The 112,422-nt window shown below is 47.5% G+C and overlaps 3 protein-coding genes and 1 long non-coding RNA gene across 6 annotated transcripts; 3 read left to right on the top strand and 1 right to left on the bottom strand.

Annotated features, from left to right (window-relative positions):
* Positions 1-573: 573 nt before the first annotated feature.
* On the top strand, positions 574-24,122 carry LOC310682983 (B-cadherin-like). The gene is made up of 16 exons (XM_083452325.1): positions 574-857; positions 1,054-1,168; positions 11,314-11,534; positions 12,464-12,610; positions 12,848-13,003; positions 13,364-13,508; positions 15,061-15,236; positions 15,952-16,080; positions 16,491-16,676; positions 17,609-17,853; positions 18,793-18,935; positions 20,117-20,341; positions 20,798-21,016; positions 21,643-21,773; positions 22,197-22,343; positions 23,109-24,122. Exons 1-16 carry the CDS (start codon positions 807-809, stop codon positions 23,316-23,318), a joined length of 2,646 nt encoding a protein of 881 aa, XP_083308451.1. The 5' UTR covers positions 574-806; the 3' UTR covers positions 23,319-24,122.
* Positions 24,123-34,533: 10,411 nt separating this feature from the next.
* LOC310682982 (B-cadherin-like) lies at positions 34,534-65,311 on the top strand. Its single transcript, XM_083452324.1, has 16 exons — positions 34,534-35,463; positions 36,694-36,811; positions 51,924-52,150; positions 52,314-52,457; positions 52,935-53,090; positions 54,310-54,454; positions 55,347-55,522; positions 55,855-55,983; positions 56,209-56,394; positions 56,539-56,783; positions 58,525-58,667; positions 59,228-59,449; positions 60,214-60,435; positions 61,448-61,578; positions 62,473-62,616; positions 63,334-65,311. The coding sequence occupies exons 1-16, from the start codon at positions 35,398-35,400 to the stop codon at positions 63,544-63,546; spliced, it is 2,667 nt and encodes an 888-aa protein (XP_083308450.1). The 5' UTR covers positions 34,534-35,397; the 3' UTR covers positions 63,547-65,311.
* Positions 65,312-65,413: 102 nt separating this feature from the next.
* LOC310682998 lies at positions 65,414-67,310 on the bottom strand. 2 transcript variants are annotated; one of them, XR_014514237.1, is made up of 3 exons: positions 67,224-67,310; positions 66,325-66,419; positions 65,414-65,618 (listed from the first exon to the last, which is right to left on the bottom strand). It is a non-coding gene; the product is annotated as an uncharacterized lncRNA (long non-coding RNA). The 2 variants fall into 2 exon arrangements; XR_014514238.1 differs by lacking the exon at positions 67,224-67,310 and adding an exon at positions 67,083-67,220.
* On the top strand, positions 67,289-111,461 carry TANGO6 (transport and golgi organization 6 homolog). 2 transcript variants are annotated; one of them, XM_083452322.1, is made up of 18 exons: positions 67,289-67,491; positions 69,083-69,738; positions 71,558-71,674; positions 71,776-71,926; positions 73,737-73,876; positions 74,967-75,132; positions 75,912-75,994; positions 79,060-79,172; positions 80,481-80,657; positions 83,689-83,815; positions 85,490-85,684; positions 87,419-87,556; positions 88,452-88,964; positions 89,992-90,049; positions 96,465-96,617; positions 103,829-103,980; positions 107,172-107,285; positions 110,944-111,461. In XM_083452322.1, exons 1-18 carry the CDS (start codon positions 67,416-67,418, stop codon positions 111,118-111,120), a joined length of 3,306 nt encoding a protein of 1,101 aa, XP_083308448.1. In that variant the 5' UTR covers positions 67,289-67,415; the 3' UTR covers positions 111,121-111,461. The 2 variants fall into 2 exon arrangements, with proteins under 2 accessions (XP_083308448.1, XP_083308449.1); XM_083452323.1 differs by lacking the exons at positions 103,829-103,980; positions 107,172-107,285; positions 110,944-111,461 and having other exon boundaries at positions 88,452-88,966; positions 89,993-90,049; positions 96,465-96,601.
* Positions 111,462-112,422: the final 961 nt, after the last annotated feature.

A 112,422-nucleotide genomic window follows, 5' to 3' on the forward strand; every position in this document is an offset into this window, starting at 1 on the left:
CCTCCACTGGTGCTCTACATCCAGGCCCTTGCAAATCTTAGCTCCCACAACCTTGGAGAGCTCATGCCTTGGGGTCCGAGGTTCCTAGCGGGAGAAGCCACGTGGCCTTGATGAAGGCATGGCCAGGATCGAGCCCCATGGAGAGTTGAAACAACGGGGGGGGGGACACAAAGGTGTGGGGCTCAAAAGTGGGAGCGAGAAACCAAAGAAAGATTTGGACAATCCCTTTTTGAGGATGTCACTGTGAAAGTTTTATTTCCTTCTTTGGGTACTTTTTATTTTGAAAAATGCAGCCTCCAGCTGAACCCTCGTTAAAAATGCAGAAAGCTAAAATCCCGTTTAGCGATGTAGGGAGGTGAAAGCAATTTGGAAGCGGGTGCTGAATCAAGAGGGAGGCTCCCCCTGCCAGAAAAGCGCCCCCCGCCCGCGTAACCGAAACACAGCCGTCGACTCCAAGTTTCAGGTGTGTGTGTTGAGAGAGAGAGAGGTCCGCCCCCTCCCCTTGCAGCGATGGAGCCGGTGGTCTCGCCCCCTGCCCGCCTTTGCAAGACCCGGGCGAGCGGGGAGGGGCCGGGGCGGTGGCAGCGGGAGCCCCGCCCGCGGAGCCTCACCTGGCGCGGCGGCTTTAAAGGCGCCGGGCAGAGCGGGCGGAGCCCCGCAGTGGTAGTAGCAGGCGAAGCAGGCGGGCGACGCGAGGGGGCCTCCTTCAGCCCAGGCAGCTCCAGGCGACGCAACGCGGGACGCGCCCGGAGCTCCGACGAGGTTTCTCTTTGCCGACGGCGGCGCTTTCGCTTCTCGTCGCGGCGATGGGGCTCCGGCGGAGCTGCCTGCGGCCCCTCTTGTTTCTCCTCCTCGAGGTGAGTACCTAACTAAGCGGCTCCCCGATGGACGGTGTCGGTAAACAGCAGATCCCGGGGAAGGAGAGCGGAGGGGCGCATCAGTGCCTTGGGCGAGATGTTGTTCCTCGACGGGGGGGGGGGCACAGGGTCACGTTTCCCTTTCCCGCTTCCCTGAGGCTTCAGGTGCCTGACTGTCCCTCCGTTTGCCCCTCAGGTGGGGACTCTGCTAGCGGACCCGACGCAGCTTTGCTCCGCTGGCTTCACCTCCAAAGTGTTCACCTTCGAGGTGCCGGATGGAGACCTGCCCCGGGGACACGTTTTGGGCCAAGGTGAGAAGGCGGCGGCGCGCGGGGGGAGAAGGGGATACCGTCTGATGACTTTTCCGGACCTGGAAGAGGACTGGGGGCTTTACGTGCTGGGCCAGGAGAGGCGATTGCACGATTTCGAGTATTTGTCTGAAGTGAGCCCCTCTCCGTTGCGTCTGGGCGCGCTCGCGTCTTTTTTTGGCTGTCCCTTCTTCTGCTCTTCCTCGGACTTTGTTGTGTTGGTGTTTATTTCGATTTCTCGTAGTATAGTTTATGGGGTGGGGCGGGGGTGAGATCCATCTCGGCAGAGCGCCTCGAGGGCTCCGGTTTGAAGATTGCGACAGGGCAGGAGAGGCGCCTTCGACGGCTGCGACGGGCTCCTCCTGCAGCCCCGGGCGCCGCTTTTCTAATCCACGGGATTAGTCTTTTTTCCGACTCTTGCAAACTGGACTGCGGGCTGACCACTGCCTCTCCGACCCCGCCGTTTCCGAGAGCTACGAGTGGGGTTGGCAAGCGTCACTCGCCCTTGGCCTCTGGCCCTTGAGGTGGCCGCGCTCCGCCTGGCGCGGCAGTACTGTTGGAGGTGTCCTGGAATTGGGGGGGGGGGTCCTGCTTCCTTCCTGCTTACTCCTGGTGAGATGCTTTGTCCCCAGCCGTTCTGCATGATAATCCTGGGTTGATGGCCCTTGATGGGCACCTGGTTGGGCCTGGGGGGCGGGGTAGGGCTTATTCCTGCGCAGCCATGTGCTCTCCCCTCCCCCGCCAGGTGCTTGTGAAGCTGTGCTGTCGGAGGGGGTCGGTGATGAGTTGGTTTTCCACAAGGTGTGGCTTGGAAATGACCAACTCAAAGGAATGGAATTCCTGGCAAGGCAATAAAGGAACTTCAGTTGTTGTGGGTTGATTCCCATAACTCTTGCGACCCTCATTACCTAGCCCATCTTCTCATAACGCCCCCTTCCTTGTCTTGCCCTTTTGCAATTCAGATCCCAGCATAACCATGAATTGGTTGCTTTGGCAATAGCATAATCTCTCTCATTTGCCCAACTTTCTCTCTCTAGTCCCATCTTTTTCTTCCTTCTGTGCTTAAGGCCCCCAAAGGTTGCTCATGAAATGCACCCCCCCCTGCTGCCACTTAACCTCAAAAAAGTTGGAGGTGCTTTGGTGGAAGTTGGCCCAAAGGGTTTGCAATTTTGACATCTTTGGGAGAAATCCCCAATGTTGTTTGCACGCAGCAAAAATAATAATGACATTAATTTTTTAAAAAAATCAATTGTTTATTTCCCCAGGGATTCCACCCCCAATACATTATGAAAACTTGTATTCTCATACCCACAACTTATACATCTATAGAACACATTATTACATGATCCACAAATCAGTATAGATCTTTGGAACTGTTATTTGGTTTTCTGAAGAATTGTAAATGAAACGAAGCTCCATCATGCTACAGTTAAATTGTTTTACTGTTTTACTGTTTCCATAGGCACCACCTAATCCATTGCCTGAATAAGCTTCAGCCAAGTTTTGCCTCTTGGTATAAGCTTACAGTGGGACAAGATAGAATTTGATTCTATAGGGACTGAGGCTTAACATTACTCTTCACACATTGCTATCGTTAATAATAGTTACTGATATTGTAATTATCCTGTCTTCCTCCAAATAAGTTGTCCTGGCCACTTGCTCCCCATTTTATCCTCTCAACACCTCTGTGAGGTTGATTGGCTAGGTTGATTGAGAGAGTGAAAAGTCCAAGCTCACCTAATGAGCTTGGCAGCTGAATGGGGATTTGAACCCAGGATTCCCCAGTCATCACTGCACCATTCCTGCTTCTCTGGCAGCTTTCCCAGAGGAGGTTGTTGTGCCCTCAAGGCTGATCTCCCTGAGCCCCACTTGAATTCCTGTAACAAGGAGCAGATGGGCCTTTGCAGCCTTTGGGCCAACAGAACTGGGCTTGGCTGATGTCCCACATTACGGCTTCCTCTGTTCCACCCACTGATGGATGAGAATGTTGTGTTCTTTCCTGAAGGTGGGTGCTACCTAAATTTCGTGATAGACCCCCCCAGGCACCTGCTGCATGATGCCATTGAAGTTCTCTCCATCCTCCTCCATCTTTCTTGAGGTCTGCTGCTCCAGATGATGTTGATGGGGGGGGGGGGGCAGGCAGGCTGGCCTAGCTGTTCGGCATGGCATCCTAATTGCCAGCAAATGTGTGTCTAGTTGTTTTGTGAAACAGGGACATTGTGCATGGAACAGAGGCTGGTCTGTCTCCTTTTCTCGGTCACCCCTGCCAGGAGCAGGAATCCGTTTAACTCTCTCTGTGCCAGTGACTTAGCTCTCCCAGAGACCGAAACTGCCCCTTCTGCTGCAAGCAACCAGCTCTCCCTGCCTCCGCCTCCCCAAACAGAATTCCTTCCACCTGCCTTGGGGTTGGGAATGAAAGACGGTGGCATGAGCGGTGAAAGAGTACTGGCACACTGGAGCTGGCCGTCCTCGCTCAGCAAGACCTTCCAGTGTTCGAAAGTGACCTGTCCACCCAGCCGTGGCCTAATCCAACCTGCACACAGTTTGCTGGCTGGCACCCAAAGCCAATTAAAAGGCCTTGCAATGCAAATGTTTGTGTCCTTTAGGTCAGAACCTGGGCTCCCTGCATAGTTTGGTGGGAGGCTCTGTAGCCCCAGTTTCGAGTTCACAAAACTTTCATCTGATTTCCCCTCTGTATGGTGGGGAATTCTCGATTTGCCAGATTACCGGTATGTGCCAGCTCAGGGCTAGAGCACCACGAGGAAATCCTGGCTGACTTAATCTCTATAGATTGGCCTCTGTTTCTCTGCTACCCCAGGGAGATGGTCCAAGTTGTATAGCATTATGATTTCATTGTTTGTTGCTCATGGTAGCCTCTGGATCTTGGAGGAGGAGGAGGAAGTTTACAGCTCCTGAAAGTGTCTGTTACTCTCCAGAGTGCAACTTCCAGTCATATAGGGCAGGAATACCTCCTTATCCATGCCCAAGGTGTAACTTAAAGCCAGGGCTTGGCTATGATGCATACAAAGTAATTAGAGCTTTTGTTCATGTGCAGAGTACATTTTAATTTCAACTAAATAATTGCAGCATGTATATTTGAGACTCAGTAGCAAGACTTCCTGGCCGGTCAGTGTAGCTGCTGTGCAATCTGTATGTTTCTGCTACAAACAGATTCCTCTTTATGCTTTTGAACTCTTAAAGTCTTCTTTTGTATACTGGTGATGGTGATGATATCTTACCTGCTCCTTCACCGTAGGCTACCAGGGTGGGTTACAGCAATTCAGTATTCAGTAAAGACTTTTAAACGAACTACCAAGTTGGTCCTGGAATGTGTGTGTATGATGTCAAGGGCCAAGGTAAACTGATACCTGACAAAAACTCATCAGAACACTTTGGCAGTTGTGAGTGGATTAGCTGAAATTACTGTAGCATCTCTCCGCCGCCCCCCCCCCCGTTTTATCAAAGCTGTTATGCCGATTTGCTTTCTGTTGCAAACCTTCCTTCGAAGGTGGCTCTGTTCAGCCTTGTCCTCCTTGGTGGGTTCCTGGCTGTATTCCCTGCCCCTTCCAGAATTTGCCTGGTGTTTACTGAGTTGCTGAAGGAGAGTTTAATCTGCTGTAGCTGCAGCTCTCCTCACCTCTTTGCACAGCTTGACCTCCATAATGGAGGGGCCTTGAGATAAGAGCGCAGAGGGAGAGAGGGGGGAGCGAATTCCATGCATGCTGGAGAAAGGGGGAGGTCATGGTGGGGGGCAGGGCTGCACTGTAAGCTTGTTCCCCTGTTACCTGCTGTGAAGTGGGCCGAAAACTGCTTCCCCATGTGGGCACAGGAGCAGCCCCTGTGCCATCTCTTCTTTCTCCTGTTGGGCTCAGCAGCAGCACCAAGGGCTTCCTGTGCCTCTGTCCCTCAGAGGCAGAACAAGCTTCTGCCCCTGCTGCCCACTCAATGGAGGGCTGGAGTTGGAGCCCCAGTCCAGAGCCGAGTGAAATATAAGAGGTTAATTGCTAACTCCTTCGTTCTTGTTGAGGTGTGGCTGGCCGGGGATTAACTGCTCCAGTGACTGCACTGACTCAAAGGCTGAGTTAAGGCTTCAGGGGTAGGTTGCAGGATGTGATGGGGCCCTGCCTGCCTCTTCAGCCCCTGCTGTGCGCTCTTAAGAGGCCCCAGCAGACCTTTTGATTCCAGCCCTGCATGCGCGCGTGACCATTAGGAGCTGCCTTGCTTGTGGAAGGAGGCATGGCAACCCACTTGCTCTCCTCTGCTGCTGCCAAAGCCTCTTGGGGAAGGGAAGAAGGAAGCTATTTCCAGTAATGGCATACGGAGGGGTCTCTGCTAATGGCTTTGGGGCGCGTCAGATTCCACTAAGTGATGAGAGCTCAGAGATGGACTGAGATGGCTTTGACCTCCAAACCTTTCCATGCCTGATGCGCACAGAGTCGGAAGAGTCTGTACTTTCCCAGCATAAATGCCGGTGCTTGTTCCAGAGAGGTCGCGGCTAAGCAGGCGCATCTCTGCAGCCACAAATCTCCGTGCTGGGAGGAGGAACTGCAGTGGGAATTACCCACTGGTATTCCACACTAGTCCTACTCTGAGTGGACCCTTTGAAGTTAGTGGATGCAAGCAACTTAGGCAGGCTCATTGATTTCACTTGGTCTCCTCTGAGTAGGACTTAGCTGAATGTAACTCATAGTCCTGAATGTCACTGTTGGCAATGGGTCTTTGCTCTGCATTTTAGGACCAGTACAGCGTGATTTCGATGTCCTGAGGTACTTTTAAAAGATAAGCAAATTTGCTATGGCATACAATTTTTTTGGTGTGTGCAAATTTATTAATGAAGATAAAAGAAAAAGTGGAAGGGGGTTAAGGGGGGAACAACAGCAAACAAAAAAGGCGGCTCATGTTGACAATACAAGAACCATCATACATCCATCTATCTTTACACATATAGCTCAGTACATCTCATTCAAATGTCCAGTTTGCTGACTCAAGTTCAGTTGCTGTTTATAAAACATGCAAGGACCTGGAGGCCTTCAGACTGTTGAGTAATAGATGGTATTTGTGTTTCCAGGCTTGTTATGGCATTGGTTTGCATGGAGGAAAGTCTGCTTGGTCAGATGCATGGATGTGCTGTCATGCACATTTTGCATTTGATTTATTGAATTCTGATCCTCAAGCACTTCTGCCATAAGTGACTAAGGTGCCACAACACTACTTCTTTTTGCTGCAGCAGGCTTGACACACAGCTGCTACCGTTCTGGAACTTGATATTTCTGTTCATGGGTTTCACACGCAGTTGCTGATGGCATCATTGCGCGGCTCTGTGGGTTCTCTTGTGTTTTGTGCAGTGTTGCCTCCGGCGCTGGCCCCAAAACAGTTTGCTGCCTGAGTCAAAGGACAAGATGGTGCCTCCTCTCATTCCAGGTGCCGGAACCAACCAGATGGAGACTTGAATCTTTCTTCAGCAAGAGCAATGGGGCCACGTTCTCTACTGACCTGCTCAGATTGGCTGGGGCAACCATGTCAGATGGGTGGCATATAAATAATAAATTATTATTATATTACTGCAGTTGAAGGCAGGAGGCTAGCCAAGGCAATGTAGTGGCAACCTCATCGAGCACACAGCTCTGCCCGCTCTGCACCCCTCAGCATTTGCCACCTGAGATGACTGTTTCCCTCTGCCTAACAGTAGGGCCAGTCCTGGCTGTTGCCATCAGTGGTTTGAAAGCTCTCTTGGAATATTAATGACTTTCTCTAGTTCAATAAAGAAAGGAATTGTTTCATTTAGGGTCTCATTTCAGTTGTGGCTTTAGATACTCTCACTGATGGGGCATGACTCATGAGCCCTTCTGCTCTTCAGAGCCTCACAGTTGTTAATGGTGTCTGCTAATTACTGCAGGCTTTTCACGGTCTCTCAACAGGGCTTGTCAACAACAGTCAGATAAGCTTAGTTGCAAAAAGTCACTTGTATAATACTATCACTAATTGTCATCAGGGATTCTCTTGATCTCAGAGTCATTCTAGAGCTGTTCAAGCCCCTCTTGTACCCTCCAGATGTTTTGGGGGCTGCAGTTTCCCTCAGCCCCAGCCAGCATGCCTGTGTCATAGTTCTAAGGAGCTGGAAAGGACCAGGTTGGAGAAGACTGTTGTAGTTTCTCTAGTAGTTTCCCTGCAACACAACAAAATGTGTGGCACCTTGAAGACTTAGCAGGCTTATTGTGGCATCAGTTTCTATGGGTCAGGACCCACTTCTTTAGATTGTCTCAGCCTTTATACAACCAACCAATCACTGCATGCTGCAGATACCTTTTGCAGATACCATCTTCTTAGGAAGTCCATTCCACAGAATGTAGGAATTGGGCCTTTAGTGTTGTGGCACCTGCCCTCTGGAATCCTTTCCCCTTGAATAATAGACTGGCAAAGTCCCTGTTGTCTCTTCTGCACCTACTGAAGATTTTCCTCTTTTGTAAGTTGAGTTCTTTTCTGAGCACCTTTGGGAAGAAGCTTGAGATATAAATTTAATTAATAAACGAAGAATAAATAAGGTCAAATCTGGTGCATTTGGTGCTTTCATTTTTGGCTCTCCCTGTATACAGAGGGTAAGAGGTTCGTAAGCTTCCACGGGCCAACTTCATCAGAAGTGTGAATCAAGTGGAGCTGACATTTCCTCCTTCAACTAGGCATTTTATCCTGTACATACGCAATCTGTGCTATTCCTTTCGTGGGGTATGGTGAAGCATGGGCTGGGCATTCTAGCCTGTAGCCGCAAAGTCCCTTGGGACTCCTTTAAAGGAATCACTTTGTTCCACAGCCCATCTCCTGCTTGGCATTTTGTTTTGTTTCCTTATACAGTCATACCTTGGTTTTTGAACGGAATCCATTCCGGAAGTGCATTCGACTTTCAAAAACGTTTGAAAACCAAGGTGCGGCTTCTGATTGGCTGCAGGAGCTTCCTGCACTCAATTGGAAGTCGTGTCGGGTGTTCAGCTTCCAAAAAACGTTCGCAAACCGGAACACTTCTGGGTTTGCAGCGTTCAGGAGCCAAAACGTTCGAGTCACAAGGCGTTCAAGATCCAAGGTACGACTGTGTTTATATCCTGCTTGCCTTTCCTCGTGAAACTAAAAGCTGTATCCACAGGCTTCGCATCCAGGCTCTGCTTAGCTTCAGCAAGGTGGTGGCCTCTGTGGTCAAGAACCTGCCTTGCATGCGGAAGGTCTCTGGCTCAACCCCCAGCAGCAAGTCCAGGTAGAATTGTGATAAACTCCTGCCTGAAATGGTGGAGAGCTGCTGCCAGTTGGTGTAGACCAGGCATCCCCAACCTTTGGCCCTCCAGATGTTTTGGACTACAATTACCATCATCCCTGACCACTGGTCCTTTTAGCTAGAGATCATGGGAGTTGTAGGCCAAAACATCCAGAGGGCCACAGGTTGGGGGTGCCTGGTGTAGACAATCCTGAGCTAGATGGACTGTTGATTTGACATGTAAGGAAGCTGCTACCTATGTTCCTCTGCAGCTTCAGCCCATACCCTGGGACAGCATGAGAAGGAAACCAGCCTGCCCATCTCCTTTGATAGTCTTCATCCAGGTTCCATAATACAGGAGTAGGCAGACGCTGGATCTATTAGTAGATCTCTGGGGTCACTTGCCGTACATTGGCAAAGTGCTCTTGCTTCTTCCAAATGGTACAACAGCAGCAACTAAAAGCCTCTTTCTAAATTAGGCTGTCTTGAGGGAGCAGGTGGAAATGAGGAGGGAAGACAGGAGTTGGTTTTTGTGTGGAAAAAGCTTGAGACTCAGTTAAGGGACTGAAAACACATTCCTGGGCTGAGCATATGCACTCAGGAAAAGTGCCATTTACGTTTAAATCTGTTTGCCTACCCCACTGGTCCCCCCAGAAGGGGGAACCTGCTGTGGTTCTGGAGATGTTGTCGAGCTTCCGTCAGCTCCAGCCAGCATGACCAACGGTCAGGGCTGATGAGAGATGGGGTCCAACAATATCTGGAGAAAGGGCACCATCTCTGGACTATTTGACTTCAGTTGGTGGATCTTGGGTGTCTAGTTTAAACAATGAGAAAGGAACAAGAGAAGGGTCTAATGTAGCCTTCGTCAACCTGGTGCCCTCCAGATGGTTTGGACTACAGCTCCCATCAGCCCCAACCAGCACGGATGGGAGTCATAGTCCACAGCATCTGGGGGGCACCAGGCTGCCAAAGGCTGGTCTAGAGTGGGCAGTGAAGCTCATCCCTGAAAGGGCATAGAGGAACTTCTCTGCAACAAGCTCAAATACTTATCCCTTCCTATGACTGACTCATAAGCCACATGATTGAAAGCAGGGGCTATAAAGAGGCAGTGAAACTAGTTTGGGCTTTTATGGGAAGTCTCAGGAAGTGCATCATGCATCTAATACTGCCACACAATTTCCTGGTGGGAAGGGCATATTTTCCCAGAATCCAGAGCCAAAGCCCTAGCTGCTGCTTCTGCTGCTGCAGTTGATTTAGGGTGTGTTGCGGATGCCTGCACTGATGACATAAGAATTAATGTGTTCGGAGGCTTTGCTAGTTGGCTGGAAACAAGAATATGGGGAGAGGCAAACTAATGTTTGAGGTGTGTGCACTGCCTCACCTTGTCCCCCTCAACATTTGAAGCAAAGTGGGAGACATAGTAGTGGCATCCTGGTGGGGTGGGGATTTTGACTTGTTGTTTATGGGGTTCTACTATTTCCCAAAACCTATGTTGTCTTTGTTTGGATCTGACCTCCCCGGAATTCAAAATGCTTCAATATTCTTGTCTTAAGTACAGGATGCAAAGCCCTTTTTAGCCAGGGAGCCAAATTCCCTTCTGGGCAACCTTCAGAGGGCCACATGCCAGAGGTGGGCAGGGCCAGTGGTAAATGCCGGCAGAGTAATTAATGAAAATTTTACAGTGGGCTGGTTTTTGCACACCTCTATCTTACATCCCATACCCAAGGCATTCACGGTCAGAGTTTTGTCAGCCAGGCAAAAATATTCAAGGAGGTTACAAAGCAGGGGCAGTGACCTGAGGACAGTTCTGAGGGCCAGACAGAGGCCTGGTGGGCCACATTGGCCCTGGCCTGAGGTTCTCCACCCCTGCACCAAGACGTTGGAATACTGTTTGTCCAGGCGTGTGCATGTACATGCAGTTATACACACTAGAGCCTCCCTAATAGCTACCCAATTTCTATTTCTTACATCTGGTGCAAAATATATTTTGTTCTCCTGTTGGCTGGACAATCGGGCTTCTCAACTTGTCTATACTGATGCAAATGCTGCTGCTATCACTCCCTGACCATTATTATTTGGGGGACATGGTGGGGTCTCCATCTTATGAGCTGCAGCTGAAATATGAGGCCAGGACTGGGAGCAAAGTGGACGCTTTGTTGTTTGCATTGGGAAAATCCAGATAATTTGATGATGACAAGCGGCCCACTTTGTGACTGGGTGTGGGTTCAGTCCTGTGCAAGAGGGGAGCCCCGGCATATTTTGTTTAAGCCGTGGTGGGCTTCTGCTTCCAAGGCCAGTCAGTGGGATCTGTTCTGGCACGCACAGAGGGCTTGGCTGCTTGCTACATCAGCAGAGCAGAGTGCTCTAATCAGTCTGGACTAAGCCTGGATTTCTCCTACTGCTGCTGCTGCTGTTGCTCTGGCCGGTGCTGCTCAAACACCCCCTTGCTCTGCATGGGCTGTGCAAGCAATTCAAGGTTCTCAGAGTGCCAATCCATTAAAGGGCAAACAAGACCCCTCCCATCCATTTGCAGGACGCTCTCTTGAATGCAGTTGAGATCTTTCAGTGCTTGGCTTCCTGGGCGATGGCTTATCAGCAGCACATTCCAACTCTCCTCCTCCAAACTCTTGCTCCCTCAATTAGGAAACTTGTTTGCACATGTGCCGAGACAGGTCAAAGTTTGGCTGGCCCTGATAAGGGTTGCTGATGCTCAGGGGGGATCTAAATAACTTGGACTGTGAGCTGCAGCTGGCCTGGAGGATCAGTCAGGGCCAAAATACCTCTCCTCTAGGGGTAAGATTTAATTCTTAATGTTATTGAGTGGAGCTTTTTCCTGCTAGGCTAGGATCCAGGCTGACGCAGCCTCTTTTCCTTCTCCCTCTCCCTCCCTCCCTCCCCAACCCCCCAGTCCAGTTTGCAGACTGCCAGGGATGGAAGCTGGCCTCGTACACAACAGAGGATGCCAACTTCCGGGTGCTGCCCAATGGGACGGTCCTGGTGCAGCGCCAAACGCAGCTCCATGGGCAGGAGACAACCTTCGCTGTGCATGCCTGGGATTCCACGGGTACCAGATCCTCCTCTGCCTTGGTGACTGTGCTGGTGCGGAACAAAGGCCCTCCTTCTCCAAAGGTAGTGTGCAAAGCAGCTGGCAGGGGCCTCGGGGGAGAGCAGGTGGCAGGCACCATGGCAACCTTTGTCCTTTGAGAATGGCTGCTGTGGTGGAAACTATGCTAATAGGGCAAGACTGTACCTCTGCAGGTGGAATGCACCTCTCTGAGGAGGGGCTCCGTTTGCCACAAGGAGGGAAACTCTTCCTGCTACAGAAATAACTCTGGATTTCCCCACAGCCTTCATTTGCTCTAGCTTCTAATTCTGTTGCTCTTGGGAGCTTCTTTTTTGGTGTTTTCAAAACTGGCTCCTTTTCTGGGTTTTTGCAGAGAATTTCGATGGGTACTCGCTCTCCAGAGGAGGACATTTGGCTTTCCATGGAGGGTTAGAATTGTACAGTGGTACCTCAGGTTACATATGCTTCAGGTTAAGAACTTTGCTTCAGGATGAGAACAGAAATTGTGCTCTGGCGGCACGGCAGCAGCAGGAGACCCCATTAGCTAAAGTGGTGCTTCAGCTTAAGAACAGTTTCAGGTTAAGTACAGACCTCTGGAACGAATTAAGTACTTAACCTGAGGTATCACTGTATATAGAATTCTCTATTCTGAAGCTGCCAGTAGGCTTAACTGGGCCAGCTGCTACTGGCGGGGGCTGCTGTCAGCTGTTCTCAAAGCAATTGACAGCGACCTCCCCACTTCTGGCCTTGCAGCCTGCAGTGCTAACGGACCTGCCACCTGCCTTCTTGTTGATAGTTGGATAGGATATGGGTGCAGTCAAGGCACCAGAATACCTCCTCTTACTCTTCTTCTTTTTTGCTCAGCCTTCCCCAACCTGTGGGCTCCCAGCTGCTGGAGTTGATGGCAGTCCACCCACACCTGGAGAGCAGCACCTGGTTTGGGAAGGCAGCTACTGTTGCAGAGGTCTCTAAAACTCTTGGTCCCTTCTTACAGGAGGAGTTTGAGCTTGCCAGCCAAGCAGAAGTGCTGTATTTCTCCCCGGCAAAGCCTGGCCTGAAGAGGCAGAAGAGGGACTGGGTTATCCCTCCCATATCCGTTCCTGAAAATGAAAGGGGCCCGTTTCCTAAGAACCTTGTTCAGGTATGGCAGATTCCTGTGGTGATGGGGGTGTCTGTGGGCCTTGCCAAGGGCATATGGATTCATTCCCAGGGTATCTGTGCTTAATGCCCCCTTTTATAATATGTTGCTTGAGGCTGCAGGTGGCTGAGCTTTTCGGATAGCGAAGGATGCTCAGTCTTCCCGAACCAGCAGCCCTTTACAGAAAGTGAGCATCCAGTGCTTTCTGCAGCATCTCCTATCTTTCTCTCCCTGCCTCAGATCAAATCCAACCGGGACAAAGAAACCAAGATCTTCTACAGCATCACCGGTCAGGGTGCGGATAGCCCTCCTGAAGGAGTCTTCATCATTGAGAAAGAGACAGGCTGGATGAAAGTGACTCAGCCGCTGGACAGGGAGAAGATTGACAAGTACCATGTAAGGGAACTCTTTGAACTAGCACCCAGGGGACCAGGGTTCAAATCCCCATTCGGCCATGAAGCACACTGAGTGACCTCAGGGCAGTCACTGCCTCTCACCCTAACCTACCTCACAGGATTGTTGTGGGGAGTAAGTGAGATGGCAGGGGAAGGAAGAACCATATACGCCACCTTGAGCTCCTTGGAGGAAAAAGTGGGATATAAATGTAATAAATAAATAAACCAGGCCCCCTGTTGGGTTTAAGTCTGTCTGCAGGCGTTTAGGCTGGAAGGATGTTCCTCCCATCAGATTAGAAGCAGAGGAAGGAAACTTCCAGGCCACAGAAGTGCTTTAATGTGGCTTTCCGTCTCCCTGCAGCTTTTATCCCATGCTGTGTCTGAGAACGGCAAGCCTGTGGAAGAGCCCATGGATATCGTCGTCAAAGTCACAGACCAAAATGACAACAGGCCTGAGTTTACCCAGGAGGTCTTCAGAGGGTCTGTCTTGGAAGGGGTGACACCTGGTAAGGAGGGGGAAGGGTTGGAAGAGGGAGCAAATGGCATCATGTGGGTGGGGGGGTGTAAAAGGGGGCCCCTCTGGGCTGGTTATGCACATGCCAGCCTGCATCTGTAATGGGATTGTTTGTAGGTATTTTATCGCTTGTGCATTTTCCACCCTGATCTCCTTTGGGATGAAGGGCACGGCAGGATAGGTTTAATAAATAAGAAACAGTAGGATTTTGCTTGTGGTTGCTCGAACTTAAGCTCCCCTGGCATGGCTTATCTGTCTTCTCCTATTTGCTATCTGGCTGCAACAGTGGATGGACTTCCCCATGCTTTTAAAATTAAATTAAAAATAAAAATAAAGCAAAATCCGGCACCACCACACATATAGTTTCTAACTGGGAACTATAACAACGCTTATTTCAATAAAGAAGAAAAAGTCCCCCTCTTGATAGATAAATCCAACATCCACTTTGCAAATTTATTAATTGTGTTGGCTTATTCATTTTGGCAGCAGATTATATTTCCAAAACTAAGCCTTGATGATACAGTGGACGGGTTTGACCATTTTCATTGGATGCTTATGGCTGAAGTGGAGATTTACATATACTTTAGTGGTTGATTATGCAAGTGTGTGGTGGTGTCAGATTTGAAAAGAGGTATCCTCATTCTACTTACCCAACTTGTTTCCATCCAGAAATTATTGGACCACAGCTGACATCACTCCTAACCATTGATCAAGCCTGCTGTGGCTAATGGGAGTTATAGTCCACCCACATCTGGAGGCAATCAAATAACAGAAAACTTTCCTAAGGTGTTCAAAATGCCACCTGCTCTTTTGTTTTCTAAAATATAATCAAGCCTTGCCATGTGCTTCTGAATCTCTCAATCTAGCACAGTAGCAGATTAGATGAGAGCCAGTGTGGTGTAGTGGGTGGTTAAGAGCGGTAGTCTCGTAATCTCGGGAACCAGGTTTGCGTCTCCGCTCCTCCACATGCAGCTGCTGGGTGACCTTGGGCTAGTCACACTTCTTTGAAGTCTTTCAGCACCACTCACCTCACAGAGTGCTTGTTGTGGGGGAGGAAGGGAAAGGAGAATGTTAGCCGCTTTGAGACTCCTGAAGGGGAGTGAAAGGCGGGATATCAAATCTAAACTCTTCTTCTTAAATTGGTTATTGAAAACTAATTTCTTACTCCAGCCAATGACACTGTCCAGACTAGGAAGCCCTTGAAACAAAATATCCTGCCCCGGAGAAAGGGGGCACTACGATTGGCTCAAACCCTTTTAAGCTTTTGGCATTTTAGGAGTTGTAATCCAAAATGCCTAGAGGGCACCAGGTTGGTGAACGATGGTGCAAGCTATGGGAGGGCTATAGCAGCAGGAGCAGAGCACCTGTGTTGCAGGTGCAAGGAATCCCAGTTTCAAGCGGAAACAGTCATGGGCTCAATAGACAGATTTTGTTTGTCTTTAAGGCTGCTGCTTCATATGCTGGGCATTACATTCACTCTCTCCTTCCCCGCCCCACCCCTTCTTCTCCCTCCTCCTCTGCCATCCCCTTTGGCACAAAACCAGGCACCTCCGTGATGCAGGTCACCGCTACTGATGCAGACGATGGCATAACACAACTCAACGGCGTCATTGCCTACTCCATTTTGAACCAGGTTCCTGAGGTGCCCCACAAGCAGATGTTTGCCATCAACAAGGCAACAGGGGCCATCAGTGTGATTGCCAGCGGCCTGGACCGAGAGGTAAAAGGCCAGCACGGGGGGCGGGGAGCCATATAACTGGTGGAGTGGGTAATGGGCCTTGGCTGTCTGGGGGGAAAGGCAGTATCGCAGTAAGTACAGTGAATAGCTAAACTCTGGGATCTGCTGCCATAAGAGGTAGCGGTGGCCAACAATTTGGAATGGACAAATTCCTGGAGGGCTGTGTTCTTGTGATATGGCAGTATTTCTTGTGATTCCCTGCAACTGGTTTTTGAAGTGGGGACAGAGTGCTGTTTTGCTCATGTCCTCCCAGTGGGCTTCCCAGAAGAGGCATCTGATTGGCCACTGTAAGGACAGGATGCTGGAGTAGATGGGCCTTTCCATTTTAGGGCTGTCTTTCTGTTCTGAAGTAAGTACCGCTGGAGCAGAGAAGAGTTTTAGCTCTAACCCTCTTCTCAAACCTCAGGAGTCCTTCCTCTTTGGAGAGCTGCAGGATCCTGGACATGAATTCATCTTCAGATGACTTGTAGGCCTAGGGGGGCCCAGGGAGGTCTGCTTTGCTATTCCCAGATTAGACACAAATCCGGGCAGGAGGTGTGGTTTCAAGGCTCTAGACCTGGTTTGCGTGTGTGAGAATGCCTGCAGTGGGTGGCGTACTTTTTCCACAGGCTACAGAATGAAGGAAGAGTCGCTTTTACTCAAATGGAGCCTTTGTCAATCCGTCACTAATACCAACCACAATACTTGCCTCTTCCAGAGAGTGAGCGAATACACACTGACGCTGCAAGCAGCAGACTTGGACGGCGATGGGTTAACTGGCACCGCAGTGGCCGTGATAGAAGTTGCAGATGTAAATGACAACGCACCGGAGTTCAAGGAGCCAACGGTAGCAATCCTGCATTCTTTGGAGGGGAGATGCACATGACATTGGGGTGTCTCAAGGGATCAGACAATGCAGCAGCTCCTCTAAATGCTTAGGGTTTTGTAACTGTTTTGTAGACAACTGCCCATTGTTTTAGATCTTCCTGGTTGTAAAATGGCCCTTGGCTTATGTGGGTCAGAAATTTCATCCCAAAGCCCCAACAGGATAGGCGCACCCCTGGCTGCACAAATAATTCCAGCAGACTGAGGACTGCTGCTGACAAGGCCACTAAGAGTTTGCATACTAAGCTGAAGGGGTTGGGGACTGGTGGGTGGCTGGGTTGTGTAGTGCATGCATGATGGGGCTGTGCCTTGCAAGCAGAGAGGAGCATTTCCCTATCTGTGCAGCTAACTGGGTGGTTCCACTTCTCCTAGTACTCTGCAGAAGTACCAGAGAACGAAGCAGGGCTGGAGGTCGTGAGGCTGGCTGTGACTGACAAGGATGCGGTCGGCTCCCCAGCATGGCTTGCAGAGTACAACATTGTGCAAGGCAATGAGGGGAATTCCTTCACCATCTCCACTGATCCAGAGACCAATGAAGGCATCTTGAAAACTGCTAAAGTAGGTGCTGGAATGTGTGTACTTGTACACCTGTTTTATTTAGCAAATTTTTTGTGCTGCTTAATCAGCAAAGTATCATTTAAGCAGTTGGCAAAGAGTTGTACAAAATATTTATGGGTAGGGTGGGGGAATAAAAGCAGGCTTTAAAAACAGTACACATTATAAAATCAGAATATAGATAATATCAACATTAAAAAAATACATAATAAAACAGCATGCCTAGATAAGCTTCCCTATGTGGAAAAGGTTTTAACAGGTGTCAGAAACAGTCCAATATGAGGTGCCTGTTGGATATCAATGGGCAGGGAGTTCCAGAGAACACTTTAAAAGATGAATGCCTTGTAAATGTGGAATAAATTTTTGTGACACTTGTAAAGCTGCCATTTCCCATGCTAGCACAAAAGAGAAAGCAGTCAGTAGAGTAGGGCTAGCATTAACAAAAACATCAACCCGCTTTCTAGTTGGAAAACAGCAGTTTCATGATGGAGAGCTAGTTTTTATATATTTGCATTTTCTTAATTTCGGGGGAGTGGCTTTTGGGGCTATGGGACTAATAATAAAATGTCAGGTGGACGTAAAGATGGATCTGGGAGTTGAGTTGAAGAATCACCTCCTGATTCATTGCAAGTCTTCAGTAGATCTGTGCATTTAATCAAACATGAGGACTTAGGAACCTGTTAGGATGCTGAAGGAGCAATAGCAGCAATGCTGTAGCCCAGCTGTGCAAAACATCTGGTGGTTGGCAAAGACTGCTGTTGCAGTAAGGTAGTTTGCCTAGTCCAAGAGACACACAGGGAGAGGGAGGCAAATGCCCTTGGCTCTAGTTCACAACAGTGGTTGCTGCAGTTGCCCTCCCTGGCTTTGCCACTCCTCTCCTGCTTCAGCCCCAGCAAATGCCAGTTCCACATGTCTGGTCTTTTCCTTGTTTTTAGGGCTTGGACTTTGAAGCAAAGAAACAGTACCTGCTGCAGGTAGCCGTCACCAACCAGGCCCCTTTTGTGGTGAAGCTCCCAACCTCCACAGCTACTGTGATAATCAACGTGAAGGATGTGAATGAGGCCCCAGTCTTTGCGCCTCCCATCCACAAGGCAGAGGTTTCAGAGGACATCCCAATAGGGCAGAAAGTCACTGCATACACGGCACAGGACCCAGATAAGATGCAATCCCAGAAAATCAGGTAAGCATTTCTGTTGCTGGTGGCCAGGAGTTGAACCTAGTGGGGTGAATAGTGTTAACAGGCAGGCAGCATTGGCTTAATGGCTTGATGAGAGGTGGGTGGAGATCAATGGGGCTGGTCGCCGATAGCAAAAGCCACATCAGGCTGGGCTTTGTTGCTTCTAAACATTTCCATCTTCCAAGAACGGGGTGTCCATCAATGCTCAGTGGCTCCGTCTTAATAAATGGAGCCCTGGGTGCTTGAAAGGGAGGGCAGGAAATGCAGGGAAGGTAAAGTGATAGCTCTTAATGGACCAGCTCAGGTTGGTGTTGAGAAATGTGCAAGTGCCGCAGAATGTAAGGAGAAGTCAGTCTTGAGTTTCAGAGCAGGCCTGCAGGCTCCCTGGATCAATAGCAGCTGGTCAAATGAGGCTGCATTTTATCTGCTTTTGAGTTCAATGCAGCAAGTTTATTGTGCTGAAGTCAAAGGCATGATGTTGGCCTGATCCAGGGAAAAGATTGAAAGTAGGATAAATTGCATCTTGAAAGATGTGTGTCTCGAGGGGTAGGGATTGTTTACCTTTCCCGCTGGGGATGGGGCAGAAAGCAGCGCTTCCAAAATGCAAGTACGCTGCCCCACAACCCTTTTCTATGTGGCTCATTTGTGATGCATTGTTCTAAAAAAACAAGGGAGGTATATATTTTAGATGGTTAAGATCCTTGTGCGCACAGAAAAACTGGGAGATCAGGGAGGAGGAGAAACTTGAGCCAGCTTTTCTGGCATGCTAAGTCTTCCACCTGCATCCCGAAACAGGACCCATCCTAACATTACTGTAGCAAACAGTGTGTGTGAATTAGCCCCAAAGCTGAAATTCTCAGGTGCTTTCTTGCTGGCATGCCTTATAAGACACATTCCTCCTTTTGTGGTCCCTTGGGATTTAAACATGTTCTCTCCTGCCAGGTACTCTATGGGGAATGACCCGGCTGACTGGCTGGCCATCCACCCGGAAAACGGCATCATCACAGCCAAGAGCAGCCTGGACCGGGAGTCCCACTTTGTCAAGAACGACACCTACATGGCCATTGTGCTGGCGGAGGATGATGGTAAGCTCTGTGTGGTAGGAGGGACGAGTCCCCTGCCCTGGGTCACCATCTCTTGTGGGGGGAGGGAATCAAAGGACTCTTTGTTGGCCTGTGCATCAGCCGCCTGGGAGCTTCCCATGTGAGGGGCACGTGGCTATGGAGCTGCAGCCTCCTCACAGCCTGTCACGAGAAACCACATCCCAGACCTTGGCTGTTTATCTGTTTAGGAAGTGGAGACAAGGGCAGAGGCGGGTGCAACCCAGGCCTTCTGAAGACACAAATCAGGGGTCCCGGACAGCCTCCTGCTGGCTGACGAGGATGGGAGTGAGATGCAGCCACAGGCCACAGTGGATGGCAATGGGGAAGAGGAGGAAAATGTTCATTCACATATTACCCGGGACACCTCTTGCCCCTTCCCCACCCCACCCCACTTTCTGCTTTTCTTGAGAAGAACAGTGTTGCAAGGACTCACTTGGGGATGATACACACAGCACCACAGCCACAACTCTTACTATGCAAAAGTCTCACATTCTGTGCTTAAAAAAAAGAAGTAGGCTAATAAGCCACATTGTGCAGATTAATGCTGAATTAAGCATGCTCTTCTCAACATTGCATGCATTTTGAAGAGGGTTTAATGCTCTTCAAAAGCCAAAGCAAATGGAATATATAAGCTGTGGCAGTTTGAGCATCAATCTTAAATAAAAAGCCTATTTGACTTGACATACTTAAGCATGTTTTACTTCAAGAAATCATACACAACACAGATCCTCAGAATAAATTACATTAATGCAGATAGTTGGCACAAACCTGAATGTTTTGCACATGTCCTCATTCTGTGCGTTCTGAACTTGCTGTTTGTAATTGGTAAGATTCTGGACTCCTTTATGCTTGGTTCTGTTTTGTTTTTGCAAAGAGCAACTCTTGGGAGCAGGAAGCCATGAGAGAGGGTCCAGAAGCTCCATCATTTGCATGCTGGACTGTAAGGGGACACTGCCAGCCTTTATTAAGGCCTATCTCTGACCATATCCATTAGAAAAGCTCTGAAACCTGTGGACATAATTTGAATGCCGGGCTCCTGGCATTCTCTGCAGAATTGTGTCTGGGAAGGTGTGGCAAGTGAGTCTGGGCCAGACTATAGCCCTGCCTCTTCCTCATTCATCTCTGTTTCTAAAGCCACCTTCTTTCCATCCTGCTCCAAACAGGGACCCCTCCAGCAACTGGGACGGGCACCCTCCTGTTGACCCTGCTAGATGTGAACGACAATGGCCCCGAACCCGACCGGCGGGAGATCATCGTCTGCAACAGCAAGCCAGTGCCCCAAATGTTGCGCATCCTGGACAAGGACCTTCCCCCCAACACCTCCCCGTTCCGTGCAGAGCTTCTCCACAACTCGGAAGAAAATTGGGCTGTCGAGATGGACAACAAAGGTGGGGTGAGCAGTGGGGAGGAAATGGGGTGCCCTTCCAGAATAGCTGTCCATGGTCTGTGCTGGAACAGGAATCTTCTCTCCTTTGGCAGCAATGCCCAAGTGACTCTCTCTTCTTAGTTCTCCCTTCTCTCCTCCCCACTTTCCCCACAAGGTCTTAGTCAGCCAGAGATGGTTATTCCCTGTTCCCTTTGGGAATATCCCAGGGAAGCCAGTTGCCCTGGCTGGGGTGAGCTCCCCTGTCTGCACATGCTTGGAAATCCTTTTTCTAAGACAGTCTGCCTGGGTAAGGTCCTACACTGTGTATGGCCGTCATTCCTTTTCAGCAGGTGCAGCTGAAGAGAATTCATTAGCTGAGTGTTAACGGAATGCTTCTTTCGGTGGCCATAATCCATGCCCAATGAGCCGACTCTGTTCCTGTTTCATTGCGCTTATGCTCTGGTTGTTCCTTTTGCAGGAGAAATTGCAACCCTGACACTGTTACAGCCCTTGAAGCAAGAGACATACAAAGTTTACCTCCAACTCTTTGACAACCAGAACATGGAGCGGCTGACGGTCCTCACGGCAACTGTCTGTGATTGTGAGGGGCATACAGAAGGGTGCCCGGGTCCGCAGGGGACTGGCATTGAGGCTCCCATCATCTTAGCCATCCTGGGAGCCATTTTGGCTGTGCTGAGTAAGTGTGCAGATCACTGTCCTTCTGTCTCTGTGGGCAGAGTGGGGGAGTGAAACCATGGTGGGCAACTCCTTATACCAGAGGTTTTCAACCTTTTTGAGTCCACAGCTCCCTTGACCATTTTTTCTGAGGCACCCCTGTGGGGCTTAGGAGCCCAGTTATGTCACTCCTTGCCTGCCAAGCTGGCAGCATCTCATCCTTTTTCGAACATGCTCCCTTGTGAAGTGTTCCCTCAGTCTCCTTCCTTAGGAGTCCTCTGGGCAGTTGCTGATCTCTGAGCTGATCCCCTGCCCCATAAAGAGAGGTGCCTTCTTACACTGTCCCACAGGGGCCTGGGAAGCACCTTCTGGCTAGCCCCAGAGGCACAATTCGCCTGTGGAGCCTTTGGGAGGCAGAGACGCCTGCTTCCAGTAGAATCTCAGTTCACCCTTCCAAAACCTATTGCCCTCTCTTTTGGACTCAACTCCCATCAGCTCCAGCTTCATATAGCCATGCTGACTGGGACTGATGGGAGTTCTGGTCCAAAACACCAGGAGGGGGCACCAGACAGGGAAAGGCTTGCTCCTCTGACATGGGTGCAGAAGCACCTGCTAAGATGCTGTGCTGAGTCTCTGTTTCTCTCCCAGTTATCCTGCTGCTGCTGCTCCTCTTTGTGCGAAGGAGGAAAGTGGTGAAGGAGCCTTTGCTGCTCCCAGAGGAAGATACCCGGGACAACATTTTCTATTATGGTGAAGAGGGAGGTGGCGAGGAAGACCAGGTGGGTGCTCCTTTGGCTCTATCCAATTAAAAGGGACATGAGGCAATTGAGGAGGTGTCTTCTGTAAAGGATGTGCTGTGTTGCAAATGTCTGATGGGACTATAGTATTCTCAATACATGCAATGCCCCCAGAAGACTCTCCTCCCAGAGATAAGCACGGTCTTTTGCTGAATAACATGTTCCATCCTGTACAGATGTCTATCCTCTACAGCCCACAATGGGTCAGGTGGTGTTGTGACCTGGTCTTCATCCTCTCCAAGTGTCTTCCCCATTTTGTTCCAGTACCTCCAGTTGCCTACCATCAACATCTAAATGGCAAGGAAGGGGATGCAGCTTCCTTGCCCTGTTGTATTCTGCAGTTTTCAAGCTGCAGAGCCTCTGCATCATCTTTTCTCTCTCCTCTTCCCCCCCTTCCTCTGAAAGGACTATGACCTCAGCCAGCTCCACAGGGGCCTGGATGCTCGTCCAGAAGTCGTCCTCAGGAACGATGTCCTGCCCACCCTTCTGCCAGCTCCACAGTACCGCCCGCGCCCTGCAAACCCAGATGAAATTGGCAACTTCATCCATGAGGTAAGGTTGGAGGAGGAGGGTGCTGAAAGGGAACGCCGGTCGGCAATCTGCTTCACATCCCGATGTTGTTGGGCTCCGGCTCCCAGCACCTCCAGCCAGTATGGCCAGTGGTCAAGGATGGCGAGTTGTAGGGAGAGCCACAGGTTTGCCACCCCTGTTGCACAAGGCAAGCAAATGGCTAAAGCTTGAGTGTGCATGTCTGGGGAAACCCAGCCAGATGGGGGGGGGGGGTATAAATAATAAAATTATTATTATTGCTGTTGTTGTTGTTGTTGTTGTTGTTATTATTATTAATTAGTTTGTCTTTTCATACTGTTCTTCAACCCCTAAATAGTTTCTAGAAGTCTGTCCTTTCAGTTTGGTACCATCGAAATTGACGGGCAGCAGCTTTTTTTGGTTTCCCAGCTGTGCTGCTGGAGACTCTGCAATCCACAGACGACTAAGGCTGATTTTACATACTGATTTTACACCCCACATCTCTCACATGAATGTTTGTTCATCCAGAAATAACTATCCATTCTACCAGATTGCAATGTTTATTTCTTAAGAGAACTGCAGTTTGAGAAGAAGTTTTCCTGCACAGTTGGTTCTTAGCTCTGGTGTAAAATGTGAAATTCCTCTTCACCCTTAGAGAGATAACTGGCTGTTCTATACAGCTGAAACTATTATTATTAAGAATCACATTCCAAAGTTATTTAGAATATACTGAAAACATGTATAAAACTATTACATCTCTAAAGGCAGCATCTCCCCTTGCTCCTGCAGAACCTGAAGGCGGCAGACACGGACCCCACGGCGCCCCCCTATGACTCCCTGCTGGTGTTTGATTACGAGGGCAGTGGCTCCGAGGCCGGCTCCCTCAGTTCCCTCAACTCCTCCAGCTCTGACCGGGACCAGGATTACGATTACTTGAACGACTGGGGCAGCCGCTTCAAGAAGCTGGCAGACATGTACGGTGGGGGCGTCGACGACTAAGAGCCATGGGTGGACTTTTGCAGCCCAGAGACTGGGTGGTTGTGGTTGGCTCTCACCCCTGCCGTTGGGGATCTCTGCAAGAACCACATGCTCCTCTTTCCCAGCAAAACCTCCCTTGCGTTGCACCGACTCCTGTCCGAATGCCAAACACACTGCATCTCCTCCTTGGGTCCCTGGTGGCAACACCTGAAGCCCTGAGAAGGACCCAGCAGCTTCCTGGCAGAGTGTCTGGCTTCCTCTGAACTCACAGGCTGCCTTCATGAATGTGCCTGCGAAGGCTTTCTGGCCAGATGAGCGATGCTGTACGTTACCTGCCTCTGAGTGCCTCTTGATGAAAGCGTCATCCCTTGCCAAGGAACCTGTCAGCATTCAGGGAGGTCTGCATTCTGTACCCTGGTTCCAAGAGAGGGCGTGTGTCAGAAGATGCCCAGGTCTCGCTGCTGGAGCTGATGTGTGTTCCACCCATATTCATTTGGTGCCTCCGTACGAGATGCATGGAAGGACTGTGGGATGGGGCAGGTGTGGTGCATGGGGATGTAGTAGCTGTGTGTGTGTTGTAGTGGAGCAGCCCTGCCCAGACTCCTGCGATCAGATGGGGCACCTGCTCCCCATTGGCTCAGCCCCCAAAGTGCCAGCAGTCCTCTTAGAAACTCCTGGCTGCTTTTTTTTTTTTTTAAATAAGCATCTCCTAAGTGCTCCTAGGTCAGTTCTTTCCTACTTTTAGGTACGAAATAGACTTGGTGTTAAGCTAAAGGGTTGGACAATCAGGGTGTAAAGTTTTAATAAAGCATTTTCTTTTTTAAACATGGGTGTTTTCTCTGAGCCTGCCTGGGGTGTGTGATGGGAGAGCATCAAGAGTTGCTCAGGGATGTCACGGGGCACCAGAGCCTACCCTGAACCTGAAAGTAAAATGTATCCAGGAGAAAAACAAACCCACCAGCCTATGTCTGTCCAGATGTTTTGGTCTACAACTCCCATCAGCCCCAGCTATGAGGGGCTGACCCTCTAATCAGTTTTTCCCACCTACCTCTCTCATCCTCACTCTCTCTGCATCCAACTGCATTCTACTCATGTAAAAACACACTGATTTCTGGATCGGCCGCACACCGGATTTAAAAGGCGATTGGTCCGGATCCGGCCCCCGGGCCTTAGTTTGCCTCAGTGGCGTAGCGTGGGTTGTCAGCACCCGGGGCAAGGCAAGTAATTTGTGCCCCCTAACCCGTGGATTTGCGCCCCCTAACCCTAACCCCCAGATGTTGCGCCCGGTGCGGCCGGCCCCCCCTGCACCCCCCACGCTACGCCACTGGTTTGCCTACCCACGTTCTATAGCCTTCTCATGATCTCTTCCCAGACCATCCCTGACTGCATCTTCACAAACTTAGTTTTGCTTCCCCTGCCTTCTCGCTCGACCTCCCTAGGAGGCCTGCCTTTTTTAACAGTTGCAACTGTGTTTTTGTCCTTGTTAAACCTCTCCTGAGGGAGCTGGCAGGAAAGGGCTGCCAGGGTTGCACAGCTGCTCTGGGGAGGAGGCGCTGCACAGGGCTGGGGGGGTGCAGGTGTCTTCCTTGGCACTGGTGCAGCTGCATGCACCACCCTGCCTCGTAGAAACCCTGTGGGAGACCCAGGCTGACCACTATCCCCCCTCCCCAGTGGCAGCCATCTGTCTCCAGCACATTCCTGGACAACAGTCTCCTGGAAGCTCAGCTCTCTGTTGAAACCTGAGTCCCTCTTTGAAGGGTGGGGGAGTAGCTAGGCTGAAAAGACCTTGCCCACCCACTCCTTTTACTTTGCCCCTTCTCAAGTATTGCTTGCTTCAGGGCCCCTTGGCTTGCTGTCAGTCCCCATACTCACCCAACAGGTTTTTCTTGCTCCAAACACCTCCCCTCCCCACATCCTTTCCCTTTTAAGTTACTTATACGGGTGACTGCAAGCCTGAGGGCAGAGCCAAATGCCAGGAGATGCTGCTGTTGCTGCTAGATTGACAAGCAGAGAAGGGGGTGCCCAGAGCGGGAAGGTGGATACATGGGTGCAGTTAGCTGATTGTGGCCCTGGGCAAACACAACCTCTCTTCTAATACCTCGGGTTACAGATGCTTTAGGTTACAGACTCTGCTAACCCAGAAATAGTACCTCTGGTTAAGAACTTTGCTTCAGGATGAGAATAGAAATCATGTGGCAGCAGCAGCGGGAGGCCCCATTAGCTAAAGTGATACCTCAGGTTAAGAACAGTTTCAGGTTAAGAACAGACCTTGAGAATGAATTAAATTCTAACCTGAGGTACCACTGTAGTGAATGTTCTCACATTTGCAGAGGTTTTTTACTTTTTTATTTTAAAAAGCCTTAGGGAGCAGCTAAAAGGAATCCCTCCATGAGCACTGAGTGAGTGAGGCTGCTTAGTAGCCATGGAGTGCAGCGTCAGCCACAAAGCTCACTGGGTGTCCTTGGGCCCAGTCACTCACTCAGCCTAACCTACCTCACATTGTTGTTATGAGGATGAAATGTTTAGGGGGGTTGGGGAAAACCCAATATGCTACTTTGGTGGGATATAAATGACATAATTTAAAATATATTTTAGATAAAGAATTGTTGGCCCTAACAAACAGATTAGGACCTAGGTGGTGCTTTGTAAGTGTCATTTGTTTTAATAAGACTTTTAAGGGTAACACTTCTCTTGATTTTTAGCAGGGTTATAATCTTTAATCAGCCAGCTAATTAACTTCAGTTTTTACACCCCAGGCCTCACTATCTTGTAGTGGAGTGGTTTCAAGACAAATGTGTCAGGAAGTGAGATAGATAACTTTTATTAGAATCACATCAAGCAGCGGTGTATCCAGTGCTTTTTTTCTGGGGGGATGCAGGAGTACACATACCCCTAAACATTTTGTGAATCTTTGTATTTTTGTCCATTTACTGTATTTATTTCCCCCGATTTAAACTATAAAATGGTGGTTTTTTTGAGTCAAAATAAGAGTACCCCTAAACTTTTTTTTTAAGCACTGGGTATATCTATCTATTTACACAAACCTGATAGGCAAACAATGATGGGAACATGTCCTAAGATAAAGTACCATTTTGTCTGGAAGATGGCAGGATCCTCAAGGACGTGTTTTGAGGAGAGCTGGCTTCAGGCACTAGGCCTTTTGGAAGGCCAGCTCTGTGTTACAAAGATGTCTGCAAACAGGGCCATCTTTAGCATATGCTTTGCTGGGGTGCAAAGATCCACCCAGCGCCCCCAAATTTAGTTAATTTTGTGTGAGTGCCATCGTTGAGTCTGACAAGTGCCGCTATTGTGAATGACAAGTGTTGCCGCTGGCACAGCACATCTTTGGTAAATGAGCGAAAAAGTCGAAAGTCCTTTAGTGAAACAGTAGGTATGCATTTCGGTAATACCTAGGTATATATGTATTTTGTTTTTCTAGCTTCAGCAAAATTATTATTTCATGACAGGTAGATAGTTAAGAGCTTCAGTGGCGGGCACCTGGCCTCCCCTCCAGAATTCGGCACCTGGGTGCCCCGCTCCCCTTGCACCCCTGGGTGAAGATGGCCCTGTCTACAAATGTGACATGAAGGCTGGCAACATTCACCCAGCTGTATGGGAATCCCTTGCAGATGACAGCAGTGCCTGGAGACAGTCAGGTTGTGTATCCGCAGCAGTGACCAGAGGAGAAATGACCACTGGGAGGAGTGTAGCAAGAAGGATTGCCATGATGCAGCTGTAGCAGTGAAACCTGACACCTTCATCTGCAGGTGGGGAACAACTAACAACTGTGACCTTCTAGACACCGTTGGACGGCTATCTCCCAGCAGCCTGCCTGGCCAGTGGTCAGGGATGATGGGAGCTGGAGTCCAGCAGCATCTGGAGGGCACCAGATGTTCCTTGTCCTTGACTTACACTATCAACACACACCAAAGTTTAGTGACCATACTGAGGTAACAAAAAGAGGTGTTGCTTGAGCAAAGAGGTGAAGAAAGGAGGTTACTGGGCAGAGCAGCCTACAGACCAGGGGTCCTTGGTTGAACAAGTTTGCTAAATAAATTAAGGATCTTATGGCAATGGGCAAAGTAATCCTATGATCTCATTAAGCTGGCACCAGAGTTATGCCACTACACAATCCAGGAGGCAAGAACAACAGAATACAGTGGTACCTTGGTTTGCAACCGCTTTGGATTACAACCGTTTTGGGTTACAACCACGTCAAACCCGGAAGTGTGTGTCCCTTTTTTTGGATTACAACCCGTTATTATTTATTACAACCAATTTTTTTTTGGGGGGGGAGGCCCCATTGGCGAAAGTGCACCTTGGGTTACAACCTGTTTTGGTTTACAACCGGACCTCCGGAACGGATTATGGTTGCAAAGCAAGGTACCACGGTATACAAAAATGTCAGAACAACAAATTTTTCCACATTGTGAAGCCTCAAGTTTTCCAATGCTTCCAGGGAGGCTCTGGGTTTTTCTTTTCTTTTTAATCAGAAGTGCATAAAAATCAGCATATTTGACTATTTTATATCTACATATTTCTCAGTTCCTTCTCAGTGAGTGACAACAGACAGATGGCTCTTTAGACACACAACATACTGTCAGTTTCTTGGGTGTATAGGTCCCAGATATCTCAGTTTCCTCTTACTTTCCTTTCAAGTCTACATTCCTGGTTCTGCCTGCACTGGTTCAAAAGGAACTGTTTCCTGAAGAAAGTGTTCTGCTTGTCCAATTTGTACAGTATGTCAAGGCAATGTTTGTGGAGCGACTACCTTCTTTGAAAGCTTTTCTCCTTACTGTAATTTAAATTTTTTAATACATGCTATATAAAAAACATGACCTAAATTACTTACCGGTATTTCAGGAAAAAATATGTTTAGGATGGCAGTTTTATTGTGGGCATATCTCACCCATTTGGACATGTACTTTGTGCTTTCTGTCCCTCGCCCTGCAATTTTTTTTCTGGTGCTGTCACTGCTGCTGCTGAGCCCAATAGTGGAGAAGAAAAACACAATAAAATAGAAACATAATGAAAACAACAAACACATTGTAAATCTCCAAATCCTAAAGCCACTCAGCTGGCTTGACTCCCAGTATCGCAAGTGGGCTCTGATCCAGAAGAGATTCTGTCACCATCAATCTGTGTCTATAGGATGGAGGAAAATAAAGCTCTTGGGTGCTTTCAAAACCATTCAGTTTTGTGGGTGGGGGAACAGCGGCCAATCTGAGTCAGCAGAGGAGTTCCTGACCGTGCTTAAGTTTCTTCTTTCTTTCTTTGGTGATCACTCATAGCTGAGTAAGATTGTCTTCCATAAACATGGTTTTAACAGTGAGTCGGTAAGTGACTGTGGAGGCCAATTCTGGATCCACATGTCCTTCCACAGTGGGGACATTGGTTTCCGGGCGGGAGTTGATCACGGTGTAGATTTGCCAAATGTGCCTTCCTCTTAGCACATTTCTCCCTTGCGTCCTGAGTTTGAGTGTCTTCAAAGCCCATGACACCTTTGGTAAAGGCTGTTCTCCAACTGGAGCGCTCACAGACCAGTGTTTCCCAGCTGTCAGTGTTTATACTACATTTTTTTTAGATTTCCCTTGAGACAGTCTTTAAACCTCTTTTGTTGACCACCAGCATTACACTTTCCATTTTTAAGTTTGGAATAGTTACTTTGGAAGATGATCATCAGGCATCCGCACAACATGACCAACAAAGTTGATGTTGAAGAATCATTGCTTCAACACTGGAGATCTTTGCTTCTTCCAGTACACTGATATTAGTTAGCCTGTCTTCCCAAGTGATGTGTAAAATTTTTCAGACACCGTTGATGGAATCTTTCGAGGAGTTGGAGATGGCGTTTATAAGTGGTCCATGTTTCACAAGCATATAGTAAGGTTGGTAGTACAATAGCTTTGTAAACAAACATTTTGGTTTCCCTGCGAATGTCCTGGTCTTCAAACACTCCACTTCAATCGGGAGAAAGCTGCACTCGCAGAGCTCAGGTGACTCTGGATTTCGGCATCAGTGTTGGCCCTTGTGGAAAGATAGAAGAAGTATGCTTAAGTATGCAATCCTAAACACTTCCTGGAAAGAAAACCCCCTGAAGATAAAAACTCCCTGGAGAGAAGACTCAACACAGCTTGCTTCCGAATGGATGTGCTTAGGATTTCTTGAAGCAGAAATGGCTGGAAGTTCCAGCACCACCTGATCAGAAGCTCTGCCTCCTCAGCCCCCTCCCCCACTTACAAAAGTCCTGGCTACGCCCCTGGGAAGCTGGCATCTGTGTGGAGACACCTGGTTGTGCCTCCTCAGAATTTTGTGCCTGGGGCCACTACCCCATCGCCCCTCCCCCAGCCACACCACTGGATTATCACACAACATCCCACAAAAGTCTTCTCTTCTGGTGAATGGTTCTGTTCTTCTCTTTCTAAAGTGTGACTTTCCCTCCCTCCAACTTGAGATACTGAAGTTGTATCAGCTTCTGGCTGATGAGTGATATTGTGACAGACTGATTGTAGTGTGGGCTAGACTAGCAGTTCCCAAACATTTTTTCTCATGAACCACTTGAACCACCAAAATTGCTGATGGTCTTGATGAAATGCTTAATGACTTTTCTGGGGGGTCAGACCATATCACTCCCTGATTACAGTTCTCAAAAATAAGCAAGCAAGATGCTAAAGCAGTCCTGTGCGGTAGATTAGGCTGAGACACAATGACTGAGGGAAGGCTGAAAGGATTTCAGATGTGCATGTCTACTGTGAAACAATCCTATTAAGTTCAATGGATTTTACTCCTAGGTAGGTGGATATAGAATTGAAGGATAAATACTTGAATTGAAATTTTCCCCATTGTTTCCTTTTTCCTGCATTTTATACTGTAACCCTTTCAGAGCGAGGACCTGTCTTATGAAACACTACTCAGAAGTAATACCCACTGAGTTCAGTGAGACTTACTCCCCTGTAAGTGGGTATAGGATTTGAATTTTCTTTTCTTTTTTTTTAAATAATTTTTATTAATTTACAACAAAACATAACAAACAAACAAAGTATATTTCACATTTCATATTTCCATCTCTTAGTCCTTAATTTTTTGACTTCCCTCAGCTTTTCCGCAAATCTTTCGTAGCCATATTTAATTTCCGCATTTCTTTTTTTAACCATTGTCATTAAATATATTTTTCCTTCACTTTCCTTTAGACAATGTCTCTCATATATTCACAGTGCTCTTTTAAAACCTTCTAGCGTTATTTGTCCATCACTTATACTCTCCAGATACGGTACTTAACAAATTTCCCCCAGTTTTCTGTAAACTTTTGGTCTCTTAAGTACCTAATCTTTCCAGTCATCTTATCCAGTTCAGCATAATCTAACAACTTAGACCTCCAATCTTCCATTGTCGGTATTTCCTGTTGTTTCCACCTTTGAGCCAATAACACTCTTGCTGCAGTTACTGCGTATTGGAGAAATTTACTGTCCTTTCTCTTGATTTCCTTTCCCAGAATACCCAACAGAAAGATCTCTGGTTTCTTTGTAAAAGTATATTTCAAAATCCTCTTCAGTTCATTATATATCAGTTCCCAGAATTCTTTCACTCTCTTACATTCCCACCACATATGATAAAAAGAACCCGCATTTTCTTTACATTTCCAACACTTGTTACAGGTCTTATACATTTTTGCCAGTTTTACCGGTGTAATGTACCACCTATAAAACATTTTCATCACATTCTCTTTCAATGACATGCATGCAGTAAATTTTAAATTCTCCTTCCATAGTTTTTCCCACTCTTCCAACTGAATATTATAACCAAAATCTCTGGCCCAGTGAATCATAACCGACTTTACTTCTTCATCTTTTAAATTCCATTCTAATAGCAGATTATACATTTTTGAAAGAGTTTTAACCTCCTTATTGATTATTTCAGACTGGAATGTTGAGTCTTTATCTATATAACCCCATTCTCTTACATCTTTCCTGAACATTTCATTCACCTGATAATAATGCAACCAATCATAAACATACTTTTTGACTTGTTCATATGGTTTCATTTTCCATTTTCCTCCCTCTTTCACTAGCAATTGGCTATATGTCGCCCAATCACCTCTCATATTGACTTTTTTAACACTCATAACTTCTAATGGGGATAACCAGTGTGGAACTTTAGGTTCCAATAGGTTTTTATACCTATCCCAGACTTCAATTAGTGGGCCTCGGAAGATGTGGTCCCCAAAACCTTTATGTACTTTTTTCTTATCTTTCCACAGGTACGCGTGCCAACCAAATCTGTTATCATATCCTTCTAAATCTAGTAGTTCCTTATTCTCTAGGATTTGAATTTTCTTCCATACGCTATACAAAATTTAAAATAAATGACACAGCATGATGTCATAACTTAAGCACTTTAAAAAGCCACAGCTTTTTAGCATTATATGCTGAAACCAATGAAACTTCAAAGCAGAAGGGGCTAACCTGTGACCCTCCAGATGTTGTTGAACTCTTGTTGTTGTTTAGTCGTGTCCGACTCTTCATGACCCCATGAACCAGAGCACGCCAGGCACTCCTGTCTTCCACTGTCAAACTCATGCTGGTAGCTTCGAGAACACTGTCCACCCATCTCGTCCTCTATTGTCCCCTTCTCCTTGTGCCCTCAATCTTTCCCAACATCAGGGCCTTTTTCAGGGAGTCTTCTCTTCTCATGAGGTGGCCAAAGTATTGGAGCCTCAGCTTCAGGATCTGTCCTTCCAGTGAGCACTCAGGGCTGATTTCCTTAAGAATGGATAGGATTGATCTTCTTGCAGTCCATGGGACTCTCAAGAGTCTCCTCCAGCACCATAATTCAAAAGCATCAATTCTTCGGCGATCAGCCTTCTTTATGGTCCAGCTCTCATCATACATCACCACTGGGAAAACCATAGCTTTAACTATACGGACCTTTGTTGGCAAGGTGATGTCTCTGCTTTTTAAGATGCTGTCTAGGTTTGTCATTGCTTTACTCCCATCATTGCTTTTATCCCAGTTGTTGAAATACAGCTCCCATAATTCCTGATCATTGGCCATATTGGCTGCAACTCAAGGGGGTAAATTCCAAGAAACAAGAATTCTGGAAGCTCAGCAGAAGAGGGAATTGGCTGAATCTAGTAGTCCCTTTGGGGGAGTGGGTGGGGCAGCAGATTAGCTAGGATGAAAAGACCTTGGCCACCCCCTCCCATTTTGCTTTGCCTCTTCTCCAGCCTTGCTTGCTTCAGGGCACATGGGCCTGCTGCCAATCCCCAGTCCCTATTCTCACCTGGCAGGTTCTTCCTTCTTCAATGAATTCCCCCCCTCCTTTCTCTTTTAATCTGTTTATGGGTGACTGCCAGGCTGAGGGCAGAGCCAAATGACAGGGGATGCTGCTGGGCTGACAAGCAAAAATGGGTGGGCAGGCAGTTAGCTATTGATGGCCCTGGGCAAATGCAACCCTCCAAGGAGGCGACTCTTCTAATAGTGAACTCCAAAACAGGAAGGTAATATTAACATGCCTGGGGGGTTGGCCAGGAGTCTCAGGTTTGCAGAAGTATCAGTAAAAATAAAAAATAGTAGCACTGAATGAGGCTCCTTAGCAGCCATAGAGTGTATAATCAGCTGGGATAAGAGGAATGGTGGGCTCAAACCCTGAACTCAGAGCACTCCTTCTGGGAAGGAGGTTGCACTGCAGAGACTGCCTTTCTCCCTTAGGCTCTGGATTTCAATCTGCCAGGTCAATTTGGTTAGGGCAGAACCTTGTGGGGCCCTTTGGGCTTACCCTCCATGGTTCTCCTCGCTGTAGTTATTTGTTATTGCATTTATATCCCACCTTTCCTCCAAGGACGTTAAGGTGGCACAGATGTGCCTAAAACCACTTAGTTTACTCGTGCAGCTGGGCTGTCCATGAGGCAGACTTTGACTGTGGCAGCAAAAAGGTTTATCCAATCAGCCTGGCATAGTCTGGAGCCCTCACAGAGATGAGGAAGTCCCGCCCCTTACAACACAGCCTTGGAGACTTGTACCCAAGGCTATTGTAGCTTTTGTGGATCCCTCTCCTCAGCAGGTGGCAGCATAGGGCAAGTGCTGTGTGCAGGTGTATTTGAAGCCTCACCTGTCCCAGTCATGCTAATATTCAGAAAACGTGTAACCCAAAAGCAATTTTAGGAATGTTAAAATCTGCTCAGCTAAAGCCCAACTCCATTGGGCTTTTCCTTCAACTGTCATCAGCAGTGGCCATTCTGTCAGGAGTGGGACAAAGATGGGATGAGACAGTAGTGCCTCTCCCTCATTTAACAAAGAAAGAATGCTTGTGTTTTCTTTCTTCCTCCTCCAGTCTTTTTTCCTTTTGTATCATGTCTCTTAGATCATAATGCTTAGCACAGGAATTGTCTTCTCACTGAAATTAGTTAAACCACCTTTGTTTTTGCAGGAGGAGAATGAAGAGTAGGATAAAAATGTTTTAAGTAAATAACAAAGCCTGATCTTGAAAGGATCCGTAATCCCTAGTTATAATTTCTTTCCTAAATAAAAGGTGTCATGATTCTTTCCAAAGACACTCAGATTTCCTCTGGGGTAAAGAGAACTCTATGGGCTGAAAGCATCCACCAGAAATGCTTTCCCCAAGAACATATTTATTGGGACAATTACAAACAGTGTGGCCTGTACCCGTCATAGCAATGTATTGAACAGAGGGTCAGAGCTTAGTGGTAGAGCTGCTGCTTTGCATGCAGAAACCCCCAAGTTCAAACTCCAGGTAGAGCTCAGAAAGTCCCCCGCTTGGTTTCTTGGAGGGTTGTTGCCAGTCACTGCAGACAATACTGAGCTAGACTATGTTTAAATATGCAATGCTAAACACACTTCCTAGAGAGTAAACCATTGGGACTGGTGAAGCAGAAGGCAGGGAACCCAAAACAGGGGCAGCCTTTGGTAATCGTTGGTAATATGGCACCCTGAGGGAGCCCAAAATTTGGTGCCCCCAAATGGATCTTCTCAACTATGGATCTTTTCAATTTTGTGCTTCCTTGGCTCAGCGCCCTGTGCAGGGAAGCCACCCACACTGCCCTAAATCTTAAATCTGATGCTGCCCAACATCAAGTGCATCTGGAGCCCATGACAGGCAGGGCTAATAACTCACTTAATTTTGCCCGCCTCCACCGCCGCCTCCTCCTCTCTTCCTGAATTCTGAAAGGGCAGGACTGAGGTGGAGGCGTCAACTGGCCGGGAGTGCCACCCCCTGGACCAGTTTGCAAGGGAGAAAGGGAGGCAGACCGGCGGGGGTGGCTGAGGATAGAATGAGGTCGGTGGGCAGTGCCCCATTTGCCCTGTCCTTGGTAACAGGGGCCCAGGCTGAGCCCTGTTACAAATGTAGCCCTGCTGTCTAGTCTCAGACGTGGCGAGCGCCCCAGAGCCTCCTCGAGAGAAAATCGCTCTCACCACCTTTTTCTCCCCAGCGTAGCTGAAAGAGGGGGAAGCAACTGGTATGAGGGGCTTTCGGATGGGAAACATGGGAGCAGGAAGGTGAACCTCAATGCGGCATAGCCCATCCGGCGAGGTTTGGGGGTGCTACCCAGATACTAGAAGCACGGGTGCTTAATTCGGATTAGTGCCGCTACCCCGGGAGGCCCATTCCGAGCGGCTCCACGAGGAGTACAGCTTCAGGACGTGCTGCTGCCGAAGGGAGGCGCCAGTGAGCCCGCCCGCGCTTTTCAAGGGGTTCGTGCAGAAAGGCACCACAGCCCCCCCGCCTCCCCACCCCTTCGTGAAGCACGGCAGAGGGGATTTCCCCATTCAGGAGGAAAAGGCAAGACTGCCTGTAAGCAGAAAGCTAGTCTCGAAGTTGCAGAGGAAGGGTTTTCGCTACGCCGCTACTTTTCTCCTTGCAAGGAGCAGAGAAACACTCTGGCACGTCCCTCTCCTCCTCCCCCGCTTCGGGTTCAATGGGGGCTCTGGCTTGGCCTGAGGAAAAGAGTGACGCTGGCGTGGAGCCCCGCCCCTCTTCAAACATGGGGCGGAGCCTCGTTTTAGGGAGGGGCATCGCACCTGCCTGAGCCGAGTGCGCGCCGAGGGCCAGAAACTGCCTAGCGCTCGACGCTTGCGCTTGCACGATGGCAATGCTGCTGCCAGTGCGGGGACGCCCGTCGGGGCTTTGCTTATTCCTGCTGCTCTTACAGGTAAGAGGGGCCTCACGGGGCGCTGCTCGGCGAGAGGGTCCAGCCTCCCCGCTGCCGCTGAAGCCCACCCTGGTCTCAGAGAGGGAGCCTTTCTCCTTTCTTCAAACTATTTCTGTTCAAACATTTGGGTTAAATGTAGTGTATAGATATATGTATAGATAGCAAATAATAATAATAATAATAATAATAATAATAATAATAATAATAATGTAGTAAACGGGCGACGGGCGGGGAAGTTTTGTGCAGAGAACATAAGCTTGCAGTGTTGCATCCCACAGTTTGAAATAAAGGTCACAGTTTCAAACATCGTCCTTCTCTGAAGCTGTGGTACAATATAGATATTATTATGTTATCCCAAAATAACTTTCCAGAAAGAAGTAGGAGTCAGTGGTGGGCTGCAGTCATGTTCCTTTTGGACCACATGAATTATAAAACAATTCACCTTCTTCTGAAAACTATATTTTTGGTTGTGGAAGGTTTATTTGACTTAGTTGTCAGTCAAGACAATGGTCTGGATTTGTCTCCTTTCAGGTTACAATTCACTTGTTTCCAGTTTCTTGCTACCACTGTACGTGCCAGAAAGGTTCATATGATTTGAAGAGAAAGCAGAAAGTGAAATCGACATTATTTGAAACATATTGTGATTTCTTCCTTAGTGAAAATGTATAAAAGAGCCATTAAGGGGGCTGGTGCTAAAGTTTGTCCTGTATTTAATGTAATTTCACAAAAACCTTTTGCCCAGAACCCCTTTATTAAAGGGTTATGTCCACCACATATGTTAGAATGTACCTGGATCCCCCCCCCCTCGCAGCATTATAGATGAGTTATCAAGGTGTGAGGAATCGGTACCACCTTTGTGCAAATTTAATCTTTTACTTTCATTGGAGAGAAATGAAAGGATCTTTCCCCATGTAATTGTTCATGAACTTCCCTGTCATTGTTCTTGTATCATAAGAGACCCTTTGACCATCATTGGTGCCCCTAAAAACATTCCCCCTGCCCCAACCAAGATAGATACTAAAGAGTTATGTGAGTAGCCTTGGTCAGAAAGTTTGAAAGAGACATGGGCAAAATGCTTAACTATCTCAGGTGGAAGGATTTGGGGGCTCTTCCCGACTCACCACGAAAAAAGGTCTATCAGACAGGCTTAAAAGTGGCTGCTTTCCTTGAAGCTCAAGGGAGGTGGTTTTTGCTGCCTCTTGATTCATCCTTATTTTTCCTGCATGCTAGGCTGGAAGGTGGCTTTGTGAGGAGACTGCAGCCCCATGTCAACCAGGCTTCAGTCAACAGACTTACACTTTCAATGTGCCCAGGTCTAACTTGGAAAGATATCGTGTGTTGGGCAAGGGTAAGAGATATTTCTTAATATTCCCTCTCTCCTTAAGGTTTCCATTTGTGGGTGGGGCATTCTGCCTTTACTTGTCCATAATCACAGAATAACCTTGTCAAATTTGGTTTGTAGCCCAGTCTCTTTCTTTAAAACACAGTAATGTATTTAGGGGGCTGGATTCATCATTCTGCTAAGTATGCTAAAGAGCAGAGCCCAAGCCCCCTGCTGTGATGTCACTGTCTGGGAGTTTCCAGGGACAAGAAAGTGCCCTGTTTCCTTAATGTTATTGCAGCTCATTCTTCTGGCGAAGGATGACTCACAACCGATAAGTGTGAACAATCCTGTGAGAAAAAACAGGCTATAGCACCCATAAGGTAAATACAAATAATAACAGAAATTACATGCCCTGGGCTTCAGCTCACTTGTAGATTCACTGGATGATTACTTCCTCCGTCTGTAAGGGGAAACTGATTGACTGCTGGGCAAGCTATTCTTTCTTCTGTAAAATGGGTATAACAACTTGCCTTTCAAGGTGATAGGGATAATGAAAAGGCTATTCTGCAAAGCACAAAAAGTGCAAGTTTATGAATGATAAATGGAAGAGAGTTGGTGAATCTAGACTCATCTCAGCTGCATATGAATATGTGTCCAGCTGGGAGCGCAGATTGCCACCTAAGAAGCTCAAGCTCTCATATTTGGGGCAAGTTAGTGGTACCAGGTTTTAGCCCCTTAATTAGAAGCACTGCTGTTGTCTGCTTGTGACTGGAGGAGACTGCTCTTCAGTCCTCTGGTATAAACCTAAGTAGTTTATAGAGACAGGAGGAGGCATTTTGAGCCACCAAAGTGTTAACAAGAAGTTCAGGTAGCTTCAAACCTGCCCTTTCCCCCTCCAGCGATTCAAGGTGGAACCTGATGGTAGAGAGACGCTGACTTGTTCCAACCCGCAGCTGCTGGGTGTGTTGCTTGTGTTTGTTCATCTGAACTTTGACTATCGCTCTTGACTGGTTACCTGGCAGCCCAATCAGGGGCTTCCTGCTTTTCTGCTTATCGTAGTTTCGTTAGCATGACGAGGCGGGCTGCGGGCCATGTCAATAATCCTTTGTGAATCATTTACCTTGTTTCACATGGAATCGGCTTGGAGTCTTATTTTCCGTTCTGCTGTGAAAAAGATTGGCTCTTGACCGTTGACCTTGGCTGGTGATCATGAAATAATCCTGAATTTGAGCTGGCTTTGCAGGTCGCTATCCTATGTCCTGACCTCATCTTCTCCATGTCCTCTTACCCTGGTTGAATGCAAGGCCAGACCCCTGAAATAATAATCAACCATCATGCTAATGCAGCTTTTATTATTGGCATTTAATCAAATAAAGGTTAAGACAGCCAAACTTTTAAGTAACAGATCTTACTAGTAATGTCAATAATTTAAAAAAGAGAGGCTTTTGAAAGTCTTGCCCCATGTTCTTTCTTGCCAGTTACTAAAATCCATTCTTATAGAGACTATTAGTGAATGTGGGGACAGTGGAACAAAGCGTTCACAAATGTTGTGCAACACAGGTTTTTGGCTGCCCTGTGCTGTCTGGGGTTGATGGGAGTTGTAGTCCAAAACATCTAGACTTGTGAAGGTCATACTTTGCTCCTGTGAAAGGGAAAGGGCTCCCTTTTTCAGTGGTGATTAACTGATTTTAAAGGGACAGATTTAAGCCTCAGGTAAGCAAGCTAAGCTTGACTCAGGTTCTTGGCAAGAATGTGGTACACACCCAATGCAGTTGATCTTAACTGCAAAGTGGAGTTAGCACACTTGTCTCAAAATGCAGACAAAGTGGGAGGGAGAGACATACTTATTTTCGTTCTTAGTGCTAAGTTGGATAAGGCAGAGGGGGAAGCAGAGAAAGTTGTATAAATGCCCATATTGCTCATCATCACAATGAAGCTGATGACATGAGCTTAGAAAATATTTTATTGGCTTCCAACAGACCAGAGACTCTGGCATTCTGAAACATTTTTCCAGAATTGGAAACCTGTTTGTGGTTAACTGTGAAAGTGTAAAGACTGTTAAAAGGCACATGAGTCCTGAAGGAAACCCACAACTGGCATAGCTGATGGCAGAACACTGGATGTTTAGCAGCCAGACATGTAAATAACAACTGCCCACTTTCTGCTAGAATGATGTATCTTTTTTGTTTATAAGCATTTTTGTTCATTAATACTGTATCATCTTTAGTGTATCTTAGTGCAGGGTGCAAGAGTTGCTGTATTGATCCTGGAACTAGAGCAGTCATTTCTCAGTAGAAAAGCACCTGCTTGCAAGTGGAAAGTACCAGTTTCAATCCCAGGCACTGCCAACTTGTATTGCTAGGAAGAACCTTGGGAAACCACTGCCAGTCAGAGTTGGCAGGACCAGGCACTCCTTAATATTCTTAAAGAGTAAGTGAGTGTCTCTGTTTTGTGCCATACTATGGTGCTACTTAGTGGAGGATTCTGCAAGCTTTTGAATTGCGCAGAACTCTTCATCAGGACATCGAAGGATGTCACTACTTATTTGGATGTACTTGATTGCCCTTTACCTTCTCCCCCCACACCCCACCCAGTTAAAGAGGACAGTGGGTGTCCTACCGATGATGACACAATGCCTCTTCGTGTGAATAGGCATGCAATACTTCCTGCTTATTTTTGTATTGCAAAATTAGAGGGAAGCTGAGTCAGGTTGCCGTGTGCGTGTGTAAATTGCACTTGTGCCTCCCACAATTGAACTGCTTATCACAGGCTTTTGGGGGTTGTTGCCAGTGAGTCAGTGCTGGTGATTTCCTGCTATGGTAACAAATCTGAGAGTTGCTTGGCGTTGTGGTGAAAGGACTGAGCTGCAACCAAGGAAGTAATCTGGTTTGCTACAAACTCACTAGGCTGCCTTGGGCAGTATGCATCTGTATACCAGTGGCTAGAAACTGTCGGATGGGGGAGTGCGCTTGTGCTCAGTCTCTGTCACCCTATCTGCAATATTGGGGGAGTTAATAATACTGATCTACCTTATAGGGTTGCTGTATAGTGCCTGCAAAGCACTTTGTGCACTTGAAAGAACTATACAAAGTGTTTACAAGGTAACTCACAGCTCAGGCACATTTAACTGGTGCGCATTCAGCACATTTGTGTTTGGCAAATTAAAATGAATAAACAAACAGGGGGCTCAAAAGCGGGCAGGCATCTGGGGAAAAAAGACTTTGACAATCCCACTCACCATTGAACTCAGTGTGTTTAGGCTATACATGAGTTTTGGCTTTAGGTGCTTTCCCCAAAATGTAACCCCATCATAAGTTGAGAGTCAACTGAGTATAAAAAGTTGAGAGTCACCTGCATGAGATACTGTGATGCTGACCTGAGCCAAATGGTACCACTTTAGAGGTTTTTAAGGCTCCCACTTTGATGAAAGGGCACATGACAATGAAACAGTTACGTTTAGGAAAGCACCCCAAACTCTCCCTGGAATCTAGGAAGCTCTATGGAAGTGAAGTTGCATTTTTTGCCAGATGGCGCCTGAAAGATCTGTCTAGGTATTTGTGGGTGAGTTAGAGCCTTATTGCTCACCGCCTAGGCCTTGGCCTACTCTTGATAAGGCTGCCCAAGATAAAGGTCCACTGCTGAACCCATTTGAAAGGCTGTCCAGTTGAAGTTAGGGACATAGGAAGCTGGAAGCTTCAGATCATTCGCCTATCTAGTTCAGTATTGTCTATGCTGACTGGCAGCAATGGCTGTCCAGGTTTTTAGGCAGGGAACCTTCCCAGTCCTCACTGGAGATGATTCTTCCAGGCATTGAACTCAAGACCTTTTGATATGCAGAGCAGATGCTCAGCCACAGCCCTTCCTCAACAGTGAGCGGTCAGACAACAGGCATGCCGGGCACCCAGGGAACAGCCTTTTCGAACATGTATTGCTATCTAAATTATAGTTAGGAATTTTAAAAATGTGCATCTATGCATATAAATCAGTGTATGCAAATGATATTTAAATGTATGTTTTGTTTTCCAATTGTAATTGGCAACCTGGTGCCTTTCACATGTTTTGGATTACAGCTTCCACCAGTCCCAGCCAGCACATCGGCTGCGGCTATTGGAAGCTGTATTTCAAAGCATGTGAAAAAGTACAAGGCTGGGTTCTAAGTTTGTCCTCCAACAAGAGTTGTAAGACAACAGTAGCTAAAGGCGTATTGCTCCTTGTAGGAGACCTTTTGGTATGAGGGGACTGGATTTTTCTCCTCCAGACATCTTTGTATTTGCTGGTTGGTGGAAATAAATATGGACAGTGTCCCTTTGTTCTTGTCTGGGGCAAAACACTCAGTGCCTCCCCCGCAGCAGCAGCAGCTGCTGCTCTGTGCAGTGGGCTGCACTGTTTCCACCAGGGTGGAGATACAAAACAGGTAAGCCAGTATTTGAGCAGGCGTGTGGAAGCTTTGAGATGTACATGGGCAATTGCCTGATGAAGTCTGTGTGACTTAAAAGCTTGCATAATTCTGTATCACCTTGAGCTTTTCCCAAAGAGCTATGATCTTTTTTGGGGTGGCGGATGTGGTATCCACAATATTCTCTCTCCTTTCACTGAGTAGGTGAAAGCGAGTAAACTCTAATCTATTTGGGATCTGGTGCACACACTGGCTGGGCACAGGGTTTTAAATTAAGTAGCACTTAAGCCCCAGAGGGGTGCACCTGGGCAGCCCTTTAGCCGAGCTCTTTCAGATGTGGCAGCCAAGACAGGGATTGATGATAGGGTGAGATCCCCCAGCCCTGCTAATCCTCAGAGGTGCTGCACTTCAAAGGCCCTTGATTGGAGCAAAGGGCTTTCCGCAGGCCTAACAAACTGGCCTGTAATTAGGCAATAATCTCTCTATCTCTCTTGTGTGCATTTTTTCAGCAGGTGTGTGTCTCTGTCTGTGTAGCCATTCCTTGTTTCTGTCACCCAGCTGGAGCTAAACTCAGCTTGAGGGTTGTAACACTGGCTGATTTAAAGAGCCCTGTTCGCACAGAGAGAGTGAGAGTGTGTGTTTGTATTTTGAGGAACTTCTCTGACTGGGTTGGAAACTTACCCCTTTTTTTAATCAAGGGACTGATCGACTACAGCTGACCCTGTTTGTTTTGCACTAAAGTGTGCTCCCCCAGGAAGTAGTAGAAGGTGGCAGTAACTCCCCAAAACTCGAGTAGGATTCTGGGGCTGAAAAATTCACCTGGCCAGCCAAATTTCCTGTCTTGGTGCAAGTTTCAGCCCTGCTCAAATGACAAACTCCCCCCACCAGCAGCTTCAGATTAAAACTGTGTCCTAGATTCAGAGGAGAGGAAAATGCATTCCTGGTCCTTTCTGCAGGAACAAAATAGTCCTGGAGTGTAAAAGTGAAACCTGTCCAGTGAGCTTCCTCGAATCCCCTGAGAGGTTCTGGCCCTCCCTTTTGCTTTGTTCCCTTGTTGATTTTGATCTGGAATGACATGTGCCAAAAAAATGGATTCATGTGACTTTGGAGAGAGTCACTGATTTCCCAGGCTAGAGAGCGTCAGATTCCAAGCCCCCGATGGCTCACTTCCACCCACTGAATTTCTGTCTGTGTGCAAACATGACAGCCACCTGAATCAGTTTTCAGGTGAAACACTTGTTCTGTGAGTTTCAGATTCATGGCGAAACTCCAGGGTGATGTCACTGCTCAAACACAGAGCCTGTGTCTCGATGCAAGAGGAGAGTGGAGCAACCATGTCTGGTCGCACAGTCTGTCTGTCCTCCTTCCTTCATTGACCATTTCAGATGACAGAGTCTGTATTTTTGCCATTGAGTATAGAATTTAACCACAGATATATGCATGGTTCAAATGCAGCAGCTGATGCTACAAGTTGGCGTCCCAACAGATGCCAGGTGAGATCTTATTGGCTCCACTTTGGTTGTATTAAGTGCTTGAGCTCCAGAGATGGGCAGAACTCCAACTTATAAGGAAGCTGTCTTTGTTCTAAACCAGTGTCTGGTGGCAGTAACAGACTGGATAAGGGTGAATAAGTTGATATTTAAGACAGAGGTACTCCTGGTCAGTTGGAAGATCGATCAGGGAGTAGGGCTTCAGCTCCCCTTGTGGACTCAGCATTGCAGTTTGGGTGCACTCCTGTATTCTGCCCTAAACCTGTTATCCAGCTTTCAGCAGTTGCCAGGAGTGCATTTGTACAATTATGGCTCATGCACCAACTATGTCTGTTTCTTGAGATTTCAGATCTGGCCACAGTGATGCTTCAACTGGTCCAGAAGCTTCAACTGATCCAGAATGCTGCAGTTAGTCTGCTGACTGGGGCTGGATATAGGAAGCATGTTTCCCCCTGGGCACAATTCAAGATGCTGGTTATGACATATAAAGCCCTCTATAGCTTGGGCCTGGGTTACTTGAAAGATCACTTCTCCTTTTCTGCACCTGCCTTGGTGCCAAGTTCCTCAGATGAGCACCTTCTCTGGGTCCCATCAACATCGGAAACATGGTTAGTGGTGACATGAGAGAGTCTTTTCTGTACCTGCTCTGATATAGTGGAATTCCCTCCCAAGAGAAGATAGAGTTGCTCCCTTGTTATCTTTCTGCCAGCAGCTTAAAGGTAAAGGGACCCCTGACCATTAAGTCCAGTTGCGGACGACTCTGGGTTTGCGGCTCTCCTCTTGCTTTACTGGCCGAGGGAGCCGGCGTTTGTCCGCAGACAGCTTCTGGGTCATGTGGCCAGCATGACTAAGCTGCTTCTGGTGAACCAGAGCAGTGCACAGAAACACCATTTACCTTCCCGCCGGAGCGGTACCTATTTATCTGATTGCACTTGACATGCTTTCGAACTGCTAGGTGGGCAGGAGCTGGGACTGAGCAACGGGAGCTCACCCTGTCGCGGATATTCGAAACCGCCAACCTTCTGATTGGCAAGCCTTAGGCTCGGTGGTTTAGACCACAGCACTTAGGACCTTCCTATTCAGACAGGCCTATAGAAACTAGGTGCAGGTGATGTTGACCACTGCGCTGCTATCGGAATGATTGGTATTTTAGTGCTGGTTCTAAATGTGCTTTATTGTATTTTAATGATTGTTTTTAGCTAGGTTTTATTACTTTGACTCGATTTTATTACTTTGTACATTACAAGGACATTTTTAAAATGTTGTAAACCACCTTGAATCCCAGTTTGGGAGAAAGGTGAGATAGAAAGGCATTGGATTAATGAATAAATAATATTGGAAACTGTTGATTCTGGATAGAATCTGCATAGGGAAGTGGAGTCTTGTTTTGGTCCTGTCGTCTTCTGGTGCCCCATCCTGGACTGGGGACATGGGGAGATGGCTCTCCTCAGGGAGTGGGATTCTCCAGGGTGGTGCTACCCATATTTGGTGCTGTGTGAAATAATTCTTGGTTTCTCAGACATTTACAGTCAGGAGCCACAGCTAATGCTTTCGGGTGTGGGTGTTCTTTGAAGCTGATAACAAGCCACAACCAGGGGCATGGGTCTGCTTTCTTGCTGCCTATTATTTGCTGGGGCTTTCTCTTTCCATACCAGAGGAATTAAAACTCGGTGAATTGCTCATTCTCTTTTCCTGAGCAGAGCAGCAGAAGGCCCAAGAAGCAAGTTTGTTTTTTCAAAGAAGAGTGAGTCATTTTAGCCCTCAATGAACTGAAGATAAGGTCTTTATTTCATGCGTGGGGCAGAGGTATGGGAACTTTGGCCCTGATAATGTATGCCATGGCTGCTCCCTTTTCTCTCTCCACACCCCCCACCGCCCCGCCAAAATATCCACACCGAGTCTCCAGACTTTGTTTTGGGAAAATGGACTGAGATTCAAGGCCAGGCCAGCTGTTCTTGCAAATCCATCATTCACAGCAGAGAAATTCAGTCTGGAGGATGCTGAGAGAAGGGGGAGCAGTGGGGCACACCCCCCCCATCTTGCCAAGGGTCATAATGGAGTAGCCTCCCTTGGATGTTGTGGGCAGCTGCTTGAGGCATAAACATCCTAAGATGCCCAGTCCTAATTAGACCTGGTGTTGTGCTGCTATTGTGGTGTCCACTTCAGTGTCTATAGGGAAACAGGGGCGCTCTCCTTCCACTTAAGGGCTTCCATCCTAAATGGAAGCTGGTGTCATGAAGATACCATAGGCTTCTTTTTCTTTCTTCAGCGTAATTATTTCCAAATTGCTCCCTTTTGAGGAGGAAATACTGCTGTCGTGCTTTGATGAACAGATGCTTTTCTTTCACAACTTTTGCCTTTCTGGATTTCAGAATTATGAAATTCAGAGTAGACCTATTGAAATTAAGGAACCTAAGTTACCGTAGTCATGTCCATTAATTTGAACAGGTCAACTCAGAATAGAACTAACATTGGAAACAGCCTTGACATATTTTGCAAGAGAGATGTATATATCCCTAAAAATATTCTAATTTAACTTTTTTAAAAAACCTTTTAGGTAGTGATTTCATAATTGGTTTTATTTTTTGTAGTTACTAGATCCTTATAGATCTGGTTTTGAATTTGTTCACTGCTACATTATGATACAAACCAGGTTTCAAATCCGCACTTGGCCATGAAGCTCCCTGGGTGACCTTGGGCCCAGTCGCTGCCTTTCAGCCAAACCTACCTCACAGGGTTGTTGTGAGGATTAAATGAGGGGAGAACCATGTACACCACCTCGGGCTTCTTGGAGAAAAAGCTGGGATATAAATGCAAAAAACAAAACAAAACCCTATTCATTTTAAAGAAGGCAAATGTCCATGCTTTTATATTGTATTTTTATACTGTGAACCGCCCTAAGATCTACAAGTACAGGGCAGTATACAAATTTAGTAAATAATAATAATAATATTTTTCTCCAGCAAACCCTGAAGGGCACGTATTAGTAGAACATTATTTCATTTATTTATTTAATAATGCTCTACTTAATGCCAAAATTGGCTTGTAAGTGGTTTACAAGTATAAAAACCATTATGCAAACAGTAAAATATAAGCACCCAGAATCAAACTACACAATCAAGCAATCCCTATTAAAACATAGCCATATTTGCAGGTGCCCTTGGTCGACAGATTACCAATTGACAATGTGTGATACTTGTTAAAAATATTTATGAGAATATGAGAATCATGATTAAGATCCACCATATTCTCCACACACATAGATAAATCCAGTTAAGACCATACATTTTGTTAATTAAAAACATACTTCTGGATTCTTTGCAGATGCTCCAGACAATGCTTTCATGTTGTTTCATGCAGGCTTTGCTGTGCAGCTTAGTGAAGACCAGTGTATGGTCTGATCTTGGGGCACAGAGTTCGAGGGAAAGCTTTGAAACTGGCTGTTTTGCAGAGGGGTTTGCATTCATTTTGGAACCTCTCATGTGTTGGCTCATGTACTTCTGAATGGAGATAACACGGAAGCTTCTGCATGAGGTGCTCTGCCAGTGAACAGCAGCCCTTCTCTCCTCCCCCCCTTTTTAGAAGAAGCTGCCTTATTTCAGGTCCAATTGTTGGTCCATCCCAGCACTGTCTCCTCTGACGGGGGGTTTCTAGCAGAGGAAGCTCTCTCCCATCACCTGCCCATGCTATTGTGCCTTGAACCTGGCAATGCTGCCAGGCAGGGATTGAACTTGGAATTTCCCACCTGCAATGCTCCCACTGAGCTATGACAACTCCCCTACTTTCTTCTTTTCTCTGCCTGGATGTTCCAATAAATATGGGGAGAGATTCTGTGTTGGGATTCTGGTGTTGCTTTTAACGCCCTCTAGCAAATGCAGACTATTCGTAGTGCGTCCTTGGAGCCACTGGGTGGGGAGGGTGACAGCCTCTGATTCAGGGCCTGCCGGATCCTGCCTAGGCATGGCTCAGTAGGAATGTGCTCTGCTTCAGAAGTAGGGCAGCTGGAGGAACCGGCTTAGCGCTGCTCTCTTCCTCTGAGCAAAGTGGAGTCCATTCAAAGCTGATGCTGAATATGCCATCCATCACATATGTCGTCTATCATCATTGCCTAGCACCCAGGCTTAGCACTGGAGCCAAGTTTGCGTGCAAAGGGAGGGTTCTTGGTCCTGAGTGCCTCCAGGGGCAGCAATCTTTTTCCAACCGGGAAGCTGCTGGGGTGCTGCCAGCACTGGGCAAGGAGTATTCAGGTGTCCCTCAAAACAGCCACACCTTTGTAATAGAAATGCATTTTGTAGAAAAAAGAAAGGAAAAGTGCCAGCAAGGAGAAGCTTCCCAGAGGCAGAGTGGGGCAGAGGGAGAGAACACAAACACACAAGCATGTACACACACACACACACACACACACACGCACAAAACAAGTCGCATGACTGAGATTCCCCCTGGAAAAATCTACAACCGGCACAACCCACTTTGTCCTTCCACAAGCCCCCATTCCTTTAATAGGAACTGGGGCAGAACAGCTCTCCCCAGGGTGCCCAAAGTATCCTTGTAATACATATGATCTAGAAAAGGGTTAACATGGTGAAGGGAGATGTTCTTTTGGAAGCTGTCTCCAAGAAGAAAGGAAAGAACCATCATCATCCCCAGCAGCAGCACTCCCAAATAGGCCTGGCTGTGGGCCCAGGGAAGTTTTCAATGGTTATTGAGTTTCTTATATTTTCTTGGGAGCTGCCCAGAGTGGCTAGGGAAACCCAGAGAGATGGGTGGTATATAAATAATAATAAGATGATGATGATGCACCTGCTTTGCATAGCAAAGGATGTTCCCAAGTCCAGTTTGCAACTTCACAGGTAGCAGAACTTTCTCTGTCTGGGGTGGTGGATAACAGCTGTGCTGGCTTGGGCTGATGGAAGATGTAGTCCAAAACATCTGGAGGGTACCACATTTTTGGGAAAGTTGCCCTTGAGTGTCTTGGTGCCGGAGGCAAAAAAATCCCAGATGCTACCCATCACCTCCCTCCACCAGTAAAACCAGGGCACCAACCAATTCTGGTGGTTGCAATCAAGATTTGGGATGTCATGGCTGTAGCAAAGTGAAGGGAGCTTGAGCTGCAAGTGGAGCCTTGCTGACAGCCCATTGCAGCTCTCGCTTGCATACCTTTGTAGGGTACTATGCCTGCATCTGTGGGGCCCTCTGCAGCCTCTTTGCTTAGCCCACAGTCAAATGTGGCACGAGCTTCCTGCTTGCCAGTTGTGACTGTGGTAGACTTTGTCCACAGTTCAGTTCCTGGTAGTACTCTGCATACTAAACTCTGATCGCTACCTCCTTTCATGGATGTGGGCAGAGGCGGTTTTAGTCCACAGCTTCTGGATCTGTGGAACTTGAGTGGTTCTTTGGGAGATGGGAGAGCAGGTGAGCCCTGCCAGCCTCACCTGCAAGGGCTGCCCAGCTAATAAAGAGAGTGATGGTGCTGAACTGGCAACAGCTCCTTGTAATGGCTCTTGCAGCTTTGCAGGGTGGTCATTGCTACTTTCTAGTTAATTAGTGGATGTTTGTTTTTCATCCTTAATCGTGCATATTTGATGCTGGGAACAACTTCAGATTCTTGCAATGGGAAATTTTATTTTACATCAAGCCGTTAATGCTGTGGTTTCTCAACCTTCTTCCTCCATTTGCTTTCATTTCCTTAAAGCAGCTTTGGTCAACCTGGTGCCCTCCGGATGTTTTGGACTGTAGCTCTCCTCAGCCCCTGCTAGTGTGTACTAAAAAAGCATTATGGAATCCTGTGTTGGCTAAAGTTGCCAGGTACCCTTCATAGGTTGTTGGACTACAACTCCTATCAGGTCCAGCATCCTACAGCTGTTCTAGCTGGGCTGCTTTAAGGAGGCACTGGTGTTTAGGGCATATGGCCTCTGCAGCTGAAAAACCCCAACTCCTTTTTGGGGCATGCAGAGGGTGCAGCTGTTCCAGGTTATTGCACAACATCCCGCAATAGTTTTCACTTCTGGTGGGTGGTTCTGTTTTTCTGTTCCAAAAGTGTAGCTTCCCTGCCTCCCTCTTTAAAGATTGCAGATTGAGTCAGTTTGTGTCTTGTGTACATGTGTAAATCAGAACAGCCAGCTGTGTGAGCTTCCTCCCTGTTGTCCCATGTTTGTTTCTTCATCTTCATCTTCTTCTTAAAATTGATATACCAACTTTCATGCGAAGATCTCAGCGCAGTTCACAAGAAGCAGTGCCCCTTCCATTAAGTGCATGATATTGCTGCTTTTAGTACTGTCTCTAGGCCAACAGCGGGAGATGTTTTTTCAGCTCAAGGGCCACTTTCCCCTCTGAAAAACTTTCCAGGGACCACATGCCCATTGGTGGGTGGGGCCAAGGGCAAAAGTAGGTGGAGAAACAAATACACAGATGGCTGCTTCCTACATCACTCCCCCACCCCCAGACAAGCAAGAGGCATTGCCAAGAGCTCAAGGACATATTCCAGCCAGGGAGAGACACTTAAGGGGAGCTCTGTGAAGTGTAAAAACATGCAATTGTAGAGTTGAAAAAGACCTGATTCAAAAATACATACTCACACCCCTCACACACAAAAACAATTCTCACTACAGCCAACCAAAGACAACCAACCACACCCTAAGCCACCCCCAGCCTCTCTCAGCACCAAGGAAATACAACAAGTGAATAGTAAGAGAGCCCATACAAGTAAGACTGACACAACTCCCTCTACAATAAGTAGAATAATAGAAGCATAACCACCCTACTCCACTCACCATTCCCCGCTCCCTATTTTTCTTTCTTCTTCCTAATTGTTTCAACCAATTCATGAACCAAGAACTTATACATTGACCACTAATAATGAAATGTATGTTGTAGATATTTTTCCACATTATGCTATTTTTGTGATATGCAAATGACATGAGAAAACTTGGTATACTCTACTGGTTTGTATAACATTCTTGTTTATAAAACCCAATTTTAAAAAAAAGAGTTGGAAAAGACCCAAAGGGTCATCTAGGCCAACTCCCTGCAATGCAGAGAACCAAGGCCAGTGGGGTGTATGGCTTGGGGAAAGCGGTCTGGAAGAGAAGGATTTGACCCTGAAAGGTCATCATGAAAGACCTACCCAGCAGTGAGCTTTTGCAGGACTGCCCAGCCTCTGGTTTGGAGGAGGGCCCAGAGCCTGCAGCGGCTCCTGGGGTTTGGCCAGGCCTTTTTCTGGGTTCTGACTATGGCCAGTATTCTTCTGCCTGGCCCTTCCCACCACCTTCTGCATTAGTGCATCCCTCTGCAGTTTTGGCCTCTGCTATTATCGTTGTCCATCTTCATATTAGTGAGAGATGCCACTGCAGCTGCCCAACTCCAGCAATCGAACACCAGTGACTTTCTGGGCATTTACCGAATGGGGTTCAGCATCCATCTCAATGACTCCTTTACATCTTCATGGCAGATAACCTTATGTTGTAGTAGCATACCTAGTAGCCCAGCCTCCATATCTCACACCAGTATACCTTTGAATGCCAGATATGGTGAGCAAGCCCTCTGCTTCATTCCTTGCATTATCTTCTGGCAGCATCTGCTTGGATTATGGGTTGCTGGGACGGCTGCAAAGGAATCCTTACCTGCTTCTCCTGTTCTGACCAGGCGGAGGAGAGCAAGCAGCTGTGGAGTGGGAGGTTATTTCTGGAGCTTGTGCACCTTCAAGGGCTGAAAATGATACAGTACTGGAGAAACACTGAAGGCCCTACAGTTGCCCTGCTCTGCTTACAGGGAAGTCTCTGAAAACAACTTGTGTGGAAATTAGTTCAAGGCCCTGCCTATAGAAGAAAAGCTGCTTCCAAGCCCATTAGTGACCTGGGACCCATGAGGATGCTCTGGCATTTGTGCTGGATAATTGACTCACTGTCTTGGGTCATGTTCTGCTCCCTTGGTCTGCAGAGCTTTGCCTACCTCTCAGGAGTCTGAGTATGCTTAATTAATCCTGTGCCTTGCACTTTACCCTTCTTTTTCTCCTCTTCTCTGTGCTACGATGCTAGCAAACTAAATATTTGTGGGGCTTACTATTGAGCAAACATCCATAGGTTTGTACTGTTGTTCCCCTGTCTTGTCCATGCATGTAAGGCCGGAGTACCAAAAAAACCCACTTTCTGTTCTGATGCTACCCTGTATATGCAGGTGGGGTGGGGGACTGCTGTGTAGCAACAAAGAGCAAGGGCTGAAATGCCTTCCAAAGGAATTGCTTGATTTACTTTAAGGTATTTACATAGTGCCCCTCCCAAAGCTGTTTACATAGAAATAGTGAAACAATCAGTATCAGTTAATGTTACAAAATAAAATGCCCAAGACAAGCTCCAAGGACGTTGCTCTCTTGCAGGCTGGATGTGTATTTTTTCCAGGCTGGGTGTTGTTGTTGGGGGATTTGTTTGTGGTCACTAACAGAAGGGAAAAGAAATCAAAGCCTGAAGGCCTGATAATCGTCATCTTGTGGGCATTGCACTCTTGCAGAATCTTAGTACAGTGGTACCTCTGGTTACATACTTAATTTGTTCCAGAGGTCCGTTCTTAACCTGAAACTGTTCTTAAGCTGAAGCAGCACTTTAGCTAATGGGGCCTCCCGCTGCTGCTGCTGCGCCGCTGCCATGCGATTTCTGTTCTCATCCTGAAGCAAAGTTCTTAATCTGAGGTACTATTTCTGGGTTAGCGGACTCTGTAACCTGAAGTGTCTGTAACCTGAAGCATATGTAACCCGATGTACCACTGTAGTCAAGTTAAGACCAGGAGAGCTGAGGGAGAGAAACAAAACTCCTACAAGGCTTGCATGGGCTTCAATAACTTTTGCTTCTATGGCCTGCAACATTTGCGTTAACACTAAGTAAGCAGAAAGGGGTAGCCCCAAACTGTGTCTCTCCCTACCTGCCACACAACCAAGCCCTTCAGCCGCTAGCCTGTTTCTCACCATTCTCCCAAAGTGAACCATTTCCAAACTGGAGCGGCTGAAACACTTACTAGCTGCGTGCACAGTTGATGAGTCCGCACCCTGGGAGTGGCGAAAGATTGTGGAAACTTACCTTGTTTGTGTTGGAAAAGGTGCTTCCTCTGCCCATATGTTTGGAGCGTGAGCGCCCCCTGGCTGCAGCATCTTTGGGAAAGCTTCTTTTGGTAAAAGCCCACCTGCCAGTCCACCCTCTTACTCTCTAATTGCTGAATCTCTGACGCCCCTCCCCAATCTTTCTCTCTCCTCCCTTTCATGCAGTAAACTTTGAGGAATGCTCAGAAAGGACACACCAACCTTTCGCTTCGGACGACACTCGCTTCAGGGTGCGCTCGGATGGCGTGGTGGTGGTGAAAAGGGCTGTGCAACTCCACGTTCACAAGTGGCACTTCTTCATCCATGCCTGGGACGGGGCTGGCAAGAAACACTCTGCCAAGGTGACGCTGCGAAGTCATGGCCATGGATCCCACAAGCAGCATCCTCATGCGGTACGGTGCCTTCTGTTCAGAGCCTCCTTCCTCTGCCAGCCTCCCTTGCCCTCTTTGTTTGTCAGGGAGCCTTCCAGAGGTACCAACCAAGGCTTCCATGATGAAATGCCCTGCTTTGTTCATTCCTTGCTGAGCTAGGGGTGTGTTTATTTTTATTTTGCAGGAGCCCTATTCCCTTGGTCATGGAGAGGTGCTGACCTTCCCAGTATCCGGCCCAGGCCTGAGGAGGCAGAAGAGAGACTGGGTCATCCCACCCATTGTTTGCTCTGAGAACGAGAGAGGTCCTTTCCCCAAGCAACTGGTGCAGGTAAGTTGAGGTGGCAGCATCTTCTGGGGTCCCTGCAGGGGCCTGCTTCCCTTTAAGTTACTTTCCTTGATGCCCAAGTTGGTAATGTCGTAGGGTCACTGGGGGTTGAACTAGATGGGCCCAGATGCAGAACATGAGTGCTCCAACATTACCCCCACTTGTGATTCCATGCAGAGGCATTCTACCTCTTGACTGTGGAAGGGGAACATAATCATTGTGGCTAGTAGCTCTTGGTACCCTTATCCTACATCAATAGGTTGACTCTTCTAAAGCCATCCATGTTAGTGGCCATCACTACATCTTGTGGGCTGTGCATCATTGGAGGCTGTCTGCTGGGGTCATGAGCTGCAGGTGCATCTCCTCTGTTGGTGGGCAGCAATATGACATGCGTCAGGGAAAGGGATATGGCATGTTTCAACCAGCCTTGACCACCTAATGCTCAATACCTGTCATCGTCTTGATTATTTTCTCCACCAGATCCAATCTAATAAGAATAAAGAGACGACAGTCTTCTACAGCATCACTGGGCAGGGAGCTGACACTCCTCCTGTTGGAGTCTTCACCATTGAGAGGGAATCTGGCTGGCTGAAGGTGACCCGCCCACTGGACAGAGAAGATATGGACAGATACGTTGTGAGTCCCTGTGCACTATTCACGATCAAGTTTCAGGTTCTTCTTTCAGGAGTTGGAGCTGGCTGTTGGCAGCATCCAGTGCTTGAGTGCTGCTCCTCTTGCGGGTGGGAGGAATGGGAGAAGACATAGGTGAGACAAAAGTCTCCCTTGGGTGCCGTCTAGGGGTTTGTCGGTAGCTGCCAAGCTGTTTGGTGTTTCATTAGAGCTGGCTTCTCCCAGCCTGACCCCTTCCAGATAGTTTGTATTACAACTTCCATCAGCTCCAATGAGCATATGGAGGCTGCCAAATTAGTGAAAGCTGCGTTGTAGATTAGAGACATATGAAGCTGCCCTAAACGGACCAAACTATTAGCACATCTATTTATTTCAATCTTATACCACTTATAATTTATACCACTTAATTGTGGTCATATCTAAGCAGTATACAGGAGACCCAGTATAATAAGATTAAAAATTAGTTTGAAGCATAAAATCTGAGTTCAATTAAAAAGCCTGCTGGAATAAAAAGTTTCCATCTAGTTCAATGGGGGTGGGGTGGGGCCTTTCTGACCTCAACTGGAAGGCCCCATAGTTCTTAACATGGGGCTTCTGGTGGAGACAGCCTGTGCAGCTAGCAGTGGCTCCCCTGAGTGAGCAGGGATATAAAGGATCAGACGGATCTAGCTCAGTCTTACCTGCCCTAACTGGTAGCAGGGTCTTGTGGGGATTGAACCTGGGTCCTTTGGCATGCAAAGCAATGGCCCTTCCACAAGGCTCCCCTACCTGCCTGTTTTCACTCCCCTACCAGAGAAGATAGTCCTTCAGGAACTTTCAGTCTGAGAATATGATGTCCATTTGGCAAATGAGAGAGCATGTCCTGACTCCCATGAGGTGTCTTGGCTGTCTCAGGTTTCTTTGTAGTGAAATTTCCTCTGGAAATATTGGGTGGATAACTCATGAAACCTGTAAAGCTGTAGGGGTTAAAAGCTGGGCATCCTGTTTCTTGAGTCTTGCTATTTTTTGGAGTGAAGCTGTTAAGGTGCAAAGGTGGAGGCTGCTGTGACAGGGGGACTGACAGAAGCCCTTTGCTGCTGTCCCCATCGTATGACATTTGCTGAGAACAGCAATAAACTTTCTATGTGTCTGTGGTTCCTTCCTTTAAAAATAGAAAAAGAGCACTTTTTCTATTTTTGTGTCCATACTAGTGAATTAATGGCCCTTTGTTGCTTCTCCTCTGCAGCTTTTCTCTCATGCTGTGTCTGTGAATGGGCAGCCTGTGGAGGACCCCATGGAGATCATCATCAAGGTCAGCGACCAGAATGACAACAAGCCCATTTTCACCCAGAGCGTCTTTGAAGGATCTGTAGCGGAAGGAGCCAAGCCAGGTAGGTGTGCGTGTATAATTGCATATATGTTAGTAAAGGCCATCGGTGGCTGGTGCCCATTGGGACTAGTTGGGTGGAAGGCAGTGAGCCCAATTGTAGGTAGGGTTGCAGTCAATGAGAGGCAGAGCCAATGAATTCTAGCTTTGTCCCCCTGCCCTGCTGAGTTCTACAAGGGCAACACTGAGGCTAAAGGAGAAGGAAGATGGCAGCCAGTTGCACCTCACCCTCCAGAATGGATGCATTTAACAAGGAGGGCAGAGTGGTTGGGCTAGCTGAGGACAGACAGACATTTGTGGGCCAGTGCCCCATTTGTCCTCATGGACCAGCCTCTATGGGAAGTTGCTGCAAATCCTCTCATTCCTGACCATTGACCATGCTAGCCATTTTCCCATGATGGGAAATGGAGTCCAACTCTGCCTGGGGTCCATGGCTTCCCCAGCCCTGATTTATGTGCATGGCACTACTCCACTGCCCCCCTCTAGTTTATTGTCCACAAAGCCTGTTCAGGCCAAGCTGTGCTTCCACCTCCTTACGTAGATTATGCAGCAGGTAATGGAGCCCACAGATCCCTTCAGCTGTCATGCAGACTGGCATGAGACTGGTATGTACTGTGCTCAGGTGCTCTGTGGCTTAGGAACCTAGCTCAGGGTTGCTGACAGCACAGAAAGTATGCTGAAACCTTGGAAAGGCACTGTCAGCCCTGCCTAGAGATGCTGGGGATGAGATGCTCACTCCTGAACTCTGGAGTGAGTTGCATTCACTTGGAGATTGGCACGTCTTTAACAGCTGTCTGGGACAGAATCTGTTCTGCCTTCCTAACTAGCATCAAGGCAGGTCCGCCCCTGCCCCTCCCCCATTTCTGCTTCTCAAATGCTTTTTTATGCATTCCCAGGTACCGCAGTGATGCAAGTGTCTGCGACGGACAAAGATGATGCCGTGAATACCTACAATGGGGTCATCACCTACTTCATAATCAGCCAGGAGCCCAAGCAGCCCTACAGTCAGATGTTCACCATCAACAATGAAACAGGGTGGATCAGTGTGATCACAACAGGCCTTGACCGAGAGGTGAATGTCCTGGCTGTGAGCAGGCGGGGGCGGGCAATGTTTGAGGGTGTCAATCACTATCAAGCACACCTGTAGCACTTTCCAAGTCTGCACACTTGCAATGAATCACTTGCACTTAAACCCTTTTGGAAGCAGTGATAAGTATGCACCTGATCAAATGCTGATTTGAAGCCACCTCTTCACTTATTATGTTGTATGAGTTTAACTGTTGTAATGAGAATGATAAGAAGTGGCTAATCTAGGCTAATCTTTTCACACACAAGCCCCCCTTCCCCATCGAGAATTCTCTCTCTGTAATGTGAACATAACTTGGTTATTTGGTTTGCTTTCAGGAATTCCCCCAGTACACGCTGGTCATCGAAGCTAGAGACATGTTAGGAGAAGGCTTAAGTACTACAGGGAAAGCAGTGATTACTGTCACGGACACGAACGACAACCAGCCAATATTTGACCCACTCACGGTAATGTTGAGGCTTCTCCTACATCTTCCTTGACCAGTCTGACATCGCGTCCTACCCTGCCAAAATCCTCTGTCCCTTCATCCTGCCTTCTCCAGAAAAGGAGGGGGAGGCCCTGGGGAAGTTCCAGAATAGCATCATCATAGCATCTCACCGAGCTGGGCCTCTGCACTCCAGCAAGGCAAAGCCACACTTGGCCTAAGTCAACATCCTCCTTCTGTCTTCTAGTACGTTTCAACTGTGCCAGAGAACAAGGTGGGATTCCAAGTTGCCAGGCTTTTGGTGAAAGACGCAGATCAGCCAGGGACCGTAGCATGGAAAGCCAAGTACACCATTGTGAAAGGGAACGAGGAAGGCAACTTTGAAGTGGCTACCGATCCCCAAACCAATGATGGTCTCCTGACAACCATTAAGGTAAGCTGAAGTCCCTCTTTGAGCTGCAGTCCTCTTAAGCTTCCTGCCTCATAAGCTGCTGGGACTTCATGCTTTGCCCTGGTGTTTAGGTGGATGTTACTGGCACCCCGTGATTGCATCATCTCTCTCTTGCCTCCTTTCAAGGGTCTGGACTTTGAGGCGAAGGATCTCTTCACCCTTCTGGTTACTGTGGTGAATGAAGTTCCCTTCTCGGTGACTCTCCCAACATCCACGGCCACAATCACTGTCAACGTAAGGGATGAGAATGAAGCCCCCATCTTTGACCCCCCTCAAAAGTCTGTGACGAAGTCTGAAGACCTCCCTGCTGGGCAGCTGGTGACTACCTATACCGCTCAGGACCCCGACACAAATCAAAAGCAGACGGTCAGGTACAGGAAAGGTTCAAATGCTTTGCAAGGGTGCTAGGTGAGCAGGTTAGCAAGGGAGCGAGTCTCAGGGTAGAGCTGAAGGGTCACGAGCAGAGCTCATTCCGCTGTCAGATAGCTAAAGGGGACAGGAGAGAGCAAGGAAGCATGTACAAGAGGGAGAGACCAAGGGAAAAGCTCATAAGTAGTTCAGAATACAGCTGCAAGGTTGCTCACAGCAGGTCTTGGAAACATCATCTTGTCAGTCCTTAAACAGTCTGCTCAAATACAGCCGCAACTTGTGGCTAATAAGTATGGTAAATGTATTATTATTAACAGTTAGAATATAATCCAGAATTTACAAATCATAAACATCATTATATTATGTATGTATAAGTCCATAAACAAGAAAGAGTCAATGTAATGAATTGCTGTCAGGGAACACCACAACGCAGGTAGAATGCCTTTCAGTAGATAATGTCCAACAGTATTGTAGTGGTGGGTGCTCCAACGTGTAGAATTCAGTAATGAACAGCAAACAAGCAGAACAGTGTTTCCGGATTAAGTCAACTGTTTTGAAGACGTATCTTCGTCAGCAAATAATTTCTAATAAATTATCCATTCAGGTAAATGTGATACTTATAGACCAGTGCTCACTAACCAGTGTAGCCCAACTGTTGGCTACACTGGTTAGTGAGCACTGGTCTATAAGTATCATTACGTTGACTCTTTCTTGTTTATGGACTTATACATACATTATATAATGATGTTTATGATTTGTAAATTTTGGATTATACTCTGACTACTAGTAATAATACATTTACCATACTTATTAGCCACGTGTTATGGCTGTATTAGAGCAGATTATTCTGTATTGCAACACAGGGGTTTTGTTTTAGTCCTTAAACAGTTGCAGGGGCATTTCATCTGTTTTTCTGGGTGCAATTCAAAGCACTGGTGTGAATACCCAGGATACCTTTACACCATCCTGCCCATACAATAAGGCAACAATGAAGGCTTTTTAAAAAAAGTTCTAGACCTGAATGTTTTTACTGCAGGTTTTTAATAATAACTTTTAATTTGATTTAAAAAATGACAACAACAACCCAGAAATTTGTTTAATTCCGGGCAAGGTATAACTTTGTTAATAAAAAGCAATAATAGCTAAATGACACTCCACACCACTTAGCAGCACAAATTAAGTGTCCCATTGGACGGCACGTACCTAGGAGAGATGGCAAGCTCTTATTGAGGTTTCTGTGAGTGTATTCTTATAGGCTTGGCTTCCTTCCCCCTCCGTATTTGGCCCATTAGGTACACTCAGCTGAATGAGCACTTATTATCTATATCTGTTGTAATAGCCAAGGTGTGTTAGAGAAAGGTGGGCAACATTTTTCAGGGGGCAGGGGGGACATGCTGAAAGTGGGCAGGGCCAGAGCCCAATGGGTGGGGTCTCTTTTTTCCATTTTCCTCTCTTTTTCTGCCATCTCCTTCTCTCTCCCTGCCCAGAGCTCTCAGATTATCTCTGCAAAGCTTTTCACCCCCTCACTCGACCCATTGCTCAATTTGTTTTCCTTTTCTGGCCATTTTTTCCTCCATCCACCCTTCCCCCCCCCCGACTTGGGCTTCACTACCAGCAAGTAATGAGGCCACAGGTGACTCCTGGGCTGCAGGTTGCCCATCCCTGACTTACAGGGATGAACCTTCAATTGTTTTGACCGGAAAATGTCAGAGCTGCTGTCACTCACCCTCATTTCTCTTGCAGTTATTCTATTGGGAGCGACCCAGCAGGGTGGCTGAAGATTAACCCTGAAAATGGCATCATAGAGACGAAAGCCCCTCTGGACAGGGAGTCTAAATTTGTGGTAGACAACACCTACACGGCTCTCATCTTGGCGAGTGACAATGGTAACTGGGACACATTTTTAGCCCTTTTCCTTGGGGTCAGGTGCTCCTCCAAGTCCCAGGAAGGAGCAGGCCCTTGCTACAGTGACTGTGATGGATAGTTGTGCTAAATGTTGGAATCTGAGGAGTTTAGCTGTCATATCCCAGACCCAAGGAGTCCCCTCTTGTCCTATTGATGACAGTTCCTCCTGAGATTTCTGCATGTCACAATTTCGCATTTATCTTTGAAAAACGTGTACATTGCTGTGTATAAGCATTCAAAGATTGAGGGGAAACCATACTGTGCCACAACAACGAAAACTTCTAAAACATAGAGCAGGTTAATAACCTATCCATTTCAGTTTCTTATTTCTTCACGGTTGCACCATTTTGTGTTTGTTTAAAAATCTACACACACACACAAACAATTTCTTTTGGTATATTTTTGTTGCAATTTCCCCTTAGCTGAAATTTTGTAATCAGCTTTCCCTAATATTTGTAGCTTCTTTGCAAACAAAAAGTCCTATTATACTGCATTTTTGCACATTATTTTTACTAACTTAAATACGTTTGCTTCTCTTTAGGGATGCCTTTGCTCACAGGCACAGGAACTCTTCTCCTGTACCTGGAGGATGTGAATGACAATGGGCCAGTGCCAGACCCACGATCCTTTGACATCTGCAACCGGAGCCCTGAACGCAAGGAATTGAGCATTGTGGACAAGGATCTTCCTCCAAACACTCAACCCTTCAAAGCAATGCTGCTCTTGGGCTCAAGCGCCAACTGGACGGTCGAAGTAAACGGAGGTAAGCTAGTGGGAGGGGTGGTGTCTGCACTCTGCAGACCAGTATGCATGTGTGGTGGGAAATTGCTTGACTGCCTAGCCTTGAGCTGTCCAGGGACATCTTGTTCTGCTCTACCTAAGAGGCCTCATTCACGAACAGCAACTGAGGTGGCAAAGCTGTGCCACCGCTTGTGCTACTTTAGACTGCAGAACAGGATTTGTGTGACTTTCCCATGCATAGAAAACTAGTAAGGCAATTAGAAGGCTTTGGTAGAATCCTCCTTCTTGGTATCTAGTTTTCTATATGTATCTAGTATTTGTTTTTATCTTTAAGCCACCTTGAGTGCCATCAAGAGAAAAGGCAGTGCATAAATAAATAAATAAATAAATATTATAATAATACATGCACGGAAACTATAATATCAGGAAGGAGGTTTCTAATCAAGCCTTCTACCTGACTTACTAATTATCCTGTCCCCTCTACTTCCTGCATGGAAAAGTATGCCATGGGGTGAGTGGGGTTTTGAAAGCGGTACTGTCCAAATTTCAAGTTTCCCACCTCAGCTGCAGCTCTGTGAGAATGAGACAAAAATTAGACAATGTGCATTTGTCAAATCTGCACGTGTGTTAACCAGATAATCTACTGCTGTCCCTTTCCAGAATCATTTTAGTATTCAAGTTGGTTCATGATTAGGCTAGAAAAAGGCTGAGCAGAGTCTGTTTTCCTTGCTTTGCAAAGCCCTAACCCTGAGCCTGCTTTTTCTCTCTCCTTATGTTACCTCATAGATAAATTGGTCCTCGAATTGACCAAGCAGCTGGAGCCAGGTGAATACAACATTGCCCTTGAGCTACAGGATGCCGGGGAAGTGTCCCAGACAACAACAGTCAAAGCCCAAGTGTGTGACTGTGAGGGGGCAGCCAAGAATTGCGAGAAGAGGGCATATATCGCAGGCGGGATGGGGATTCCAGCCATTCTGGGCATCCTTGGTGGCATCCTTGGCTTCCTGAGTGAGTATTTCCTGCAAGGTCTCATTGTGCCCTTGAAGGTGCAGGGGGATGGGAAAGTGATCCAGCCCCCTTCTCATATATTCTGTCCATTTTATGTCTGACACCAACACACCTCTCTTTATATATTTGTTAAGTTGAGACTTCTTCAGTTCTGTAAAGCAACTGACAAATGTAGTAAATAATAATAGATGGATTCTGCAACTTCAGTAGACCATGCACACAGATGCAGTTGCAGAGATAAATGTGTTTTGTCTCTGACACTTGTGCGGAATGGCACTGGCAGTGGCAGGGAGGAGAAATGCAAGGCATTGAAGCTGACCGGTGGAAAGTTATCTGGGTCCTCTTCTTCCCAGCAACTCAGATTTCGCCAGACATTCCTGCCTGTCCATTTTCAAAAGCCATACAAAAAACCAGTACGATTGTTTTGTAGAAATAAATTAATGCTGAATGCCGGTTCCAGTAAGACTAACTTTGCACTAGTAGTATCTAGAGCCCTAGCTAAATGCAACGGATGAAGAAAAGCAATACCTAGAAATCTGGTTCCAAAATGTGATGGGAAGATAGATGTTTTAATATCAAGAGCTTCCAGTGGAAAACGGTAGAGCTGGCCAGTGTGAAGTGCTGAGGAGTGGGAGAGAAGAGGACCTAAAGGACACGCTCCTTTGCCAGCTATTGAAACTTTGGGGTGTGTTTGAGGTATCTGCAGATAACACTTCCTCCTGTGCATCCATTAATTTAAGCAAGTCTACCTTGAGTAAAACCATACTGCTGTGCTGCAGAGCTGATCTGCTTGCAAGCTGCCGAAAGGGGCAGATGAATGGCTTGCAGCTCTGGGTGGGCACTGCTGTAGGAAAAGGTATGCCTGATGCTGAGACAAATACACCTGTCTGCCCGTTCTGTAGTTGTGGAAGTGCAGAATAGATCCCGCTCTGTTTTAGAGCTCCCTGAATCAGCCAAGCAGACAGTCCAGGCTGGCATTCACAGTTGCTTCTCCAACTTTATTTTCTTCCAGTCCTCCTGCTCCTGCTGCTGCTGTTTGTGAGGAGGAGGAAGGCAGTGAAGGAGCCTTTGCTTCCACCAGAGGATGACACACGAGACAACGTCTACTATTATGACGAAGAGGGTGGTGGAGAGGAGGATCAGGTGAGCTGCTGAGTCTTAGCCCAAGAGGGATGGGGCCACTTCTGTGGGTTGCCCACAAAAGCCACCACTGCCCTGCTTTGCAAGTCGTCATGCCACCTCTTTCCTCCCCTGCACATTTTTGTTCTTTTTGTGAACGTCACATCTTGCCACCTGACTTGTAGAGTAAGATAGTCCCGAGGTCACATTGCAAGCTGGCCACATCTCTTGAGCCTTTGCTTAGATCAGGGATAGGACACTTTTTTCAGTCTGAGGACCACATTCCCTTCTGGAAGCCACATGCCAGTGAAGGATGGAGCAAGAAATAAAAGTGGGTGGAGCAATGGGTGGGGCTCTTCTATACATAGGCTATAAGCCCAAGTGGCTTCACACAGACACACACATGTGCACGCACACACTCTCCCCCTCTGTTCATCCAGGCATATGATACATTATCATAGAACAAAGAAGGGCACATTCCCGCCAGGCTAAAACACTCTAGAAGGTTGCAAAGCACAAAGCAGGGCTAGCAAGAGGTATGTCCTGGGGTGGGGGGAAGCACAGGAGGGGCCACATTCAGTCCCAGGCCTGAGCTTCCCCATGCCTGGCTTAGATCAAGCAGTTCCCATAAATTTACTTCATAATTTACTTTGGCCTGACCAGCCATATATTTAAAAAAATTAAGAAATGTATTGATGTCCCAAGGGAGTAAACAGCATGTGTTTATATACATTCATTTCTACACTGGAAGATGCATTCTGCCCATCTCTCACCATTTTCCTGATCCTTGTTAGCTAAAAATGTTATGTCCTGCAAAAGGCCTTAAGCAATGAGTGGAAATGGTAGCATCTTATACCCTGGATCATCTTACTTACCTCTGGCATCTATTTTCTGAATTTGTCTCTCTACCCTTCCTAGGACTATGACATGAGCCAGCTGCACCGTGGCCTGGATTCCCGCCCTGAAATCACCCGCAATGATGTTGTTCCGACTCTCATGCCAGCTCCGCAATACCGCCCACGGCCTGCCAACCCTGATGAGATTGGCAATTTCATTGACGAGGTGAGTGAAACTGGCAGCTGAGCCACACAAAAGAGTCCCATAACATTTGCTGTCACTGTTAGCAATATGTTTGGATATTCCTCATAAATTGATGATGATGATGATGATGATGATGATGATACACTTCTGCAGTGGTACTGAAGTGTAAACGGTTTAGCTTTGATTGACCAATTAACTGAAGTTTGGGCATCTGATAGACAAACAAAATTGGATTTTGTTATTGATGAGTTTAAGTCTGTTTAGGAAAGAAAAAGAATTATTTTATAGAACATTTCTCAAGTCACTACAATTCTTTTTGGAACAAATTGATTACTGTATCTATTTGCATGACTGATAATTCAATGAAGATCTGTCCCAATTAATGACAAATCTTCAGTTTTGGTTATATTTTGGTTATATATGTATGTTATATTTTCCAGTCATATTTTGATTTATGTTTTCGTTTTTATATTACTATGAAAAAATGCAATACAAATGTGGTGGTGGGAGGAGAAGCATGCTTAATAACAGGGAAGAAAATTACCCTGTATCTGCCCAGTGGCTGGTCATAGAGTGTTCTCCAAAGTCATGTCTCTAGATGTGGCCTTGGGGTCAGAGGTCATGATTTTCTCCAGAGAGCTGGTACCTCATTGCTCTAAAGCAGAGGGCCACTATTGCCACAATCAACTTGCTCTAATGTGGAACAAACTGAACACATCTTCCTTTCCCTTCCTACAGAACTTGAAGGCAGCAGATACAGACCCCACGGCACCCCCATACGACTCTCTGCTTGTGTTTGACTATGAGGGCAGTGGCTCTGAAGCAGCCTCCCTCAGTTCTCTGAATTCGTCCAATGGTGACAGAGACCAAGATTATGACTATCTGAATGACTGGGGCAACCGTTTCAAGAAGCTGGCTGACATGTATGGAGGGGGCGAGGAAGAAGACTAGATGTCACTGGGATTAAGTAGGGTTTAGCTCTGTGTGGAAAGACAGAAATGAAATTGACTTATCGTCAACTTTTCCCAGCAGCTGATCATTGGTCCAATTTCCTTCTCTTTCTTGCAAGTTGCCAAAATGCTGCATAAAACTTGCCTTACTCCCAATTAGCCCCTCTTGGGGTGCATTCAAATGACCACATTTTCTTCATGATTCCACCCTTGTTCACCAAAGATTATGATTTCCATATAGGCAAGAGCATACATTATATGGAAAATTCAAGGGTGTTTTTTTTTTTATCACTATCAGAGCCTCTGGGGCAATTTGCCAAACATACTTGATTTATTAATACAGAATAATAGAATACTGTTTTCAAATGCATAGGCTAAAGTTTAAGGAATATTTTAGGTATGACTTCAAGCCTAGCAGTTTTGTGAAATGCAGCTCAAGTTATGTGGTCTGAAATTGTTAACTCTTTGGGAACCCTTAGTACTAATGCACTTTAGGTGTTTCTAGCACTGTCATTCCAAAGCACTAACCAAAGATTTATTCCCAGGGCTGCTGAGTGTATCCAGCAGTTCTGTACAAGTGTAACACAAATGTGAAATTTGGAACTCGGGGAAGAACCTTCAGCCTCTGGAGAATCTTGGCTTTTTTTCAGAGGGCAATTGGCTGCAAAGATGGATGGTGTCTGATTAACATAGTGAAAGTTGAGGCAGGTTTTCTAGCATATGGAGAATGAAGCAGGCTTTTGGTGCAAATCTTTTTGTCCTTCCCTAAAAACAGCAGGAACAGAATATGCTGTAGAGCAGAGGGGTGAGGAATCTCTGGTCTGTGGTCCAAACTTGGCCTGCCAGGGATTTCAATTTTTCCTGCAAGGTTGGAATCTGGCCCATGGATCAGAAAGTTTCCCTACCACCAATATACAGGGTTTATCTGTAGATATATGTGGCGCACACTGCATAATTCATTTTTCCTTGGTGCAGGATTTTGGTAGTTTATAGGAGTGCTGTTTTTAGTGCACAGTCAAAACAGCTGTGATTATTCCAAATGCTTACAGTGTAATCCTATATGTGTCAATTCTTAGATAATCCCCTTTGAGTTCATTGACTTACTCCCAGGCAAATGTGTGTAGGATTGCAGTCCTAGACAGTAGCAAGATTTAAGAGAGAGCAGATGACAAGAAATCCCAGAGGAGGAAGACCAATATTTAGGGTCCCTGATTCAGCTGATACCAAGTGCCTTTGCCCTGCAGCCTTAGCACTGACCTCTTGACCATTCTCTTGGTGACCTTTTGGACCTCCCATAATATTGCAGACATATGCTCATGCTATCTCTAACCATGTTTAAAACCTAGTTTCAGTCCTTTATGCCATGGATTGTATCTTTTTGTGTATTGTTGTTCATATATGTCCCTTTCTCTGTGTGTAAAATGCAGTTGAATAAGGTGTACATTTTCTTTTTATGCATTTCTCAGCCAAGAAATCCATTTTTAATTTTAAGTGGACATTCTGGTGAAGGTGCCAGTTTTTTTCCCTACCAAGTGTTTTTCAGAGTTAACTGCTTTATATGATTACTGTACAATTGATAGGGTGGTTGTTGTTTTTTAAAGTGGCTTTCTCTGGTGTTAGGTCTGTATATATAGCTTACCTTTTCGAATATGTAACGTTTAGAAGACAGGTGGAGGGGAACATGCCTTAAAAGCCATTATTTATACCTTTATTTTATGTGATTCCTTTTTAATAAGATTTTAATAAAAACCTATTTTTTAAAAATGGTCTTTTTGTTTGTTGCTGGATTTCTCTACATCATTTTCTCAAATTGGTCAAACTCTTAAACTTGCAATATTTTCCTGACTCAGAATAAATGTATTAGAATGTATCAGCCATATTCCTTATTTATTTAAAGGATTTATGAGCTGCCCTTCAGTAGAGTTTCCAGGACTTCCTTACAAAAACAAGATCAGAAAACTTTAAAATAATAATAATAATGCTGTTGGATCAGACCAGAGATCCTCTAGTTCCGGGGTTTGCGGTAGGTGAACTGTGTACTGGGATTTGTAGTCAAAAGCATAACAAGGATTCCTGAGGAACATAAAAAGAGTGAAGTTAGCTTTAATTTCAGTTCTGAGTGAATTCCTGAAATAAAAAAAGCTGCAGCATTTGTCTGCAGTGTTTTGGATCTTTTACAATATAACACTAGTCCAACATCCTATTCTCACATTGGATGACTAGATGCAGCAGCACTTTCCCCACTTCCTATGCCCAACAGTGGAAGAAGAACATTGCCAGTGTTGTTAGTAGACACTGAGAGCCTTATCCTCTGTGAATTTGTTTAATACTCTTCCAGTTTGGTGGCCATCGCTACATCTTGTAGGAACAAATCCCATAGTTTAACTACGTACATGTTGTGTTCAGTACTTCTGGTCCATCCTCAATATTCCATTGTTCAGTTTCACTGGCTAGCCCCAGTGTCTAGTATTCTGACTGGGATAAAACTTTTTTTATCCACTTTCTCCATACCATGCATAATTCTACACACCTTTATAATAAGAATGTGTCCTTTTCTTCTAAACTAGAAAGCCCCGATATAGTATAACAATAAGACGATTGGTGCTGGAAGGATGGCACCTGGCAAGTCTCCTTGGGAATGGAATATAACAGGTGGCCTCCCCCTTGGGAGAAGGTTGCTCTGTCAGATCCAGCAAAGTACTAAACTATAACTTATTTGAGTATCCCTTGCTCAGTCTTCCTATTGTGCCCAAAATAATAAATGCAAGAGAGGACCTACCTGTTCCAAGCCAAGGCTGAGTTTAAAGTGTGTGTAATTTGCAAGAGGCTTGTGCTGGAAACATAATCATTCCAAGCTGAGGATTGGTTTGCTAGCTAAAATAAATAAATGAACCTGTTACATGTTATATGCTGAGCCCATGCCAAGGGGATGTAGGACTATTTGTGGCTTTAAAATATTGTGAAATTAAGGAGTAAAGATGCAGGAGAGCCAGAAAGCCCCTAGTTCAAATCTTTCCCCTTTGCCATGAACTCAGCAGAGGTGGAACAGCAAATGTTGCTGCTCCGGGTTAAGGCGCTTAACACCCAAGGTTGGCCAAGTTATTTTGGCACCTCAAAAAGAGAAGCCCATAAATCTCTCTCTATATATGAAATATATTAATAATCCACCTAATAAAAGTGCAGGTCCCACTCAGCCTCTGCCTTCCTGTTTGTAATAGGGTACTGGATGGGGAGAGGATAATAATACTGGCCTACCCTGAAGGGTTGGTGTAAGGGCTATAACTAGGTAATGCATGCGAATCACTTTGAACACTTCAGAATACTATACTGTATAAAGTTTAGGTGCGTGCACGCTGAAGGCACAGAAGAACGTGGAAGACGCTGAACAAATACATCTGCACCATACATTTAAACCACACGACGTCTTCCAAAGAATCTGGTGAACTGTAGTTCACCGCCTTACAGAGCGACAATTCACAGCATCCTTACAACTCCCATAATTCTTTGGGGGAAGCCACAATACGGTGCGGATTTTACCTGAGCCTGTTCAGCGCCTGCCAGAGATATCCGGGACTCACTTACTTTGAAATAAAAAACCGCACTGATGCTGATCCCAAACCCAGAAGCTACTAAGGAAGCCCCTGAAGTCCAGAGCAGACGCACCCTCATCTGTCGTACCTTCCCATAATGGCAGCCTACTTCAGGGCGAGGACCTTCCCAATAAGGCCGCTCCTTATACTCGCTCGCGTACCTCCTGACCTTCCCAAGATGGCGAAATGTGGCGTCCGACCTTCCTAAAATGACAGCACTGTCTCGGCTTATCCGACCTTCCTAAGATGGCGGCCAGAAGCACAGCGTGAAGCAGCCGCGATGGCCGGGAGCGAGGCTGTGCTGAGGCGGGTGATTGAGGCGCTGGAGCTGCTACTGGGGACAGCCAAAGCTGCCGGTGAGAAGAGGGTGGGGGCTTTGGAGGCAAGGGCTCCTGCACCTTTGCGGTTCAAGGGAGGCTGCAGGCGGCCTGGTCGCTCCCGCAGCTGAACGGCCTCATTGGAGACGGTATACTGGGGTGGTGTGGCGCGGCGCTGCCTCCCTCCAAGAAAGCCCGTCTCTCCAGGGAATGCCCTCTGGCCAATTTTAGGGGGTGGTGTGCCGCGTATTGCTATTTTAGTTTATTTATTTATATATCTTTGTATCCCAAGAGCTCAAAGCGATATACTGTACAGTTATCACCCTCCCTCCCCCGCCCCTTGCTGGAAACCCGCTGTCAAACGGTACTGGTCGCGATGGGCTCAGTGCAAGGTATCTTCTTCCTATGTCCTTGTTTAAATCAGCCCTTCATCCAGAACCATGAGGACTGGAAGCTTGCTTCGTTTTTAGGGGAGCGGCCACAGTAGTAGCTGCTCAGTAGCAGAGCACATGTGTCATGTGCAGAAGGTGTCCCAGGTTTGATCCCTGACAACATCTGCAGGTAGGGTGGAGAAAGACAGCCCACTTGAATCCCTGGAGAGTTATTCTGGCAGTCAGAACAACTGAGAAGGGCTTGTCACAACTTAAAAGAATAATAAAATGTCAGAGGCAATACTGGGCTAGCTGAACTAATGGTCTTACTCTGGCACCTTCCTACAGGAACCCATGAAATGGTAAAAAGTGGGGCGGTCCAAAAAGCGGTGGGGGTGGGGGGGTGGACATTTCTGAATGGCCTGCCTGCTTCAGAAGCCAGAGCAAGACAACTCAAGGTTCTCAGAAAAACAAAGGCTGCAGTCCTAGCCTCACTTAGAATATGTCCCATGTCCTTTGACTTACTTCTGAGTAGACATGGTTAAGATTATGCTGTAACCCAGAAGCGAGAGGAGAAACTTTGGGATGGGAAAAATATAAGAGTTCTGTTAGATCTGATCAGAAATGCAGGAACAAGCAGGGCTTGCAGACAAAAGCTCATTCCTGCTCCCCAGCAGCTGTTGTGATGGGTGACCCTAATTTCATCTGCGAAGCATTGGAGGCTGCAGAGCAGCTTCCTTTTTTATTGACTATGTTGTAAGTCTTCCATTCTGCTTCCAGAAGCAAATGGTGGCCTGCATGCTTTGTCTTTTCACTACTTCCTGTCTTGTCCTGGCAACAACCCTGCAACGTAAGCCAGGCATTATTCGGCTGATTTAAGAAAGGAACGAACACTTTGATAGACTCTAATCTGGCAAAGAGTCCGAATATACCTATATAATAAGATGCAACTCCAAACCAAATGTGTTCAGCAACATTATTGTCTGACATTAAAAAAACCACGCCAACAAAATCAGAAATAAAATTGGTCTATTTCTGGCACAAAGAGCAGCATGCTCCTTTAAAACTTCTCATCAAATAGAGCAAAATATCTCATTGTTGTGGACTTATTAGAGATCCCTAGTCTGCATACAGAACCATAATTTCCAGTGTTTCTGGAAGGGGAGGGGGTTGTATTTCAAACTCCTTTTAGAGTGTGGTGTAGATATATTTGTGGCATGTGATCAACTGTCTGTCTGTCTGTCTGTCTTTCTTTCCAGGCACAGATTCAGGCCCTCTGCAGTCAACAAAGCATGTCGATTTGCTGGAATCGTTGCGCTTTAATGTATCCATTTTGGAAGAGAAGTTTGCCCAGGACCCGCAATGGGATGAACTGCAGAGGTTGAGAACTGAGGTCTCTAAGCAGGCTCAGTGCCTGGCGTCCTGCCCGGATGTGCCTTGGAATTTTACTTGCCATGTCTTGCTCCTTTTGCTGTGTCTCAAGCAGTGCATGGTTCTCTTAGCAACAACTTACTGTCCACCTCAGCCAAACCCCAAGACAGCTGAAGCTGCACCTCCTCTGAGTCCTGACACCCTCAGCATTGCCCAGGAGAAAACTGTGCAGGTGGCCTTACAGTTTGTTGTGACCTTGGGCATTTGCCCATATCTCTTGCCTGGCGTTGGGCTTCCCCTAAGAAGCAGGACAGAATTCAGTGCCCTGGTTCAAGAAGTGGCTTCACCCAGATGCATTTCCAGTGCCACACGCCGGCTTTTTGTAACCTGCACTCTCCTAATGGAGGTTGCTGATCACATGTCCCTGAGCAGACTCATTCTCACACGTCACTTGGGGGATCTCCTGGCAGGGCTGTGCCAGCTCGGATTCTGTCCAGCAAGAAGGAAGGATGAAGAAGAAGCCAAGCCCTCAGAGGAGCAGATGGTGAGTTGTCAGCTTGGATTCAGGGCTGGGAACCTTCTGTGGCCTTCTGCTGCTGTTGGACTCCAACTTCCATCAGCCCCTGGTGTGTGATGGGAAATGCGTGTAGTTCAGTCTTCCCCGTCCTGGTGTCCTCTAGATGTTGTGGGACTCCGTCAGCCCTCCCTGGCATGACCAGTAGTCAGAGATGATGAGAGTTGGAATCTAGCAATGTTTGGAGGGCCACAGGTTGCACATCTGTGGCATAAAGAGTATATTTTGTTTAGCACCAGTTACCAACTCCGAATAGTCAGGATGGGCATCTCAACATTTTTATAGAGCATCACTTATATATGATGAAAAGTGTTTTTGATAACTTTCCAAATTTTGATAACTTTCTTAATCTGTCGTCTCCTTAGAAAATTTAAGAGAGAGTGTCTTACATTGTTGGAGAAATTTAAAAGGTTCCTGGATTGGAGGTGTTCCTCCCAGAAACCCAAAACCCAAAAGAAAAGGATGCAGGCCTTTATTGAAATACAAATAGGAACAGCCTTTAAAAATAAGGAGGCTGTGAAGAACCACATCCAAAGCAATGTTTTTATACACTTCCAGATTATACTCATAATTTCTATTCACCAATCAAAGGGTCGCAGTCTTAATAGTTGCAAAACAATGTCACCATTCTGAACCAATCAAAATAATTTGGCTCTTCAGATCAGCCCTCATTATAATATCATGTGATTATATATAACCATTTTTCAGTGTCTTTCTTTACTGAGACTTTGACTGATTGTCCTATTCATTCAGTGTCTCCCAATATGCTGTTTGATCCGTCTATAAAACAATTCAAGATTAATCACAATTTCCATGCCTAGCTGATTCTCTTTTCATGCATACAGTGGCCACCATAGATTCTAACAGTTTATTCTTTTCAGTGTTCTGTAATAGACATTCGCTACATGCAGTACGTAAAGGCAGCTAGTTCTGTACTGTAAAAGCAGGCAAGCACAGGCCTTTTCAGTTTAGCTAGGCCATAGGCTCAAAAGAAAACGGAATCATCAAAATGATACAGTATGAAATTATTATTTTCTTCATCCTCATGATCCCACTGGAACCTTCTGTGCAACTCAAACATTGGACTGGTACAAGTGATGGTGTCTGGGTTTGAGGGATGCAACCTATGAAGCAGTAGCGGTTCAGCAAACACTCAGTCATTTGCAGCAGCATGGGACATTGGAATGACATCATGTAACACTTTGCTCAGGTTGGACATGGGCCTGGTAAGACTATGTGCAAACTTGTCCACATCAACAAGGTGTCTCTCTGCACTGAGATAATGTTGACACAACAGAACATTGTGAATGACAACATCAAGTTTGTGTCAAACAGACCACAAGGTGCAAACAAGATTGCATCAGTGCAATAACCTTATTCATGTACCTAAGGCACCCGCCTGCTAGCCTGAGAGCCAAACTAGATGCTACTCACGGAGTACGAACAGTCTGTTGATTGGTTTTAAGTTACCTGAAGGGCTGTTTTTGAGAGAAAAGTAGCTAAATATGGTGATTTGGTGTAAAACTGGAGAAAGTAAGAGGGTTAAGCAGGCCTCCCACATCTCTTAACTCAGACTGCTGTCCTTTTGCAGCTGCCTTTCAGAAAAGAAGAACAAAGAATAGCAAGCTGTGGGGAGGTTGATCTTATGTCTTCTGTGCAGTGTCTGCTTAGGAATGCAGACCTTTGTGGAAGATTTCAGCACATTGCCGACCACCCAGTAGAGGGAGTCAAAGCCATACTGTACAATTAATTTTACTGCTGCTGCTGTTTTATGCAAACTTTTTTTTAGGGCCTTACAGAAGAGGAGCGAAGCAGCTGCAGGGAGGCATTGCAAGACCTTTTGAACAGAGTTTACCAGCCGCTGGTGGTTCGAGAACTGCTGATGCTGCAAGGTGGACCCAAGCAGGTACTGCAGGTGGACCCTGCTTCCTGTGGAGTCTAAGTGTGCTCACTGGTGTGGCTCTGCAACCCATTACTTGTCCTCTTCTTCCCTCTTGACCATTCCAGGGCTCTGGTTCCAGTGGACGCAGCAGTGAGCATGGTCTGGCACCAGCCCCAGCCTGGCTCCGGCGTCTCTGTGGGCAGCTGCTCTCTGAGAGGCTGATAAGACCGGGTGGTGTTCAGGCTGTGGTCCGTGGCATCCTGGAGGGAGCAGGAGGTGAGTGAGATGATAACATAAGAAAAGCTATGAGTAAGCATGGAGAATGGGGCACAGTAGAACTGTATAAGATTATGCCTGGCATGGGAGAAGATGGATGGAAAATAGGTTTTACAGGATGTGAGGGCGATCTGGCTGCGACATCTGTCACCCCATTGATCGCCAGGGTTGATTCGGCTGATCTGGCTGGCTAGGCGGGTGTCCCCTTCCTCCCTCACCGCTCCATGTGCGTCCCTCCTGAAGCTGCGCGCTCGGTGGAAGAGGACGACCATCCAAGATAGAAGGAGTGTACCGTTCTTCGGTCAAGGGTATACGATAGCTGCGCTCCCCTGCTAGAACCTCCAAACAAGCTCAAGGAAAATAGGTTTTACTTCCCCTCCCATAGTACTAGAACCCAGTGAAGCTGAATACTGGGAAAATTCCTGTGGCATGGTGATGGCCACCAATTTGGATGGTTTTAAAAGAGGATTAGACAAATTAATGGAGATTAAGGCTATCAGTGGTCACTAGCCATGATGGCTTTGTTCCAGCTCCACAGTTGGAGGCAGTGGGCCTCTGAATGCCGGTTGCTGGGAATTGCAAGTGAGGAGAGTTGCCATGGCACTCGGGTCCTGCTTGTGGGCTTCCCACCGAGGCATCTGGTTGGACACTGTGAGAACAGGATGCGGAAGAGATGGGTGCCCTTTGTTTGTGGACTGACGGTGCATGTAGTCCAGCCTTCTTCCCAGGGGGGCCTGTTAGAGGCCCTCAGGAAGCTCACCATCAGGGATAGGAAAGCAACAGATGTCCCCGTTTTTTAACAGTGAGCAATCGGAGGTAGACTGTCTCTGAGCCTGGAGGTTTCCTAATGGCATCCTGTCCTCCATGAACTTATCTGATCTCCTTTGAATGCCATTTTAGCCAGTGGCCCCTATATCCTGCAACAGTAAATTGCCACAAATCCCGCTAATTCTGTTAACCAGTGTGAGAAAGCATATTGAGACCTGGGAGTTCTGTGACTCTTTTCTTCAAAGGTTATTTAAGTGTGTTTGAGGAATTTTGCCTCTCACTGCTTCAGTTCAGTTGGTTTTGGATGACAAGAGGCATAAATTACACTCTTTCAAATGGATCATCCTTGGTTATTGCAGGTGTATTCTGATTTTTAATGATTTGCAGAATTCTCCATCAGCTTTTCTGCTTGACAGAGGTGTGTGAAACTTGAAAGCTTGCAGACTCATAGATCTACCAAAGTTAGTCCAATAAAAGCTGCCATTTTAATGGCATTGTGCCAGCTGCTTATTGAGGAACATTTGGGATCACCTCATTTCCTCTTTACAAACTTAGCGTGTCAAAATGGACTGGAGCACTCCCCCACCCCAGATTTTAGTTGTTGTTATTTTAGCTTTGTTTACTAGATAAGAAATAAAATATGATATGGTAAATGAGTTCACTCTCTAGGGCATTAGAAAATTTGCTAATGCAAAATGAAAATTACCTTTTCAAATTATCCTTATTTGCATGGGAAAACTTACCAGAATTTTTTCCTGAAAACCCCTACTTTGCACACAAAAGGTCCCAGGTTCAACCCCCAGTTAGGACTGGGAAAGACGCCCTGTCTGAAACCTCAGAGAGCTCCTGCTGGTCAATTGCAACAGTAGTGGCTAGATGGACCAATGGCGTGACTTTGTATAAGGTACCTTCCTATATACAGGCACCCTAGGGATTAGAGCAGGTCATCAGAATGTATTGCAATTCAGAATGAGCATCAACTGGAGTGTTCATAGTATCCTAGAACCTAACAAAGAGTCTATCTTGCCTTTGTGCCTTCCAGCTGGGGCTACAGGTGGCAGCAGTGCCGAAGCAGCAGCAGCAGCTGACTGGCGGAAGTGTGATGCTGTGGCCAGGATCCTCTCCACTTGTCCTCAGCAGTCTCTGTCCCTGGAGGATTATTGCCAACAGGTGTGCCCACAGGTATGCCCTTCCTCCACCTTCCTCTCCATTATTCTATCTATATTCTGTGGTGGTCTGTAGTGCAGGGCCTTCCAATTGGGGCATCATTCCTGCAGGGACTGGTGGTGGCATCCATCTGTCTTGAGAGACAATAAAATGCACCTCTGGGGTGAACTCAAACAGCTGGAGAATCACATCGCCCGCTGTGGCTGCAGAGACTGGTAACTCCTGCGTTGTTTTTGCTGTATTTGCAGCACTGAAGTGACCTCTCCAGAGTGTAAGCCTGGGCAGTGTGTATGGAGGTCCTGGGCTACCCAGATGACAAGGACACCCCCCCCCCCACTTGGCCTTGCCAACGTGATCCAAAGGAAACCAGAGCAATCTATTTGTCACCTACTTGACTGCAGGAGTTGCTGGAAGGAAGTGTATAAGACACCATCCAACTGTCATAGGGACTCCAGTGGATTTGCGTAGGGTTTATTCCTTAGCCTTTTCTTCTCCCAGAGATGTACCACAAGGCAGTGGGTGTGGATTTTTCCTCGGGGTTTACTCCTGAAACCTTTCTCATGAATGAGTATATCCACAATGCAGTGGAGGTTTAGTTTTACTTCTCCTAGATGGGCTACCTTCCCAGGTTGATGAGCTCCACCTGCCCTTCATTTCCCTCTACAGCATGTGCAGTAACTGTGGTGGTAACAATGGTAATAGCAATAGTGGTAGTAACATACTACATTTACTACATTTATTACCAAGCCTACACCAGTAGGTCCCAGGGCAGGTTACAACAGTGTAAAATTCAGAATTAAAAACAGTTAAAACAGAGGACAGTCACAGGAATAGGGCAAGTCCTGAAAACACACATCTCAGCTGTCATAGGCCAGACTGAAGAGACGTAATATGAAACTCTCATTGTTTATAGGCCTATTACTAAAAAAGGGCATACTTGCATTTGCTTTTTATTGGCCTATTAATAATGAGAAGCACACGCACGGTTTTAGAAACACTGTTTAATGAAGGATCAGTGGCTGAGGAATAAACAGCACTGGAGAGCAATGCAAATGCAGCCCCCAGCAGTGGCTAAAGAGCAGTCTGTGTACCATTTCTCTCCCAGGTTCTGCAGCTGTTCCTCATTCAGGATAAGCTGACAGCCCATCAGTTCCAGCGAGTTGCCACCACAACTGTCCTCTCCATGGCAAGACAACACCCCCAGCAAGCCAAGAAGCACCTGCTGCGTCCCATACTGGAGCCCCTCCTGCGCTGCTCAGATGATGTGACAGGTAACCGCTTCCTTCTTCTCGACCACCTGGACCAGACTAAGGAATCTGGTGGCCCCTGTGAGAGGGGCAGGTCGCCTTCTTTGTACCTGTCCTGCATCATCGGTTCAGGCTGTGAAAATTGTTTCTTATTTTGTTCAATGACTTCATTACTTGGAATCATTTGCTCTGTGATTCTTGGATATCTCATTTCCTCAGTGACAGAAGCCTGGCGGGCTCTCTCCTAGCAGCCCGTTACAAACTGGGCAGAGCTCCAAGTAACTCATTCTGTACTTTATGGACCATTCTGTTTAATTCAATTGCCATTATTGTGTTGCATTAAATGGAGCAGTCCATAAAAGCGTGATGCATTGAGCACCCTAACATGATTACAGGGGGTGGGTTGCCCTTTTAGGGCTGCAATGACCCATGGTCAGTCCTCCAGGGGGAGAATTGTGAAAGTGGTCATGGTGAGATTTGCCTTTCAAAAGACTTTTATTTATTTTTATTTATTGACTTTATATACCGCCCTATACCCTGAGGTCCCATCAGCTGTTCTGTACTATGTTTTTTGTTTTTTTAAATCCTCCATCATTAATTAATCTTTTGGCATTATTATAGTGAGCGATCCATGGGAGCAGTCAGTCTAAAAAAACCCAACTTAATAAAACAAACAAACAACTGATATATTTGAAGGCTCCCACCCCACAAAAATGCTTTTGAGGAGTTGGACACAGCCTGCAATGTCAACCTCCCTTGTTTTGATGGGTTTTGATGATCTTATTATTCTTTGTTTTGTTCAGAAGTACCGCTGAAAGAGCTGCTGGCAGGGGCTGTGTTGGTGAAAGAGGAGGAGCTCAGTGAGTGTGTGGAAAATGTGCTTAAGGTACATCATTTAACCTTGCTTCCTGTATACCTTGCTAAAACTGAATACTGCAAGCAGGGAAAGCGACCCTTTCAAGAAGTTCTCTTTTCAATTGGACCACCAGAACAGATGGTTCTTCAGCTTCCCACCCCTTCCCTGGGGAAACAAAATTTGTGTCTAAGCAGTTTAAAGAACTTAGCTGGGTGCCCCCAGTGAGAGCCAACTGATGGGTCATATGCTACAATGCCCCTGTGACCTCCTTCCAAAAGCAATGCATGGACTCCTTGCACAGACATGGTCCAGCTGCCTGTTACCTCCCTTCCCTCAGGAAGCAAAGCCTCCCTTGGATGCTGCTGCAAGTTCAGCGCTTGCACAAGAAGCTGAGCTGAATAGAAGACTTGCATCCTTGTCATGTCCTTCCTTGCTCTGCCTGTGATGTGGGACCAAAAAGAAAGGCAGCTGATTCACTGGCATCCCAGTCAGGTGTTTCAAACACCTTATAGCAGCCTTTGCCAACTTGGAGCCCACCAGATGGTTTGGACTGCAGCTGTGTTGGCTGGGGCTGATAGGAGTTGTAGTCCAAGCCATCTGGAGGACATCAGGGCAGGGAAGGCTGAATGCCACTAGTGGTGCTCAAGGAGTAACATGAGGTGCTTGCACCCAGTGGCTGAAGTCCTGGAGACAAAGAAAAAGAAGCATCAGCTGCAGCTGGAGACCTTGAAGGAGCAGATTATCTTCCTTGAGCTGCCCTTTTGAATTTCCCAAAACCAAAACCGATGTGATTATGTTAGCTTCCTAGCTGTTGAGAGCACCCACACCTCCAAGTCCTGAACACTGATGGTGACCTGTTGCCCCATAGCAATCTTGCTTCCCTTCTTCCCCATATCGCATCTCCTAGGACTTGCTCCATGCTGTGCCCTGTACAGACTGGTCTGCCAGATGCAGGCCTCTTGTTTCACCTAGGCTTTTTACCTGGTCAGTTTATAAGTGCATTTACTTTAGAACTGGTGGCAATTAACTTCAGTTATGCTTCTGCATCACAGTTTCCATGCTTAGGATCACAGTGTGTGCGTGCGTGTGCATTCAGCTTTGCTCTTCATGCTCTGCTCGGCTAGGAGTAATTCCCCTTCTCATATGGTGGTGCTAGCCCAGCACTTTGGAAGCATAATCTCTTGCTCATTTTTCCAATTCATTGCCAAGCAATATAATAACTGGCAAGCCTGCATCAGAATCTGCAATTTCTGCATGGGACAATCAGCAGTCTAAAGTAGATGGATAGGGATCTGACCGAGTGGCTTGCCAAGCAAGCAGAAATCACTGAAACGAATAGCGGCTGTACTGCCTCGTGGCTCTGCACACTCCGGCCTGGGCAGGGGAAATCAGCAAAGATCACTGGGGGAAGGTAACTGGAGCCCCTTTGCCTTCTGTCCAGTGGGGCCAGTGCCTGTCTTTTAAAGCCCATGTTGCAGCAGATGCTGCAAGGTAAGAGTCTTCCCACCAAGCTCCTGATTTCAGCTCTTGAAGAGGGGCTTAGAAATCCCTCAGTCTTGATGAAACGGATAGATGCAGTCAGTGGTGGACCTTGGTGGCCTCTCGCCTTCAGTTGGACATCATTGCTGAGGCTCCCCAAAAGCTCAGTGCCCAGTGTGACCGAACCAGTTGCATTCCCCTAGATCCGCCTTGGATGAAGTTTGACCTTTTTGAGAGGAACAGCATGGCCTTTCAGCTGTATCCAGGTTAGCCGGTTGTGGACACAACAGGTAAAGCAATTTTTCTCTTTCTCTGGAGGTCAGCTTGCTTTGCCTTGGTCAGATTCCAACATTTTGGGCAGCACAATCCCATGCGTCAGGCAGCCAAGCCACAAGCCAGCAGTGCTGAAATCTTTGGCAGACACCTTGGCAGTCTGAGCTCTTAAATACTGTGATTGCTCGACAGCGTCTTGGGCAGTAATGATCTGTTATAATGAGCCGGCAGGCAGGAACGGGTCCCAGAGGCCGCACGGTGGCCGCTGTTCCTTCTGCAAATGCCTGGGAGCACAGGGTGGGTGCATTGCTAATGGCAGAGTGCTAGAGCCCTGACAGAGAGGAGATTAAGATGGCAGATTGGAGCTTTGCTTCCCAAGTGTCATCTGATGCCAGAGTGGGAAACTCATCTCAGGCCTTTAGCAGGAAAGCAGCGAGCACAAATAATGCTCATTGAGGATGAGTGGCTCCATGGGGGATTAGCTCAGGCGGAAATAATAGGCCATATTTTATAAAGGAAATCTCTTTCTCACAGAGGTGCTTTTGTGTGTGCACGTGCGTGTGCGTGCTGGGACCAGGGATACCATGAAGGTCTAAGACAATGTGACTAACCAGTAGCCCTCTAGATGTTGTAGGACTCCCAGTTCCCAGCAGCCAGCATGGCTAGTGGTTGGGGTGGTGGCAGCCACAGATGTTCCTTCAGGCCATGGTAGTTCTAAAAAGAGTCTCAGAGCAGTCTGACACCTTTACCCAAGACTATGGCAAATACAGTCGTACCTTGGATCCCAAACGCCCTGGAACTCAAATGTTTTGGCTCCCGAACGCCGCAAACCTGGAAGTGATTGTTCCAGTTTACGAACATTTTTTGGGAACCTGAATGTCCAACGGGGCTTCCGTAGCTTCTGATTAGCTGCAGGCGCTTCCTGCAGCCAATCAGAAGCCATGATTTGGTTTTTGAACATTTTGGACGTGGAACGGACTTCCGGAATGGTTTCCATTCAACTTCCAAGGTACGGCTCTAGATAAATAAATCAAATGGGTGTGTCCTGGAAAAGAAATGAGCTTTCAGTTATGGAAATCTGCATAGGTCCTAGGTTGTCCAGGTTTATCACACCTCTGCTAGCTCTCATTGCCCATGCACTTCCAAGCCCATTTCTGTATCTATAACCTTTATGTTCATTTCTCAAGGGTTATTGCAGAGAGCAGTGCCTCTCAAGGTGATGGCAATTCTTGTGCCCAGCCCTGTTCTGTGTTTCTGTGAGTCATAGTCCACAGGCAAGGCAGGCATGTGCTTCCTGTCTCTCTCCATCCACTCATTCCATGGTGCTTCCTCTCTCGTCTCAGGTGTACGTGGTTGGCAATGAACCCACAGCTTTCCTATTGGACTCTTTGCAGCCTGTGCTAGGAACCATCTTCTCCCTCTGGTGTTTTACCAAGCAGAACGTATCTTTCCTACGGTAAGGTGTGTGACCCAGAGGAAGGGCTCTGCAGTCAAAGACCATCTGATTTCAAAAAAATGCCTCCCACTGCATCTTGGGAGAAACAGTTTCAAGGACATGAAGGCAGGCAGATGACTCTCTCTTAGTGCTGCTGTGACTTCGTAACTTATAAAGTAGCACTATATGTGTTGGCAGCTAAGAAGATCAGGAGAAAAGAACTAGATAAAATAGCGGTCGATTGCAAAGTTGATTCGGATCTTTAAGCTGGCACATTCTACCTGAGAACCCCTTGCTATTCTATCGTATGCAACAAATAATTCTTAGGAGACGTGATCGTGGTTTATTGTGTCTACAGTGCCTGATGTTTTTAAGGTTTTTATGGTTATTGTTGCTTTTCTTTTTGTTTCCTTTGTGAATGATGCCATGGCCTTTGGCTAGTGCAATAAAGTTGATGATGATACTGCTGCTGCTTTGTGTGTGTATGTGTGGCTTGCTTTCTGTTCACAGACAACAAGGCAGTATTTTGTCCTGCACAGCAGTACCTGGAGACCAGACTTCCTGCTCTAAGGAGTTGATGCTGGCACAAGCTGGGGATACAGTTAGGCAGATCATATCTGAGGGAGTTGGATGCTGCTTCTCATGAGAGAGAGGCATCTTCAGGACTTGTCGAGGAAATGGGATTTAAATGTTGGCAGCTGCAGCTCGGAACATGCATGATGAGCCCAGCACTTCTTAATGGTGCAAGGGCAAATGCTGAGGGAGCTCTTGCAAGGGATACAGCAGTGGTGGAGAACCTCCTCCTGCCCAAGAGTTGTGTTCCCTTTGGGGAATCTTCCACAGGCCAGCGGTGGGCATGACCAAAGGCAAAAGTGTGTGTGTGGAGCAATGAATGTAAATGTTACTTTTGTACAGTAGGTTAGTTTCTGCACATACTTGCACAATCTCCTCTATCCTCTATCTTGGCATGCAGGAGGCATCATCAGAATTTAAAGACACATTCCAGCAAGGCAAAAACATGCCTAGCCTATGTGAAATGAAAAGTGAGAGGTGGCCTAGGGAGAGTATTGAGGGTCAGGTACATAGGCCTGGAGAGCTGCATTCAACCCCCAGGCCTGAGGATCCCTTCTCCTGGGATACATGGGTCTCATGTTAAGGAAAGGGTTAGGGTTAGCAATGGAGAAGTCCACTGCCTGATTTGCAGCCTCTAGGACACTTCCAGGTTCACCTGCCCTTTCTCTTCAACCCTGCCAGGTTCAGGTTCGGCACATACTTGTTCTCCCTTGGACTGCCTGGCAGTCACTCATTTCCACATTTCCTTCCTTGTAGCACTCCATGCCAAGAGATCCTGTTATGGTTCTTGGAGAAATGCAAGAGGCAAACTGCACTATCCGTCCTGGAAGGACTTGCAAGGCTTGGAGGAGCCACCCACCTGCTCCATCCGCTCTGTCAGTTTCAGGCAGGCAGTGAAGGGGGCGCTGTAGTCACCATCAAAGAGACTATCAGGTGAGAAACTGCATGTGGTTTTCCAGTCCTGTGTGGCTGCAAGCTGATGTGGTGGCTGAACTTGTTCTGGGGGTGGTCTTCTCAAAGCAGAGAAGATGGAGCCTTGTGGCTGTCTGATTTCCAGGGTTGCCTGTCCTGTGTCTTCTCTGGAAGTGGACACAGCAAGCTCCACCACCTCAAAATACCTTTCTGGAAATGTGAATCTTTCAGATAAGGTGTTTGTGAAGCTTCAGGCTCGTTGGCACAGGTGGCATGCTGGGGGAAGAGGGCCACAGCTTTTCTTGAGGCTGGCCAGACTCGTGTCACCTGCATTCATGTATAAGTAGTTGCAGACTGTGAAGTGGAGTGAGTGCTTCTGTCTGGCTCTTTGAGCAAGTAACAGGACATATGGAGGTGTTGCTTCACTTATGTGTCCTTAAGAGCAGTTGTGTGTACAGTATGTGCATACCAATTTGCAGAAGGGTTGCAAAGGGATAGGGCTAACAGTGGCTACATTCTCCCTCTGCTTTTAGAGACAGTCTGCTTCTGAATTACCAGTTGCTGGGATCACAAGTTGCACAAGTGCTGTTGGGCTCAGGTCCTGCTTTTGGGCTTCCCATTGAGGCATTTGGTTGGCCCTGTAAGAACCAGGTACTGGACCAGATGGCCCCCTTTGGCCTGATCCAGTAGCTAAGCTCTTCTGATGTTCTCATTTCTGTGTGAATGAGTGCTGATGTAATGACGAAATGATGAAACAGTGTGAAGCCCCAAGCACTGGCGAGTGATGTGCTGGAAGAAAATGGAAGACTCATCAAAGTGGAAAGAGAAGGGAATCTGGAGCTCTTGTGGGCCTTATCTGGGACTTCCAAAGTTCTCCTTGCCAGAGGCTCAAGTAACTGAAACTGAAAACCACAAAGCGGTCAGCTACAGGGGCTGCGGGGAGGGCTGCCTTTGAGGAGTAAGCAAATGAACAGAAGCGAAAGCTCAAATTCTAAGCCCAAGAACACCCAATGACTGCTGCATGCACTGATGGTAAACACTCCCAGTATGCTAATAGAAGGCTACAGGTAGGGTTGCCATATCTTGAAGAGCAAAAAAGGGGACACATTTGCCAACTTCTACTTTTAACTATGGATCGCTATGACAACACTACCCATGAAAAAGAGGGTGTGTCCTGGAAAAAGAGGACATATGGCAACCCTAACGGGAGAGAAGGGGAACCCTGTTTTTGGAGTCTAGTTTATCACCTAGGCCATGTGCTACTCAGTGCAGCAGTGCTACTCAGGTGGGTGGGGGGAGACATTTACAGATCTCTATTGCTGCTCTGTGCTGAGAACCTCACCCCAGCATATGTGACTGAGCTGAAGGGGCCCACTCCAGCTCCCACAGCACCTGAATCAAACCCTTGAGAATCAGAGGGCGAAGGTGCACTCTGGCCTCCCAAGTGTGCAGTGCAAGCTCCGTGCTTTCCCCTTCTTGTTCAACCAATTTCAATGTCAGATTTTCCCACTCACAAGCCCATGTATGGGCGCTGTGTTTTATAACCTGGGATTATTTTTGTTTTGTCTTTTTGCAACCATTCCTCTGTTACCTGGTGGTTTCCTGTCTCGCTGAAGGTGCTAATTAACTTCATAATGTTATGGTGGTGGTGTTTTCACCAATTACTGGTGTAATGAATGGTAACTTCGCTTTGCACATAATTGTCACAGACTGGACTTTTTATATTTCTTAGCCATTTGGTGTCCAGTTCACATTTGTCCTCCCCACTCCTGACACCCCTACCTGCCAACTGAAGATAGCTATTCATACACCTCCAGTCCATGAACACTTGTGCCTTATTTGCTAGCCTTTTAAAGTGCCACAAGCCTCTGCTGATTTAGTGTGTTGCCAAAGAGTTGCCTCTGTTTTCTCTTGAATGCTGGGCTTGCAGTGTGAGTTGACTTGCAGAGTTGAGCCTCCACTCTTGCTTTCCACGAGTTTGCCATTCATGTGTGTAAAATACTTCACCTAAATCACCTCATTGTGATCCTAACAGCAGCCGGGTAAAGCAGGTTAGTGTGATTATCCCCTGTTGCAGATGTGGGACTGACACAGAGAGAGAAAGAGAGTGGTGTACGGCAGAGGCAAGATTCAGATGAGGAATTTCCTTATCTCTTAGCCTAGCCTTCCCTAACCCGGTGCCCTCCAGATGTTTTGGACTGTAACTCTCATCAGCCCCAACATCATATGGCCATATTGGCTGAGCTGAGGCTGATCGGAGCTATAGTCTAATACATCTGGAAGGCCAAGGCTGGTGAAGTTTTTCTTAGCCATTCTGCCATGCTTTGTTCTTTTATTTTTCAAAACATGAGTGGTATCTTTCCATTTTAAAAACTCCCAGGGTGGCCAATACCACCAAAAACAAAAAACACCTGGCAGCAAAACCCAATGTTCGTATATTTAGCCCCACAAACTTCTCTGAGAAAACTTGGGCCTCTTGTGCTAGTCAAAGCACAAAATCTAATCCTATTAACCAAGGTAGCGGGGAGTGTGGGGAGTGGAAAACCTGTCCCAGTAAGTAGCTCACATTGCATGCTGTTAGAGCATTGCTGCAGAACATTGCTGTCAACAGGCCTGTGATCTTCCTGCACACAGTGAGGGAGAGCAGGCATGCTTTTGGGTGGCTACCCTCTCAAATCAACTTTCTAGGCAGACTGCTGGACTCTTGGCTTTGCAGTGTGAAACACTACCCCCGGATATGGTGTCCTCCACATGTTGTAGGACTGCAACTCCTGCCATGGCCGTCCTGGCTGGGGCTGATGGGAGTTGTAGTCCAAAACATCAGGAGGACACCAGGTTGGGGAAGGCTGCTGTAGAGCTGTTCAAGTGCTTCTTAAGATTGTTGATTAGCAACACAGCTGCCTGCTCTTGGTGGCTCAAAAGATCCTCCCTCTGTTAAGGAGCTGGCCTGAGGTCACTTGCAGAAGGATGGAAGAGGAATGTAAGATGCTCAGAGTTGCTGCCAGGAAAGCTGTGACTCCCCTTTGTGAAACTTTTGCCTCTTGTTTCACAGCGATGAAGACGAGGCTCTCTACCAGAAGGTGTCCTCTGAGCAATGGCAGCTGGAGCAGCTTGTGGAGCTGCTCTCTCGCTGCCAGAGCAGCGGCTTAGCCGGAGACTTCTTCCTCTGTTGCCTAAAGGTAGGGGGTCGTTTGGCATCTGGGCTGCTTCATCTTGGCAGTTGCTTCAGATAACCACAGGTGGTAAGAAAGATCCTTCTCTGCTTGAACATAGGGACATAGGAAGCTTCCTTATACTCAGTCAGACTACTGGCCCATCTAGCTCAGTAGTGGCTACACCCTGGGATGCCTTGAATGATGGTCAAGGGTGCTTCAGGCAACAGTGGCCTCTGTGCCTCTTTCCTTCCCTCCCTCCTCTGATGTCCTCTCACATCTCTGGCTCCCAAAGGCTTGCATGACTGTTTGTTGCAGCAGCCCTGGCTATAAGCTCCCCAGGTGAATAATGCCTCTGGGGCTGGCCAGGGGGTGCTTCCCAGGCCCCTGTGGGGTAATGTGAGGAGGCACCTCTCTTTGGGGCACGAGGGACTGCTCAGAGACCAGGGGTGGCAGCCCAGAGGACTCCCAAGGAGAAGGGAGAAAAGAGGAGGTTGAGGGAACACTCCACAAGGGAGGCTGTTCGAAAAGTGGTGAGGGGCTGCCAGTTCTACAGGCAAGAGGTGACATAACTGGGCTCCTGAGCCCCACAGGGGTGCCACAGAAAGAATGTAGTTGGTCAAGGGAGCCGTGGACCCAAAAAGGTTGAAAACATCTGGGCTACACTAATGGACAGCAGTTCTCCAGGGTTTCAAGCAGGAATTTTCTCCCAGTCCTACCGGGAGATGCCAGGGACTGAGCCTGGAACCTTCTGCATGCAAAGCAGATGCTCCACCACTGAGCTACCATCAGCCCATCTGTGGTTTTAAGGGACACCCCCCACCCTTAGGCAGGCAACATTGGAGAAGAATCGAAGAAGTTTGCAAAAAAGAAAACCCTTTTAACAAAGTGGGTTCCTCAACTCCTCCTCAAGTCTCTAATGCAGAGTGATTGTTCTCCCTCTGCAACATCAACCCTTCAAAGATACTTTCAGGGATGCAAGAGGCAAAATGATGCAACTAGACAGTCAGGCATCGGCTCTGCAAGAGGCAGTCTTTGGTGAGTGATGAGTCAGTGATGGAGATGCAAAGCATGTGAGGTTCGGCCTGTTTGTTGAAAGTTGTGAACTTCCTTTATTGTGCAGTTCTTCTGAAATGCAAAAAAGCAAGGAATGGCTTTAGTGGTTCGTGTGGGGCATATAGTTGGGAAGAAAGATGCTCTGGAAATTCGCTGGAGCCCCTTTTGAGTGAAAGCAGCTAATTAAAGTATGTGCATACTCCTGACTGAAGTTTTGCTGGTACAAATATTGCAGTGTTACAGATGGATGCTAATGGCAGGGGTTTTTGTGTCTGCCTTCACAGAGGACCATGTCTGCAAAAGACACCAGCAGTGTCAATGTGGGAAAGGGTTAACTGCTGTTTCTTCTGGGGCTGTTTTGACAACAGGAGAATCTTTGAAGTGTAATTGTGGGTTTCACAGCTGCGAATAATCCCTCTCCAGGGGGAGGGGGCTTCCTGTTTGTGGGTGGGTATCCATCCAGCCCTCCTCTACTTGTTCTCTGTGTTTACTATTCAACAATATTTACTTAATAATAAACAATGTGCTGGTCAAAGTGCACTGACATGCCAAAGCAATATATATGTGCCTTTTCCTATGTGCATTCCTCTGATTAAATGCTTGGGGTTTTTTTCTTCTTCCATTCTGCCCCCCTCCCTCTGACAGGAGCTGACACACATGGCTGGGCAGGGTGCTTCTAAAATGGAGTCTGCCCCGCTCTCCTCCTGCAACAACCCCCTGGACCTGGAGCAGTGCTGCAACCCTGGCCTTGAGCAGCAAGAGAGGCAGCTGCAGGTGCTGCAGTTGGTTGGCATGATGTGTGAGAGGATCTCGGATGCGCTGTTCACAGACATCTCACAGGTTTGTTGAGGCCGTGGTCTCCCGAGCTGCAGTCGGACAAGAAGTCTGCGATTGGGAGGGGAGTTTGCCACATCACCTATTGGTGGTGACTTCAGGGCCAGCAGAGGGTTTTTTAGAGGCCCCAGGCTGAGTGATTCTTGGGAGCAGCCTGGGTGGTCACAGAGGAAGCGGACTCCCCTCCTCCTTCCTTAGGTGCCGCACCAGTTTCACTAGGCTAGGTGGCCAGCAGAAAGGGGTGGGGGAAGGGCTGTGTTAATTTCAAGCCTTGGAAAGCTGAGGAGGTTGCTCAAAATGCCTGGTTGTCAGATTTGGCGCTGGCAGGTGGGGTGGGGGAAAGCAAAACTGTCAAGTGAGAGAAGCTGCTTTGGGTGCAAAGTTTTCTTCTGAGACCTAGAAAGAACAAAGGTATCCAATAGTCTCCCACAAAAACAGACTTATTGAGTGCACAAAACCTAATCTTCCTCCCTCCCTTTGTCTTTTACTTGGATAATTAGGCAGTTTGTTGAAAAGACAAGCATGTCAAGGAAACCCAAAGGAGTTTGTTTTCCCCAGGAGGCGGCTGGTTAATGGATTTAGTTACTAAACTCCCCGCCGCCACCTCCCTCTTTGCCCTCCAGATACACCTGGTACCAGACACACCTGGCAGGGAGAATTTGCTTGGGCCCGGGCTTAAAATTGCCTGTTCTGAGATCAGAAAAAGAGATGGGTGCAATGCCCAAAGGGAACCAATACTAACAGTAATTTGCCATGCTGCCGCCCTAAGAAAGAGAGGGGAGATCTCTTGGCTCCCTGAGGGTTTTATTTTATTTAGGGTAGAGAAATTCAAGGGGACGTTGACTTCCCTGCCAGAGGGCTGCCTAGGTTCATGTTCAGAGGTGCATACAATGATGGACAACCATGGCCCTCGCATCCTGCTTGAAGGCTTCCCAGAAGCATCTGGGTAGCTGCTGGGAAGGGACATAGCTCAATGGAAGACGAACCTGGTTTTGATCCCCAATGCTTCCAGATAGGGATGAGAATGTACTCAGTTTGGAATCCTGGAGAACCCCTGGCAGTCAGTGTAGACAGTCCTGGGCTAAATGGACCATTGGTCTGACTTGGCATAAAGCAGCTTCCTAAATTATTGATCCAGCAGCACCAACCAGCATGGCCAGTGGTCATGGATTATGGGGGAGGGGGGTTGTAGTCCAACAACATTTGGAGGGTGACAAGTTCCCCATCCCTGACAATAAGCCCTTGTGAGTTGCATTCTGCTACATGGCTGTTTGCATGTCTAGAGAGTCCTACATTGCTGCACTTTAAACCCACTCTCTGGGGTTCCAAGTCGTTACTACACATGGTTTCAAAACCCACAGATGGGCAATACCTTTATTAAGATAGACCCAAACTGCTGGTACTGTTTCCATAGTCAAGGGGCAAATCCAGGCTGATATCAGCAGAAGGAGAATTTCTGGTCCTTGGCAAGGATGGGAGTTGTTGACATTGCAGTTCCTTGCAGAAACCCAGTGGTCTGTGAAGTGGCCTGAGGTTGTCAGTGATGGAGTGTAGCTGAAATGCCCCCAGAATCCTTTGAGTAATAACTTCAGGATAAGAGTCCTTAATTTTGATTGTGTAAACAAGCTTCTGGTTACACTCTGGAGAGTTTGTTGAGATAGATGTACAGTGTGTCTTTGAGGTCTTGGCAGTCTTTCAGCCGAATGACATGATAATCTCCCTTTGTTTCTCTCTCTCTAGGTTGTGGAATTTGTGGCAACAACTCTGCAGCGGGCTTGTGCAAGTCTCACTTGCAGCTCAGGGGGTAGCACAGTGGAGGCCCAGACACTGAGTATGTCTATGGGACTGGTGGCTGCCATACTAGGAGGGGCAGTGCAGGTGAGACTGTGGGGCAGTCGGGAGGGATCAGGGCTGGTTTGCTCTTGTGCCCCTGCTCTCATCCCTGTGACAGAGAGACCATCGTATGTGTAGCCTAAAGATGGCTGCAATGGAAAGAGCCTAAAGATGGCTAGCTGAGCCAGTGGAGCCAGGCCCTGGATCTCTCTGTCATATCCTGATGGAATGGTTGTTGCTAGATGACAGTGGAAGTTTTAAAAGTCGCTGCCTGGTGGGTTTGGTCCTAGACATCAATTTATTCTTTCCTCTCCCATAGCCTGTGTTTTTACACTGGCCCTAGCAAAACTTGCACCACCTCTTGCTGAAGTCGGATGTGGTTTCCAGAAAACCCTTGAGTGATGAAGATGATCTTATTTACATAATTTTCCTCCACTCTGGTTTACACGCAAGGCAAATTGCAGAAATCTATGTACTACTATAATAATGCCACATTAAGAAGCTGCTTAAAAATAAGTTGTTGGGGAGGGGCAGATGGTTCTTGGTGTGGTAACAATGCTGGGTGCAGCAGTGGGTTGTCCAGATTTCAAGTGGACAGTTTCCAGCATATGTACTGTGAATTCTGCCCATCCTGGCTTGCTCTTCAGCTACTTTGCAATCCACCACCTGAGATGTTCCCCAAGGCCCTTAGCACGAGTCCCAGAAAGCGGCTCCTTTCCCACCCCATCCGCTCTTTGCACCTGTAGGCTTGGGGCATGATCTTATCTCCCCTGCCAGATCCTTCATATACACCCATAACGGTAACCACAGCAAAGGCTTCCTTCCTACAGTTCCTTCCCCTGACACAGCCTCCCTTGTGCCCTGGGGAAAGTTCTCAGGAGAAGCCCTGATTCTGTCTTTCTTTGTGGCTGGACTAACATGCTTGATGATCTCTCTGCAGCTGAAACCGGCCGACTTTGCTTCCCTGAAGGGGCTGGTGCCCCTGCTGGAGGATCTCTCCCACGTTCATCCAGAGCCTGTCATCCAGGAGCTTGCTGCTGACTTGCGTATCACCATCTGCACCCACGGAGCTTTTTCCACAGAGACAGTCAGCTCTGCTGCGCAAAGGACCCTGGGCAAGAGTGATGCAGGAGTGGCAGTCAAACCAAGAGCTCCCGTGAGACAAGGCCTCACCAAAAGGCCCCCTAGAGAGACCTCCAAGCCCAAGGCAGCTCTGCCACAGGACCACATGGAGAGCAGCTCGGGCACATACCCCATTTCCAACCCGCCAAGAGGGCCTCTGGCTGGGGAGTCTGTTGCAGAGCCAGGCTGTGGATCTCAGGACCTGCAAGAACTTCTCTTATCAGTTTATGACCCAGACATTCCAGCACGAGCAGCTGCCTTGCGTTGTCTTTCCCGCTTGATAGAGCAGAGGGACTCTGAAGCCCTGAAGATTCAAGAGAAGCTGCTGAAGGTAGACACTCAGAGTACACTGTGGCAGCCCTCTGAGAACACCCACGAGGCTGCAGTGCGCGCGCACCTTCATTGCTTTCATACTCCCTTTAATGATGGCCTGTCTAACTAAGGGTGTTCCTGCATGGAAGAACTCACTTTGAAACTCTGGCATAGGCAAGGCTATTGCTGGTGGTTTAAGTAAACCTGATCTTTGCCAACCTGCTGCGTGCCAGAAGTTTTGGACTACAGTTCCCATCAGCCCTAGCAAGCTCAGCTGTTCTGGCTGGGTCTGATGGGAGTTGTGGTCCAAATCTAGAGGGCACTGGGTTGGCAAAAGCTATTGTAACCACTTCTAGATACCTGCATGCCTTTTATCGCAGGGGGCGGGCAATGTGGAAGTTGAATTTCTAAGTCACTAGCATTTGCTCTCCAACAGATAGTAGTTGTCAGTGCCCTGAAAAGTGAGGGAGACCCTTCTCCTTTTTGGTGGGGTTTGACCCTCTGTTTTCTTCCTTTGGTACATCATGCCAGGGGTACTTCTAGTTTGAGTTAACACAGGCTGGTGTGGCAGGGCATCATCCACATGCTGGCTAAGACACCTCTCTCCCATTGGTTGAGGAAGCCAGTTCTAACCATGGACATCTGACCCTTCTCTCTGTCAAAACAGTCAAATCCATTCCATGATGAGTTCCAAAAACTTCCAGGATTCCTTCTTCCCTGCCTAGACATCAACTGCCAGTTAAGCTGACATAGGAAGCCACCTTATACAAGGCAGACCCTTGGTCCATCTCACAGTTTTAGGCTGGGGGTCTCTCCCTGCAATACTTGGAGATGCCACTAGGGATACAACCTGGGGACACCTTCTGCAAAGCAGATGCTATACCACTGACTGTTTTCAGTTAGCAAAAACTCTGGATTTTTTGGTTAGGGTGTGACATGAGGGATGTAGGAGATACTGTCTTCTGTTGGGAAGGCATCAGCATAAGGCTGTGAAGACTATTCTACTTGAATGCAAGTTGGGTGATTCTTGGACTTTATCCTTCCAGGTTTTTTTGGAAAATTTGGAGCATGAGGATTCCTTTGTTTATCTTTCTGCTATCCAAGGTAAGCAGGCAGAATCTGGCTGTTTGTGTCGAGTTCTGCTGAGAATGAAAATAGAAGCTTTTTGCTGTCTAGCCAGACTAATTACGTAGCGGCCAACACCAAGCTCCATGTCTGTGGAAAGTTGTGCTGCTTGGACATGAATTAAAAAAAAGGACAGATGCCTGGCTGGATCAAGCCAAAAGCCCCTCTAGTTTAGGGGCACTAAGATCTCCCACCCTCACTCCTAGGAATGGGAGGTGTTTGAGGGGTTGCTTCTGACCAGCTTCTACTTTTGATTTTTGTGTGTTGAGATGTGGAGTTTCACAACACTACTCAATTTACTGGAAGAAGAGGAGTGAGGGGCGGCCATTAATAAAATCAAGAAGCCCCACAACCTGATTCGCTCCAGTTTTAGCCCCATCCACTGGGTTACGTTTCTAAAAATCAGCTAAAGTTGCTGACATAAAAGAAAAGTGTGACTCTCTAGTAATTCAAATGCTGCTTCACGGCTCAGTGGCTCTGCTGAGCAAATGCTGTTTTCCTTATCCCAGGTGAAGGAGGCATTTGTTCTCCAGAAATGGCTGGGAGACAGTTAAGTGTTGCTCTGGAAAGGTACTAAGCGTGAAGATGCTGGGCATGTGACCACAGTAGAGCCTCAGCTGACATCAGGTACATAGTCTTATGCTGAGTCAGTCCATTGGGTCACCTAGCCAAGGATTGCCTCTACAGTGACTGGCAGCAGCCCTCCAGGGGTTCAGGCAGGGAGTTGTTCCTTTCCAGCCCCACCTGGGAATGTGGGGATTGAACCTGGAACCTTGCACATGCAAAGCAAGTGCCCTACCACAGAGCCACAGCTCTTCCCTGAATTCTTCTTGGTCATCTGAAAACTGGAATTGGCCTGGTCTCATTGCCAGTTATACTGGTCTGTGCAATTTGCTTGGACATCGTCCTTCCGATCAACTCTCACTTGCTCTCCTGTCCATTGGCAGCATCTCTGCTCTCCTCCTTTTAGGAGAAGCCACCACTAATTCCTTGAACAACGCAATCTCTCACTGGCTTCCTTCTGAAGAATAGCAAGGTGATCTGATATAAGCCAGGCAAATATGCTATGCAAATATTGAGCTGGCAGCCAGTGTCCCTGGCTGTCTTCTTAGGAAACGAGCACTGTGGCATCCTGTATTCAACAGAATTGTGTTCCCTATTACTTCATCCCTTTGTACAGTGTGTCCTGGAGGAGTTGTTCCAAGGTAGCCCCCATACTTGTGTGTTGGCAGTGGTAGCAGGGCGCTGGATGAATGCTGTGTATGTCTCCGGGTCCATAATTAATCAGCTGCTGTGTACAGATAGTGCAGAAGGAAAGAGGAACATTCTAGGCTAAACTCAAGATTGCCACACAGGGAGGTCTGAGATGCTGTGGTTTCTTGGAGCAAAAGGAGTCCACCTTTTTGCCTTGGTACAGTCAAACTTCAGTGGCTCTTCACCAGTTGCCCTGTTAAGGCAGATGGCAACCAGAGAGAGAACTTTCTCAGAACATCACCCCAATTTGGCCATTCTGCTGGTCTGAGCCAGGGGCAGTGCAGGGAAGGAGCACACTTGCACCATACTTCCAGTCCTGGTGGAGCCGTGTAATCCTGATGGCTGTGTTTTAACCTCCAGTGTTGAAGGCAGTCTGCCTCTGAATACCAGTTGCGGGGAATCACAAGCAGGGAGAGTTGTTGCAGTCAGACTTGCTTGCTTGCAGACTTCATCAAAAGCATCTAGTTGGCTGCTATGAGAACAGGATACCTGACTATATAGGCCTTTAACCTGATCCAAGAGCCAACTCCTCTTGCAGTCTAGCATAACAGTGGTATGGGATTCTTCTTCCCATGTATTTATGTGTTGTGGGTTTTTTATCTTGTTTTTGAAAACTGTCCTGGAAGCTTCACTGCAGAGTAGCATATATTTTGAGCTAAATGGAGGCTGAAAGAGGCCTCCCACCTCTTTTTCATAGAGACAGAGGCGAGGAAAGTGGGACAGTAATAGTATCCACCACCAGCTTTCTGGGCCGATGGATTTTTTCACTGTTTCTTCTCGGGATTCCTTGGCACCCTCAAAGTGTAAGGAGGCATTTGGGTGCGAGCCAGCTCCCTTTCCTCATTGTGCAGTGCAATTCATAATAATTCCGATTTTTATCCCAGTAACATCCTAAGGGCTCAGGATGAGTAACAAACACTTATTTAAAGTACTGTGGGGTTGGGCAGGAAGACCCATAAATAAGGTGATGGATGGATAAAAAAATCTCCCAGTTGCTTCAGGAGGAGGAAGTCATCAACCCTTGCAAAGTTCATGCTGCACCTTTTCTGTGCAGTTTGTATAGGGCACCTGGGAAGTCCCAGCAGGAAGCCCCTGGCTCAGACTCCTGTCAGGTAGAAGAAGGTGGGAGAGAGGGAATAAAGAGGACTTGCTCTTCTGGCTGCAACAGCCAAAGAGCTGAAGGGGGAACCTCCTTGGCCTGCCTTTTCCTTCCTGTACTTGTGTTGGCTTGAGCCTGTGAAGGGCTCATGTGTGCCCTGCAGGCGAAAGACATCTTGCCACTCCCACCAGTGACATGGAAAGCATTGATCCTTGCACGTTTAGCAACTTTGCGATGGCTTTGATGAACCCTCCCACTTTGCCAGGGGGGCTGAGTCAGAAGCAAAGTGCTAAGCTCAGCTTGGAGAGTCATGTTGGCATTGCCTCAAAAGGGCTGCGACGATGTAGGGGAGAGGCTAAGATGTGGGGCAGCTGTCACATCTTACCCGCTGCCCTTTCCCCCAGAGAGCCATCTGGCTGCCAGCACACATGCACCCCATTCCAGAACACACATCTCCCTACCATTTCCAGCTAGACGAGCAGCTGAAAATAAGCAGGGCAGGAGAGACTTCAGTCTTGGCCAGGTAGCCTCTGCCACTGACTCACTGCTTGGCATCCCCAAAGATGCTCCAGGCCCCACAGTCTTCCCTCCCGCACCCCCCACATAAAAGTATTGCTGTCTCATTGCAAATTTACTAGCCCATTGCTTTTCAAGCCGGAAATGAGTAACATGATTGTTCTCAAAAGAAAAGGCGGAGGGAAGCACAGAGCCAGGATATTGGCAGGTTTCAGCCAGTCTGAACCACAGGAAGAAATTGTAATTGTACCTTGGATGTGGTCCTTGAACCTGCTGTTGAAAATGTGTGGTTCACATGTATTGGATATTTTGCGATGGACCCACAGTTAAAAAATAAACTTGGAAGCGGAATTTTGCTTTACGCTGCTTTGAGCCCCCAGAGCTTTAAAGTGTCCAGAGCACTGTTTACTGCACCCAGAGTGGGGAACAGAGTCCTATGTGATTCTCAAGACTCTCTGGCAGATGGTATCACAGAGAAAGCACACACCTTACCTGCTGCAGAAGAAAGCAAGCCTAAACAACTGAGAAAGGGGGCAGGATCATTTCACTTCCAGCATAACCTTTTTTGGCACAAGGGCCACATTCACCCTTGGCCACACTCTCTGAGGGCCAGAGGTGGGTGTAGCCAGGCTGCACACTCTCATGTACACACAGCCTTCCCTGCCCCATCTGTAGTGATTGGAGTGTTGGACTAAGCTGGGAGACCAAGGTTCAGATCCCCATGCAGCCATGAGATGCTTGCTGGGTAACCTTGCATCAGTTGGTCTCTCAGCCTAACCTACCTTACAGGGTTGTTGTGAGGATAACATGGGGAGGGGGAGAACCATGTATACCACCCCGGGATCCTTTGGTGCACTGTAAATGTTAAACAAATACATAAATTAGGGTTGCCATATTTCAAAAAGTAAAAACCAGGACACCCTGAAAGTTGTTGAGCTCTAAAAAGGCCAAAAAATGCAGTTGTTCAATTGACTTGCCTAGGATCCAGGACAAACCACCACCTTACAGCCCTACATAAATGAAAATCTTTCTGGATCAGCAGAAGGGGGCTTATTGCCCCCTCTGTTAATGTTGTGGTGACCAAGGAGGGGGCAATTTGCATCTGTTCCTGAGCATTGCCTGTTCCAGCACTGTGTCTGCTTCACTTCCCCACACTTTTGACCCCACTGCCAAAGTTGGTGGGGTTTTGGCTGGGGACTGAAAAAATTGCTTGAAGCTTGGGGGGGGGGGGGGCGGCGGCAGATCAGGCCTCAGAGCTGGAAGTTGGCCACCTGTGCCCTAGAGCCATAGGCAGCTCCAGCTGAGCCAGTTTAGGGGCTACCTCAAATGGCCTCATTGGAGCCTTTTTCCTCTCCATGGTTCTGTTCCTGGAGGAGGAAGAGGAGGAAGTTTCTCATCTTCTTCAAGCCAACTCTTTAAAGAGGAATTCTGCTCCCCTCTGCCCTAGAGCTCCCTGTTCCGTTTTTTTTCCATGTGGGTTTCCCCACACAGCTTTTTGTTGTCAGTTTGGGCCTTGGGCTTGGGCAACTTGGCGGTTGGAGCCCTGTTCCCGGGGAGGCCTTGGGCAAGCTCTGGCGTGTGCCAGCCTCAGCTCTTAAGGTGGAAATATCCCCATGTGTGTTGTGAAGATGAAGTGCTGCCTCCTATGCCAACCTTTTCTGCAACAAGCTCCCGTCCATGGCTTTTCCTTTTGCCCTTTCAGACAGAAGCTTTAAGGGCTAAACTTTGGCTTGGTCCAGGAGGCCTGGACTAAGGGGATACATTATTTTTCCTTTCCAAATTAGTCCAGGTAATTATATCATATACGATTCTTCAGGCTGTGAACTCTCATTTATTTATTTATTGCATTTATAACCCACATTTTCGCCAAGGAGCTCTATGTGGTGTACATGGTTCTCCTCCTCCTCAATTAATCCACACAACCACCCTATGAGGTAGGTTAGGCTGAGAGGCAGGCCTAACCTAGCATGGGGATAGGAAGCCTTGGATCTCTGTCAAGCACAGCAACAGGTGCTTGAGTTCCCAAATGGAGCCTAGTCATCCCACTCCACCACCAGCTGACAATGCCCTTAGCAGATGTAACAATCCCATAATACCTATTTTCCCAACGACCTGCTGCTTCTAATCCCCAGGGCATTTTCCTCCCTCCTCCTCCATTTTTTCTTCCTGTGCCCAGAGGCATGTCTGATCTGGAACTGGAGATCAAAGGGATGTGAAAGACAGCTGCATCCGCATCATCTCAAAGGGTTGAGGTCGTAACCTGGGCCTTCAAGGCCAAATCAAACAGCTATTGAACTAAAGGTGTTGGGCATGGCCCAGTAGGACCTGGGCTGTTTTCACAGCTCTGATGGTTCTGTGGTGGAACTTGCAATTAAGTGAAGCGTGCTTCCTCCCAACTGTTTACTCTGGCTTGACTGTAGAATGCTGCCATGACTTCTTGGAGCAAGGCTGTAGGACACACAACACTTCTAGGAGCACAATTCAGAAGGAACACCTTGATTCTAGTTCTCTTCAATGGGCCAGTTAGGCTTGATTCCCTGGTGCTGCCCTTGCCTCTTCCAGGGGCAGTGACTCACATGACATGAACCTTTGTAAGTAGCACCTTTCTGCTATTGTGATTTGTGGATGGCATCTGATGAAGCCGGTCTTTGCTGGCTCATCTCTGAGGACATCCAGAACTTTGCCACCTTGTTGCTGCACATGAATGCAGCTACCTCTTTGGGAATGTGGTCTTTTTGGCACAGCCACCATCAGGACAAAGTTGAAGCTGATTAAGTTGGCATCTTTTGTTGCTGCCTATGACAACCTGGTGCTCTACATATATTTTGGATTACAACTCTCATCAGCTTCAGCCAGGGAAGGCACCAGGTTAGCAAAGGCGTGTGGTGCTTTGCCAAGCCAGGGGTTTCTAGTTTCCTGTAGGTCAATTCTGCTTCAGAGGCAATTCTTTCCCACGTGTTGGGAATTCCCTTTTTGAGGCTTGTTCTGGTTTGTTTTGCCTTGCAAGAGAGCTGTATTAAGCTGGCAAAGCTCCCACACTGCCAACAGGGCTGAAGAATTGAGGGTTTTTCAGTTGTTTCTGGACTATAGCTTCCATCCCTGCTAATCATGCTGTCTGGGACTGATGGGAGATCAACAACATCTAGGGAATCCCCACTCCCAGGATAAGGCAATGTGGCAATAAGGCTATTATAAAACCCTTTGGACAAGGGCAAAAAATAAAATCTGAATAATTAGCCAGATGGGCAATAAAAGATCACTTTAAACTATTCTACCTTTCTTAGGCACATTGCTCAATCCTTCCAAGTCCTCTGTGTGAATCTGCTTTTCAATCTCTCCTCCTTTCTTTTGAGGCAGTTTTTCCTCTGCTATCCCCTCTGGATTTAGAATTGGAGAGCTGGGAAAGGGCTCAAAAAGCCATCAGTTCAAAGTATCCCCACTAGCATCTTGGACATCGGTCCACACAGTTGCCAATGCCTGCCTTCTATGTCACTCCCTGGTGCTTCTCTTTCTCCTGATCTTCAGGTGTTGTGCTGCTGTCGGATGCTTTCCCAGAGCAAATCCTGCCCTACCTGCTGGCCCAATATGGGAGCGCTCATCCAGGCACACAGGAAGCACAGACGGTCGAGACCAGGATGAAAGTGGGCGAGGCCCTGATGCGCATCACACGGGCACTAGGTGAGTTTGCAGCTCCCACTGGGAATTTTGTGCCAGAGCTGCTCCAGCAGCGTGTGGAGCACCAGAACATGTGGCTCTCTGAGGAGGCCTATGCTGGCTTTATAATCACACTTGTCCAGGAAGTTGTGTAATGCTCATTTACTGGTATAAAACCCACAACTGGTTGTACTAAGTGCAGAGTGCCAAATAGCATTAATGTTCCTTGGCAGCTTGGTACCCAGCCTTCACAATCTACAGATGCCTCTAGCTTTGCTGTTCAGTGTGTGGGCAGAACACCCCACCTGGACAGAGCCGTCCTAGAAGAGATCCCTGCTCCTTCTTCCACAGCAGCATCTTTGCCTTCAGGTGCCTAAGCATCAGGGGAGGTTACTGTTTGGACCCACCCAGGTCAACCTCCCCTGGCTTTGGAGTCACGTCCTCTGGCACAGATTGGAGTAACACAGCATGCCCTGCCCTTACAAAGGAAAATTAGGCATGTCTAAGGGAATGAGTCACCTCCTTTTTCTAGGCCTCAAGTTGTATTAGAATCTGTGCATGCTATTTAACGGCACTATTAATTTTCTCCTTGCTTCATTTCCCCATAAATGGAAGTTCAGGAATTGCCCACCGGTTTCCTGCATGTTACAAGGCACCATTATAAAACTTGGCTGCATTGCCTGCTGGAGCCCTGTGACTTGTCTGGGCATGACAGTGGCTGAGTTCTCTGGAACTTAGGCTTTTCTTTAAAGGTTTTTGTTTGTTAAAGTGATCGCTTCTTGGTGGCATCCAAGCTCCTCTGCACAACTGGGGTATAGGGGGACAGGTGCCAGCTTAGCAGGGTGCACGAGCCAGTCTTGATGGTGCCACCACAGCCATCTCGAGCCTTTTGTCCACTGCTGTTGCCAGCGAACAGATTGTTCCCTGCACTCTGTGCTGCAAATCCTGCTTGGCCAATTTAGCCTTACTGTGCTTTATATATGTTGAGCCTAACTCATTAAATTACCATCTGACCCAGATGTTTCTCCATCTGTGCATCCCACCTGTTTGTCTGAAGCAGAAAATGGCTAAAAGACTGGCTTTTAAATCTTTTAGTTGGATAAAAGAGAGGGGGGATTACAGGGTTTCCTCCTTGGTTTGGCTTCTGTGGCAGCTAAATAAATATTTTCTCAAACAGGTGTTCAGTGTGTGAGGACCTCTTCTGGTTTTCACGCTTTTTGCCTTGAGGCAACTGGCCTATTTGACATCAGCTTGTCTGCTTGAGAAGCCCTGCATGATGTAAAGGATCCTGGGACATGTGCACACTCAGGCACCAGGGCCATGCTGTTGACCATTATGTACTGAACAGGTGACCTAGAACACTCCTGACACTTCCATCTGATCATGCATTGCAAGGAAGGGGTGGTTGTGGTGGTGAGGAAGCATGTCTGCCATTATTACTGATCTTCTGATAAGCTTCCAAAGTACAGCATGCACCCCCAGTTTGAAAACTCCTGTTTGGGGGCTAAGCTGCATCTACCTTGACTGCCCTTCCACTCAGAGCAAATCGGAATATTGTGTGCTTCTTCTGAGTGACTGGTTGCCCACTCCAAGCATAAAGCATCTTCTAAGAGACTTTAGCATTTCTGGGCAAAGAATGGGGCCTCTGAAGAGACAAGGCTCCAGCCTGTGAAATTTGGCAATTAACCACCTGGTTATAGGCCTTGTTCCAACATAACTGTTGGCATTCAGCACAATGAATTGTGCCCAGCATTCCTTGGAGCAGACCCCTTGAAAGGAATGAGCATGGCTAAGTTAGGCCCATTAATCTTATCTAGTCCAAGGATAACTTAGTTGGCTAAAGCCCGATGGCTCTTTGAAGTAACTCCTTGAAGTTCACACATGTGCAAAAGCAATGCCAGAGTTTTGTTTTCCTCAGCAGGTCTGTGATTTTATGAGCAGGTTCGTCGATGCCTGGCAAACAAGCAACCCTGTCACACAGGCATACGTAGCACTGGATTCTTGCAAAACTGCCTTCAAACAGAGCACAGCTGGTACCAGCTCAAATCCCCTGAATGAATCTACCCACCTGTTTGCCCCCTTCCTCTCTCTGGTTTTGCTGCCCTTCAGGGATGAGGAGGGGAGCTCCTCCATGGCAATACAACCACCTTCACTACTGGGCTTCTGGTTAGGTCCTCCAGAAAGAGAGACTACCTCCAATTGTGAAGGTAGAGCATGCGGCCCTTTTGGTGCTATGTTGCCCTTTTGGCAGTGATTGGCGCACCCTCTACTCCCCCCTACCCACTGCTGTGCCTGGTCTGTGCAGCTGCTTTTTCTTCTTGCAGGTAGAAAGAAGGTGCACTCAGACACCTCATCTGCTGGAAAATTCTCTTGGCTGACTGATGAGTTGCTGCTGGCAAAGGGCCCTTTCTTTAAAGATAATAGCATAATTGCTCCCCTGTGTGTCAGGGCTTTACCCTCCTGTTTGTATCTCTTTTCTTTCTTTTTCTTTTCAAGGTACTCCTCGCTCCTGCTTTCCCTGCCCCCAGCAAGAGTGCTTTTTGGGGGAAAGGGGGTGGCCCCTGTCCTTCCTAGTCAGCTAAACATCAGGAAGGCTTTTCTAGTCACAATTTCCTTATCTTTCTGCCCTATTCCCATTGCTTTTTATTGTTAATCTTCTAGAAGTTTTTGGGGGTTTTTTTTAATGAATGGAAGCACTTTGGCCACTTAGGTGCTCAGTGATTGACTTAAAAGGATTTTGAGGCCCCAGGCCCATGATACAAATCTGCATGTGCTAATGCAAACTGAGGCTAAGTTTCAGAGGGGGAGTAATTTAAAAAAATAAAAAATAAAGGGGAGAAGGTACAGGAGATATCCACCCCAGGGCAAAAGACTTGGAACTCAAGCCCCCTGACCCCCTGACAACAACCCTGGACTTTGACACACAAACACACACACACACACACCCCAACACCCCTGGGGACTGCAGCTATGAGGCTGTGTATGTTGTGGCTTCTCCCACTGCTTGGTCATACATTATGGGTGTGGGGCTGCTGATCTGAATGAGGGTCTCTTGAGGCTGCTGAGGTGTCATACTTCACTCCTGGCCTGTGCCACTCCTACCCACCCTGGTTCTTGCACGGCTGTCAGCACAGCCCCCTATTTGGCATGCATCAACTAGTCTGCCTATTTATAGACCAAATTAAACCAAAGTGTTTTGTACGTCTTCACATTTTTCAGCACTACAGCACTATTTAAGACTGTGCTCTCTATTCTTAAAAATCACTGGATTTCCTTCCCCACCCCCTGCTGCTAATCTTTTCGGGATTTGCTTTGCTTTGGGGTTGTCTCTGCTCCAAACGGCTGCAGGGAGTGCTGGCTGTGGCAAAAACCCTTCTGCACCTCAGGATATTGGTATCTCTGGTGTGGAGGAAAACCTTTCCAAAGTAATGTTGGTTATTCTGCCTTTGTGGCAGTGTAATAGCAGGAGTTGCACCACTACAAAACAATGACTTACTGCTGGAAGCAAAAGGGGCCTAATTTTGACCCATCTGCTCCATCATGGCGCAGATGCATCTGTTGCTGTGGAGAAGGACTCCAGTGATGCTCTGGGAAGGAGGAGGACCAGAGGATGGGAGGTGGGGTGCCTAGGCGAACCCTGCCCTGCAGGTCTTGACTGCAGCAAATGCCCTAAGCTCTGGGATGCCTTTTGCAAAGGGACAACTCCTGCGCAAGCAGACCGCCTGCATCCCAGGAGGGAGCGGCTGGTTTGCAACAGTTCTGCTGCTTTCATGTCAGCCCTCATTAGAAAGCAGATTTTCTTCTTCAGGCAGCAGAAAGCTGAAGACAAGTTGAGATCTGTCAGCTGGCTGGAACGGTTAAGGAAGGAAAGGGAATCTGTGCAACCTGACCCCTGTTGTGTGAAACTTCAGGAGTTGGGGGGGGGAGCAGCTAGAACTGTGGCTTATATGTGCCTGTGTAGTCTCATTTTTCTTCTCTTGGGGTGGGGAGGAAAGAGGTGCTTCTCCTCTCCCCCTTCCAGGCATTGCTGAAGGATTTGCATTATCAATTGAGTTTAAACACATTAAACCTTCCCCCAGGATGTCAGCTGAGACACTTCCTCTTCTTATTCAGGGATCATTCACTGCGTGGGGGAGGGGGCTGGGAGGGAACCTGCTTTGTTCATTCAGCTCCTGATCCAGGCAAAGTGCTGTTTCGTAGGCAAGAGTCATAATAATTAGACCTCCTCCTCCTCCTCAGCTGTCTAGGGGCGCCTGGGAGGGAGATGCTTCTGACACCCTGGGTGGGTTGGTGCACTGCAGGCCTTGCATCCCACCAAGGGGGGGTTAACAGTTACGAGGGATGCAAGCTAATTTCCTTCAGCAGAGTAGACAGCTCCCCATCTCACCCCAAGTACCCCCACTATAGACTTGTGTGTGCAAAGGCAGCTGGTACCTGAGACCAAAGCCGGGCTTGTTATGGTCACAGAGCCAAAATGGATTTTTGTGGAATAAAGAAATCTACAAGATTCTGCTTACTGTGCACAAGTTGTTCAAGACACAGAATTTGAGGTTGGTTCTTAGCTTAACGAGTTCACCTGACAAAACAGAGCTAAGGTTGTAACTGTGTAGCAGCAGAGGTACCCTCAGCTGGCATCCCTCCCCCACTCATCCTCCATGGCTGAAGCCCCTTCAGGGCAGATGCATATGTGTGTGCCTCCTTTTGTCCCATTGACGTGCAGGTGAGACAAAGACGGGGGGGGGGGGGGATTTGTATGCTTTGGAATTCAGGGGGAACCAGAGAGGCGGCTAATGAAAATTAAGGGATTACCCTTTCATCCTGTACCTGCCTGACACTGTGGCAGGAAGCGCCAGGGTGTATCCAGTGCAGAAGTGCTTATGGCCTGTCATGTAACTCTTGTTCTTGTCTGAGTGCTTGAATAAACCCACATTCAGTCCTGCCTCTGTGCTCCCCCCACCCACCCAATATTTCTGCAGCAGCAAGTTTGCACACCCCACTGGTTCTACTTAGTCACAGCGGCAGTGGGTGGGGGAGCAGTTGCCACAGAGCAAAAGTCTTCTGGCTCTTCCTTTTAGACTTGTTGCCCTTTGCTGTTCTGTGTCATGGGTTAAGGAGCACAATCGGATTGCTCACTCTAGTTTTCACACACTTTGCTGTTTCTAATGCACTTGGTCTGCTATTGCCTCTGAATGGGCAAACAGAAATCCCAGTTGTGTATATTTGCTTCCTCTCCATTCCCTGATGAATGATTTTGTAAAACTTGAAAGAAAGCTGGCGTACTCTTAGACTGGCATTAAATTGGTGTCGTTAGTAAAAGGCATGATGTTACCTTCTGCCTGACCCCCTTGGGGCTGACATGACAGCCACATTCTATTCTGTTGCATGCGTCTAGAATCATAGAATTGTAGATTTGGAAGGGATCCACCCCAAGGGTCCTCTAGTTCAACCACCTGCAATGCAGGAATCACAGCTGCCTGACAGATGACCACCCAACGTGTTTTAAAACCTCCAGTGAAGGAAAGCCCACCTCCTTCTGAGGTAATTCATTCTACTGTTGAATTGCTCTTGCTGTCCTTTCTTGTACTTTGAATCCATTGGTTCAGGTCCCATCCTCTGGAGCAGCAGGAAACAGGTTTGCTCCGTCCTCCATGTGACACCCCTTCAGATATTTAAAAACGGCTTCTCTTTTCTAGGCTAAACATACCCAGTTCCTTCAATAAGGCTTGGTTTCCAGTCCTTTTATCATCTTGGTTGTTCTCCTTTGCACACATTCAAGCTTGCCAATATCCTTCTTAAAGTGTGATACCTTTTTCACATTGTTGACTTGCATTAAGCTTGTGGTCTACCGAGACCCCTAGATCCTTTTTATATGGGTTGGTTCTTCATGGTTCTGAGTTTGGGCAACTTAACAGCAACCATTTTGAGGCACAGGAATATGGCTACTTCCACACCCACAGCCCTACTCACTACTCACTACAAAATCCCTGGGACTTTTGCAGCATTGTGGTCCAGAACCGACTGCAAAGATTAAGAGGGCAAACTGGAGCCTTTCAGCCCCTTTGACCAGAGTCACTTTGGAAGTGTCCTTCCTCCCATTTTATAGATGGGGAAGTAAGGGCAAGCAGTAATGAGAGCAGAATTGAAAACATCCTTCCAGGTCGAAGTTCACATCACTTCTTCCCTGAAAAGAATGAGCTTTTTGCACCAGCAGCTATTCATGTATCTGCTAGGAGTTCTGCTTGTTGGGTCAGGGTGAGCAGCACTGCGAAGTCCCAGACACTCTTACTCTTTCTCTCTCTCTCTCAGTAAGAGAAAAATCTGCTCCCAAGTCAGCAAGAATTGACTTCAGGATTCCACTTCTGGGCAGAGAAGAGGAATTTGGGGCAATAAGAAGCATCACCTTTCCTAACAGGTGGCTGCCTGACCAGCCATCCTGGGAACCTGCTCAAAAGGTGGAACAAAAATCACTAGGTCATTAGCTAGGGCTGGCTGGAGATCCTCCCGCACAGAAGCCACAAGAGGCTGGGCTGCCCACAGATCAGAGGTCAGAGGTGAGTCCAGGAAATTGGCGTCACATTGTAGATGCCCATGGGCACACATGCTGACAGCTGCCGCTCTGAGCCACAGGCCAGTGGATGGTTGCATAAGAAGGGGGGGGGGGGTTGTGCAGATGGGCCAGGCGCCTGGTCAGCTGTGAACACTCGCCAAAGCGTGTGATCTTGACTGGTCGATAGCAGAGCACCGCTGGCCAAGGTGACTTCTAGATTGGAGCTGCAGCTCATTGCCATGTGATAGATAAGTTTTCAATTTAAACCATCACAGCTTTATTGTCCAGGCCGTGTGACGCTGCCACCTCCAGCAGAGCTATCCTCTGCCAACCACCTGCACTGTCTGGTGGTTTACACGTGAGTCGGAAAAGCATTGCTGATGGAAGGGAGGTGGCAACGCACCAAAAGCCTGGGATCTCCATTTGTCCTTGGCTCCTTATTTCTGCCCATCTTGTTGTGTCCTTCATGGAGCAGGCCGCTTTTCCCCAAGAGATGTCAACAGTGCTGGCCCCCACCCAGCCAAAGCTCTTGCTTAACAAGAGTTTTATGTATTTTTCATGGGTGATAGGTTTAATACATTCTCTATCTCTTTGTCTACTTCTTCTCCATAGCACAGAGCTCTGTTCTGCAAAAGGTGAGTGACTTAAATAATCGGAACCTTTCTCTCCCCCGCCCCCACTCTTGCAGGAGACATGGCCTTCTCACACCGAGACAACCTGATCCACGCCTTTCTGCGAGGAGCAAGAGATCTGGATGGCACTCTTAGGGCAAGCAGCCTGTCCAATCTGGGAGAGCTGTGCCAGATACTTCATTTTCAGCTGGGCTCTGTGGTCCATGAGGTATTGGCCACATCACCTCCTCTCTAAAGCTTTTGTTGCTACTGGAACATGGCAGGCTACTGGGGTGGCATGCTTGGAAGGGGAGGCTAATATAACTTCCTCCCAAATGGAAACCTGTGGTCTGATTAGTGCTGGTATATACCCCCCATGCTATGAATTCCTTTTGCCTCTTTGGCTTCTGAGAGCCCCTTCGACATACTCCCTCTGCCTAGTGCACTCCAGGTAGATGTTTTAGACTCCCATTAGCCCCAGGCAGCACAGTCATGTGATACTGGGACAGATGAGTGTTGCAGTTCAAAGCATCTGGAGGGCACTGTGTTGGGGAAGGCCGCTGTAGGGCATTCTCACAGACTTCTTTTTTTCGGACAGCGTAACGCATTCCAGTGCCTTCCGCCTTCTGCCCACTAATACACTCTCCACTGTCCTGTGCTGTTTGATAATTGGGCATCTTCCATTAAACATGGGCAGTGTGACTGGTGTCTTTCAAGGTTAAGTCCATCAGAGCCACAACTGGGTGCTCCAGGGACAGAACACTCACAACCATGCATTTCTGTGTCAAGCTGTGGAACACCTGCCTCATACAGAGTCAAGCTATTGGCCCATCTAGCTCAACATTGTCTGTTCTGACTGGCATCACCTCTGCAGGGTTTTAGACAGGAGACGTCCCCAGCCCTACTAAGAGATGCCAGGAACTGAACCAGGGACCTTCTGCCTGCAAAGCCAATGCTCTATCAATGAGTCACAACCCTACCTCAGTCTCCCCAACCTCTCCTGGGTTTTTGTATCTGTATTTTCTCCTCCGTAGCTCAGTGGTAGAGCATCTGCTTTGCATGCAGAAGGGCTCCAAATTCAATCCCTGGGGTCTCTAGCCAGGGCTGGGAATATCCCTGTCTGAAACCTAGAGAGCCTCTGCTGTTCACTGCAGATAGGACTGAGCCAGATGGACCCAATGATTTGACTTGGTAAAAGGCAGCTTCCTTTGCAGAGATGAGAGCCACAGGCCAAGCACAATGCTAAGTATCTAGTACAGGGGTCAGCAACCTTTTTCAGCTGTGGGCTGGTCCACTGTCCCTCAGACCATGTGGTGGGCTGGACTATATTGGGGGGGGGGGGTGAACGAATTCTTATGCCCCACAAATAATCCAGAGATGCATTTTAAATAAAAAGACACATTCTTCTCATGTAAAAACACACTGATTCCTGGACTGTCCACAGGCCGGATTGCGAAGGCGATTGGGCTGCATCTGGCATACGGACCTTAGGTTGCCTACCCCGACCTAGTAAGTAAGGCTTACTGGAAGCTAGGATGTGCCTTTTGCTTTCTGGAAGGTTGCTGAATGGACCCTTAACAGCCAAGAAGTCTGTGTTTTCCATTTGCCCTCTGCCACTTCTCCAACAACTAGCTGGAGCAGGGCTGTGAATGCTCTTGCGTCCAATGATGCACTTCGGTGCTATGGAGATGGGTGCCATGGAAATACGTGCCCACCAGGCAGGTACATCTTGGTATTCACAGGCAGGAGGGATCAGTTCTCTGGATTCTGCACAGTAATGCTTTTGGGGGCTACCTCCAAGGATGATAAGTTCAGAGGCATGTTGTTTGCCATTTCAGGGTCACCTGACCCTGGCCCTCCTGCTGGGTTGAGAAACCTGATGGAAGCTCTGTCCAGGGTTAACTAATCTGCAGAGACACACACTACATATTGCAGCCTTTTCTTTGGTGTTTAGTTAAACCAGAATGACATCCTAATTGCTACCACAGGTGAGAAACTGCAAGCCACCCATACGTATATGTGAAAAGGGCTATGGGGTGGAAAAGAAGTCCATAATTGGACCACTCTGTTCACACTATACCTTTGAAGCACATTCAAATCACCTTCTTTCCCTCAAAGAATTCTGGGCACTATTATTGACCCCTCACAGTATTACAAATCCCAGCAACCCTTAACAAACCAGTCCCCAAGTTTATTTGAGGTGTGTGGGTCTGTGTGCTTTTAATGTGCCCTAAAGACATAGTGCATACACAACCTTTGTCCTCAATAGCTGTGAGTAAAATAGGCTGGGTTTTTTTATTCATTAAAAAAACACATTATGGGGTATCTAGGTAAAATGATCATAAGCTTCATTCCCACAAAGGTTTGAAAGAATCCTGCTGGGCGCATTGGAAGCAGCCTTATGTAGCAGGTCAGACCCTTTGTCTGTCTAGCTCAGCAGTGTCTGCTCTGAACAGCAGCAGGCTCTCCAGGGTATTGAGCAAAAAGAGAAAGCTTGCTCATCACCTGCTACATATGTGAGATTATTTTAATTGGAGAGGTGTCACCTGGCAGGATTGAACAAGGCGCCTTTTGCATGCAAAGCAGCTGCTTCCCCTCCTCCTTCCTGCAGTGCTGAAGCTGGAATAGCAGGAGGTGTGAATGCCCTCTTGGTGTCAGGAGCTGTGCATGACAGCTCTGCTGCTGCCTATTGCTATAGCTCCCGTGCATCTACAGCAGCACACAGGGAGGAGGTGGGTGGCTTGGTGCAGATTTCAAGCCACACTTTTCTATGTGTGAGGAGGGAGAGAGAGAAGGATGCTTCTGGCTCTGCAGCGGGCCAGGTGCCAGCTGATTCAGCAGGAGCTGCTGCAGAGGGGGAGGGGGAAATGCTGCCCTTGAGCTGAAGGAAGGAGGCTACAGTGGGGAACTCTGTGCAGGGCAGAGGCTTCTCTGCCAGTTTCAGAACCAGCAGCAGGGACCTCCTTGGAGGCCAGGAAACAGGAGTTCTGCCCACTCACCACAAGCTGGGTGGCAGTTTCCATACCACGAATGTGAATAAGCTCCAAGGACGGAGCAGCTGCCTTTGCTCAGGAGTTTGCAATACTGACCCTTCCCACCAAGATGGGGAAGAAAACTTCTTCCTCTCTCACTTAAGTTTCCTTAGTGCAGCATTCCACAAGGGGTTTTAGAGCAAAGGCTGTCGTTCAATGGCAGAGCATCTGCTTTGCATGCAGAAGGTCCCAGGTTCAGGTTCAGTTTTTAGGTGGGGCTGGAAAGATCATTTTCTCAACCTCCTATTCTCTTGACTGTTCTGGTGTGGTGGGCTTTGATTTTGCACTCAGGTTTGCTGTGCAGGCACTTCTGAGTTCCCAGCACATCACAGGTGAGCAAAGTAGTCTGCCTGTCCTAATAGGGCCTATGACTTTATCTGTCTGACAGGTGACCTCATGTCTGACAGCAATAGCGAAGACCGATGGTCAGGTTGAAGTGCGGAGAGCAGCCGTCCATGTGGTGGTGCTTCTGCTACGTGGCCTCAGCACGAGAGCGGTGGAGGTGAGCTGCTTCCCTTCTTGATTCTGCCCAAAAGAGAAATGCCCTGTAGCCCAGGCTCCTCTGCTTTTATGGTTGAGACTGGAGGTAAAAGTTTTTCCCCACTCCCCCTAGGGCCGGAGCTGTGCTTTGCCCTGCAAGTGCCCTGTGTGAAGAGAAGTGGAACGGGGGCAACACCGAAGAAAATGGACAAAAAGTAAAAGGGGAGGCACGCCTTGAGCTGGTGCCCGGAAGCCACCATTTATGTTGTGAAAGTTGCCCATCATGTCTCAACTGTAGGTCTTCGCCCCTCTATAGCCTAGCAACAGAACCTCTTTCAGTACTGAAAGTGAAAGCCTATACTCAAGAGCAAACAGTCTTTTACTCAGAATAAGACCCATTAAGGTCTGAACACATTAAGCCACCTTCACAAAATAAACGACTTGCTTTCCGGCAGCAGACTGAAGGCTGCCTCTTCCCTTTTCCTGTGTGGGCAGCATCCTTGCAGCAAGGCTCAGACTGCCACAGCTGGTTCTATTCCATCTATCTGAGCAGTGGGAATTTCACTTGCAACTACCATTGACTCACTGGAAAAAAGATTACAAGAATCATGTTCATCTGATTGTTGCTGCAGGCAGTCAATGAAAGGTGTGGCCTTCTAGAACTGCCCTGGTTCCCTTCCAAGGTGAATTGCCTCCCAAGTTGAGGCAAAGGGCAGTAGAAGCACCATCCAGGCCCAGGAAATTCTGTTCCTGCTAGGATTTCTCTCCAGCCATATTCTCAGCTTGTTGCTGCTGTTGCACTCTTGTCCTTGATTATTACAGAGGGTGGAAGTGACCTTGAACGAACGACACAATGGGAGGTGGAAACACTTCCTAAAGTTTTGAAAGCATAGGAAGCATTATCCTCCTTGCAGTTTTTAAAGGGAAAAGACATTTGGAAATATTTGGATTTTTTTTTTTTTTAGTATTTACTAGACTGCCAGTACCAAACCCAATTTATATCACTGGAGCTGAAATACAATATACATGCAGTTTCCCTGACATTGTCAAACAGGTATAAAACATTTGCAGAGTAGCAGCAGAGAAATGAAAATCTTCAGGTCTTCATTGAGCAGGAGTATTTTGGGGGAGGGTTTTTGGATTTTAATCCCTTTTCCCATTATTCCATAACATAAATTCATTTTTTATTTCCAAGTTTCTCTCTGCCCCCAACCCAATAATGGTGTCACAGGCCACTTCCTTTTAAGAATAGGAGATGAATGTTACTCCATTAGAGCCTCTGAATGGTTAATAATAAAATTCAAAAACAATCAGCAAACTTCCCAAAGCTGATAAGCAAGTTGCCAAACTGCTGAGGGTTTTGGGATGTATTCCTTGTATTGAGGCTGTATATAGTGAATGAGGCCTGCTGGGACTTGCGGCTTCTACAGGCTGCCCACCTGAGTTTCAAAGCGCAGCAGCATCAGGTGGAGCTGCCTTGGCATGGTTGGCCAGGTGCAGGCCAGGAGCCCTGGGCAAGCTGCCACCAGCGGATCTCTTTTGGCAGGACACTGGGGAGTGCCCCATCCAGGAAGCCCAGGGACTGCGTCTTCTTCCTCCTGGTCCTTTCTACCTTCACTCCTAGCCAAGCCCTGTGGGGATGGGCTAGCCATGCTGGGCTCTGAGAGACGCTGCTTGACTCTCTGCCTCTCCTGCACAGCGGTGCTGTTTCTTTGGCAAGGCTGCTTCTCTTTCTACCTTTGGACAGGCAGAAGTCTCAGTGTCAGGCACCTGAAATGAAAAGGGCATTTATCCACAAGTCACTCTCCAACTGCCTTTCAAGGGGGGGAAAGTCCAGCCCTCTGCGAATGCACACACCTTTGCAGGCCAGGCCCACAATTTGGTTGCTCTTGTGGCTCTCTCATCAAATGCCCCTGTACAAGCTCATGCTGAAATTGGGAACTTTTCAGGCTGAGCAAAACTCTTTGCCTTGTGACCCCATTGCATCCTCATGGCAGTGGACTCTTTTCCTTCCTGTTGGGCTCTGGAGAGCTCTGCACCTCAGGAGAAAATGAGGACGGGAGCCCTCATTCCAAATTTGAACCGAACCAGCACAAGAGTTGCCTTCTCACCTCCAGCACAATCATGGCTGCAATTTTGCAAGTTTTGACCCGTGCAGATTCCCATCTGCAGCTTTCTGGCTTTTACTGACTTTCGTTTTCTTTTTTGCTGTTTCGCTTTCCCAACATTGAAAGTTCTGGGAAATCACCATTATCTTTTCTCAATGTGTCATGCAGCAAGGCAACTCTGTTTAGATCATTGCAAGCTCCATTACCTGCCACCAGGTAGCTCTGTACAGTAGTTCAAGGGTCAGCAGTCTGTTTCACTACACAAATTAATCTCAGGTGCTCAGGGTCTGTAATGAAGCCTGGGCAAAGCAGAAGGGTGTGTAGAGCACCTTAGATTCAGAATCCAAAAGATGATAGATGGGTGTATACTAATTCCTCGCTCTTACCTGTTATAAACGTTTTATCACACCTTGACTAGAATGTGACAGGCCTACAAGGGGCCAGCTAACATTGCTCTGGGGGCCAGATCAGGCTTACGGAATTTTCTAGCACAGATCTAGACAAAAGTATTTTCTGACAGGCACCTGCAAAGGGAGCCCTTTAACCTCAGTTGGTTGGACAGCTGAATGGCTTCTGGGGCATGAAAGGTTCTTTTGGACATTACACATAACTCTGCCTCTCCAATGACCTCAGTCATGACCTCAGTTGTTCCTAGGAATAAGAGGGAATCTCCCAGACTTGTGCAATGCTTTCCTGCTGGAGGTGTTTTCCTATGGTGTTGCAGAAAAGGAAGTGGTGTCACGCCTTCAACAGGGGCAAAGGCTATCGATCCTATATTGGGGAAGTGCCTTAGCTCAGTGGTAGATCATCAGCTTTGCATGCAGAAGGTCCCTGGTTCCATCCTGGGCATTTCTGCATAGGGCTGGAAGGAAACCCGGTCTGAAACTTGGGAGAGCTGCTACCAGTCAGCGTTGACAATACTGAGCTAGATGGACCAATGGTCTGACTCCACATAAGGTCGCTTCCTATGTTCCCATAGCCAGGCTTTGATCTGCTGTGGTGGATATGTGGGCACAAGAAGCCACAGGGCTTTGCCTTATTTCTGAAGTGAGCATTCATCAGGCAGTCTCCAGCAAGCCCTATCTATAAAAGTTTCTGTTTTCAGAATCTGCTGCCGCCTGTTTGTTGCAAGATGCAAAACAGGCCTCTGTTGCTTTGCAAAGCTCACCTGCTGCAGGGGCTCAGTGGCCAGAACTCCCTTGGTGCAGTGGGAGGTGGAGGAGGCAGAAAATGTGTTGGGCATTAATGAGAAGCTTGTCTGGGTGGGATTACCTGGCTGTCCCACATGCAGACTGTGATTAGAGAAATTTGGAAAGGTACTTTCCCCCCTCCCCCTGAACCTCATCCTGACAATCTTCTGGCTCTCAGATCCTTCGGAAAAAGGTGGGAAACTATTGGGAAAGCATTGCAAGACAAAGCAGAGGCCAGTCTGGCCTTTGTTTGGTGCTCAGAACGAACACTCTCCCATACTCTGCCTATGCATTATAGGCACTAGGGATCCAAATAGTTCACTCCCACACACTCAACCCTAATTCAGCTTTCTCTTTCCTCTTCCCCTGCCCCCCCCCCCAGGTTCTCCAGGATGCCCTGCTGGAACTCTACCACCTGCTGAAGTTTGTGGTGCGCTGCGAACAAGATGAGGTCACTGTACTTCACGCACAGCTGGCCTTGGAGGAGCTGGATGGCATCATGAGGGAGCTCCTGTTTCCCTGTCAAACTCTTGAGAAAAAGATTGAGGTCCTTCCTTAGGGAAGCACAAGTGCCAGTGGATTAGAGGACTCCTGCTACTGTGCGCACAACCTCAGAACTACACCAGGGTCTCTCAGGGAAGTGGGGTTTGGGAGCCGAGCAGCTGGGCTCTTGAACCCCTGTGGCCTCAGAAGTGCTAGTCTGCAATGAGGGAGTGGCTGGTCCTTGAGCTGTGGCTCCTGAGAGCAGACTGGGCCATTGCCTGCCTAGAAGATTGCTCCCATGGGCAGATTTTGCAGAAATTTGACACTTATTCAAGGGTGTCCCTTACGAGGGAAGGACTGTCTTGGGGCTGCTGCTGGGATCAGTCAATGCAATAAATTTAATAGGGGGAAACTTTATTGTGTGGAAAGTGTGCATGCCTTCATAGACCAGGGTTCAGATACTCCACCTGGCTGGTAGCAGATGGTGTCCAGTGGAGAGGGAGTCAAATTTAGAGCAGGTATAAGAGGAGTGGCTATGATCATGAATTGCAGAGTCCCTGGCTGTAATCCCTGGTTGGCTGTGAAGTCACCAGCTGGCCCTATGTGAACTCCTGCCTTGTATCCTCTTCCTTGGTTTTTATGGGATGTTTGCATGAAATGAAGCTGAAGTGTGGTCCCGTCCTTCACAGGCCCTTGACTGGGGCATTCCATTCTGCCTTTTGCTTTTTGTTTTGGACTGTAAATGCAACAGAGGGAAGTTTGTCTAGATTTCTTTTTTTAAAAAATCCTGCATGACTCAGTTATAGGAAGTCAGCTCAACAAGTTTACAGCTAATTGTACTTTGGAAATTCTGTAAAAATTGTATTTTAAAGAAATAACAGGAGGGGAACAAGTCACACCTCAGAATGGCATGATGGAGCTTGAACAGTCCTCAGCCATCCCTTCTGTGGTGGCTAGAAAGGGACACTCAAGGCCACTGCCACATTGGCTGTCTGATTAGTCCTCTCCAAAATCTTCACCTAGTGCAGCGTCATAGCCTAGCTCTAACAACAAAAAGAGTCAGTCAAGGCAAAATCCAATATGTCCACCTTTTCTGTACACAATACAATAAAAGGAAGGTATGGAATGGCAGCTGCTGGGCCAGGCCTTCCACCACTCCAACCCTTTTCTTGAGAATTAGAGTAAAGAAGGTGCCACAGAGCATTAAAGGGAAACACTTCTTCTAGTCATCTTATGCAACAACACTGACTGCTGCAATTGCATTCTTGACAACCTGGAAACGCTCACACCTACTTCATACAAATTACTTTCATTGAAATACCCTGCTGTGTGTTGGAAACTTTGCTGATGCATTGAAATGCTTCTTCACTCTTGACTA

This window comes from Podarcis tiliguerta (assembly GCF_965153285.1).
Source record: "Podarcis tiliguerta genome assembly, chromosome: 8".
Taxonomy (NCBI): Eukaryota; Metazoa; Chordata; class Lepidosauria; order Squamata; family Lacertidae; genus Podarcis; species Podarcis tiliguerta.

Bases quoted from the DNA above. Each gene is read 5' to 3' on its own strand.
- LOC310682983 (XM_083452325.1), top strand. From the start codon at position 807: ATGGGGCTCCGGCGGAGCTGCCTGCGGCCCCTCTTGTTTCTCCTCCTC. The intron at 12,611-12,847 runs GTATGGCAGATT...TCCCTGCCTCAG, and splicing joins TTCCTAAGAACCTTGTTCAG to ATCAAATCCAACCGGGACAA. The intron at 16,677-17,608 runs GTAGGTGCTGGA...CCTTGTTTTTAG, and splicing joins GCATCTTGAAAACTGCTAAA to GGCTTGGACTTTGAAGCAAA.
- LOC310682982 (XM_083452324.1), top strand. From the start codon at position 35,398: ATGGCAATGCTGCTGCCAGTGCGGGGACGCCCGTCGGGGCTTTGCTTA. The intron at 52,458-52,934 runs GTAAGTTGAGGT...TTTCTCCACCAG, and splicing joins TCCCCAAGCAACTGGTGCAG to ATCCAATCTAATAAGAATAA. The intron at 58,668-59,227 runs GTAACTGGGACA...GCTTCTCTTTAG, and splicing joins CATCTTGGCGAGTGACAATG to GGATGCCTTTGCTCACAGGC.
- TANGO6 (XM_083452322.1), top strand. From the start codon at position 67,416: ATGGCCGGGAGCGAGGCTGTGCTGAGGCGGGTGATTGAGGCGCTGGAG. The intron at 79,173-80,480 runs GTAAGGTGTGTG...CCTTCCTTGTAG, and splicing joins CAGAACGTATCTTTCCTACG to CACTCCATGCCAAGAGATCC. The intron at 88,965-89,991 runs GTAGACACTCAG...TTATCCTTCCAG, and splicing joins TTCAAGAGAAGCTGCTGAAG to GTTTTTTTGGAAAATTTGGA.